At 42.2% G+C, this 140,477-nt stretch overlaps 7 protein-coding genes and 1 non-coding gene across 13 annotated transcripts in view; 6 read left to right on the top strand and 2 right to left on the bottom strand.

Annotated features, from left to right (window-relative positions):
- The window catches only part of ACAT2 (acetyl-CoA acetyltransferase 2), an 8,456-nt gene extending 666 nt beyond the window's left edge, over positions 1 to 7,790 (top strand). Inside the window, exons 3-9 of the mRNA XM_074818661.1 lie at positions 948 to 1,129; positions 1,984 to 2,101; positions 2,859 to 3,002; positions 4,057 to 4,179; positions 4,920 to 5,074; positions 7,065 to 7,175; positions 7,547 to 7,790. Coding sequence (XP_074674762.1) covers positions 948 to 1,129; positions 1,984 to 2,101; positions 2,859 to 3,002; positions 4,057 to 4,179; positions 4,920 to 5,074; positions 7,065 to 7,175; positions 7,547 to 7,714 — 1,001 coding nt within the window. The 3' untranslated portion in view covers positions 7,715 to 7,790. The remainder of the gene's footprint in view (positions 1 to 947; positions 1,130 to 1,983; positions 2,102 to 2,858; positions 3,003 to 4,056; positions 4,180 to 4,919; positions 5,075 to 7,064; positions 7,176 to 7,546) is intronic.
- A 170-nt stretch (positions 7,791 to 7,960) lies between these two features.
- Positions 7,961 to 16,574, bottom strand: TCP1 (t-complex 1). Its single transcript, XM_074818660.1, has 12 exons — positions 16,414 to 16,574; positions 14,765 to 14,850; positions 13,896 to 14,024; positions 13,313 to 13,410; positions 12,869 to 12,979; positions 12,003 to 12,184; positions 10,909 to 11,035; positions 10,401 to 10,576; positions 9,708 to 9,831; positions 8,983 to 9,175; positions 8,515 to 8,678; positions 7,961 to 8,262 (listed from the first exon to the last, which is right to left on the bottom strand). The coding sequence occupies exons 1-12, from the start codon at positions 16,484 to 16,486 to the stop codon at positions 8,049 to 8,051; spliced, it is 1,677 nt and encodes a 558-aa protein (XP_074674761.1). The 5' UTR covers positions 16,487 to 16,574; the 3' UTR covers positions 7,961 to 8,048.
- Positions 15,418 to 15,553, bottom strand: LOC141921963 (small nucleolar RNA SNORA29). Its single transcript, XR_012622846.1, has one exon. It is a non-coding gene; the product is annotated as a small nucleolar RNA SNORA29 (small nucleolar RNA).
- A 914-nt stretch (positions 16,575 to 17,488) lies between the features above and the next one.
- MRPL18 (mitochondrial ribosomal protein L18) lies at positions 17,489 to 20,494 on the top strand. The gene is made up of 4 exons (XM_074818657.1): positions 17,489 to 17,856; positions 18,593 to 18,773; positions 19,790 to 20,024; positions 20,290 to 20,494. Exons 1-4 carry the CDS (start codon positions 17,511 to 17,513, stop codon positions 20,359 to 20,361), a joined length of 834 nt encoding a protein of 277 aa, XP_074674758.1. The 5' UTR covers positions 17,489 to 17,510; the 3' UTR covers positions 20,362 to 20,494.
- Positions 20,495 to 21,467: 973 nt separating this feature from the next.
- On the top strand, positions 21,468 to 33,486 carry PNLDC1 (PARN like ribonuclease domain containing exonuclease 1). 6 transcript variants are annotated; one of them, XR_012622514.1, is made up of 19 exons: positions 21,468 to 21,612; positions 22,064 to 22,121; positions 22,240 to 22,313; positions 23,263 to 23,296; positions 23,420 to 23,543; positions 24,241 to 24,329; positions 24,620 to 24,720; positions 26,015 to 26,094; positions 27,078 to 27,215; positions 28,161 to 28,230; positions 28,486 to 28,571; positions 28,816 to 28,871; positions 29,940 to 30,007; positions 30,880 to 30,933; positions 31,139 to 31,181; positions 31,752 to 31,868; positions 32,313 to 32,488; positions 32,654 to 32,752; positions 33,316 to 33,364. XR_012622514.1 is itself a non-coding variant. In XM_074818653.1 (19 exons), exons 1-19 carry the CDS (start codon positions 21,537 to 21,539, stop codon positions 33,386 to 33,388), a joined length of 1,596 nt encoding a protein of 531 aa, XP_074674754.1. In that variant the 5' UTR covers positions 21,468 to 21,536; the 3' UTR covers positions 33,389 to 33,486. The 6 variants fall into 6 exon arrangements, 5 of the variants coding, with proteins under 5 accessions (XP_074674754.1, XP_074674753.1, XP_074674755.1 ...); XM_074818653.1 differs by having other exon boundaries at positions 29,943 to 30,007; positions 31,752 to 31,851; positions 33,316 to 33,486; XM_074818652.1 differs by having other exon boundaries at positions 31,752 to 31,851; positions 33,316 to 33,486.
- A 24,734-nt stretch (positions 33,487 to 58,220) lies between these two features.
- Positions 58,221 to 59,274, top strand: MAS1 (MAS1 proto-oncogene, G protein-coupled receptor). Its single transcript, XM_074820697.1, has one exon. The coding sequence runs from the start codon at positions 58,221 to 58,223 to the stop codon at positions 59,208 to 59,210; it is 990 nt and encodes a 329-aa protein (XP_074676798.1). The 3' UTR covers positions 59,211 to 59,274.
- Positions 59,275 to 73,331: 14,057 nt separating this feature from the next.
- On the top strand, positions 73,332 to 133,185 carry IGF2R (insulin like growth factor 2 receptor). The gene is made up of 48 exons (XM_074818651.1): positions 73,332 to 73,569; positions 81,440 to 81,573; positions 87,069 to 87,193; positions 88,843 to 88,941; positions 89,345 to 89,474; positions 90,577 to 90,697; positions 92,847 to 92,961; positions 94,485 to 94,647; positions 94,802 to 94,982; positions 95,823 to 95,926; positions 96,323 to 96,487; positions 96,800 to 96,940; positions 97,282 to 97,428; positions 98,325 to 98,456; positions 98,867 to 99,014; positions 100,185 to 100,362; positions 100,924 to 101,039; positions 101,463 to 101,625; positions 103,175 to 103,354; positions 104,386 to 104,487; positions 105,174 to 105,275; positions 105,916 to 106,090; positions 107,491 to 107,658; positions 108,236 to 108,379; positions 109,099 to 109,274; positions 109,632 to 109,719; positions 111,206 to 111,412; positions 111,796 to 111,926; positions 112,636 to 112,733; positions 113,583 to 113,719; positions 114,331 to 114,521; positions 115,163 to 115,289; positions 115,657 to 115,779; positions 116,782 to 117,044; positions 118,719 to 118,931; positions 119,867 to 120,016; positions 121,104 to 121,265; positions 121,796 to 122,003; positions 122,407 to 122,553; positions 123,020 to 123,254; positions 124,214 to 124,350; positions 125,392 to 125,506; positions 126,711 to 126,857; positions 128,282 to 128,466; positions 128,956 to 129,142; positions 130,235 to 130,399; positions 131,009 to 131,078; positions 131,500 to 133,185. Exons 1-48 carry the CDS (start codon positions 73,337 to 73,339, stop codon positions 131,899 to 131,901), a joined length of 7,530 nt encoding a protein of 2,509 aa, XP_074674752.1. The 5' UTR covers positions 73,332 to 73,336; the 3' UTR covers positions 131,902 to 133,185.
- A 2,730-nt stretch (positions 133,186 to 135,915) lies between these two features.
- The window catches only part of LOC141920968 (solute carrier family 22 member 2-like), an 11,774-nt gene continuing 7,212 nt past the window's right edge, over positions 135,916 to 140,477 (top strand). The window contains exons 1-2 of the mRNA XM_074818650.1: positions 135,916 to 137,407; positions 139,617 to 139,720. Coding sequence (XP_074674751.1) covers positions 136,997 to 137,407; positions 139,617 to 139,720 — 515 coding nt within the window. The 5' untranslated portion in view covers positions 135,916 to 136,996. The remainder of the gene's footprint in view (positions 137,408 to 139,616; positions 139,721 to 140,477) is intronic.

Genomic DNA, 140,477 nt, shown 5'->3' with positions numbered 1-140,477 from the left:
ATTCTTTTCTTTGTTACAGCATCCCTTCTCTCGCGTTGGTTATCCCCTGTCGTAAACTTAGCATCATTAAGTAATGATCACTCTGAGACTTTAAGAGCGAGGCCTGTGTTTGTGTTTATCCGCAAGACCGACCTGCGAGATCTGTGATGCCACTTGCCTGGAGACAAGTATTTTGATTTTATGAAAATGCAGCTGATAGGGAATTGTTTGTTTTGAACGGCCTCTGGCTTTTTCCAGGGTAATGTTTAATCAGTAGAGTCATAGGGCAGGCTTGTATTTTAAAGATGGAGGAAGAATATAAAGGAACTAAATATTTTTATCTTACTTAGAGCTGATCCAGATTTCTGTATATTTTTAGCTCACTGAATGATGTGCTCTCCTTATCCCTTTCTATGCATACAAAGAGCTGGCGTTACTTTGGCCTGGGGAGCTGCAGATGAAATGTTTTCTTTGAATATAGTGCTCCTACTCTCTCCATCAGCATTACAACAGAGAAGGGAAGCTTTCGGGACTGTCCTTGCATAATTGTGCTTTTGGTTTCCATAGGGAAAGTTGTCTGCTGGTGATGTACAGAAGATGTCAAAAAGAAACCCTTCAGCGAGTAGCAATTTAAATGAGTTGTTCTTACCTTACACACATACAACAGGCTCGTGCTAGTTTGAAGTTGGCATTTCATCTGACGTGCCATCAAAAGCAGAGTTGCAAATATAAAACTATCAGTAGCAAATCCCCCATCTTGCAGGTATTTTATTGATCAACAATATAAATGAGACAGGTAACTGAGCTCCTCTTTACAGATTACTGGTGGGAACTTCTCTATCTACCAACTGAAAATAGGAGCAAGCTCTAAATTTTGGTGGAATCGGGGTACCTGTTGTGAAAAGTGACAAGGCCGGCATTTGTTTTTTAAGAACAGACAAAGGAAAAAACACTGCCTGTTCCTGCAGGTGCTGGCCAGAACCCCGTCCGACAGGCGAGTGTTGCTGCGGGGATCCCTTACTCTGTGCCCGCCTGGAGCTGCCAGATGATCTGCGGGTCAGGCTTGAAAGCAGTATGTCTGGCTGCTCAGTCCATACTGACGGGAGACTCCAGCATCGTAGTCGCAGGCGGCATGGAAAGTATGAGCAAGGTAAAGCAAACAATTGCACTGACATTGCGCTGACTTACTGGGAGCAAACAGCATTAGGTTATGTTGAAACCCTGTATTTAGGCCAACGCTCTGGAGGCAGATTGAAAGAGTAGCTTTGGTTTCTGCACTTGGGAATGAATTTGCACATGCAACAACTGACTTCAGTAGCTTTTTTTAAAAAAAAAGACCTCATACTGGTAGCTACTGAAAAGGTGCCATGCAAACACATTTAAAATTCCATTTTAATTTCTACCTAGCCCTTTTTTGGTGCATGACTTGCTCATGGCAGTTGGCAATAGACAGGGTCTTTTTGCGTTGTAAGAAGCCCAAAGAAGGAGTAACTGGAAACATTATTGTTCGCCAAGCAATTTGAGCTTGGAAAGGAAAGGAAGCATTTTTATTTCAAGGTATTCATGCCATGGCTGTATTGAGGAATGGTGCTGGGCCAGTGATCTGATGCCTAGGCGGGAGATGGCCTCTTCTGCCGGCGCTTGCTTGGTGCCTGTGCTGAGAGTGATGTTGGCGTTCACTGGCAGCAGAGTGTGATCAGAAACCACCTACAGCAGGCTGGTAGGATGGGGGACCCACAGCTGTATGGCCCCAGGGATGAGTGATTCGATCTGTGGAGAGAAAACGCTTGCTGCTTGGTGATGTGCTGCTGGGGAAATGCACAGGCCAGAGCGCGCCAGCTGGCAGACTGCGGAGGGAGAGACAGAGTGGGCAGCCGGGGAGACTGCTGGGATTTGGCGTAGCTACCTGCAGCCGCAGGGCAGGGTCTGTCTCTTCAGCTGTCTGGCTGTATTGTGCACTGGAGATGTAAAACATCTAACTGCTTTTGAAATACCTTCTTGCAGGCACCTCATGTAATTCACATGCGAGCTGGGGTAAAAATGGGAGAGGCTTCCTTGCAGGACACTATAATCCTTGATGGACTTACAGATGCATTTTATCAGTATCATATGGGTATAACAGGTATGTGGTGACAGTCCAGAAAATGAAATGGTAAACTGGGGAGGGGGGAAGAATTCACTGATAGGAAATTTCAGAAATCTGAAGTTTCACATAAGGTGTTTCAAGCTGCCCTTAAGTTGTAGTCCTGAAGAAGAAAGAAATCCCTAATACTGAAAGGCGTTGAAGGCATTTTCTGCTTTGTTTGTAAAGCTACTGGGGTTTTTTTGTGTCTGAGCTAATCTCGCTGCATCTCTTCTGCATCTGAGCAATTTAATTTCAGGAAAAACAAGCAAAATAATCCCTGTATGTAACTGAAGCACTCAGCAGTACAGATTTACAGTGGGCAGGAATTACCTAAAAAATTACCTAAATTACCATGGATACACATGGTTCTGCAACTTCAGATTATTGCATCCTGGATGGGATAGTCAGCCAACTGCTTTTGCAGACCCTGCTTATGGAACAGAGTAACTTCAGAACTGTTCCCTCCTCTGAAGTAGTTGTAGAGAGATCTGAGCATAATAGTCCAGAGAAGCAATAAACTAGAAAAGCTTGTTTGCATTTGTATTTAACTTGATGTACCATCTGGGAGGAGATCCTGCACAGGAATTTTCACCCTCAAAAGAAAATATGGTAGAGAATCATGAGCAAACAAAATGAGGAAACAAGCTTAGCTGCTTGCTACAGCAAACATTAATAATTACCTTTGTGCTTACAATTTTGCAACTTAAAATGTTAGCATTTCCTGATGGCAATTTGCATTTTGTTCCTATTTCAGCTGAAAACGTGGCCAATCAGTGGCAAGTCAGCAGAGGGGAGCAAGACCAACTTGCTGTACAGTCACAAAACAGGGCAGAGGCAGCACAGAAAGCTGGCTATTTTACAAAAGAAATTGTTCCTGTTCTTGTACCTTCTAAAAAAGGTAGGTGGGAATGAGATAATGAGAGCTTATTTTTAAAGAGAAAATATCTGTTTTCTACTATGTCTCCTATAACCAGTGTATGGTTTCCCACTTATACAGCCTTTTCTGTAAGCTATTCTCTTAAGTGTGTAGCCTGTTGTTCTTTTTTTCAGCTTTCAGGCGTTATTTTTTAAATAAGAGAGAATCATAGTGCAAATGTGGAATATCTAAATGTTGCTCTCTGCAAATACTACTACTGTGTTTTATTGGAGATGTAATTACTACCTAGGCAAACTGCTGAATTAAGCTAGGCTCAGAAATGGTACCAAAATCAGTATTTTTCATTTCATTAGGATCCTGCTGCACCAAACTTAAAACAGTCACGTTGATCTGGCAAACCTTGCCCACCTAGTAAAATACACAGTGACAATAATTAGGGTTACTAGTTAATTAACTAGGTCAGGTTACATGTATTAGGTTTGTTTCTCTTTAGGTCTGTTAGGGTCATAACCAGACCTATTATGGTGCTTGAGCCAAAGGTCTGTTTCTAGAGCAGGGGAATTTCCCCAGCTCCTTGTGAGGTGGATGCAGAAACTGAATTTTCCAAATAGAAATCTAGAATCAGTTGTTCAACGTTTGCATTGAATAGACCCTGTGGGAAAAGTTCTGGCATTAGGCTGGTTACAAACTAATGAAAGGCTTTCCTGATAGCAGTTTAGATAATGATATTTAATGACTATTTGTAATGAGATTCCTACAAGTATCATTTGGAAGACAGCCTTCTGCTTGGAAGAGAAGCTTTTGGCTTAGGAACAGCAAGAGCAAGATCTGCTTTTGTACAACTAGACAGTATTTTAGTTGTTAGTGTTTGTCTTGGAAAACCCAGCTGTCTGTCCTGCTAGAGGCAGCTGGAGGGTTAGGGCAGTTTGAACTGCACTGAGTTGGAAGCTGTATCTGACATAAGAATGGCTTGTTGGTTAAAAGGACTATGGCCTGTTGTTTGCGCCAGCTTTCTGTTCAAGATGTCTGTGTGTCTGATTAGACCCTCCTGTGAGTGTAATGCTCTGTTTTGCAGGTCCTGTAGAAGTTAAAACAGATGAACACCCTCGACATGGGAGCAACTTGGAAACAGTGGCAAAGCTAAAGCCCTGTTTCCTGACAGATGGAACTGGCACAGTAACAGCAGCTAATGCTTCAGGTTGGTCCGTCTGACTAAAACCAAAATGGGAAAGAACAGCAGCTGGTTGTGGTTCAAGACAAGGTCTCTGCGTGGGGTTTGGCTGCTGTGTGGTTACTGATGGAAGTGTTTTTGCAGGAAGTGGCAATGTGTTCAACAACATGGGTAGAACTCAAGTATAACTGGTGGAGGATTTCTTTGCAGATGAGTTGTCTTTTGTTTGCTTGCTTTCTATGAACCAATACAAGTGTTTGGACAATAGCAACATTTGATAGACTGGAACAAATAGAAACTAAATTGTCTCATCTTAAAACTATCTGTCCAGTGGTTTCTAATACTGCAGGTCTAGACAAAGGAAAACTTAACGATTCATGTTTGAAAACGTTACTGCTGTGGGACTAACTCTCCTGCCACAGGTGGCTTTGAAACTTCTTCCTTGGGCCCTTATGCTGCCTCTTCCAAAGCATACCTAATAAATCTGATGTGTTCTTTTTTCAGATTGTGCCTCAATTCTTACACCTGCTGCTTTCTAAATAGAAATCACAAATGTGTCACATTTACAGCAGTATAGCTATGTTACCCACTTTAGGTGTTTGTGTCAGAGGTCAGACTTGGTTGATCTGAACAATACTGACCTAAACCAATAAAAGATTGGTGATTTTTGTTTTGTCTAGGCTGTGAACTTATGCAAGCAGGAACAGGTGGTACAGTAAAAGCCATAAAGCCCAGCAAATACAGACAAGTTTTTTGTCATTCCACAGGTATAAATGATGGAGCTGCAGCTGTAATTCTAATGAAGAAATCGGAAGCTGCTAGGAGAGGTCTTATGCCTTTGGCTCGGATTGTATCTTGGGCTCAGACAGGTATAGATCCATCCATAATGGGAGTAGGGCCCATTTCAGCAATAAAGAAAGCTGTAAGTAATTATCTATCTATGTACCTATTATTAAAAAACTCTTGCTTGTAATCGCTTTTAATTTTCTGGCCGTGTCTTTGTTTTTTTATATTCTAAGAAAAACTTAGTAGAAAAAATAAACTAAGTGAAAACAAAACTTAAAATAGTGGGGAATATATAAAAAGGTCTCCAACCGTTACCAGGCTAGTGCCTGCTTGTTGGAAAAAAAATGCATAGGTGTATGAATGGAGTTCAGAGCACAAACTAGTCAGGTTTGTGGAAGGCCACCTGGATAACTTAGGGGGCTAAAGATCAAATTACATGGATGTGTATACTAACCTAATTTGGGGATGATTTGGTCCTGCCACGATATGGTTCTGATGCTGTGTCTGGCCAGGTTCGCTTTCAGATCACTGCCTGATTGCATTTGTAATAGTACCACCCTGGGAGAAGGGCCACTGACTGCATCTGCATTAGTATCGTGATAGCGCCCTTTGTGTTTTAGTTTGCCCTGCAAAAGGGTTGGAGCGTGTAAGTTGGATGCATTTCAGATGAAACTAAACAAGGTGCGCTCCAGAACCATGTCTAATGTGCTCAGACCATTATTGCACCCACTGAGGCGCTCTGTGTTCAGCCCACAGGACAAGGTTCTTGGATAAAATGCCCTGAGTGAGCAGCCCCTATGGTACCACACTGCTTGCTAATACAGACGTAGCCCATGGTAACCCCAGCTGATTATTTGGTAGGACTGAACTATGAAGAGAGCTCTTGTACAGCTGATACGGATAGATTTTCTTTAGTATTCCTTCTTAGTTTTATTTATACTGTGTAAAGGCCTTATTTTGTTCATCTCTGAAATGTCCTGACAGTGTAGAAGCCTAACTTGAACTCACCCAAGCTCTGTGGCTTTTTAATGGGAAAATCAGAACTATAATGCCTGAAACTTTTTCTTACCAGATCTCAAACTGTTCTTTTAAATCAAGAATGCTGTAAATGCATATACAATACAGTTTAAATTGTAGAACAGACAAGCTGTATTTAATGGTACCTATAACTTTATATGTATGCTGAAAAAGGGCACACTACTACTTAATGTGAATTTTGCAGTGTGTGCTATCAAACACTTCACACCCTCCATATATTATCAGTTTATCTCTTCAGAATTTCATAGTAGCACTTTATAGTGAGAGAAGGGCTAGGCCCTGCGTTTTAGTGTTACAACATAGTAAATCTTTTAAAACACTTTTCCCAGAAGGTAAATGGTTTCCATATTGTCTCCATAATATCTAGTAGAAAGAGTCCCTCCTCCTCAACTGTAGTCTTGGAGATGCACCAGTCTGGCTAACTAGTTGTGAAACATCATTGCTGCAGGTAAAGCATTGCTGTCAGAAACAAAGGGAGTGGAAGTAAAAATGTAAATATGTGAAACATGCCTAAGCCTGTACCCAAACAGGCAATTGCACCACAAGTTTCTCAAGTGAAAACATGAGCCAAACCATCTTCCAAAATAGCTGCCTGTGAAAAGCTTCAAGCGACATCTCTCAAAGGCAGGAGACTGGACAAATTACACTTGACACCTGTCACTAATGGTCATGTCACTGTTTCCTGTGTAAAAATATGTATTAAGGAGAGAATCTCTAATGGAATCATACTTGTGTCCTGAAAAACTTCCTTTTAATCTGCTAAAATGTACTTTTGAAAACAGTGCTTGTTCTGTCAAGGGCACCACACACGGTCTGATTCCCACAATTGCACCACCGCCACTGCGTGTGTAAAATTAGTCAAGATTTTTTAAAAGCAGCCAGCATGTTACAGCACATTGTACTGACTTCTGCTGACACTGGGGTTTTGTCTGTTGCCTTCGAGAATTCTGTCATCAACCCTGGCTATAAAAGAATTCCTTCAACTTTTTGGAAGTGGTAGCTTTGAATTGCCCAATTGACATCTTGGGAAAAGCTTCCTCCAGCCCTGAGGACGACCTAAAAGATAAAGCCTCTATTTCTTTTCTCAGATTGACAAAGCCAGCTGGACTCTGGAACAAGTTGACCTGTTTGAAATTAATGAAGCCTTTGCATCGCTCTCTGTTGCAATAGCAAAAGAACTGAAAGTAAATCCAGAAAAGGTAAATGAGTTATGTTTCAGGCTTTAATTAGTGCGCCTCTTGTAATTCAAAGTGGCTCTGTTCTGTGCATCTGGATTGTATTCCAGAGGCGAGTAGGGTCCTCTTGCACTCACTTTGCCATAGGCAAGAAGGTCGGCATTTCGTTACGCTACTGTGCTGTAGGCTTGCTTTGGTAGCAGGCACGGGTTCCTGGCTGAACAGGTGCCCACCCTACGGCAGCGCCTTGGAATGCAAAGCTAGGGAACTGCTTGAGCACACTTACTTCACTTCAGGATATGAACTTGCTGCCGGAAGCGTATTTGACACATTCACATTGAAACTCAACTAAGCTAGTTCAATGATTTAACTTTTCTGTATTGTTTTTTTTTTAGATTAATATCCAAGGTGGAGCTATTGCTCTTGGCCACCCTCTCGGTGCCTCGGGTTGTCGCATCCTTGTTACTCTTCTACATGCACTGGAACGAACAGGTGGAAAACGTGGTGTTGCTGCTCTTTGTATAGGAGGCGGTATGGGAATAGCCATGTGTGTTGAGAGATGAATGTGACTGGAAGAAGAACCCAGCGTTAACTAGCTTTTAAACAGTTTACTAATAAAACTTCTAATCATGGAGCTTACATATGGTTGTTTTGCCTAAAATTAAATAAGCTTTTTGCCACTCAATTGCTGCCTCGACAAAAAGATTAGTGGCTACTGCAGGCACTTGAGTTGTTAACACACATTAGAGCTTAAATTCTCAACCCAAGGACTAACCTCACTTTCAAGAATTAATTTGTTCACGAGAAAATTGCAGCAGCATTCAACCACTTGTTTTATTAACATTTTAGTTACAAGAGTGGGAAGTGTAAGTTAGACAAACATAAATAAAACCTAAGTTATTCTTCAAGTGCTCCAGAGTGAACTGCATCTTCATAGCACCCTCTCTCTTCTTTAGTTTCAGGGTGCAGTTTAATAAGATCATCAATTCGAAGAATAGTAATTGCAGCTTCTGTTGCAAACTTTAGGCTCTTAGTTTTGACCATGGTTGGTTCAAAGACACCGGCTTGCTTATTATCACGAGGTTTTCCATTGATCAAATCAAGACCAATCCTGCAAAGAAGAAATACTGTCAGATGAGAGGTAGGAAAAGTAGAGATAGAGTTGGCAGTATGCTCTTTAACTACTACTAGGTGCCAGTGGCGCTTATGCAGGACTGAAGGATGGAGGGAGGAAAGTGTTCAGTGATAACCTACACCCTTTTTTTCCATGCAAATCATGGTTCAATGAACTGGTAGAACAATTTTACATCTAAGTCACCAACCCACTTCACTTGTAATAGCCTTCCTAGAGGTAGATACTTGCCATTTTAGATTTTTGCGATCTGGGTTAACTTGAGCCTCGTTGTGGAACGCTCTCAACTTTGCAACAAGATCTGTCGCATCTTGAGCAGCATTTACTGCCAACGTATTTGGAATTATTAAGAGGGATCTTGCAAATTCTGCTATTGCGAGTTGTTCACGCGATCCCTAGAACGAGAAGAAAGTGAAGAAAGTTTTGTTGCAGCAGTTGGTTTGAAAAGGAAAAAAATATAGCCACCAGCAAGAGTGTCAAGAATTGACATGCAAAGCCTATTTTTAGGTCATCATCTAGTCTAATTAACAGAGAAATAATAATTCATATCCTCCATTTTAAAGAACCATTTTGCATTCTGTAAGATGATTAAATTTTCATGAACCACAGAACTGATTTCCAGTAAATAAATGCTTGAGAATTCAAATTTTCCTAGTTTAACATGACGTGCACACTGTTACTTCTTCATGCAAGACTTACCATGCTGGTTGCGTAGTTTTCAAGATATATTGAAAGTGCTGCCTCTACAGCACCACCACCTGGGACCACAGACTTGGATTCCAATACCCTTTTAACAACACAGAGTGCATCATGTATAGATCGCTCCATTTCATCACACATGAAGTCATTTGCTCCTCGTAAGATAATTGATGCTGAAGTACGAGCTTTTGTACTGGGGGAAAAAGGAATCAGAAGTCAGCTGTGTTGAATAGAATATAAATTAAAACTTTTCTTGCTGAAATTTTTCTTCTAAAGCCAAGTTCAGTCGAGACAGATTCTTTCAATATTCAAAAGAAAATATCAACATTGTTATGCATGCACTCTTGCAGGATGTGTGCATAACAACTTAAGTCAGCCAGTCTTCCACTATAAGTGTTAAGATGTAGTTGGCACCTCATTATTCAGATGAAATTACTCAGATGGTACCTATTTCCCTTTACTGTCTGTAAAGGGAAGCCAGTTTAGAAAAGTCAGTCTATCAGATTGTCTCTCACATTATGGTTGATGAAAACAGGTGTCCAGCCCCAGCAGAAGCGATTAAATACTGATACTTTCACCTCTAATTTGCAGCGGACTTGGATCCTCTCTCTCATGCATATAACTACTCATACCATTGAAATAGCATGGAAGTAAATAAATGGGATTTTATCTCAAACTTAGTAGAAAGTGTACACAAAACTGAGTATTTTAAAAAGGGTCCTTACTTTTTGATTAAAATCAGCTCATCATCACAGATTCTTTCCTGAATCACCTCTTCTGCCTGTCCCAGCATTAATGCTTCAAAACTCTCCTCACCTTCAAGGTTTGCAAGGGTTGAACATATGGTTGCTTTAACAAACAAACAAAGTGAAATTAGCATTCAATTCCAGCACATCCTTTGCCGACTACCCAGAAGAGGCATACACAAAGAAAAACAGAAATAAAAGCAGCATAGTTTTTTCTTAAATTCAGTGGCACTTTTAATTCTCGGGTAGAAATTCAACATTCCACAGTTTGTAATTGATACTGCTATTTTTACTCAACTTTTACAGCACTTACTTTTCCACAGCTAGTACAAGCTCCTGTGCTTTACCAGAATGAAAATGCTTTTTGCAAATTTAAGAATTGACAGATAAAATCTGTATAGGACCAGAATCTTTTTCAGTATGCATTTAATGATTCATGAGTTCATTTGTCTTGAACTATCTAAACAATATACTTAACTCTCCAAACAAGGGCTTATTAATGTGTGCTTAATAAAGACTTCTAAATAAATACAGATTCTGGCTCAGCTCTACCCATCCTCCACTCCTTGCACGGCTTGCATGTTAAGAAGCCAAGTTTTGAAAATTAGTTACTAATACCCTAACAACAGCTTTTACTTTAAAAAAAGTAAAAAAAATTCTATATATACATACCTCCAGATGCCTTAGCAATCCGCTTAAGGTCCTTTTTTACAACTCTTCGTACTGCCATAGCACCAGCATCAACGAAATATTTCAGACACATATCATCAATACCTCCAGTGGTGAGAATAACATTGGCACCAGTGGCCAAAATCTTCTGGATCCTTTCTTTGGTAATATCTGACTCTCTGCAACGATAAAGTGAAAGTTATTAAAAAAAAAATCTATTTAAAAGTCTAGAATCACATTATGTCAACCCATTTCCTGAAATCTTAATGCAGAGCCCTGGAAGGAGAAGGGACATTGCACATACTTGGATTTCTTGAGAACTGACTTAATGGTAGTTCTGCCCCCAGAAGTGAAGACTTACCATTAATATTTGGTATCGCTGGGAAATGTTAACATTTAAAACATTTTTACCTCTTGTGCTTAGCCAAAATTACACTGAGCCACCTCAGCTGAAGAGACCAAAACAAGCCTGTGAAACCCCACTGTCTCAGTTACTCAAGCTTCCACACACCTCTGCCTTATCTGGTCCAGCTTCTCAGGGTCTGAGATAACAATCTGAACACCAAGCTTCATTTTTGCTTTCTGCAGGCTGAAATCAAGGCATGCAATCTTTGCGTTAACTATTCTCTTGGTCATACCTGACAAGAGAAAACAAGAAAGAAAAAGGATTTTGTCAAATCGAGTTAACAGAACGTTGAGTTAGCATTACAGATTAAAACTGTTACTTTCACATTTCAGATTTCTATTAAGTTTGCTTCTCTGCCTCCAGTTCTGCCCTAGTACAGAAAAATGCTAATAAAGACTTTCGAAGAGGTTTCTTAAAAAAACATCTCCTGTAACCTGTTACCTTTCCCCATCCGAACAACATGAATGCCCATGAAAAGCTGATCCATCAGTCTCACACCCTTTAGGTTACCTCATACCAATACAGCTCTGCTAAATGTACCAGCTCCCTATGAACTTGATGTTGGCTCCTGTCCTGGTTTAACCAGGATAGGGTTAAGTTTCCCCAGCAGTGGGGGGGAGCTCTAGCTGGGTTATTCAGATACCATGTGGAAGTCACATCCTGGCAGGTCACATTTTCCTGGCGCGGAGCGCGGTGCACTCGTGGTTTTGTACATCGTGCTTCAAACTGCTGTATTTGGTAGCTATTTTGCTCTGTTCATTGCTATCACTATTACTGTTATTGTTATTGTTGTTGTTGGTTGTGTTGCTATTGCATTGTTGTATTAAACCTTTCCTTATTTCAGTCTTGGGGCTTTGTATTTCACTCCCTTTGTGGGGGAGGGGCAGCGGCCGCGTGGTCTCAGACCCCGGCAGGGGCTAAACCACCACAGCTCCCCACAAGGGAGGTGCTCATGTTCCAGAAGATCTCAGTGTTGGCATGCTGATACTGAGCGAGGCAAACTACAGTAACTTGCCTACTAGCTGGCAGACCCTAGAAACCACTACCGAAGCAGTAAGTTTCTAATGTGTTTTTGTTTAATTGTTCTGGAATTGAAAACCCACATGATTTGCAACGGATGCAGTCAGTAAGAAGATCCATGCAGAAAGACTAAGAGGGCTGCGTTCATACAAAAGCATTATAAAACAGCACGTTCTTACCCTGTGAGCCCACCACACAGTTCAGAGCGTAACCGTTCACAAGTATGCTCTCTTTTTGGCTGCGGCCGTGTGCCTTCAAAACATTAACCGAGTTGATTGGATACCGAGCCTGACCCTTCTGGTCAGTGTATTTAACTGCCTGTGCAGCATCCACCACCATATTAGCAAAGAAATCACCATCACTAAAATGCTGTTAAGGTTAAAATTGAAGATGAAAACTAGCATTACACTTAAACAAAAAAGTCACTGACAGTGCCCAAACTAAGTCAAAAACTGTTTCCAAACAAGAACTCCAGAAAGGCATGGAAGTACTAGCTTTCTTTACCACTGCCTTAAAGGAATGAGTAATTCTTAAAGCTGAAACACTGGTAAGAAAATTAGGACAGGCTAGAGTAATGCTTGCATTTTACACATCTTTTGTTCCTTAACAAAAATACCCATCCTATGGTCAGTCTGCATTCCCTTGTTAGCACAAAAGCTAAAAATGCATTTTTTTTTGTGATATACAGTAAAATGCAACCTTCTTTCCTCTAGTTTCACTCCCCAGGTACTTGACTTCTGTAACACGTTCTTCCATTCACACAAAACCTTATGTAGTCTCACTAACATGCAATGTCATAAGGAAACAATACACTGTTAAACGTATTGTTATGTGCCTAACCAGGTTTAAATAAATTGTGAAGAGTCTGAACATGTTTTTCTATATCAGAAAATAGTATCTGTGAAATGTTTTTCACACCCCTGTGAGAAAAACAACAGCTTGAATGCCCCATTCATAAAACCTGCTGCAAAGGAAACTAGCCTAGCTACTCAAGTTCTTCAATCAACCACTCTCACTTAACTAACTTGATCAAGTTAAAGGATACATTCCTATAATTTTAGAGGACATTGATGTTTTAGCAGCATTAATTAGGCACTCCCTGCCCAATTCATCTGTGTTAATAATAAGATTTTCATTGATGTAGCGAACTGCTTCCCTGTAGAATAAAGAGAAATACTGGTAAAGAATTTCACCCCCACAAAAAGACAAAAATCTTACATGTTTTCAGTCCTTCTAAATGTTACCTCACAGAACACAGGCATGAAATCAATTCCTCTTCTACGACAGGAATGTGACATTTTAATGTGATTACAGAAAAACAAAATTTAAAAAAACCCCAAACCAACCAAAAAGCCCAAAACAAAACACCATATCCACTTTGCACCAAGAAGTCTGTATTAACAGAGTCACAAATACAGAAATAAACAAAAAGCATGCAGTTATTGTACCTTAAAAAATGCAATGTACTTGAACTATATTAGTTTCTTACTTGCAAGCAAGTCGGTATCCGCCAATAATGGAGGTAGGATGAATTTTCTGTTTCACTAGCTCATCTGCATTTTTTAGAAGTTCTGCAGCAATAATTACCTGTTCGAAATACAAACACTATATAGATGTATTCCATACAAGCAAAGTAACCACCTGTTGCTATTAAGTGGAAAGCAGTCACAAGCAGTTGTCCAATGTCTACTCAGTGGAAACAAGTACTTGCAACCTATAGTTTCTGACATCAGGTAACAGCCACCTCATTCCACCTCCCTGCCCCCCCCACCAGCTGTCAAAAGTCTCAGGCAAGTTTTCAACACTCAGCATCCTTATTAGTTGTAACACTCAATCTTCAAGAAACGAAAAAAATTATGAACAATTATTAAATTTACAAAAGTTTAATGAATAGTATATTATGCATTATGAAAAATATGAATACTGAAACTGCAGTAGGCAAATTCCATTCCAGAGCACCAGCTGCATATGGAAACTAGAATCTCTAAAAAACCACAAGCCTAATTTGTTTATTCTGTAACCTACTTTGAAAAGACTTTCGGTGTATCTGCCTGTAATGCTTTCTTACGTACCACTGAGGTTGTCCCATCGCCAACCTCTTTGTCTTGCAGGTCTGCCAGTTCACAAAGAACTTTTGCAGCAGGATGTTCCACTTCGAGCAGTTTCAGAATGGTTGCACCATCATTAGTAATGGTCACGTCCTAATTTTCAGAAATCAAATGTTAATACAAAGTGTATTTCTATTGTGTTTTTATTGTTGTGTTTCACAACATTCATACAAATGAAAATTAATTATTCTTTGCAAATATCCATAAAATAACTATTTATACCAAATGCTTACTGCTTTTTTAACCAGGAGTCCCGTTCTAACAACGGAAATATTGCCAGTGCTGAATCTTTATGTTACAGAAACTCATCAAGTATTTTGCATGTACCAGATTAGTAGTAGTGCAGTGACTACTCTCTAATACAGTATTTTATTACAGCAGCCTGTAAAATGGCAAACCTTCCTCATTTGCTTCAAATGTTTTAAAATCTGAAATATGGAATACTGCTTCAGAATTGTTATGGCATTATTTATTTTTTGTTATTTCTCCTAATGTGGAGACCAGGATATACAAGTCAACACCACCACAAGACCTGACTTTAAATGTAATGGTGATATTAATTCCTGTGAATTTGACCAATACTTGTAAGTAGTGACGAGAACTTATACGTAGAAAGGAGACACCTGTACCACATAAACTACAGTACCAGATTAAACTAAAATGATGTAGCATACATTACCTGATGCTCAGTTTTACCACAGTTCTCCTACCCCCTCTCAGAACCATGAAAAAAACAGGCACGTGCACATTAGACCTATAAAGCACACTAAGTGGAAGCACTTTTACACAGGAACACAAGCCCTCCTGACGCTTCTTAAAGAAAGCTTACTTACCCCAATATCATCCACCAACATCTTATCCAGACCAACAGGCCCAAGCGAACTCTTCACAATATTGGCAATAGCAGATGCAGCAGTAACTGAATAAATAAATGAAAGAAAAAAATGGTCATCTTTCCAACTTTATGGTGATTCAGGTTTACAAGAAAATGTGCCAAGAATCTACCATTCAGAAACTTGAGATAAGTGACCTAACTCAGGATTATGTTTCAGCCTAGCTAAGCTAGTAATGGCTCGATGCTACTAAAAAATACAGCTGGTATCAAACCTCACTCTTCCCTCCAAGCTGGTTCAGCTAACCAACCTAGCAAAACTAACCGATCAGAAAAAAAGAATCGTTTTCTGCTGGCTTGGTAAGATGGAGGACCTACTGAGGTCAGAAAAGCAGTAGCTTTGCAGAGGAGGTATGCAGCACTGTTTCTTTTGGCAGCAGCAAGTCATGCCATGAAACTTCACTCTCATTTATACCTCAGTTCTAGGCAGATACAGAACTATGGTATTACTGTATATCAATTACACACCTTTTTGTCCTGATCAGGTCTGTGACTGAGACAAAACATTTATTTTGTAACTAAGTCAAGCAAGTGAAAGTGACCTTTCAGCCACTACGAAAGTAACATGAAACCTCTAACACAGCAGCTTGTGTTTAAAGGATGTTCAGCCAACTTCATATAGGAAAAAGATACAATCAACCTTTTCCTTCAGACCGTGGCAAGTTTTTCTTTATCCCACAAGCATAGCCACTTAATCTGGAAACTGAAAAAGTGGTAGTAGAATGGGAATAGTTACAACTCAAACCTTCACTTTGAACTTCAAACAATGTAAGTATTTTTTTGTTTTGGAGGATTAATGACAGCTTTCTGAAAGAAACACCCGTTGAATCAAAGGGGCCATTATCAAATAGAATCTCAGCCGTAGATTAAGGTAATTCTCATTGTAAGTGTTCTGCCTAAAGTATCCTCAGAACTGCATGACTCTCACGATCATCATGAATCAGGTCTTCAACTCCTTCGTCTTTTAACTACTCGGAAATTAAGAACAGTCTCAGAATTTGCAGCCTTCCCCCAAGACCTGGGATAAAATCCTGAAAAATGTGGAACCTTTTAAAACTACAGTTGAAGACACTCATCTTGAGGACGGTCCCCGCTTTCAGAAGCGTGTTATTTCCCCGCACCGTGGACCAGTAAGCTTCCCCAGCCGCTCCTTTCCCACCGAGGTTCCTCAGCCAGTCTGCAGGGCCTTGCCGGCTCACGCCTTCCGAGCTCGGGACGGGACCGGCCCGACCTCCCCTCAGGCCACCCCGCTCCCGCTGTGCGCTTCTACCAAGGAAGAAAGCGGGATGCCGGACCACTTGGCGGCCAAGAGGCCTGGGAGCGGCGCGGGATCGCGCGAAGTTCTCGCCTCCTCGTGGAGGCTGCGGAGAAGGAGCAGGGCCACCCGCCCTCCCTCCCGGCGGCAGCGGCCCTCCCCACGGCTCCTAGCGGCTCGGGGCTGAGGGAAGCGGGCGGCAGGGCGAGGCCTTTTCCGGGTGGGGGCAGAGGCGGGTAAGCACATGGCGGCGCTAACGGCCGCGCCATGTTACCTCCTTTCTGCCCCTCCCCCCACCGCTCACCACGCTCCCGCCGGCAGCGCGCGGCCGTTACCGTTTTGCGTGCGGATCGCGTCGCCGCTGGTCCGCTCGCCAAACACAGCCAGGGGCCCCTCCATCGCCGCCATCTTCCCGCCCAGCCACGGCGCGCAGCGGAGAGGAAAGGCAGCGCGCGGAGCCGCGGAATGGCCAGAGGGCCGTAGGGGATGCTGGGTAAACCCCACCCCCCGGCAGAGGCTGGGGCACAGGGGACGGCCCCGCGCACGCGAGGGGCGTGGCCACGCCACGCCTGCCCAATCCAGGCGCGCGGCACGGCCCAGCCTCAAGCCGCGATTGGTGCGCGCGGTGGAACAAAGCCGCCACGCCGAGGGAGGGGCAGGAGCACTTCCAGGAGGTTCTAGAAGGTAGGGCGGGCCGCGCGCGTGCGCGCTGCATCCCCCGCCCCTCAGGGGCGCGGCGCGGGAGGGGGCGGAGGCTTCCCCACAGCGAGGGCTCGCTGCGGCGGGAGGGGCGGAACCTCCAGGTCCCCGCCAACGGCGCGGGGTTTGGGAGAGGTCGGGGTAACGCTGCAGCGGCCGGGGAGAGGGCAGCGGGAGGGGGCGACTCAGCGGCCGCTGCCGTGGGGTAGGCGGTACCGCGGGCCGCTTGAGCCTGATTCAGTAGCGGGAAGTCCGCCGTCTGCAGCGCACAAGAAGCAGTTTTGCTTTTAACAACGGCGGGCAGTTCTTGTAACGGCTTTGGTAGGCGCTCGGAGCCCGCCTCCCCGCCTTGCCACGCGCGGCCGTCCGCTTCCTGAGCCCAGCTCCCGTTTCTGTAGCCCCGTTTCAGAAAACGTAGCCTCAGTCTTTGCACATCGGCACCTCCTCACGCCCTTTCTCCAAATGAAAAAATTAAAGATCTCCTGAGTCGAGAAAAGCCTTTTTAACCAAGTAATAAGCGATAGGACAAGAGGTAATGGCCTCAAATTGCGCCAGGGAAGGTTTAGACTGGACGTTAGGAAGCATTTCTTTACAGAATGGGTTGTTAGGCGTTGGAATGGGCTGCCCAGGGAGGCGGTGGAGTCCCCATCCCTGGAGGTGTTTAAGAGTGGGGTCGACATAGAGCTTAGGGATATGGTGTAGTTGGGAACTGTCAGGTTAATGGTTGGACTGGATGATCTGCAAGGTCTTTCCCAACCTAGACGATTCTGTGAGCTGCCTCCTTTGTTCTGTCAGACGTAACTGGCACCACCACGCGCTTGCCCAGGCGGTAGTTAGTCAGCGGAACGGGAGCCGGGGTGGTCGGCGCTTCCGCGTGACGTCATCAACGGCGGACGGAAGTTCCTTGAGGCTGCCTCCGGGGGACGTGCCGGCCTCGTCAAGATGGCGGCGCCCAGGTGCCCCTGAGCGGGGGGAGTTGACAGCCGCCCGCGGTCACGGCGGGCACCGGCTCCCCATGGCGCTGAGCAGCCGCAGCTGGTTGGTGCTGGCGGCCGCCAGGCTCCAGGCACGTGGAGCGGGTAAGCTCAGCCCCTCTGCGGCTCGCCATGCCGGTCCTTCCCGGCAGGGGGGCTCCGCGTCCCCTGTGCTGCCGGCGGAGGGCCGCTCCCAGCGCGATGCGGCCGCTGGGGGTGTTGGCGGCGCTGGTCCGTCTTGCGCAGGCCCCGGTCTTTGCCGGCCTCCCGCCTGTAATGGCCGTTCGGGCTGCTGTGGGGCGGGGGCGCTGCTGGTGCGTCTCCGGCCGGGGTGGGCGGTCTGACAAGGAGAGGCCGTGCCCGTCACAGTGGGGAGAGGTTCCCGCTGCCGCTCGGACCAGAAAGTTGTGTAGCAGTGTGAGTTCGCAAGCCTAACTCCAAATTCGTGTTTGTTAGGTTAATTAGTGACGATTAGCCTGACAGTATCGAGGATTTTTACCTTGTTATTTGGTAGCACTGTCGTTGGTTCTTTGTGTACTTCACTTTCAGTATTTTGTAAAGCCTTAATCCTAGGGATCTTCTAATCACGCATGAATTTCTATTTTATGCGTGGGTTTTGAACCACTGTTAAAACTTAATATACTTTTTAGCCTACAGTTCACCTCTTAAATTGGAAAAACAGGTTGAGCTCAGATAATCCATCTATTTAGTATTTTAAAATAACAGCCGATTTTGCCCTGCTAACTATACAAGCTGCATCATTCTGTATTGTATTCGTTCTATTGTCTGCACTATATATTTTTTTAAGTCTGTGGGATTTTACTTCCTGCTTCCCCCCAAGGTCTTCGTTTGACATCAACTACGGCCAGTCTCAAAACTGAGACTGAAGTGGACACAAGTGAAAATGAGGTTGTTGCCCCGGACTTCACTAACAGGAATCCTCGGAATTTGGAGCAGTTGGCCCTGGCTAGGAAGGAGCGTGGCTGGAAAACAACGTGGCCAAAGCGTGAATTCTGGCATAGGTGAGTCAGAATTCATTTCTGCTGATGGCTGACTCCAAAAGAAAAAAAACAAAACAGCCAAATGAAACTAAAGCCCAGAAACCCACCAGGTGGAAATTCTACAAAATGCACTTTTTGGGTTGCTGAATCAGTTGCCCCTTTAGTTGTTTTTAATCAATAGGTATCTTCTGTGTTCAGAGAACAGTAGGCTAGCATCAGGTGAAAGCAATGCGTTGAAAATCTTTCCATCTATTGTTAAGGTAGCAGTAATATTGCTTAAGCAACTGCTGTTTAACTTAGGATTTTTCTAGTCCTGTGCTGACTATGCATCATTGTTTTATTTGAGGCACCATAATGGTCTGTTTGAATTTTTTGGTGTTTTGTTTTTTTGTTCTTAAATGCTGATTGCTTTGTCCTCTGGAAAATATGTTCATTTTAAACTGGGGATTCAAAGTCATCATTTTGTATTTGAAGGAAGAACCACATCCAGTTTGTTCATACCTGGAAATGTGATATTGTCTCAGTGCAGTAAGAAATAGTTGCTCCTAATGCTCAGTGGTTATGTGTTACGGCTTATGAAGTAGTGCTTGACCACTTGCTGATCCTGACAAGGTGTTATCTGCTGTGTAAACGTAAGATTTTAAGAGATTGCTCAGTCCACTAAAGTTACATTTCTGCTGGAGCAGTTCCCCTGATCTAGCCCATAAGCACCCGTACCACGCTGTGCAGGTGCCCGGTGCTTGGCTTGGAGTGAGTGCTGGCATGAGGCAGCGTAGGACTCTGCACCTGCGTAACTGTGAAAAGTTGCTCTTGGAATTTCACTCTGCTAAACTGGTAATATGAGTCCTATTTTGAGTCCTAATAAGCAAAACCCTAGATAATAAAAGTGATACTAAGAATTCATTATTATATTAATAGTTCTAGTACCTTCACTTTTATTTCGTGAAGTGTGTCACGCGTTTAAGCATTTGGATGTGTTCTCTCTTTACGTCTGGAAAAGGCATTGTAATCCCATGTTGTTTCTTCCCTTTGCTCAGATTACGGCTTGAGCGGACACAGCATTATGTAGAAGCCTTTGTTGAACGCTCTAACGGGGATGTTGTGGTATCTGCCTCTACCCGAGAGTGGGCCATAAAGAGACACCTCTACAGTCCCAAGGGGGTAACAGCATGCAAAAACCTCGGCCGGGTAATGGCACAGCGCTGCTTGGAAGCAGGAATCAACTTTGTGAACTTTAAAGCTATTATCCCCTGGGAATATCGTTGTGACTCGGCAAGTACCCATCTCCTTACACTTGTTTGGCTCTTCTTTCCTTTTTAAGCATTAATTTTATGCCGCTTCACCATTAATTTTCTTATGTGGCTTGACAGTCCCTTCTTGCAACACTCAAAAGGGTAGCTTTGACAAGCTGCAGTTCCTGACACTGTGCTTCAGTGAGGCTGTTAACCTCTGCCCCTCCATGTAACATGTCCCCACTGATATTTCGGTGCTGATGCTTTTTCTTTGTATTTATTTGTGTCTTTGTCTTTTAAACAAGATTCAGGAATTCAAAAAAGCTGTGGAGGAGGGTGGTGTCGTTCTCTGTGAGCCACGAAGAATCTATCAGTAAAACGGAAACAGGAAAACTTTCCAAGGAACGACGATTACTGCTTTAGGTGTGTGTACCAGCACTGTGAAGGTCCAGAGCTGGAAAAAGTTGGAACATGGCATTGTATAAATAAAATATTTTAAAATGGACAGAAGTGTGTCATATTCTTGATTCTAAAATTATCAACGCCTTTACGGCTAGAATAAACCACTATCATTGTTCAGCCTTACAGGTTAACAGAATTTAATTCAGAACTCAATAATTTTAAAGTATATTTTCTTTTTAATATTTGATTTTGTGTTTGTTCTAACCTGAACTCTGGAAATGGTTAAATATTTGATCCCTGTACAATCTAATGTGAATGTTTAGAACTGTAATCAAGTTATGTGCTAAACTTGGTAAAAAGATTAAATTCCCTTATCTCACCTTTGCAGCTTTCTTGCAACCTGCAGATTCTAACTACTTAAACCTCGCAGGCCTTGGGAGCGAAGCTGCACAGACGCCTGCTGTAGGGAGTAAAATGCCCCTTTCCCCCCCTTCTGTGTCTGCCTGCTGCTGGGCCACAGAGCGACGCCCTCAGTTCAGCTGCGCTCAGCTCGGCCACCTGGCAGGTGGATGGGACTGGCAGAGCTCCCCAACGTGTCCGGGCCCCGAACTCCACCGGTGCCTCGGAACTCGCTGTCGAGGAAGCTGGGCTGGGAGAGGCCGGCCCGCTCCCTTGTCGCTCCCTAACCCGGGGCTGTACCTGCTGCCTAGTTCTTGCAAACCCTGTGAGAGGTGAAAGGAAGGCCATGGTCGTGTGCCAGGGTTCAGCAGCATGCTGTGTGAGACCGGCCCAGTTCTGCCCAAATCCTTAGCGTTCAACTGACATAATTCTTTTAAAACAATCCCACTCTTTTGCTGAATTTTTAACCTAGCGTTGGGTGCTGTTTCATTATGTTTAATACCTCGCAGATCGTGATAGCCTTTGTGTGATCTTTATTTCCAGAAGACAGACGTACAGCAGGAGCTGCCTCAGCTTTCCGCGTGAGCGAAGGCTTCGCGTTTCGAGTCCAAACGTGGCCCCGGGCCGGTACCGCCGCGGCCCCGCAGGCCGCCCCACCGGGCCGCTCGCGCGCGCCGGGAGGGGTTTTTAAGGCCGGGTCGGAGCCGGCGCGGCGCAGGCGCGCAGGGCCGGGGGTAGCGCGGCGGCCGCCATGGAGGTGGGGGCGGCGGGTTTCGAGCGGTGCCTGCCGCGCCTGCGGGGCTGCATCGGCCGCGCCGCCTTCCTGGGTGAGGCGCGGGCCGGGGCCGGAGGGGGGGGCGGCAACCCTTGGAGGTTCTTGCCCGGCGAGGCCGTAGCGCCGCGAGCATCCAGGTGTATTTTAGCAGAAAATGGCGCTGGTGTGCAGTAGAACGGCGAGCGCTGAGACAGGGGGTTTTAAAACAGGCAGCAGAGGTTGGGAAGCGAGCCGCCTCTGCGGTGCTGGCCGCGGGTCGGTGGGCTGGGGATGTTAGTTACCGGGGCACACACGCTCCAAAGGGTGAGGCCAGCCCCTCCCGGAGGGATGTTTTCCGTTCCTCGCCCTCCCACAGGGACAAGGGAGTAGGAGACTCCGCTTCTGCGGCAGTCGGTTGCCTTTTGAGCTGACTGCCGGTGGGTTTGACACAGAGGTTAGGGTGACGAGAGGCAATCCGTGCTAAGTATTTCAGATTTTTTTTGGTGTTCTTTCCACCTCAACAGCCCTTGATATGGAGTTTACTGGTTTACATTCAACTTTCCCGCAAAATAACGAGCCCAGGTAAAGCTGTTGGACTTGAAATGTGAGGGAGACTTGCTCTTGCTCTGTGAGAACAACCTGTGCATTGCAAACCCTGTTGTTTCCACTCCCCTTCCCCCTATTCTGGTTTTGTCCATAGCCTCTTTGATTCCCCTGCAGAGCGGTACCTGAAGGCCAGGCAGAGTGTTCAGCGCTTCACTGTTACTCAGCTTGGTAAGTGCTGTTCTGGTACAGAAAATAATCTCCTGAGGCCTTAGTGGTAACAGATCTTTTGCCAGCTGGCAGGCCCTGCAGGTAGCTCTGGTCTTAATTCACTTGTTGCAGAGACATTTGTTTGCTAAGGTAGGTTCCCCCCCCGCCCCCGATGTTTAATACTATCAACTTCTAAATATTTTAAATAATGTAAAGTCAGGTGGGCTGTATGCTTTTTTCTGATCTAAAGTTTTTCATGTTTAAAGATTGTAGGTACAAATACAGGGCTTTTGAAACAGGGTGCAAGCAGGCACAGGTGACAGCAGCTCCTATTCAGGGCTGTGTCATTTGATATACTGTATGAATAAGGGGACTGTCAGAGGAAAATGAAGGCTAGTATTTCTGATATTCCTAAAACAATAACACAAGAAGGGGTCTGTAGTGGTCGTGGAGGGCTATTGACAGTTGAGAACCAGTTAGTGGTTGAGAAACTAGCTCCAAAATGGTTTAAAATGCTGTTCAAAGCCTTAGACTATATAAGATCTTAATGTGCTTTTTGGGGATTAATAGAAAAAAAAGAACCTAAGTAGTAAAAACCACATTTCAGTGCTCAGTGGTGCCTAGCTCCTTCCACATGCTTTTGCAGCGTAGTTGGACCCACATATCTGTGTATGCATAGTTGGAGATGTTTGTCACCAGCTCACCTCTTCTCCCTCATTGCTCAACCTATTTGCTATTTAATCAGACTTGACCCCTTTTCCCACTTAGCACTAAAAGGTTGTCCCTGTTCAGCTCTCAGGGAGCTGGGGAGTGACCTGGCAGTTACTGTTAAGATTTGCACTGTGGCATTAGTGAACAGAAAACATGTACTCCCATCAGGAGATCCCCACATCTCTTACTTAATTTCCACAGTATCTGTAGGCATCCAGCTAAACGTTGCCATTTCAACAGAGGTTTCTCTCTCTTGCAGGGCTGGCAATATTCTCAAATGAAAATTCAAACAAGTAAGTAAAAAAACAGTTTTATGTTATAATGAAGACAGTGAAGTTGAGATTTTATGCAGAATTCTTTTGGGAGGAGTTATTTCTTGTGATTATCTTCTAGAAAGATTTTTCTCTTCGTTGTAGGTATGTCGTGCATTCATACAACTTTTTTCTCTTCCCCTCAACACTGGGAGTTACGGATGTCGAATTCACCCTCTCTGCATCTAGCATTCAGTTCCTCTCTCATTATGGCTTTGACTATAATAAGGTATGTAATCTCTGTGCCAGAAATCTAGAACAGAGGAAGTCCGTGAAATTACAGGAGAAATTAGGATTAATATCCCTAAATGCTATGTTTCTGGGGTAAATAGCATCTTGCTAAAGTATGAATGGATCGTGTGGCTCATTACCAACAGGGAGAGTGAGTGCTGTTTTTTCTGAACTGCCGTAGAGGCGGTAACTACATCTTTGTCAGCCTAAGACAGATTTCCCCACCTCAAGAAAGAAAAAATAATCTCTGGTGAGCTGAGAAGTTGCTAAACAGATCGCAGTGGGAGTCTTTACTAGCCATGAAGGTGGGGAAGTCTCAGTTTACCTGCATCTTGCATATTGCCACGTTTCCCATAAAATTCAGACTATGTCATCGCATAAGAGCACCGTTTAGCAATTCGGACAGGAAGCATCATGGTGTCTTGACACTTGAAGTATCTCATTGAAGGAAAGGTAAAAGCAGAGGAAAAAAAATAATTACAGTTGACAGAAATCCTTTTCTTCCTCTATGTATAAACATGTCCTCCTGTATATAAGAATGCATCTTAGATTACCTACAGTTTGTGGGTTTGATGAGGATATTCTGAGAATGAGGAACACCAGCATCTGCCAAGTATATGCAGGTTTTAGATCTGGAAAAGATCATGAAAGTCCAGGGGAGAGTAATCAACCTGGCATTTTCTTTTCCCCTGAAGTTCCTCAAAGATGGAATCCCATACATGAATGAGGTACAGGAGAAGATCCTTAGCCAGCATCTCTTAGCAGGTAGCTGGAAAGTCAGCAGGTGAGTGCTATTCAGAGAGATGGCTCCTCAGTACTGACTGTGTTGACAGTTCATCTTCACTCAGATCCCATTTTGTAGACATACTAAAGCCTGCTGGTCTGAATGCCTTGCTGTTCCATGCTGTTACAGCATGCTGTGGTCTGAAGGAAAACTGAGATCACAGGATACGATCTGGAGAATTGTGTGAATGTTGGGAAATGACGCTTTTGCATTCCCGTAACAAGGCACAAAGCTCCATCTGTAAAGAGCTTTTTCTTACACTCTGCCTCTTTCCCCTGATCCTGCTTTAGTGCCCTGGACAGGGACGTGCTGAAGAAAGCTGTTGATGAAGTGACCAGTTGGATAGCTGCAGCAGAGGAAGAGGAGACTATGATTCTGCAGGATCTGAGTGGTGTGAAACAGGGTGCCTCCCTTAGGCACCTGTGGGCTCTGAGTGGCTTCATCACTTCTGAACCTTTGGGGCTGCTACTGTCCTTTGATGCCTGTTCTGTTAAGCTCTGTTGAGAGGGAAAGTACCTGGGCCCATCCTGCCTTTACAACTCTGTACGCCTCAGTTCCTGGCAGGTGTTCACCTCTGGGCTCTGCTTTTCCTGCTCCATTGGGGTGGTGGATCTTTCTGTAGTGGAAGTGAATATCTAGGTGCCTGGAGCATGCTTTGTGGTAACTGACTTCCATTTTGTGCCACTTCAGAGCGGCAACTGGAGAATGTATAGTTGCTCTGGATCAGGACAGCTTTTGACTTGTTTTAAATCCTGGGTGATCTGGTTTTTGTTTTCTTCCCTTTGGAGAAGGGAAAGGTGGGTCTCCTTTCAGAGTTTGTTCCCTCTCATGCTGAGCAACAAGGAGTCCCATGGAGACACATATATATTCCAGTGGGGATAAACAGGCCACTTAACTACCTGCATTAGCTTTTGGGAGCACTATAAGAGAGCTGAGGAATTTCTGTGTTGTTTTGGAGGAGTTGAAGTACAGGGAATTGTAGCATAGTATGTACATTTACTCACAGAAATCAAGTCTTAATCCTTTAGGTTAGGGAATAAAATACAGAAAAGGTTAGGAAGGACAGAAAGTATTTAAGGCTTTGTCTGTTGATGCTTTTTTTCTGAGTGTGGGGAGTGTGCTGTGTTTTGTATCTGCTGCATCAGGTGTAGCAGATATGATACTGATAGTTTAATAGAGTCTGGCAATGGTGAGCACCTGTGACAAGAAAGATACTTATTTAAGTAAGCAATAAGACTGATTAAGGTGTCTTTTTGCATGCTATTCAGAAGACGACTGGGTTAGTTCTTTATCAGCTGTGGGGGAAAATGTGTTGGTACCTCTGGGTGTGTTTGCCTTCTGGGTGTGTTTCTTGAAACCTTCCAAAAGCCACAGTCAGTCTTTTTCAGAGTAGCAGCCTTCCTCCCCCTTCAGTTAGCCTTTTCCTTTCCTATGTGTCCTCACAAAAACTTATTTGGATGAAGTTACCACTGTGACCTGTTGTTGTTTTGTTTTGTTTTTTTCTCCTGTCATCATGTATGGTAATATACCAAGATCATACATTCAGAAGTATTTTCTGTACTCTGGGGGAAAAACATCTGGTCAGTCCTTCTGTCTAGAAAAATGTGTTTTCCTAAACAGGCTTGTCTGAACCTCTGAAGTTTTTACTGCCTTTTTTTTTTTTTAACTTTTTTTCTTTGTCTTAGGCTATCAGATGTTTAAAGTTCAGCTGGTTCTGAGACAGGCTCTCCAAAATGTTTGGACACAGCCCCTTGGAGACAAGAAGGTGAGATGGAGTTGTGGGCCTTCTGAAAAGAGGGTTTATATCTAGACAGAGGAGACTGGCCTTCTTGCAGGGACTCTGAAATGTTACTTGTACTTTTAATGGCAGAGTCCAGGAGGAGGAGAAAACAATGACAAAGGAATATTCTGGGAAGTGTTGATTGTGGGATCCCAAGAAAAGGGATCCATAAAACTGAGTAACTTTGGTCTCTGTCCTGTAGCCACAAAATACATTGAGCTGGAAGTGCTTGTCTTTCAGGCACTTCTGGTGGGACCCTCTCTGTCTCCAGATTTTTAGATCTCTCCTTCAATACCTCCACAAGAATGTACAGTTTTTAGCCCTTTTTTTTTTTTTTTTGTGGTTTTCCTTTTCTGACTTTTGCCATGTAGTTACTTTGAAGATTCCTACTCTGTCTGTTAGATGGCTTGCTGTTTTGCTATTTGCTATTGCTCTCTTACATTTGGTGCAATATTTTCTGAATTAACCTATGGCTGTGGACTTCTCAGAACAGAAGTATATACCAGTCAGTTGCTTAGAAATAGATTACAGAAGGGGTTTTTTTGCATTAGTACTATTTTGGTCTGATAACCATTGTCAACAGTGACAGATTTACCCAGCCTTCTCACCTGAAGCATAGCCTTTGTGGACTTGGTTTGTGTGATTGCTGTTTGTTTCTGGTTTTCAATGCCTTGAACGTACCATATTGGTGTCAAGTTAAACTGAATTATGTTCATTTGTGCTCCAAAAAAACTCTGGTAGGAACCATCCTCTTAACAAGAGAAACATCAGTAAGACACCCTTAGAACAGGTCTCTTTTGTTGCTGGAGCACTGATTTCCATATGCAAGAGAAGTGAGACAGCCCTAAGGTCCCAGGGGATGCACTATGTCTCCATCCTTCATAGCCTGGAAGCTGAACTTGTTCTCAGCATTACTGAACCCCAGTAAGCAATGGGAGGCTGAGCTACCTAATGACTGTTCTTTTCAGGTAATGGTGAAAAAAGTGAGTCCACACCATCGTCAGCTTCTGGAGAACTCTCCTTATGACTACTGCCAGAAGGAGCTCATTCTCCTGTCTGCCCGGGGCTTCACTAACCTCTTCCAGACACTTGTTAAAGCCAAGAAGGTAAAAGGTCTCATCCCTACTCTCATTTTTCATCTCTTTTTGATTTGGTACGCTGGATATAGAGGGATGATAAAAGATAAAGTAGCAATTTGTATTAAATGACTTAACTCATTCACTGTGATCATCCTGTTTAGTTGTCCACCAGATGTATATCAGATGAATTCTTAGATTGCAGCCATGGTTTGAAAAAATGAGTGTTAAACATTACGTCTTCTTACTGACCACATCTCACTCCCAAAACATGCTCAGAATGATGAAGCCGAACACTAGATTTCCCTGTGTTACTTTTCTATTACTCCTGCAAACCAAGTGCAGCCAGGGAAGAGGGAGACTGAACCCATTCTGCAGTGTGTTTCTTACGTCACTTGAGAAAATGCAGGAGTTGACAATGATGAAAATCCTTGTGTTAGGCAGCATGAGTCACCATCTAAGAAAGCTGAGCAGATTCTTGCCTTTTAAAAGGGCAAGTTATGCTTTTCAGCATGTGACAGACCAGTTTATTGGACCATATGGACCATTGGTCTGATTATGTGTGGAAATTCTTACATTCTGTATGCAGATTATTGAATTTCAGCTTCAGAAGACCATGAGTGATGTGCAGGCAAAGGCTGTCCCTCCCCTTGTAACTGAGCCTATAAACCTGATGGCTGCAAGATTTTACCAGTATTCAGCTGAACTGAGAATCCACCTAGCTTCTTAGGTCCACTCAAACTAGAATGCTGCTGAAAAAATACCCTGCTCAGAGAGTCCACAAGTCTGATTTCATGAAAGCAGTAGTCCTTCTGTGAGCCTTGCAGCCTGAATGACTTTTGGGTAAGCGTGTGTGGATTGCTCTCCACCGGAGGAGAGGTTTACAGCTGTTGAGCATGCCTAAAATTGGTTATCTCTGAGCTTTCTTCAAAAAATATGCTCCAATGGGCTGTTATGTTTATATTCTTCCCATAGCCCCTGGTGGGACACAACATGCTTATGGACCTTATGCATCTTCATGACAAGTTCTACAGGCCCCTTCCAGGTAATGCTGTACAGAGCTGCTGTCCTCAGGCTGCTGCCTTTGCAGTGGGGATGGGACAGTAAGCGCAGTGGTCATTTGCCACCCCAGCCACCCACAGTGCTTAGCAAGCAGCAGTGCTAGTTGCCTCTTCTGAGATCTAACTGCTGGAGTGGTGCATTGTTCCTCTGACTTCACCTCTCTTTATTACTCATTTGAAATACCATGGGCTTTTCCTCAGTTTTACGATGTCTTTCTCCACTTGTGTTTCGCTTTCAGAAAGCTATGATGAGTTTAAAAGGAACATTCACAACCTGTTTCCTGTCCTCATCGACACCAAGACTGTAACAAAATCCATCTGGAAGGTGAGATGCAAAGGTCTTTTTTTTTTTTTTTTTTTTTTTTTTTGAGTTAAAGCTTATCTTTCACCTAGAAGAGAGGGTATCTTTCCTCAGTGCCCTGTGGTCACAGAACTGTGATCAGTTCTCAGTGTTGCCCTGAGACATTCTGATTTTAGATCTCATTTAATGAATCAGCAGTACCAGTAAATGAGCTCACTTACTGTGAAGTCTGTCTTGGTTGGTTTCCTAACACGTTCTTCTCTTGCAGAAGTATCCGTTTCCTCGAGTATCTAATCTCTTGGAGGTGTATGCGGCTTTGTGCGGGTAAGTGGTGGGCTATAAAGCTTTCAGCAATCCCTTTGTTTTCTTGGGGCAGATATTTCAAAGTCAGTCATTTTGTATCTTTCCCTCCTCCCAAGTGTTTTTCAGCTGGTTTCTTGTCTTTCTAAATTTAAGAGCAAAAGATATGCTCATCTTTCTTATAAAGTAATTGTAGAGTAAATCATTTGTTCTAAGTCACTTCTCATATGGTACCACCATTACTTCACTGGTGACAAGTTTGGCTTGCAGACAGCCTTACATACAACTTTAGAGTTGAATGTTGCTTATGTCATATTATGAAATGACTTTCATTTCTCAGTGAAAATGCACCCTAATTTCAAATTCCCAAGAAAGAGCTGCACTGAGCCCAAAGCAGAAACTAAATACTGTGTTCAAATGGAGCACATGCACAGATGTCATATTTTATGAGCTTAGCCATGATGTGATAGAAGAGTTCTCTTTTTTTTTTATACTTCTTTTGTGGCTAATTTTTTTTTTGTCAATTTTGCTAAGAAAAAATTTCACCTGTTTCTTCTCGCCCCCTACTACCAAGGAGGAGATGCAAAATTAATGCTTATAAAAACAGTACTGGGATTCTGAAGTACTTTTGGTTGGTTGGTTTTAGCAATTTCAGACTGCAGAATCTCCAAGTTTTTATGCTTGCTTGTTCTTTCTTTTATTTCAGTCACTCCGTGGGTATCTGTTTTATTAATCTATCCTCCAGAGTTCCCCATTCAAAGAGCACCATCTAGTCAATCCTTCTCCTTGGAGTTTTCCATTGATTTTTAGATCTGTTTGCATTTTTTTGTATGCAGTTAGAGCAAACTTCGTGCTTAGAAGGTTTGATTTGGGGAAGAGACTGAGGAAGTCTTTAGGAGTTAGTTTTCTGGAAGAAAACTGGTAGATATTATTCAGCTAAGGATCTTAGGCTTTTCATAGAATACTACCAAAGTTCCTTTTAAAGCCTTTAGTAGTTTTTTCTGAAATGAAGCCACAGGTCACTAGAGAACAGTAACTTGTCTCTACTGTAATGAGGAAAGACAAAATTCTTACACATCCACTTGTCTTCAGCAGCAACCTAAATCCCAAAGATCCACCATACCCGGTGATAGTTCTTGCAAGTGACTGCTCAAGATACGGTATGTTCTTAAGCAAATCTTCCAAGTCAGGTAGCTAAAAAGGGTTTTGTTTTACTCTGTGGATGTCCACATGCAAAGCATGAGTGAGTGCCAGTGGGTCTGCTGAATTTGCACCGAGCTGCCAGTACACATTTTTCTCCAGACCCAAATCCTGCACTCCTAAAACATCATGTGTTTGCATGTCCCTGGTAGCTGCCAAGGGTAATGCAGGGTAGGTTTGCATCGTGCGGCTAGCACGAATGATGTTTACACTAAGTTGGGCTGAACTGAGCCTGACTTGGGGCTGTGAAGAGTCGGTAGCCCTTGGAAGGGGCAAGGGGAGGTGGGAAACAGTGGTGCTAGAATGGAAAATAGTGGGAGCTAATGGGAGGGACGTCCCAAAAAGTAGCAGGAGCTTGGTGCTTCATATGCAGGGCTAGTGCTGCTGCATGTGCAGGAGGTTGTGTTCAGTACATGGTGTGATACTGGCTGCGAGGCAGACATTTCCTAGCTTCTCTTGGCAGCGTGGTGTCCTGCAGCGCAGGGCCTCCTGTGTTCTCAAATTGTTCCCATACCATCAATAACATATACAGCACAATTTGGTTACATCTTCATGAAAGTTAATTTTTTTATGTGCATCTCAGTAAGCTTTTTCAGCCATTCGTGTAGCTGCTGCCTTTTTGTTGGTGTCACTTTCAAATGCATGGTAGAAGCATAGACTTTCTATGGGGTGTAAAGGTTCCGGGGTGAGGAAGGAAACAGAGCTGAGGGTGGGGGGGAAAAACTCCAAAGCAGAACAGTGAATCTTACAAATGTTAGGATTCTGCAGTGGAGCAGTTTCCACAGTGTGCTAAAAGTGTTTACTCCTTTTTGATTTTTTTGGACACTTACAGCTGAGAAGAAATCTCCTCATGAGGCAGGCTATGATGCGTTTCTCTGTGGTTCAGGTAAAATACTTCTTAAACACTTCAGAGTTTGTGTTGGGACTTGACAATTCCTTTCCTGCTCTGTAGCTCTATTTGACCCTAAGAAATACTTGTTTGTATGCAGTCTGTTGCTCTTAGTAACTTAGCTGCACTTCAGTGAGTTTTTGCTTTCCATTTGTTAAGCTTCTTTAGCTTTGTTCTAATGCCACTTCATTATTCCTCCTAGTTCTTCTGAAGTCAGCTCACTTACTACTGTGCAGATCCACAGAGTGAGTAATGTTTAAACGTTTACTGAAAATTGCATTACGTGGATGGGTCCTACAGAAAACAGTTGTTAGTTTGCCCTGGCTGGCTTTTTGTTTTGCAGGCTGGCCTTCCTTTCAGATAAGAGAAAGTGTTATTGGAAATGTCACTGTTCTAATTAGATTTTTATTTTATAAATCTGAAAGTAGTAGCTTTATGTCAAAGCTGACATTTAAAAAATTAAGTCAGGGGTCACGCAATGGCTCAGAGGTTGGGAAATGGCATTGTGACTCCTTTTATCCTGAACAAGCTCTCCCAAGTTCAGTTCACTTGGGTAAGGGTCAAATAATTTTCCATTAGTTTCCATTTTTGAAATCTGTGTGATTCAGTGCCTTCAGTTAAGTTCCTAAGAGGCAACTGTTCAAAACCCTTCCCTTTGCTTGCAGATTTTTGACTTCTGTAGAAGATACCAAGATCTGAAATACCTATTTTGTCACCAGCTAGAGCTTCTTCAGGAGCATTGTGCTCCAGAGACACTGTGCAGCAGTGCAGCACTGGAGAAACAAAATGTTGTTCTATTTTGTTTTCTGATGTAGTGATGCAATGGAAGCTGATCCTTCTTTCTCTCAGTATCTCACCGTGTTAGCTGAGCATCTGAACAAAGTGAATTTCATCCGAGGTGGTGTTTCAAGCATTGTGCGTATGAGTTGCAGGTCTGTGACTGGTTTGTGGGGTGCGTAGGTCAGTAGCCTAGTTGATGGCTTCATTAGAGGAGAAAAATCCACCAGTGCCGAGGCCCACCTTGGCAGAAGTTGCCATCATACAAATGACACGACTGACCTTTCGAAATGGAAAATTAATTGAATTTCAGCTTTGTGAAATGTTTTAGTATTGTTATGTTGTAAGATGGCATTAGTCAGTTTACATTGCCCTAATTCTCTCTGCTCTGTAAGAGAGCTTGCTGTTTCTCTGGTAATCATGACAGTTTGCTTCTATGACTGAACCTTGGGACAAAAGAAAAATAATTTTACACCAACAGCTGTGTTGTACAACCTGTCTCCTTTGTGTATCACATTTTGCTTATTTTCTGATTATATTAGTAGTGCTTCTATAGTTTTTCTGAACTCAGATATATCTCAGTACTCTTCATTTTCCAGAATTTTTCTGGGGAAGATGCTCCCTGCCAACATCCCCCTCGCTTGGTTGTCCATGTCCAAGGCTGGCCTGGGCTGAATGAAAGGCAGATTTACCAAGAGTTTAAAGCTCTTTGTCGCTTTGATGTCAGACGGCTTTCAAAGAATCAGTTCATTCTGCTTGCCAGTAAATTTAAGCAGTAAGTGACCAGAAAGCCTTAATTCCCTGTCCCTTGATCCTCTTCAATCCAAGTCTTCATCCCACCCTCCCTCTGCTGTGACAAGTCTTAAGATTCCTGTCCTGAGCTGTGGGATGCTGTAAGCAGCCTGCAAGTCGTGGCTCGTGACAACCGCTTTCATTACAGCGTCAGGCTTGTTCTGCGAGATTATAAGCATCACCCTCATCTCCGGATTTCCGTCTATCGCCACTGGAGGCACTCCCCACGCGTGAACTGTCTGCTGCAGTGAGTTGTGGGAATCACAGGAATAGGGAGGGGGTAAAGTGTGCCTTTCAGGGTGCTGGGCCCTGTCACAGCAGCAGTCTGCCACTCTTAGCAATGTTCTTCTGCCAGCCCTTCAGAAGAACGAGGGGTTCAGAAGCAGGTTTGCTTGCTGACTGCTGGGTGGCTACTTGTGAGCTTTCAGCCCTGGGCAACTGGGCTTTTGTCTTGATCCTGATTAACTGGGGGATGTTACCCCATGGATAGCACAAGATGATGTATGTGCTGTCGTAATAGACAGAGGGTTATTTTAATGAGCTGTAGCTAGCTCTAATAAACTTAGGGAGAGAGGCTGAGTCTCCCAGATGTGGGATGTGTTTTTTCTACAGCACAGTTGAAAACTCGGTAGTAGGAGAGAATTCCAGATTCAAAGTGCACCCCTCTCATGAGGTGGTGACAGCAATGCTCATGAAGGGTGGATTTCTGGCCTGACACAGTTTGTGAAAGACTCTCAGTGCATAATAAGAACAAAATTAAGCCCTAACTATAAGTAGCCTAATGGCATTTTTATTATTCTTGCCCTTTAGAGTCTCTGGTATTGTGGCACTGTGGTCTCTCTTGGCCTTTGTACTCGGAGGAGCTCGTTGCTGTTCATTCTAAAGGACTGCCTTACAGATGAGGCACGAGGAACACATCTTATTTTTTGTGGTGTCTATGATTTGTTTCATTTAATTTCATTCAGTAAACTATGAGAAAAAAAAAAAGCTATGAATAGTGGTTTTAATTGCTTTCTTGGAAATGTGTTTTTAAAGACGATGTGCTGGTTTCCATTTTGTGGTATTTTGTACTCTGTTCAAAACATAGTTCTCTCCTGAAGAGGGAGAGATGGTTCTTTTGATGCCTAATTTACTCTGATCCTCAGTTGGTTTTTCACAGCTATTCATAACCCCAGTTTGTTCCCAGTGTTTGTGCTGCTGCATAAAACACATTTCTGATGAAGTTTGGGAAGTTACAAAATGAAAGGGGCTTATTTAGCTGCAGTTGTAAAGCAGGGGAAATGTCACTGTTTACCAAATGAAAGTGGGTAGAGTTGATGGAGAAACAACTCTTGGGGCTCATGAAAGATTCTGAGGAACAGTAAATCGCAGTGCTGACAGTGTCAAGCAGTGGTATTTTCAGTGGTAGTGGAGCTGAGGACAGACATGGATAAGTAGAATTTATCAGCTTCCAATTTGTAGAATATACGCAGGTCAGGTGAGTTATGCACAGCATGTGAGCATTCCTTTATCCAAATACATCATGAGACATGCTTTATTCCATTTCTTTGGTATAGCTGGAGTATTTGTCAGTCCAGGGACTGTGGTCTTCAGAAGTTTTTCTTATTAATTTCCCTCTCTTCTTAAAAACAACCTGCTGATCCATGTTTCCAGATAACAGTCCCTAGATTCCATCAATCAGACCTAATTGAATGGGGCCCATGATTATCTAATACATAGAATCTGCTTTTAATTGACTGTAAAATGGAAGTTGCTGCAGGGGACCTTAAAGCAGCAGCACAGTGTTGCCATGTGCCTGAAGATCACGTGCTCTTTGCTGCTAACGGTTTGCTGCTTTGCTGCTCTTCAGGAGAAGAGGACAGTGTATCTTCAGCTGTGGTTCTCGAGTTCTGCACAGCTTGTGGTCAACAGCTCTTATTTCATAAGCCAGCTCCTAGCCAGACAAGTAACTGACTTTTTGATGACCTTTTTATTTTTTTTTGGTAACCCCTTCAGTGACGGGGTTCTCTGTCGCAGTGTTCCTTCAAATACCAGTGTAAATATATCCCTGTTTATTCTGTAATTTTTTTTGTCTTTTAGCATCATTAGACACCTGCCTGTGTCAAGGAGAGCATAGGCTCTGTGTGTTGTGTAGATTTGGGAAAAATTTTCACTGGGTGTTAAATGCAGTAGCATGCATTTTCCTATAAAAACACTCTTCTTGGTATGTGATCTGGGAAACAATACCCTTGTTCGCTGGGGTCCTGATTCAGCTAGCTACTTAAACATGGGAAGATGCAGCCTCACTTGCATCTAATCTTTACAGTCAGGATCATGAAGATACAGATGCTGTTACCTTTAAGAAGCACAGCAGTTTTTAAGGGACCATGCATTTTGAAGGAACAAAGACATTGTTCTGTCTTTAAATTTTGTTCCCTTCCTCCCATTTTCTTCTCTGAGTGGCACGCAAGCAAATAATGAATTAGTTCTCTGCAGTACTGTTCTCTCTCTTGGCTCACCTTCTAGAGAAACACACTTCCTGTGGCAGAAAGCAGAGATCCTTTCACCACCTTTTGAGAAATAGCCCATGGGTGTGACCACGCCTTCTCCCTTTCCAAGGGACAGACGTACCTCACGTAGCAACATAGTGTAGTGAATCAAGAGACTTGGCTTTCCTGCATTAGAGCTGGGAGAATTTATAAATAAGTGCTGTAGATCTACTAGATATTCCTACTATAAATCAGTTAGGCTTATGTGCAGAGTAAATGAAGAAATGAAAGCAGGTTGAGTATATTCTGATCTTCTAGGGGAGAAATTATAGAAACAAGTGGCCTGTCTGTAGTAACCTAGGGTCGCTTGCTGCTCAGAGCCTTTTAAAGAGGGTGATCAGATGTACTAGCAGCTAATTCCCATGAAATGGGTTAGCTGGGAGCTAGTCTAGCAAATCAGAGCAGCAACTTTTAGCTGTGAGATCAGATTTACAGGTTCTTCTGAGCAGCTGTAGGTCAAGACAAAATCTCCCTGAACATGCCAATCTGGCCATTCCCACCTCAGCTGTTGCTTTTGCTCCAGACTAGGGAATTGTTATTAACTGAAGCTGGAAGTATCAAAAGTAGTTCAGGTTATGCCTGTTCCTTTGTGTCTTCTGCAAGGAGTGGGGGCTGCTTTTGATTCTTGTGAAGCCAATTCAAGGTGGTGCAACCTGCCTCGTAACTCTGGCTCGGAAGAGGTGCATGTCAGAGTTGCTGAGTGGCTCTGAGGGCTGGCAGCTCAGAAAATCAAACCTCAGACAGTGATAAAACCACAGCAAAGTCCCTAACAGCAGTTATAGCGCACCTGCTTCTCAGCACTGTGAGAAACTTGTACTTTGGCTGTAAGGCTTGAAAGTATAATTCCAACCCTGAGTGAAACAAGATGTGAAGATGTGCATTAGAAGTGTAGCTGTGCAAATGGAGCATTGCAGATCAGAATATATCTATTTCCAAGTCCAGTTTAATTTTTGATACATTGACTTTTTTTTTTACATGTTCAAGATCTAAATATATGTTTTTTGAGATAATATTTTTACTCTGGTGGGAAACCTCTCCTGGCACGTCCTGCTGCTGAACACCCAGAGTTGGAAGTCTTGCAGTTGAGGAGCTCAGCATTGTCTCAGATTAAAAGAAATACCATCACACCAGACTGTTGTTGATAAGTCTTATTTTTATCATTGATTTGAAAAAAAACCCAACAACTAAAACCAGAAAAACAACAACACTGCTTAATTATGCAAAAATTTCTATGGATCCATACATTGAAAAGGCAACACTTTCTAAATATTCCTTAAAATGCTGTTCTTCCTGCTTGCAGCTTCAGTGGTGATATGCCAGATAAACACTGGCATCAGAGGAGAGCAGGATTTACCTCTCTTAAAAGTCAAGGTATTCTTTTCATGTAGAAGAAAATTTTATGTACTGCTATGTTTTCTAATAGTGTGAATCAATGATTCTTCTTAATATCATGCATTCATTCAAAATACATCGTAGATGAAAACCTTGCTGCATCTTGGGATGGTGAGATTGCAGATGTCTTGCTGGATGAATGAGCCCAGTGCTAAGTGCTGGCATCGCTCACACCCTTGATGTGAGGTAGCCTAACAAGCCGGAATGGCTTTGGCTGTATTGCAGTGCTGCACCTGAGTCAAGACGTTGTGTGCTGATGAAGTGACCAAAGACATTTCCGTACACCTTACAGGAGGGTTTTCCCATGTCTACAACTGCTCCGTTAACACATTTTTGTGGTGTTCTCCATATGCAGCAGCAGATCTGACTTGTTTTCTGGTTTTATCTCCGTTTTTCCCATGGCTTTTCCCAGCACTCCCTGTCCAGGGGTTGCTGTAGTCTCCACCACTGGAGAACCACCCTCCAGAAGACTAATTGAGGGGGCAGTGCATGAAATGCTGTGGCCGTATTTCTTCCCTTATGCTTAAGGAGAGAGGGTGATTATACCCAGACTGACACAAGCGACCCTCAGAAGGGAAATGTGTCAGCCCAGTTCCCTCTGTAAGGCGAGTGTGTTAAGGAGATACAGACCAGTGATGCTGGGGGGAGCACAAATCTCTTGGTTTGCCAGAGGAGCCCAAAAGCAATGGATTAGAGCTGCACTGAAGGTGTGGTGTGTCTCATGGTGGGGATGGCTGACAACTGAGATGCCTGGCTAGCCCACACATCCCCAGGAGTCCTGGTGGAGAGCTACCCATACAATTATATGTAAACACTGTCTATTTTATTATGAACACTGCGGCTGAGCAGCAGGGAGGAAGGCAAGCTGCCTCCAAGCCCTACCTGTGCCCCCAGAGACATGTGGAACTCATGGGGCAGAAGATGGCCAAGGGTGGCTGCAGGGCACAGGATGGGGCAGGCAGAAAGGGGAGGGTCAGCAGGGATGGAGACTGGAAGGAGAACACATGCAGGCAGAGGTGGTGGAAAGGAATATTTTCTCTTGGAGCTCCCTGAGGAGCTCTGAGTTTGTTGCAAGGCAGGAGGCTGTGAAAAGTGGAGAAGAATCATACTCTCAGGGTGTGTGGGGGACGAGGGAAAGTTTATGCCCAGTGGCTCACCCAGCTCATCTATGCTTTTTCTTGCTGCAGAAACTATCTTGTTCAAGTTTGTGGTTTTAACTGTTTTTTAACAAAACCAGTACTTCAAATATTGTGGGACCACCTTTGGGCTTACCTTCAAGGAAAGAGCACGGGGCAGTCCCAGCTGTGAGGGGTACTGGGCTGGGGTTGCTCGCTTTTAAGCACAGGCACTGCATGCAGAAGTGCTCCTGCCTGATGTTCAGACCCTTGTCCTGAAGCTTGGGCAGGGGAACGAGACCTGGACACTTGGTGTGGGGAGATTCAAATGCACCTTTCCCATCAGCATCCTAACAAACAGGTGAGTAGTCAAATCCTCTTGCAACTTCTCCCCAGCCAGGTGAGCATACAGAGATGTATAGATGCTTCACCAAAGGCAAGATGGAGATGGGGCTCTTGCACCCCGTTCTTCCCACGTAGGACAGCCAGGGGCCCCCTTCAGACACAGGAGTGATTGACATTGGTTCTCATGTTTCTGGAGCAAGTGTGCTAACCCATAGACCTATACAAGACCTTCTGCAGCCAATCTTTAAAAGAAAATGGCAACAGCAAATCTGTTGGCAAAGAAACTAATGCCAGTGCTTTAAGTTAGGCTTGCTTTTAAAATACCTGTGAGATGGAAATCTGCAAGAGGTAACGGTTATGATGCAGGAGGAACACACGGTGTCCTGGCAGAAACATATCCAGTTAAAAATGAAGAAAAAAACCCAACCCAGGTGCTATTTAAAACATGCAAATGGGTTATTCAGCGCCACCCAGGCACACACAAATTAAGGAAATCCTAAAGCAGTTCTAAGTCTGGACTTGGTCCAACCCGCTGACACCCCTGGAATTCACCTGTGTTTCTAAGCAGTGGAAGAGTAACTGGCAATCCTCATTCTGTGTTTTGAAGTAAGACAAAGTATTTTATTTGTCTCATAAAACTTGACACTAGTGATCAGAGTGAGCTGTGCATTGTTCTGAGCTTGCTCTAAAAGATGCTGCTAGAAATTTCTGCTTTGCCTCCAGCTTTTGGTTACCAAAGGTCACAATGTCTATAATTTCTCATTGTTTAACAAGCTGCTTGCTTACAAGTGCAGCCAGCGTAACCAAGACAGGCAGTCGTTCACTAACCCACTGGAACTTATCTGTCCTGTACATGAAACTCGTACAATGGACTTTGCCATTCCTACATAAATATGAGGATTTGCAAACCCACAGGCTCCCACAGCTGCCTGCAGTCCTCAAAACTTGCCCCCTCCCCTGGGATGTGGGACTTAAGCAGCTTGATGTAATTGTTCCATAGGGCTGCTGGGTCATGGGAACAGATGCCACAGGAGACATGCTGGGCTCCTGAGCCTCCCCTGCGGTCCTGCAGCCTCCAGCAGCTGGGCAGCCTCCAGGGGATGGGCTGGGGCTGGCTGCTCAGCAAGGGGTGCACAGGGGATGTCTGCAGTCAGAGATATCCCTGTGGAGGGGGGATTCTCTTGCTCCACAGCTTGCACTGATGAATATCCTGCACATACCATAACTCAGCACAAAAGAAGAGCATGGTGATGGGGGACAGAAATACAATTGGACCTCTTCCTAATCCCATAGGCACCTGTCACCATTTTTAGACTCTCAGATACTTGTACAGTCTGTCTGGCACCTCCGATTCCACACACGCTCCCTGCTGAGCTTAGCCTCCTTTACTTGTGTGCTTCCAGTGGTGTTACTGCTGGAGGAGGCATCTGGAGGAACAGAATGTGCCTGTCGGTTGCTGCTGGCCTGTGGTGGGGCCACAACGGGCAGGAGGCAGGGCTGCTGCTGCACAAAACACTGCTCCATTCCCAAGGAGGATGTGCTTGCCTGTCAAACTATTTTTATTAGAATTTGTGCTATAGCAGTGGTCATGAACTCCTGGTGCATGTGTCAGGATTAGCAGCCCCACTGCTGGCAAGGCAAGAGCACAAGAGGATCCTGGTCCCACACTTTCTTTCCAGTTGTTGGCCCCCACCAGGTCCCAGGGCCAGCAAGTGTAGGAGAGAGATGGGCTTTGCCTCTCCTCAGCCCCTGCTGAGGGGCTGGGAGAAACTGGATTTGGAGAGGACGAGCAGGAATAGATGACTGGGAGTTGGAGGTGATGTGAAAGTGTTTGCTATTGCTGATCTGCAAGGTGAAACTGGGTGCCAGCCCAAGGCTGGCAATTTTGGCACCTTCACCTGCACATCACTTCCTCCTTGTAGAAAGTTGTCACTTCTCAGGGTTTTGCACGCATCAGCATGAAGCCCACCCAGCCCACCAGAGATGGAGCAGCTGGAGCAGCCAACGTGAGGAGCTGGCAACTTGCAGCAAGGGTCAGTGTTTCTTTCCTGCTACTCTCTTCCTCCACTTCTGAAGTATAAAAATTAGTGCAGCTTTCTTTGTAAGTATGGATTTCTTCTGCCCCCAACACTTTTTCTAGCTCAGCGATGGAGCTCAGGGATGGTGTTCTGCTCTGTGTTTGCAAGTCTCATCTCCAGGCAGGTATCCCAGGCCAGCTGAATACAGCCATGGTTACCATGCTCTGCACTCTCCATGGGTGCCAGAGCCAGCCTGGACCTGTGCTGGTGTCCCAGTGCTGGGCAGCCTCCCCATCCTCAGCCCTCTGCGTTGGAGCTCATTTCCCTGCCTCCTTTATTCTGCTCAGTCGAGGGGCTGGGAGAAAATTTCCCTTGAATCACTTTGGCAGGGACCCTGTGCAAGTTTAATTTTCTAGACAGGGGAAAGGTGCCTGCCTGGTAAGGTGGTTTGAACATTTTTTGTTTCCTTCACTCCTTACTGCTGCAATCCCTGAGCAGCAGCTTCCCATCCTATAGCCACTTGTGTTCCATTTTTTGAGATGTGAAATGCTCTGTTGCATTAAAGTTTTGAGGATTTAGTGGGTTTTTTTCCCCAAGAAATCCCAAATTCACCTGCAAATGGAGTTTTCACCACAAAAATGGGGAAATTTTTGGAAAAAAAAATATGGAAACTTCACTTTAACCTTTCAAAAACTATTTTTCTTTGCCAATAGAAAAATGTTTTGTTTTTGTCACACCGTGGGTCTGACAACATCACCCACTGCTTATTTCACCTCCCTTTTAAATCCACTTGTGCCGAAGACTGTGAAGTCTTCCCTGGTAATCTCACATAGTGATTTGCTATCTTTATAGTCTTCACAAGTCTGAAAAACTTGTCCACCTGCAGAATGCATTCCCTCGAGAGGGTCTTGTAACTAAAATTCTGGGTTTCCAACTCATCCTGGCTCTGTTTCTGCTCTCACCTTGTCCTCCCTGTCCCATCCTTTAAGGCTCTCTGAAGTGGCTTCTCTGAGTCTTATCTTCCTCTGTCCCCTGACACAGAAGGAGACTGGGGGGTTTGCACTGCTGTTGGTGATGTTGAGTGAAGCAGAAATGTAAATGAGCCTGAAGGGCAGCAATGTAGGAAGTCTGCGTACCAGGCTTGCGAGTGTGACAGGCACGGCAAAAATGAGGAATGCCATGACAAGTGACAATGATGGCAAGGCCAAACCTCATTCGGGGGCCTTGCTGTGGAGGCCTCTCTTGGACAGTGATGAACAAGATGAAACTGGAGAGGACCATAAGAGAGGTAAAAATGAGGAAATTAATGACTGAAGATAATTACTGCATTGTTGCTGCCAGAGCCCTTGGCGAGCAGAGCTTGTGAGTCCTTCACTTGGTGGAATTCCCCCATCCCACTGAGCAGACAGGACAGGCTCTGAAGAAGAGCACATGCATGGGATGAGAGGGGCTCAGGCCAACTGCACCAGTGCCATGTGGGGACAGGACCCTCAGGCACTGCGCTGCTCTGGCAGCTGTCCAAAGGAGGGGACCAGCATTGTACCCAGCAGAGAAGATGATGCCCAGCACCAAGTTGAGATAGCTGAGAAGGTCCCCTGAAACTGCAGGTGACTGCAGGTCCATTAGTGTTGTTGTGGAGGTCACATCAGCGATGGCCAGATTTAGGAAATATACAGTAAATTTGCTGCTCTTCATCCTGGAGCACAGAGACCAGAGGATGATACCATTCCCACTGAATCCCAAAGCGGTGGTGGGAAGCACTCACCTGACAAAGACTGCCTTCAAAAATAACATGCTGTCTTCTCAGCCCTTGGATTCGATCTCATTAGGCTTTGCTGGGTCTGTAATGAGGGACAACATGGTGTTCTGATCTGTCATGGTGTCACTTGAACCAAGAGCTCTTTTCTCTGTCAGCAAGCAGGGGATGTTCTGCCATCAGTTTGTATTACCCAAGCTGATGGAAAAATATAATAATTTGATTATCAAATAGTTTAAAAGTTCATAGGTACTGTAATTCAGGGATATTGCAAACAATTTCTTATGAGTCCAACATAACTAGGAACAGAAGTCTCTAAATGTTACTTTAATTAAACAAATTACTTCACCAAAGGAGAAATGGGTTTATCAAACACCACAGAGTTAAAGCTCATACACATTTTGTACTGCATATTTTATCACAGCTGTTTTACTGAGTGATTCCCAGTTCCCTGTTACAGCAGGGTTACAAAGATAGTTTCTTGCAGAGAGAAAGCTGCTTGTTGGAAAGGACTTCTGCAAAGGTTAGAAATAAAATTCTGCAAGTTATGCAAATGTCCAAGCTGACAGTAGTGAGCTGATGGCACAGCAGAGATTATCTTTTAAATACCACTGTATGCAAAGAAATAACTAGAAAAAAATAAATACAATGTGGGCCTACTGATTTTCCTTTTGTGGATGACTATAAGGAATCCAGAGACCCAAAGTAATGAAGGATGCTTCTTCTCTTGCGATAAAGACGCAGCGAATGTGATAATGTTAGCAAATTATCTGTATTACAGTGCACTTTGTCAGCTACTAAGTACTTTTCAGGGAAACCAATCTGATAAAATCATAACTATCATCAAATAAAAAATTACAGGTAGATAAAGTCTTGTTTATGTAACTGAAAAGCTGGTAATGTTTTAGAGCATACAAAGTCATTGACCAAAATTATTTTTGTCCCTCTGTGTTAAAATGGCAATTAATGCGTTGTGTTAATACATAAATATACACAAGTATATATACATAACTCACAGTATCATTTAATTTTGTGCCTTTTGCTATCTGGTGTAGTTTGCTCATATTTATATAGACTTGGATAAAACCTACCAAGTTCAAGGTACCAAGCAACTTTTACCCCATTTATGGTAATAACAGCTGATAATGTTCAGTGCTTTGTGAGACTAGGGCCTACATTTTCCACGAGTCATGAACTTCATTGTAATTTGCTCCAAGGATGTAACCAGGGGTGCAACACTGGTCCTTCCAGCTCTGGTGTGCTGATTTCAACCATTCTCTATATCCAACAGAAAAGGGGAGAGGTTGTTTGTGTCATAGGCTTGTGCTCCCTGAGGCAAGGCAACGAGACACAGTCTCAATACATCTGTTGTGAGGAAGGGCAGGGTACTCAGCTCTGTCACCCAGAGTGTCCTTCCCCAGAGTGTCCTGGGTTGTCTCTTGTCAACAAAGCGAAGCACACCTTACCAGTCTGCTTTCAGAGAGCTAACAGGGAATGCCCAGGGGCATTTTAAAAGTATATGAATAAGAATAAAACCCTACTGTTGCTCTTTAAAAATGAGACTGTGATAACTGAAAAAAAAAAAAAAAATTGAAGTTTGGAATTAAATCTTTATTCTGGTGCATTTATCTCTGAGGTTTGAATGAAATGGCAAAAACCCTTTAGGCTTTTTAAATACTTCTTTGCATACTCTATTAATTAAAAAAGCTAAGAAAAATTTGAGTACCAGATGGCACTGGTCTAAAATGATAAGCCAACCAGTATTACAATTCAAATTACTTTTCTTTTTTCATAAGCAATGTAGTCCAGGAGGCATTTGCTATGACCCTTGTTTTATGCTTACAGTGCCCACTCCTACCATCCCCATGTTGTCCTTGTTGGGGCAGAACTGACTATGAGCCAGTAATGTGTTCTCGCAGCCCAGAAAGCCAACCGTATCCTGGGCTGCATCAAGAGAAGTGTGGCCAGCAGGTTGAGAGGGGTGATTCTCTCCCTCTACTCTGCTCTCGTGAGACCCCACCTGGAGTACTGCGTTCAGCTCTAAGGCCTTCAGTATAAGAAGGACATAGACCTGCTCGAGTGGGTCCAGAGGAGGGCCACAAAGATGATCAGGGGGCTGGAGCACCTTCCTTATGAGGACAGGCTGAGAGAGTTGGGGTTGTTCAGCCTGGAGAAGAGAAGGCCCTGGGGAGACCTTATAGTGGCCTTCCAGTACTTGAAGTGGGCTACAGGAAAGATGGGGAGGGACTCTTTATCAGGGAGTGTAGTGATAGGATGAGGGGTAATGGTTTTAAACTGAAAGAGGGTAGATTTACATTAGATGTAAGGAAGAAATTCTTTACTGTGAGGGTGGTGAGGCACTGGAACAGGTTGCCCAGAGAAACTGTGGATGCCCCCTCCCTGGAAGTGTTCAAGGCCAGGTTGGATGGAGCTTTGAGCAACCTAAAGTAGTGGAAGGTGTCCCTACTCATGGCAGGGCGGGGTGGACTAGGTGGTATTTAAAGTCCCCTTCCAACCCAAACCATTCTATGGTTCTAAACTCAAGTGAGATCATTAATGTGCTGAAGTAAGTGGGAATGCAGGACTAGAAGGGGGGTCTTAATTTCCAAAGCCCCATTTCTTGTTATTACATTAAAAAAAAAAAAAAATCCCACATGTAAGCTGATTACACTCCTTCCTAAAAGTATTCAGGATTTTCTGCCCATTCTTCTCCAGTTTGTCCAGAAGCTGTGGTCCTCTGATGACCAGATCAGTTTCCAGCCCAGATGCACTATGATGCTAGAGGTGATATGATCTTGTCAGCCAGGCCAACGCACTCTGACACTTTTAGATAATGTCTGACATAAGTAACCATGTAATTTCCTAACTAGGGAAAAAAAATGTGCTTCACAGGCAGTTTTCCTCAGTTTTTCAGAACAAATATTTAAGTCAAGATTCAAGCAAGTTTCAGCTGGGTCTGCTTCCCAGTCAAGCCAAGGGGTGAGTTTTGCTGGAGGTTTTGATGGGAGCTGCTGTGGTAATTAAAATGTTTAAGATACATGCTTAAAAATAATTACTTTTATCTTGAGTAATACCAGCATGCTAATTTTTGCAGAAAATGTGTAGTTGTGCATGTGAATAATTGCAAACATTCAGTGGCAGCCACCATGCTCATGATGAGGGGGACTCTGGCTAATCCAGCTCATGACTTCTTCACCAAGCAGGTTAGTGATGTTCCACGGTCTGTAGATGAGCCATGTAGGAGGAAGAGTGAAATGCAAAGCTGAGGCAAGTCACCACGTGTGCTTGGACAAGCTCCAGGGTTGATGTTGAAACTAGAGAGACAGCACAAAGACTCCAAAAAGGTAACATTTCCTCAACGCTCCATGAATCTAAAGTGTTAAGATGAAAGAGAAGGTTTTCTTTTTGGCTAAATTAGGAAAGCAAAGAAACTTCTCAGAATCCCTGTTTCGTGTGTATGTCTGTGTCCTGGAAGACCTGTACCAAACAAAGACTTCACGTAAACAATCGGACAAAGATAAATCATCTGAGGTAGAAGCAGCACATTGTATGAGGGGGTGAGGGCAGCCCCCTGGAACCAGTGGGTGATGTTGGAATGAGCGTGTAGAGAGAGAAGAGCTTTTATTGCTGGTGGTGTTACAGGAGAAGCGCATGAAGCAGTTATGATTAGACTGAGTGGGGAGACCTGCTGGGTAGAAATGCAACGATGAGATGTCGCAGGGAGATACTGAAGATACGCACTCTCTGTACTAGTTTCACTTGTGCTTTGAGGGCTCTGTCTCCACTGAAGTAAAGGAAAAAGTCACATGGCTTCTTTCCTTAGAGTTTTTTTCCTTTCCATCATTATTCTTTTTTCATTTTCCCAGTATCTCAAGGCTTGTCTGGCACATCAAGTGGTCACAAGAAGGAAGTTAACAGCTCAAGGGAGAGCTGTAGAGCACATAGGTGATGACAGAAAGTGCAGAGCAAAAAAAATAAATCAAGAAACAGGCATAAAGGAAGAAAAGAGGAAATAAAAAAGGCTGTAGACATTGGAGTAATATGGAGGACAAAAGAGGCACAACAGTCATTTTAGCACTGCTTATTCTGCTTCTTTTGCTTGGTCCAGTTTAACTCAATGCTGAAAGTCTGAAGCCAATGCAATGGCAGAAATACTATTTTTAAGGTCTGTTTGTTTTCAAATCATCCGTCAAACAGATGATTTGGCAGCCCAGGCCTTTGCCTAGCCCCAGGAGGGTATCTCTGGCTTCTACATCCATCAGATTGTGAAGTTATCCAAGAGTAGAAGGGACCAGGGCAGAAGCCCAAAAAGGAAATGCTTCCCCTCCTGTCCCCAGAAGTGTTTCCAAATCCTCATCTGAGAGAAACAGCTTGGCTTTGGCATATGAGAAAGAAATGACCCTAGAAGGGAGGGGCCACCTGTGCCTATTCCAGAAGAATTTTGACTCTTACGCAACGTTTCATATGGCAAGAAAGGCTTTTCAAAGCACAAACACGCAATTTGCTTCATGGTGCTACAACAGCCATGTCTGAGAGTGATACGAGGGGTTGATCTGCTTGTAATACAGGGGTGTATTTGAGATATGTGAGGAACAAGTGAAAATACGGGTATTGCCACTCTGGAAGATCATGACAGTTACTGCAGTTGGGGAGTGTGAATTAGGGCAGAGAATGTATCTCCTGTTGTATTAACATAAAGGTCTGTTCTTGGAAGCCAGAAGGTATAATTAGGCTTACTCAATCACATGTTTCCACTGGGGAGGTCTGCTTCACCACTGACACAAGGGGATGAATGCTTGAAAAGCCTGGCCTTGTTTTGCCTGGCACGACATGCCTTCAGGAAACCCACACCTACAGTTTAATGATCATCATGAGAAAAATTTGCATTTGCAATTATGGGACAAACAGTTCCACCCCTTCAGATGTTTCTTCCCAACTGATGACAATGTGAAGACTGAAGCATTTAAGCCTTGAGTGAATAAAGTGCCTGAACACAGGCTTGAATTTAAGTGATGGGATTTAAGCGACGCACTCACACCATGCTGTATTGAGCTTGCCTTTCTGAAGAGTTAGTGGTTTGTCTACCATACAAAGCCTTTGGATTCAGAGGCTCCACTCTGATCCCATCCTCAGGTACACATACCAGCATGCTTAAGTAGCTGAGAAGATGCAAAAAAACCCTGTAAAACTAGTTAGCTGGGATCAGGAAGCACCCTGTAGCCTGGGGCTCATTCCCTGTTGTTGGGCTCACAAATTCTGTTTAACTCCGCCAGAACAAAATTAGTAGCTGCACATGAAGACCATCACAGGTGATAGGAACAAAAAATGCATGATTTACAGGCCCTGGCCAGCATCCTCCCATATTGCCTCCTCTGTCACAGTGCAGTCATCAAACCAACGGTCATGATCCAAGAGACATGGACTCCAGTGACTTGTCTGCCATGTGACGGATGAACCCCTCTGCCTCGTTATCCTGACGTGGTGCTGCATGTGGCTCTTTGGGTAACCAGCCACTGTCTCCATTGCTCTCCTGGAGCTTCCCATCATGCACAGATCATCACCAGCATATGGAGGCAGGAGAGGGTGAGTGCCATGACCTCGCTCATCATCGCTGTGCAGGGGTATGACTGCTGGTAGACCCTGTAGCACCAGCTTCAGACATTCATTCATTTGCATGGTCCCTGGCACCAAGGCAAGCTGCAGCGGTAGAAGGTAGGGCAGGTAGTGCACACAAAGGATGCTGCTGTGGCGCTGCGCTGGCACTGGATGTCTGCGCCTTGTCTGCAAGGCCAGTGGGGCACTGCTGGCCCACAAGCTGCCGGCAGCTGGCTGCTTTGAGACCATTTCCTTGCTCTGTGCTTTTGCAGTTCTCCTCCCCTATTAATTCCAGTATATCATTTATTTGAAAAGGAGGGGGCAGTCTGTCACCCCTCTCGTACCTGTTTCAGGACTCTGTCCCTGGAGTCACCTGGCAGCACTGAAGGATGACACTTGATCTTTACACTGTGTCAAAAGACAGCTCTGGTTTTGGTCTTCAGCTATCACAATGTCTCCAGAACTTTCCAGTGAAAGAGATACAGTCCATCTAGTTATTTTACTAATGTCTTTACCTGCTTTTTTATTTCTGACTAATATGGTTTCTACACTGTCAACTATATTCTAGTCTCTTACTGATTCTTCCTTCTCCCATTCCTGTCCCCAAAAAACCACCAGAAACTAAGCCTTTCTTCACCCAGAAAAGTAGTAAGTTTAATTTTGGCAAGATATGTATGTGTATAAATATTATGTATATTATATATTATACAGTCATCTGGTACATTCAGCCTGATGAGGGGGCACTGTCTAGCTTGTGACTGACACCTCGTTATCTCCTTCCATCAGTAAGTATTTGGAGGAGTACTGAGGAAATAGCTTTGCTGAGAATATATCTCAGACCACAGCAGAACAGTCTGCATGACAACGTAGGTGGAGAAAACTCAATCTGTTATGGGTATTAAGTGTGCCTTGAGTCATGCCTGTAAACTCTGCTCCTAAATGAGAATGTATGTTCCTATCAGTGGGAACGTGGGTGCATGTAAACCACAACAAAGTATTAAAAGATTAGGCCACGAACTGGGAGAAAAAAATATAGGAGAATGAGGCAGAGAAACAGGACAGATGATACAGAGCTGCCAACCATCTAGCTTTTTAACCTAAGTACCTTGTGAGCAGTTAAAGTGCAGTTACGTGCTTCCTTGCCAGGGCTATATCCCATGGTTTTCACTGGGACTGATTTGGCTAGGGGGCTGGTGGTAACCTGAGCATTTCTGTGCTACCCTGGCTCTCCTCTGCACAGCCAGCTCAGCCCCACTCCATCCCACCGTGGGTGTACAAGCAGCAGTGACTGCCCACCTGGGACATGCCCTGAAGCCCTCCCTGTGGCTGGCTCCACTGTGGCTGGCAGCATGTATGGCATTGCCAAGAGCCACACAGAAATGCTGGCATGTTGCTCATAGGGTACAAAAAATCATGTGTCCTTGACATCAAAAGATAAAGGGAAAGCATGACAAGGAAGAAAAAAACATAGTCCTAGAAAATGTGTTCAGCAGGAAATAGAGGCAGCAATAGTCCCTGCAGCATCTAAATTCTGAGGAAAGTATTTTTATTAACAAAAGACTGAGACTTCAAGTGAGTCTGAACACAGTTGCTGGAAGTACCTATTCATGGGAGGGAGCATGCGGTGGTGTCTTTAACCTCTCCACCTCAGAGGAAGAAGGAACCTGACATTTTGATGCAGGAAGAAGAAGAGGAATTCCTAAAAAATGCAGAACTTCAGTGTCTTTATCTCCAGCTGAAATTCAGTTGGTTGTTGTTCACTACCTAACTTATTTTGTGTTATGTCAACTCTGCAGAGAAAATGCTGTTATCAGACCAACCTATGAATAGAACAGGACAAGTCAATACTGTTTCCGGAAGCAAACTGATGACACAGCCAATATAGATGTTCATGCTGAAAATTTGGCAAGATGTACCACCACATTACTGTGGGAGCTAGAAATCATGAACCTAGAGTCCGCAAGAGCACCCTTTGTTCATCTGCAGGGGCTGGATTGTTACCTGGTTTACTGACACTGATTTCCATGGCTTTGTGATGACTTAACATAGCTGAGCATCTTGTCCCATTCCTGTCACAGGTATAAAGGAGAAAGTTGGAAAAGGTGGAAAAATAAAAAAAAGCCAAGACCACTTGTTTTTACTGTAATAGAATCAAACTCTGTTCTTACTGTGTTAGTGAGGTTGCAGTAGTAGGTGAATTCCCTGTATTTTTAATATTTATATTACTATACTAGCTAAGCATGTCACAAATTTGAAGTTATCCTCCCAGTACTCCCATGTTACTCCCATTTTGCAGAGGAGGAATTTTGATGAGAATGAGGAAGTCTGAGACAGAGTAAACACAGTCCTCATGATTTCTACCCTCAGAATCATTGTTTTATACTCTTGCTACATTTTAAAAATATTCTTTTGCAGAAAATTTAATGTCTTTTTTGATATTTTAGGATTCTAGATCCACTCCAGGTATATACGCTTGATAGAAGAGACAGACAGTTCATTGTTTTCATTCAGTGACCTTCTGGCTTTGTGCACCTGTGTTCAAGCTGGATCACCTTGAAAAATAAAAATTATCTCTGAGTCTATATTTTGTTTTGAAAACAGACTAGTATTAGAAGTGGTTTAAAAATAATAGAAAAACTTTACTCAAAAGAAAATGTTTGGCTACTTGAGATTTTTAATTTTAAAAATTCAATGTTTGGGAAAAATCCTAAAGTAGGAAGAAGTCTTTCCCTTCTGAAATGATTCTTTGATGCACAGTGCTCTGGTTCATCTCTGTCAGTCAGGCTCCCTGGACAGCAAGAGAAAAGATGATTGTATTACAAAGTCCTATTCCATGGTGCACTGTGGGAGGTTCAATCCAATAAAGGAGAAATGAAACAGAAGAAAACTGGGCTACAGTTTCCTTGCAGAACCACAATGTGATATCCACAATGGAATTTTGATTTTAAAATACTGAATTAATCCATGGACTTTTAGACCACTTTCACAGTTCAGATGGAAATTCCTTTACTAAATTCCAGCATCATATATCAGCAATACACAGCTTTTTCAGTCACGTCACTACAAAGCTCTTGTTGTTTGCTGCTTATTATCTAATTACATCTATACACAGTAGTTACATTTGCAAGCATGCCATTAGATGACTTGTGAAGGTGTTGCCCTAAGGAGTCAGGGACCTATCCTGGCTGAGTCCAAAGAGTGTTTGGAAAAGGCTGTCAACAATTCCTGTCATCGACCTTGATTTTCTGAAGTACTGGTGCCTCCATACAGCGGTTATCATCCTTTTAAATAATTTTCCAATAGAAGGGATCCTCAGCACCGTAGCTATTTCTCTTCTGTGTAGGAGCAGAGTGCAGGGAGGTAGGTGGACCACCAGACTTCAGCTGAAAAATCATGAGTGTTCAGTGAACCCAACCAAAGAGACTAATGTTTCACAGTAACAAGCATCAAGGATTTTACTTAACCTCCTATTCCTGCAGTACCAAGAGCAAATAAAGAGAAATGGCTAACTTCTGTGATAGGTTGGAAATGCATGTAAATGATGAATATGTGATACAGAATAAAAATGAAAAGAGGGGTAAAAGAAAGAAGACAGGCATATTTACAATCAGAAGTAAAAGATTATTTCAGGGCAGTCTTTCTTACTAGGGCAGGCACTTCACATAACTTAGTCTGACTAGCAACTCTGTTTCAAGAAGGATTTGGACATCTGTTGATGGGAACCTCCAGAAACAACACAGGTTGAAGGACAGAGCACCATGGTACCAGACCCTTCTTTCATTATCTTTATCAGTAATACAAAACATCTTACTCTATATGAGGTAACTGGATATAACCACACCATCTTATCTCAACCTAAACAAAGTTTAGCTAAGTTTACTGGCTATTTGGCATTCAAACTTCTTCTTCCAACCTTTTATCATGGAAAGCTCTGACTCATCTTTGTCATGCGCCTCTCACATTTTCTAATCCTGTAACTTCTGCTTTGCACAACTAAAGTTAAAATGGTCTAAACTGCTTACCCTAGTTAATCATATATGCCAAGTTATTACTTCCATTCTTATCCTATTCTCTCCCCAATGGTTTCCTGTACTGTCTTACATATATAAAATGAAAATGTAGAATGGAAATACTGTTTCCTGTGTTGTCTTACACTACATAGCAGTGGTGGCCCTAATGCTTGGTAGCTGGTAGGGCTGTCAGTAGGCAGGTGCAGTGTATTTTCTCTTCTGATGTGTGATGATGCTGGGTTTGGTGCTAGTGTTTGTGCCATTAGTGACTGGCCCAAGATGGAAGCAAGACTCAGAATGATTTTAGCAGTGGTAGATTTACACTGGGGACAGACCCCACTGTCCTCAAGGTAAGAGCTGCCACCTGCTATGCATGTTAGGACTAAAGGGTAGGTCTATGGACAGTTGAATAGCCTCTGAAACCCAAGGATAGAGGAGAGCTCCTCACATTCTGCATGGCTGAAGATAGGAGCTCTCTGAATAAGCAAGGTTTTTTGAAGGACTCATGGTGATTTCTCATGAAGAGGGAGACAGAGAACAAAATGTTGGTAAGGCTTTGCAGGGGACTGACTGCTAATGACCAAAGACTCAGCGAAGTGTCACAAAGAGTGGATCAAAGTACAGAAAGACAGATGTGAGGCTGGTTTGTGAAGAAAGAAGACAGCTGCTCTGTACTTCATTAAGGCCCAGGTTCTCCCTCTTCATGACTTGCTGGGAGGCAGGCAGAGAGCAGGAACACATTTCTGCTTGCAAAGGACACTTCTTCTAAACCAATAGATACAGAAATATGTTACAGAGATTCTTTGAGAGGTGAACACTTGTGAGTTTTAGTAAAGATATGTATTCTTTTCCTTGCCCAGGAATACCTTTTCCATTCATTTTTTATAACTTTTAAAATGTTATATTTTTTCCTCCCCCCCAAAAAATCACAGAAAGATGGGCAATAGGAAACCTTGTTATTTTATTAGTTTTTCCCAAGCTCACAGCATCACTAAGAGCTCCTCCCTTCCTGGTACTCTCCCTCCACTTCCCACCCCTCTCTGATTTGGGAAACTCCCTGCAATTGCCCTCTGGCTGCTTCCTCACCAGCACTGTGATAGGACACAGAGGTAGAAGCTCAGATCCAAAACACCATGTATGCTGCACCCAGGCAGGTAAACACAGCCACCTGGTATCGTATGAATGCGTCTGTACCCAAACTGGCCAATTTCCCCTCTGGTTGTGGGGTTGCACAAGTGGCGCCAGCCTGGAGTTGTTGTCTGGAGCTCTGCTCCTCCTGACGCCCGGCATCTTCCCTGGGTGCGAGTGCCGAGCCCCGGCGTGCCACCCGGGGCTGTGCAGGTGGGAAAAAAGAAGGTGCGGCTCAAGTTGGGAGCAGGAACATCTCCAAATCCTCCCATGCTCACATGACAGTTAGTCTATGATGCTATATGTAAACAATTCCTCTAACCTGCCAGCAGTCTGGGCAATGCAGTAATGGGCCAGACATCTCGCTTTGCTTCCAGAGATTTGCAGAGCCCTGCACACTGCTTTTGGGCCTGTCTACCCCCAGCTTTCTATCTGCTATTAACTGTCCTTTTATCATAAGCCATTTCAGAGCAGAACTGCATGAATCATCCAAAAACATCTCTGACAAAGAATAAAAAAGTAATCTGAAAACAGCTTTATCAAGCTATTTTAGGGTCCTATATGGTCCCAACAGTAAGCATAAACTGCCCATCTCTCACTAGCTGCCTTATTCTTACCTCAAATAAGATTCTTCACAGGTTCTCAGAGTACACCTAGTTTTCAGACTGTCTGCCACAGGCCCTAAATCCACTTTCATAAACAACATGCAGTGGGTCTTAACCACCCAGAAAAAAATATGATTAGTTCACCTCTACCAACTGTAGTTGTCAAAATCTCTCAGTAGGATTTCAGGATTAAGAAGTAATCCTTGCTTTTGGAGCCTGCTGTTCCATACTGTTCTCATAAAAACACAGTCCTATGATTGCCATTTTACAGGATTTTACAGCATTTTAGAATTGGCCTTGTAACTGAGTAGCCACCAAGGAGTCTTCATTCTAACCTTGATTCTGGACTTAGTTTTCATATTCTGTTTTCTTGAATCTTAACTCCTACTATAACCTTACTTTTAACTATGAACTGGTGGTCCCTGCTGGGCTCAAAACTAGATGGTGACATATACTTTCACCTTGCTTTGCAGAAACCAACAATAAATCCAGCTCTCACGCCTATTGCCTGTAAAACACCATCCACCAGTTACCACCCTTTAGGGAACTGGGCATACTCTAGTATCATGGCTGGTATGAGTAGCATAAAAGATGTCTAGCAAGTTCTGTGGTGGGTTTTGGGTTAGGGTAATGTTAACCCTAAGGTTTACCCTAAGCCTAACTCCTACTTTAATGATACTCTCATATCACCTATTGAGGAGTAACCATAAGTCATTCTGGCTCTTCTAGTATCTGTTAGCCTTAATGGATCTTAAGACACTTAGGATCCATGCATTTGTCCCCAGTGTGCCCCAGAGTCCCCTGTTTGCTCTCCATGGCCACCCTAGAGCCCTCTGTTTGGGCTTTGGTCATCTTACAACACCTCTGTTTTTCAGTGTGCCACTCAGCACTCTGTTAGTTGTTTGAGCCCAGCTCTTCAGTCCACACTCCTCTGAAACCTAAGCCCAACTCCTAATCTTTGAGCTGAATAATTCTGTAATGAATTTCAACTGGAAAGTGGTAATGGCTGAATGACAATCATGAGAAACTGCACTGCCTGAAAGTGCCGTCAAAGCTCATACCTTAGGCTTTTTTGTCATGGCTTGTGTAAGTATATAATTAGGAGATCAGACTTCCAGGTATACAGAGGCTCTTTTATATACTGGCATGTGTATCAATCACATAAACCCCTCTAATTTGGCTTATAAATCCTAGGTTGTTGGGTTGTGTTTAATGAATGAATTGCGAGTTCTTTTCAGGTTGCCTTATGCTTCCAGGAATTGGAGATATAAGAACACGAAATTATTCAAAGGCTCAAAGCAAAACGAGAAAAAAGGTAACACCGCTAGCTTCGTACATACAGGATATTTGAAAGTGTTAGTACATTCAATTTACATCCACTGCAAAGCTGCCCTGTCCCACCAGGTTAGTGTCTGAGAGAAAAGTTTTAGGATAAATTATCATTCATATCACATCTTGCTGTATATTCAGTTTAGATTAAAATTAACAGAATATCCATATTATCCATCATGTCTTTATTGTTGATACTAATTTCTAGTCCCAAGATCTGTTTGGGTTCCATGCTTTGTAGCCCCCTCGTTTAATATCTGAGTAGTTAAACTGATTCAGAAATAGCCAATCTTGGCAGCATCTGATATAAACACTCCAACGGTCAGCAGGTGTGGGGTCACCCTGTGCTCTTCAACCTTCCTGTTACTCCTGAAGTCACCAAGGATAAGCTGTATTTGTGAACTATGCCCCTCAAGACCAGGTTTCACTCTGCTGCCCTGGCCATGTAGATGATGACTGCTGGTGCTCAAGGGACCAGTCATGAAGGAGGTGCTATGTGAGTGTGAGAGAGTTATCACAAACCACCCACCCTGTGAAGACACAGAGGCCAGGGCATCCCTGATTTTGGATTGTGTTTGCACAGCAGTTTGAGTGAGCTATGAACCCAGGTACCTGGTCAATCTTGAAATGTTGACGTATTTCTACAATGACCCTTCTCATTACTCCTATGCATATTTCATTTTATGAGAAAGGAACAGGTTTTTTTTCTTTTTCAGAGGTAGCTTGAAATTTTTGGTCCCACAGCTGTTGAACGTAAGGTAGATTACAATTTAAGTCAACAAAAAGCAATTAGAAGTTGTTTTATTTCACTCTGTTTCTTTCCTAACTTTATTCTGACCCTCCCTTTGAGGTCATTTATTTCTCACATTAGTTAGTAGTTTTTCCCATTTGGGGATTTGGTAGTTTTAGTGAAACATCTAAAGGAGAAGACCAAGCAAACTCTCTCCTTTTTTGGCTAAGAATGTTTGTTCTGCTAATATCTGAATATAAAAACAACCTAATACTTGGGGCAAAAGCAGGGGACATCCTCAGGGGACTTTTCAAAGAGTTTATCGACTCTTAGGCCTGTCTGAACTTTTCAGGGGAGACTGTTTAAATCTCAAGAACAGATTTTTGGTTCACACTGCTGGGATTTTTTTGTAGAATAATCTCAAGATACAATTTTAACCAAAAGGAATGGATGTATGAGACTAACACAATGATGTGGCTATTTTCTTTGCTCTGTGGTTTCTTTCTTTCTATTTCCTTCATTATGTGAATTAGTTTTCCTTCCTTCCTTCCTTCCTTCCTTCCTTCCTTCCTTCCTTCCTTCCTTCCTTCCTTCCTTCCTTCCTTCCTTCCTTCCTTCCTTCCTTCCTTCCCTCCCTCCCTCCTTTCTTTCTTTCTTTCTTTCTTTCTTTCTTTCTTTCTTTCTTTCTTTCTTTCTTTCTTTCTTTCTTTCTTTCTTTCTTTCTTTCTTTCTTTCTTTCTTTCTTTCTTTCTTTCTTTCTTTCTTTCTTTCTTTCTTTCTTTCTTTCTTTCTTTCTTTCTTTCTCTTTTATTCTCCCTCTCTATCCTTCTCACTTTCTTGTTTTATCATATTAAAAAGTGTAAGACAAATTTACAAATCAACTTATAATATTTTAGATGGCATGTGGTGGCACAGTTCTAAATTGAGATTTTTTCCTTCTGATCTTCTCATCCCCAAATAGATCTCCTACTCACTTTGCATTTGTTTGTTTAAACTGTGTCTCTTGGTATTGTAGCAGCTCAGGACAACTTTCCATATACTGCCATTCAGTTCCCACAAGAGTTAACTCCCAGGCTTTCAGCTAGATGACTTGCTGGTTACTGAGTGATGCCATTTGAAGCACAGCCTCAGATGATGAGCCTGGGGCACTTTATTTGGCATGCCTCAGATATCTGGAGTGATGGGAGAACTGCACATTTCTTTTTGAGGCAGTCATGGTCAGAGTCACTATTTGCTCCCCCTCTTACCAAAGGCAAATGGTTGGAGAAGGTAACCTTCAGCTTCTTCAAGGAGGTTCTTCAGCAACTTCAGGGAAATCTGAACAGACCATGGATGTATCTGGAACGAGAGGATTCTTTCCATTCTCATCTCTGAATGCTCTCATGTGGGAATGACCTTAGTAAGTCCAGAACTTTTTCCTCTTTGTTTTACTCTCCAGAGAGAACTACTCCATTTATATAGAGATACAAATCAAGAACTTTGTTGACTCTTTTCTTACTTTGAGTATTTTTTTCATACTTGAGTCTTGTAATTCTTTTTTTCCTTTCCTATTTGTTTTAACTCTTGAAGTAGATAGCTTCTCCTCTCCTTTTCTTCAGTGAAACTTTACTACACTTCCAGCGGCACAGTGTTTGAGCCCTTTCCTTCTACAGTTTTTGCAGAACACTGCTTTTGGGAGGCTTGCACTCATTCCGGTCACTGCATTTACTTGTTGCATTTACACTTACTTCTCTACCACACTTCCAGCTACATTGTTTGTTCCCTCCAACTGCATCTCAAGATGGTGGCATGGTCAACATGCAGGTGGGATCATCATTAACATTTTTGTGCAGGTTTAAATGACATCAAGCCCTGAGGCTTCCCAGGTTGTTTACCGAATGCCCTTTTTTAGACTGTGATATCCTGTTTTAAGAAGTTGTTTTGAACCCAGGAAACCCAGGGCTCCGCAGAGAAAATTTATGACTGGGGTGAATGGTTCTGTTTAAATAATCATTGCAAAAGTTGCCCCAGTAGAAGTTCTTTACCTTGCATTTGATGTTCTTAACTGCTTGAGGATATGGGTGAATTCTCATTATAGCATGCTAATGAACAAGGCTGCTTATATGGATGAACCAAGTCAGCTGGGCAAGCTTATTGTCAACAGTTAGTCCCTGTTAAACATCAGTAAATCAGCAAGGGTCCTGAATGTGACTCTGTATCATCACAGGGGCAGCTGGGAAGTTAACAGGGAAGGGTGCATGAAATATTTGTACGAAAATCAGCTGAAGCAAATGCTGCTGATTCTCCGTTATGAGATAAAAGGAGACATACAAAAGGAGAACTTGTTCCGTAACTCAGCAGAACAACAGTTAAAACCATTATAATAATGTCAGGGAACCTGAATAACTACTTCTCCTTGTGATGGGTCGGATTTGTAATGTTTGCCAGATATTTGCAATTGTGCTAAGTATTCAGAGTGTGTAAACATGGTTAAATTATGTTATGCTATGATAAATGACACTTAAAGCTGGTAAAAAATGGCTGTCTCAAAACAGTGGCATTTCACCTTCCCTCCACCTCTGTACTTGGAGGGAATACAATTCTGAGTAACTACATATTATTTTTACTTACTTAATTAAAGCCCTTCCTGGAAAAGTGACGTTGGTATTAATTTTTTTTTAAAAACAAAAAACTTGTGAGCCAAATTCACTTGAGATACATATGTTTGACTTAAAATTTATGTCATTAGCTTCAACAAGAGCTGAATAGACCTGCCTGGGAACAATCTAGGGCTCTAACAAGAACCGCCAATGCTACCTATGACCACTATATCATGAAACTTTGCAATGTGATGGAGACCTCGCTTGTCCAAGAGCAATTTGAGAATATCTCTTTAGCTGTGGTTTAGCACTCATACGCTGAACCCCATAGAGAAGAAAGCTCAGGATTTCTGCTAGCATAATGGGCTTAGCCACATTGCCAAGAGTAGTTCCAACTGGGTTTCAGCTAGCATCAGTATATCAAAGCTGGTTTTCCTTTTGCTAAGGCTTTTGGATATGACCAGAAATTAAGGGTCCACAAAACAGAAAGAAAAGGGGGAGGGGAGGAGCACACAATGCTCACAGTATATTTTTATACATATTTACAGAAGGAAGAGCTGTGCTATCCAAACTTGAGCTTTCCCCATGGATGAGTCAAACATAACGTTTCATCCCAGCGAAGGCACAGAGAACATCTCAATGCACAGAAACATTTCTACACAGGAAAGGGTCTGGGAGATATTGACCCCACTTTGGGTAATTATGATCATCTCCTTCCTGGGTTTTTGTGAAAATGGAATTGTCCTCTGGTGCCTCTGCTTCCAGATCAAAAGAAACCCATTCACTGCGTACATCACACACCTGTCCATTGCTGATATCTCCTTACTGCTTTGTACATTTATTCTGTCGATTGAGTACATTGCTGGTTTTGGATTCGCATATGGTTTTTACTATTATATAACCACCACACTATCTATTGTCTTCCTTCTTGGATATAATACTGGTCTCTATCTCCTGACAGCCATCAGTATTGAGAGGTGTCTGTCTATTGTTTACCCCATCTGGTACCGATGCCACCGGTCACAGCACCAATCGGCAATTGTGTGTGCAATTCTGTGGACTCTGTCTTTTCTGATGACAGTAGCCGAATACTTAACATGCAAAGATGATTCAACGAAGGAACAATTCGACGATGGCAACCATTGCCAAGCACTGCTCATCTTCACATGGATCCTGACTTTCATGATCTTCATTCCTCTAATGATTCTGTCCAGCCTGATCTTGGTTATCAGGATTCATCGTAACTCCCTGAGACCTCATTCGTCAAAGCTCTACATCATCATTGTGGCCACAGTCATTGTCTTCCTCATCTTTGCCATGCCTATGAGGCTGTTGTATCTTCTGAATTACCACCACTGGTCGTCTTTGCTCAGCCAGCAGAACCATGTCACCGTTGTTCTCTCCACCGTTAACAGTAGCATCAACCCCCTTGTTTACTTTTTTGTAGGAAGCAGCAAGAAGAAGAGGTTCAAGGAGAGCCTCAAAGTTGTTCTTAGTAGAGCACTCGCTGATGGGCTGCGGCCGAGAAGCCAGGAAGTTGGCATGAGTTTGGATATAGCTGAAACAATTTTCTAAAGCTTAGGGGGGAAACTCTAGGGGCAAATAATTGGACTTGGAAGGTTTAATAAACCACTGCAAAACTAAAAGTACTTTTCTCCATAGAATGTAAAAAGCAGTGGTGAACTGGTACTATTATCTTTGGTGGTTGAGCAATGGAAAAATATGGACTAGAATAAAGATAACTTTTATTTGTATTTTCTTAATTATTCAAACACATGCTACATCCTGATGTGACTATGTCAGTCAAAGATACCACAGTGGAAAAGAGACAGGCCAACAGAGAATTTTAAAAAAGGACACAGAAATATGTTATAAATAGTGTGACATTTATACAAGCACTGAGCACCCATAAATGCTATTGAAGTCATCAGGGCCTATGTGTATTCGCATTTTTAAAAGTCAAACCCACTAAATGCAGGATTCACGTTACACACTGGGATTTAGTTTCAACTGTTTCCAGCTTGTTTAAGTGCGCAAAAGAGCCACTCCCTGGGGGAAACAGAGGAAGAAATGCACGTATGAGAGTGAGTCCCCATACATACCCAAAAACATACGGTATAGCTTTGGTCTAGCTAGACATTTAAGTATATATTAAATGGTCAAGTGTCTCTGTGGTTAAGGGGCTGCTTCAGAGTCTGTTTTCAAGGTGTATGTTGCATAATTTCTAGTGACATCAACATTTCTCTGGGTTCTGTGATAATTTGGTATCTGACACACAGGAGTAGCAGGCAACATAGGGATGTTGTCAACTCACAGATGGCTTTTTCCCTAATTGTCAATGGTGGGCTTGGCTTATCCCCAAAATGTCAGTGTTCCTCTAGGTTTAGTTATTCAAGGAGTCTGTAAGAAAGTCAGTCCCAATACTTGCTGTCCCAGCCACTTACTTAGTATTTAGCTGTTCTCTGGAGAATATATATTCCCTGTGTTGTCTCTCTGTTTTATAACAATCGGTTTTGGATAAACAGAAAAAAAGAAAGGTGCCTCAAACAATGCACGACCAGGACTACACCCCAGCCACACCATTCCAGTTGACTGCCAGGGTGCCAGGGCTGGTATTTTGTGGAGTTTAAATCCCAGAGCCACTTGCCCAACTATAGCCAAGCTGCAGAGGGCAGAGGAAGACAACAGCAAGAAGGGGATGGGGCTAAGTCAGGTTTATCACACAGAAACAGAATATGAGAGGTCTGGGCAGCCAGAGAGCTGTGGCACTTTCAAAGAGATGTCTAGTAGATGCATTTGCTTGTGGCCTCCACAGAGCTCCAAATTCAGCAGGAACTGAGACCTCCTGCCACAGGCAGAAGCAGCATCTTCAGCTTCCCGCCAAGTTTCCATTGGCACACTTAATAGCTAACTGGGGAAAGAAAAATACAACCTACCCCTCCTTTGCTGAAAGATTGCCAGTCCTGGAACAAGGAAGATGGTAGGTTAAGACCAAGGATTGGATGGGAATTCACATAGAGAAGAGATCTCAGAAGGATAAATATTCCTTCTACGCATGTGTCCTTTTCTCCTTACATTAAAGTGTTGCAGTGTGTCACTGCTGAAAAGACTTACGAAAAGGAAGAGGTTACTCTTATATATTCCTAATTCCCTCACTCCAAAGCAACCTTTATCTATGACAGCCCCTCTACTTGTCCCAGTTTTTGTCTTTGAAACTCTAGTCCCAGGCTATTCACCTCTATCGATTCAGGTGGTAGAGGAGTGCAGTCTGTTTCTCCCTTAGATCAATGATCTACTGTACTGCCGGAATGACAAATCAGCAGAGCAGCTGCCCATTGCCAATGGTGAGTGCAGGACATGGCAATCAGGTCTGTGGACACCCTGGGACGGTCAGGGGGAATATGTGTGTGATGTCCACATACATGTGGCATGTGTGCGCATGCACCTGGTGGGGGCCTGTCAGGGAATTTGTCAACACTGATAAATGCCATAAACTTGAATACTAGGGTAGATCTAGCCCAGAAAAAACCCAGACTCTTCTCTAAAGCCATTCCCTACCCTTACCTCAAAACCCTTTACAATAATCACATGGAGAACCAGACAGAGGGGCAAAGTTGCAGGAAGCATGTTCAAACATGCTTCCACGGTAACCACGCATGTAACCCAGTTCTCTCAAAGTGATTCAGGTGAGACAAGGCATATTATTTACAGTGCTTAAACATACCCAGATTATTACGATAGGTTTGTGTTAAGGGTCACTACGTATGCAGTCAGGGCAGTAGGTCTGAAGAGGCAGTAATGGATGCTCGTGAGCTGAACAGGTGCTCTAGGACTTCTAGCTTCATACTCCTTTTCACCTGTGTCTGGCCATGCCCTCAAATGTTTCAGAATTTGGACAACTGCCCATATATTAGTTCACACAGCAGACAAAATTAACATTCAGCATGAGATGACCATCCAGAAGGATGAATAAGAATGAACAGCTAGCAGCTGAAAAATGATTAATGTTTCCCAGTCCACAGATAAAAATACCTTAGGGATGTTCTTTCTTCTTTATCACAGCACCTGATGACTCTGTGCAGACAGGCTGCAGTACAAGGGGAACTAATAAGCACATTATTCCATCATTTAAAAAAAAACAGGGAAAATGTGACATTTCATTTGTTACACAACAAGAATGTGATTCTCCACCAGATTGCATTTTTAAAAATGATTTGCATCTGTGAGAGAGGGGGGAATAGCCCTTTGCAGGTCAGGTGGTGTTAATAAGCACTTTGCAGTGGTGCAGAACAGGAAAGATTGTCTTGTGGGTAAACTACTAGCCATGGAGTTTAGAGATGTGGGTTCCATTTTAATGCAGTCTTGGTATCTAATTTTTCTGTACCTCCCTTTTCTGCCTATAAAATGAGGATTACATTATTTTGTTTCCAGTGTTGTGCTTTCACATTTACAATATAGACACTTCAGAACTGCAGCTATCTCTTGGTTATCTCTTGTAATGTCCAGGTCAATAAGGACTCAATTTTGCTGTGCAGTCAAGACAAGGAATTATCCAGGGAAGAAATGCCCAGTATAGTGCTTACTTTATTAAAACTCTCTTTACCACACTTCTGTTCTACTTGATACTAATGAATGTTGTGCGATATAAAAGTGTGGTCAGAAATGCAGAGAGGGAAGTCACCTCCTTTGGCAGTGCTCAGAGTTTTTTTGCTGTCATAGCTACTCCCTGGGTGGAGAGGATGACATGGGGCAAGTTGCTGTACAGGTTCAGGTCCAAAATGATGCGATGAGTTTATGCAGCAGCTTTCCTCACAGACTTTGTGAATGATCCTTCTGACAGCAAGGGCAGAGGGGTGAGGAAGAACATACTGCCCATTTTATTTCTAGCCTGGAGCTTAGCCTGGGAAATCCTCTAAGGGAGGCTGTAATACATCACAGTTGTACTGGTTGCTGATGTAAAACAAAACCCCCTCTTGCTCCCTTTCCTAGCATGAGAAAAATCTACAAATGCCCAGCATTTCTTGGTATAATGCCTCAGGTCACCTTCTGGGGGGAAGATAGGAGGGACAGTTCAATTGCAGGGTCCTCCAAAAAACTCTAGACAAATCTCCAGCAAGGTCCTAGGTAATTTCATCTTCTGGGAGCCAGTGATGCATGGCTCTGTGTGCACCCGGGAGAGACTCCTGCCCATGTTTCTCCTATTCTGCCTGTTTCAGGGTGATCCACACACTGGGTTTTGTGAGCAGAGAGGGACAAGGGATTGCATATGACTCCTTGAGTTCCCTGCATCATGGATGCCTGATGAGAAGATGGTGCCCAGAGAGACCATTTGAATCCTTAGCTGACTTTTATTCTCCACATTCTGTAATTCTTTCCCTGCACTGCTTTCTTGACCTGGAAATACCCATAGCCCTTAGCCTGTTATGCTAGACCTGGACTGTGTACTCCGGTCCTGGCAGTGGGGTGTGCACCCCTTGGTACCCTCAGTGGGTATCAAGGTGAAACCTAGCTGTATGCCCACCTCTCCTTCCCCAGCACTGCCCGGTTTCCAGCAGGAAGAACAGCTGCTCTCTGCGGCCTCACTTACTCCTTTAGTTCAGGCAAGTGGCATTCATGGTGTGCTGATGTTGCAGTGATGATACTGGTCGGCAGAGGGTATTCTCAGATGGTACCTAGGTCAAGGGAAAGCAGAAAATCGGTGTGAGCTCATGTGTAGCTGTCATAATATGCTGTCTGCCATGTGTGTACTTTGCTGCTTCTCTTTCTAACTCCACGCAGAAATAATTTATTAAAATCCATTACTCAGGGCTTCTAGCTACCTCCATTTGGTTGCCTGGGCACTTATGTGATGTCCACATGGAATTATTTTGCTTTTCCAGTTGAGTCCTACAAGCCTAAAAGATAAAGCACCAGGATCCACATTCAAAGAAATGTATTGTAGGTGCAAAACTCTGAATTCAGAGAAGAGGTACTGAGATGAGGTAGCCTGCATGGGTCTAGTACTTCTGCCTTACATATAATAATTCAATTTTAAATTATATGATTACAACCTATCTTTTCCCAAACTGGATTCTTGCCTCATTAAATACACAGACTGGATCTGCTGCTGGTTTAGTAAGTATTTCTAGAATCTTGTCTTCAGTTGTTTCAGAAATATGGAAGGCAGGAAAGGAGAGGGAGTGGATGTGGCAGTGTCCATCTGGCACCAAATCCTATCTCCAGCAGTGGTCACAAGCAGATGCCTACAGAGGAGAAGAAACATGGCAAACATGTATCACACTTCCTTATCCTCTCCAAGCCTTCAACAGTTACCAGCTCAGAAACTTCCTAGTCTAGAAATCTTTGTATTTGGTAACTTACAATGGATTTCTCTTCAACAAATACATCTGACCTCTACTGAAGGCCGTAGAAGTTTTTTATGTCTTCTACACTGTTTCACAGCTTAATTAAATGTTTCCTGAAAAATATCCTCCTTTAGGTTGTTTTGAGCTGCCACTTCCTAGATCTTTTAACGCCCCTAGTTCTTGTACTGGAAAAAAACCATGAACAATCTTCTCCAACCAGTCTGTCTATGCCACCTGTGACTGAAGAGATTTCTGTTGTACCTCCCAATAACCATTTCCCCTTCAACTTCTTTCTTAAAAAAAAAAATCTCCTCACTTTTAAGAAGCTCCTTTCTTGACATTGAGTGCAATTGTCCACAATTTTGTTACTCCTGCAAGAATCTAGATGTATTATAGTAGTTACTGAGCAGCAATGTTTTGACAGTGGCATTTTGAACCAGGTTCTATATGCTACGCAGCCAAGTCAGGGGATATTTTTCTCCTCACCAGCCCCTGCGCCAGCTGCTCCATGGAGAGTCACTGACTATCTGAAACAGTTGCCTTGGCCCCATGCTCTGACAGGACAGTCATTCTACCATGGGGTAGCCCCTGCCTCGCATTACGGCCCTGTGCTCTGCCTTCACAGCATGTTTGATCTCTCTCAGCACCTTGGCTGGACAGTCAGTGATACAGAAAACAAAAAAAATATGTTTTTCTTATTCCAACTGGAATTTTAGTCCATAGATTTGAAATCTAGACTAACGTGTTAATTTGTTATAGTGATGTTTATCCTAAACTTCCTCCAATTTGCTGTAATTATTCCACCACTAACACTGTCTACTTATCTTTCCTCTGTAGTTTGTACGTTAATATTCCACGGTCACCCTGAAGGACTGTCCTCAAGGGTAGGAGAACTACATTCTTACTTGAATTCTATCATTCTAACACCACTAAGCAAGAAGTGACACTAAGCAACTAATATTTTTTTTTTTTTAGAGCTTGACACAAAGTGTCTCTGGAATAGGAGTAACTAAATTAAGTATTTATTTATCCCATTAAAAATTTACCTTATGACAAATATGGGCCTTGACAATTGGACATTATAGCAAATAGATAGTCATTTTAATGATAAAAGGTAACATATTGTTGAGGTAAAGAATAAATTAAAATATTTATAGAAGCCAGTATTTTTATGTATAGAGTCTACAAAGAGATGTAAAACTTTTAACAGCTATGTGCAGAAGATGGCATGAACACCCTGGTGTCACTGTTCTATCTCAGAAGAAAAACAGCATTTGCTTAAATGCATTGGAGGAGGGTGTTTATGTTCTCTGTTGTCTTTGGTCTATCTGGATTTATTTTTTGACTCAGAGTGACATATGTGTTTCAGATATAACTTTTTTATATTATTTATAGGAAAAAAAAAAAGTTGTTTTTATTACAAGTGAATATTTTCAGATGAACACATACTCTGAGCTCACTGAAGACACTCAATTACACACTACAGCAAAGTGTAATTATTTTGGTGAAAATCAATATATACAACCAGCAATTTTTGGTTTGGTTAATTTTGATAACCTTTTCCCTGGGCTTGGCCTGGAAGGGACTGTCCCTAACCAGGCGACAGGCTGGGCCAGTCAGACCGGTGTCGATACAATGAATGATGTCTCTATTGCTAACCTTGGCATGGCTGAGGTCCTCTGTAAATATAGTTTTATTCACTAACTATATTCTTTATTATCAGCTCCCTTTTGGTTCATTTATTCGTTAGCCTGTATCTTTTTGAGCACAACACTGGCCTCTGTTTCTTAGCAGCCTTCAGCATTGAGAAACTTTTATCTGTACTTTTCCCCATCCAGATTTGATGTCACCTCTCAAAGCATCATTCAGCCACTGCGTGTGCCATCCTGTGGGTTCTCCCCTGCTTAATCCCTATAGCAGAAGACTTTAAGTCTACAGCACAGCTACTTTAAGTCCTTGGGCAGTCACAGTGAAATATATGCCACGCATCTCCCACATTTCTATCCATCCTGAGTTTCCTACTCTGTACTCCACTCAGACTTCCCTCCAGTTTGTTCCTTAGCATAAGACTTGTAAAATTCTGCAGAGATCGGATGCCTCCTGCCCTGTCTATTCAGAGTCACTGCAGCCATTACCTTCTTCTCTTGGCCATGCTCATGAGATCATGTACCTCCTGTAGCATTAGGATAACAAAACACTGCCAAGAGGATTGAACAAGCTTTCAGTACCACTGCCCATCATCAAACAAAGCATCAGTCTCCTCATCATTGCTTTGTGTGGAGAGGCAAGAAGAAAATATGCAGAAAATCCCTCCAAGTAGTTTTACTGAAGGCTTCCAAGACGAATTAGTGCTAGCACATCAGAAAGCAGTAGCTCCTCCAACACCAGTTTCAGAGAGCACACTCTGAGGCTCAAGTGCACATTAGAACACAGTCAAGGTGAAAGTTAAGGCAAATACTATACAGAGAAAACTATTTTCTTTCTTGTGTGGCACAACCCTGACATCCTATTTTGTTAGAGATCATGCATGGTATTTCCTAATACTACTTTATTTCAGCTGCTAAGGAAATAATTGTCTAGAAATATCAATATTTATCACTAGTAAATTTTCCACCACAGTTTTTATTCACTTCAGTAAGCGTGAACTGTAAGATTTTCTTCCCCATGCTAACATTTGTCATATCTTTAAATTTCATGTCAGTACACGAGAAAATGCCAGAAAACTCTTCAAGATAGTTGTCATTCCATGTCGATCTGATGCGTACTTCTTAGCACATTCACTACCATATTTACATGTTTTCTGTTCATTTAACTCAGGTTCTGACTGAAAAAAATTAAGGAAAATCTTTATTACTTCCACTGACTCAGGTGGAGATACTACAGATTCAAAACAGTGTAGTTTGGAGGTCTCTTTCTTGTCTTGTGATCTACATGTGCAATCTATTATTATAATCTAATGTGAATATTTAATTGAATCATTTATACAATATTGTTATTTGGCATTAATCCTGTAATGGCTTAACTGGGCCTTCATATATACATTGCTATTGATATTTATTTTTCTCTACCCTATCTCCTTCAGCAACTTGTGGCTATAAAACATACAGGGAAATATGGTATCTATAATTAAAGAAACATTGTTACTTTTCTTCTAAATGAGTTTATATGTAACCTTATTTCTTACTCTTCTACTTCAGATATCTTAAAATATTTTACAGACATATGTAATGGAAATAAAATGCATATCTAGAACACATTTAATATAGGCCTAAACATATTTATGAATGTGGCTATGAAAACAAATGTATATACATGGACAGAATATATAAATATATTCTAGCAAGACAGGGTGATAGAAGAATCACTGAATAAAGTATACCACGTATTTTAGCCCTCCACAAATAGTGCGTTATGCAAGAAATGTCTTGCATAGCTTCTTTCCCCTGATAGGAATATGAAGAAGGAAAATGTAGGTTGAGCCTTGATGCTTTAAACAAAACCAATTTGGTAATTTCTCTGCTGTGCATGAAGTTTGTTAATTTTTAAGTGTGATGCTGAAGATGGCATTTTCATTTTAGTGTCCTTCAGTTACAAGGGAAGAAGTCACACTACACTGAGCCAGGAAAAATGAAGCAAAACAGAAATTTATCAGCTACCTTGTGACAATCAAGATGGAACAGATGACAATTTACTGCCATACACAGTACTAATGAATTAGGTGAAATAACTCCCAAATTAAAAAAAGTTGCTTATTGTCTCAGAATAAAAATAGAATATGATTGAGCAGGAATTCTTCCAGATGTAAGAAGTTTCATTTATTCACTTTGGCTCCACAAGAGATACCTGCAGGTTTTTGCCATGGCAAGTGGTCTTTACATATCTTGTACTAGCTTGCCTCACAGCAGAGGAACTACAACTATTTTCAGCTACTGTAGATGAGGGAGCAGGAGGTTATCTTTTCCCATTATCACATCCTTCTATGCTGAGCTGCAACCTACATTGAGATAATTATACTACAGATGAGGTCCCAGATGCAGGAAAGAGAAACACTTCATCTCCAGAAGTTAAAAAGTGATTGGAAAAATCAAGTTACTGGAGAGTAAAACATGACAGATTATCATATTTGGAAAGAGATGGTGATATTTCTGGAGTACATCATCAATGACAACAAATAACAGCCTGGGAGATTGCTGACAAATGTAAGTCAGGAGGGGGACAGAGGGAACTGTCAGAAAATAATTCTGAAATAACAAACACATTTGGGGACATTTTCATTTCCAAAGCCTGCCTTGCAAGTTGGGACTGTGTTTGCTACCACCACACTTACATCTGCTTGTCTGACAAAATGCTCTCTGGGAACACACTGAGGTCAGCAAGAGCAGGTTTGTCTTGCACACCTGTCCGGTATCAGCATAGGTCACAGAACCAAAAGATGGTGGCTAGCTCAAAGATGGCTGTCAACAAGAGACCACAGAGACGAAAGCTCCTGGGAGAAGAATAGATCAAAGTGTGAAGAGAGACACTGAAGTAAAAGCACCCAGGACTGGGTAACAAGGTTTAAATCACTGAAGAGTCTTTCACTCTATATTTACTGCCTTGTTAAGGTGCTTTGAGGTTAAATCATTTGTGATAAATTTCTAGTAGGTGCTTCAAATGAAACAGGATTAGCAGAGAAATCAAATCATATTCCTCTAACATAAAAAAACTTGTGCTAGTGAAATTTCATTGACTACCGTTGGTTTACTCTGGTGGTTTTTATTTTACAGTTCTTGCTTTACTTGGTGCAAGTCCACCAAGTAACCTAGGCACTAGCTGGTGAATCAGATCCTTCATCACTATAAAATACTGAGTTCTGACCCAAGCATAAATAGCCAAGAGTCATATTCTTCAGAAGCTACACCAACGATGTGAAAAGAGATGGAGGAATACAGAAAAGCTGCTACAGACTTGCTCAAGAATGGCCTTGACTAGGGATGTCTTCTAATCTTCTAAGCCACAGTACAAAATAGTGCCCTTTTCAGCACATACACCAAGTACAGCATGTAAAGACTTTCCCAGCAAGACAAAGATTTCGGATAAAGTGAACGTGTTTAGACAAAGTTGATATCCTTGTACAGTTTCATTGAACAATAACAGCTAGATTAGGAAATGTTGTTAATTATCTCTCTAACTGCATTGGGAAGCCTAAACCTAAGTCTGAGAAACAAGGTCATTAGGCACTGTTTTACTCAAGTCTTACTTTAAGCTGTTATAGAGCAGGATAACTCATCATAACGAATCAGGAGGTAGCTCTTTATCAAGAGCTTGCCTTTGAAAAACGCTAGAGAGAAAGAAACAGGAAGAGTAGAAGCGCAACAGAAAAGAAAGGAATAGGAGTAGAAAGAATTAGAGAAATGGTGAAAGACTGAATGAGCAGCAAAAAGAACAAGGAGCATTCAGAAATGGGTGGCAATGGGTGTAAGATTAGGAAGACTATAGTTTAGGTGTAGGAAGCAAGAAAAAGGGAAAGAAGAGAGAACAAGCCAGTGAGTGGTGCCTCTGTGCTTTCTGAAGAACAGCACGGCTCCATGGAAGAACCATATGAAGTTTTCACATAGTATAAAAAAATTTTGTTACAGTGTAGCTTATAGACAGCTAGAAATAAACTATCCAGACCTCACTGGAGAAAGAATTTCCCACAATCATATGTAAAAACAGCTCTGGATTCTGAAAGTTTTTGTTCCTATTTATCGAAAAGACAGTGATCAGATATGAGTGTTAAAGGGAACTGAGGCAATAACAGTAGAAACAAGCTGCCTCTCAGTCAGCCTGTACTGCACAGCTGATAACCGGTCACATGAAGCAAGACTGAGAATCAGAAGAACATGAAACGATGTGACATTGGACACCTGGCAAGCTGCAAGGAAGACCCCTAGAGGACCTATGTATTCATCACCTATTCATGATACCCTGCCTACTGAAAACCATCCATAACTTGGAAGTTTCAGCATGAGTTTCAGGTATACCAGGATTTACTGCAAAGTAACTAGCAGTCATCATGCTGAACCTCTCCCAAGGAAAAGAAAGAGGTAAGATTATAAGATTACATTTCAGAATATTTTAACACTGCCCCATGGTATCCAGTTAGCTTAGATGCTGATATCATTAAACATGGGTGGTAAATATTTAAATTATTTTTTATAAACAATGTTCAGAATGAAACATTCCTGCCTATTTGCAAAACATAGTTTAGGATACTGACACATAGGTCCTGCCAATTTTTATGCATGTACTTAGCTTTAAACATGGGAGAAATTCCATGGATCTTAACAGAACCACTGGATCCCCCAGATTATAAAAGTTAAGGAAAATATACAGGAAATGGAAACAGTCACAGGATCGGAATCTGCAAACTTTTACTTTATGATTTTATTTTTAAGGTATTTGTATTTACAATGTATATTTCAGTATTTACACAGCTCCATAGCTATCCTTGCTGTGTTACAACTTTGATTCATTGTCGGGTTGATGCACATGTACTAGTACTGCAGATGAAAGTAGACTTTCTGTTTTTTCCTTTCTAACTGGGATTTTTTTCTGATGTTTCCATTTCCTGAAACATCAGAAAACAGGTAGCTGTTCACATACTTTTCTCTGTATGCAAAGAAACTGCTCTGAATTCTCTGAGCCTTGTGCAAATATAGGGGCCCACGCATACAAAGCAGTATGCAGAATGAAGAATGCAACTAGCATAAACTTCTTCATTCTTTTGTCAGTAAACAGCTTTGAATTAGCTCTTATCAGGTAACTGAAATTAACCGTTTATACACTGCCAGGGCCTGACACTGCAGATCTTTATAAACATTCATAATGTTAGCAAGGTGAGCAGTCACATTGTCTTCAGTGGAGTCATTCACATGCTTAAAGGTACACAAAGAAAATTTCAGGAATAAAGCTCTACTTGCAGAAACTCAGGTAGCTAATAAGATCAGAAGCTACAGTATGTCTGCCTGCACTGCTGTCTGCATTGAATTTCCTGGTCAATACATTTTTAATTTAACTTGGTAAGCAGAGACAGAATTTACCAATAAGTCTTATGTATTTACATTGCTCTGTCTACAGTGAGTGTTGCTGGTCCTGCCAGCAAAGCAGCAAAGTCTAAGAAACGTAACCACAGAAATAATAACCTTGGTATTCCTTTAGTCTACTGCTTTTGCCTTCCTTTGAGCCTTTGAGTTCATGCCATCAAGCTTGTCTTTCTTTAGACTATACAGGCTAGAGTCTTAAAAGCAGACAACTGCTTGAGTAATCAGATTTTGAGCGTTAAGGAATTCACTGAAGACTGAAACAAAAGAGCCAGAGTTGGGAATAACCCATCATAAAGTAACAGAAAACTGCCAAGGATAACAGCATTTACCCAGTCCTTCTCATTAATTTTTTTCTTAGGTTCTGAGCAAAGACTGATTATTGTTTCATGTCGCAACTCTCTTTCCAGCATAAAGATTGAAGGTCGTCCCCTCTTCATCAGCTGAGAACACTGCTATTAGGTTAGGCTGCGATAACTCTAAAAGCTAAGTTGCCGTCACAGCTGAACCAATGGGGTCCTCTCTCTGCTTTACCTTCCTCTTGCTCCTCTGCCCTTGTGCCAGGATTCATCACTTCACTAAGCTGCTACAACTGCTGAGACAGCAAAAAACTATTCCCTTCTTTTCGGCAGGTGATTTTTTCTTGTTGGACTAATGAGTTGAACCGAGTTGAGTAGCTTTGCACAAGTACTAGCACACTGAGTGCAAGCAGACAGGCAGAGGGGACCATGGGCTGAGGCCGCACATGGCAGTGGGGAGCCACTGGCTTGACTTGAGCTGTAACTTCTGGCTTCTCTGGTCAGGTGAAATTTCACAGTAGCTAAAGCTGATCTTACTTGGGGCCTCCTACCCCTCTGCAGCACCAGCTGTGGCTTCCTCTCCCCCTTCTTGAGCTGGTGTCGGTGTTTGTGCAGATACACAGGGAGCCAAGTTGGCCAAGTGATACTGCTGAAAACTTTCCTAGAACAATCAAAATAGTATGTTAGTTTTCAGCCAGATCAGCATCTATAACCCTGCTGCAGAAGAACTAAGCTACTTAAAAGAAGGTAAGTGGAATACGTAACCGAGAGAAAGGAAGAAGAAACGAGTGGATCACAGCAGCCTGGAGTCAGGTTAAACTGCCATCCAGGCAGATCTTCAGTGCTGTTTTATTCCTTCAGATGCCAGGGAATGGGGCAAGAAAAACAGAAACTATTTCAACCTTTTGCATTTCTTTGTGCAAATGACTTTTGGAAAGCATTCCCAATTAGTGAACAGAATTTCTTCACACAAATAAGACAGCTGTCTTTAACGAGTGTAATTTTTATTTTTCTTTCACTCTCCCCACCTTAAAGCCTCTTTCCACGCTCAAAGGTGCTTTGCTTCTTAACTGCAGTTTCATAAAAATTAAATACTAAGTCCGTCTTTTGAATGTTAAGCACCCCTGTTAAAATTTGCTAAATCCTGGAAATAATCTATTGTGTAAGCTCCGGGCCAGTTGGCTCTTCTCAGCAGTCTAGGAGGCAGAGGTGGTAGGACAGTACCTCTTCCCCTTCCCTTTGACGAGGCTGCTGCCTTGTGCAAGCCTCCCCTCCTGCCCGCCCTTCGAAACGGGATCATTTCCACACCATGCCACCTTCCCTCCTGCGGTAGCAATCCTTGCGATACAGCCAACCCCGTTGCTGTCGCTGCCTCCCCAGTCTCCATGCCTAATGGGCTCAGTTTTCTGGTCTCCCCCAAGACTTCGCAGTGCATTTTGTGTAACTTATTTAAACCCCCATTTAACTTTTTCCACACGGCGTCTCTGACTCAGCCACCGTGCCCCTCACGGCGCATTTCACAGGGCGAGCCTCCGCACACCCAACCCCACCGAGAGCCGGCCGGCACGGCACCAGGCCTGGCGTCCCTCCGGGCAGAGCGCAGCGGGCGGGCAGGCCGCCCCGCCGGGAGCCCCGTCCCCGGAGCTGCCCTGCGGCAGCTGGGGCAGGCAGCAGCTCTGGCCCGCGCACCCAGCCGGCATCGGGGGACACGGAGGAGGGCGCCGCGGGCCACCTGTTCCCCGCCAGCGGGCGGTAGTGCCGCCGCACGGCCACAGCCCCGCCGCAGGACTGAGCCCGCGCACCCCACCCCCCCGCCCACAGCGCGCGCGGCCTGGCGGGGAGGCAGCTCGCGGCCAGCGAGCGCTCCCCGCGCGTGCAGGGCCGAGGGGCGGGGGGCCCCACCCCCCACAGCAGGGGAAGGGGTGCATCATGTGAGCGCCGCGCCCGCACATGACGGAGGTCACATGACCGGGAAGTGGGCGGACGGGGGTCACATGACGTGCCGCTGGTCACCGGCGCCGCCTGACGTCCCGGGGCAGCCGTGTCTGCCCGGCCTGGCCCGGCCCGCACCCATGGCCCCCACCGGCCCCTACACGGCGCCGCCCCGGCCCTGCGCCGCCGCGCTCGCCCCGCTCCTCCTCGTCCTCCTGTCGTTGCCCCTCGGGCTCGAGGGAGGCGGTGGGGCCGCCGCGGCGGCCCTGAGCGACGCCTATCGGGACCTGTGCAGGTGGGCAGCGGGGGGGCGGCCGGAGAGGGCCTTCCCGCGGGGAGGGGCTGTAGCCGGCGGAGTGTGGGGCGAGGGGGGTCTCCCGGTGCCCAGGCTCGTTCCTGCCCTCCGTGGGGCCGCGTCTGAGTGAGCGGGAAGTGCGGGGGCTCAGTTCGGGGGCTCGGTGGGGCGGGCGCCGTCTCCGAGGCGGCCCGAGCAGGGCTTGTGGTGGCCCGTTGCTGCGAGGGCCAGGCAGGGGAGCGCCGGGGGAAGCGGCGGCTGCGGCTGGGCGGGCGGGCAGAGCTTCCCAGGCACAAGACCGAGCTTGGTCTGTAGCGAACATGCCGCGGTGCAGGGGTGAGGCTGCGTGGGTCTTCTCGGAGGGTGTACTGGGGGGTGTCTGCAGACTGGCGGTGTGGAGCAGTCCCCTGTGGGACCTCAACATGTGACTCTGCAGATTCAGGAAGTCTGCAGGTCAGAAGATGGGGAGACTTGCCTGTTCGAGTCGCCCATCGTAAAGACTGCTGCTTTCTGTCACCGTATCCATTCTAGTGTGAAAAAACCCAAAGTGGTTTGGAAGGGGCATCATTTGATAGCCGCCTTTTTGCTAAGGATATTGCCAAATGCCATTAAGTTATTTACAGGTGAGTTAAAGCTTTGAGAAATGAGAACTGCTATGTGGAAGTTGCACTATTCTTCATGTTTTGGCATGTTCCTATTCTGAATTCAGGCATGAATTTAGTCTGGTAACAATATCTCGCTAGTCTTAATTTCTTTGCTATTTAGCCAGAATATGCAGTGGTCCTTATAGGAATACATTATCTCAATCAGGGGCACTCGGCAGGCACCAATGTGACACAGCGACTGTAGCACTGAGGGCAGAGCTTGGGTCACTGGAAGGAATGGGCTTTCCTCCTCGTGGAATCTGGGGCATGATACTGTTAAATGATGAAGAAGGGAGAAAGTAAGTTCGCTTGCAAGGTTAACCTATGAGGATGGCAAAAAATGGTTCTGTAGATGACCACCCTAATGGTACAATTGAGACAGAAATGAGAAACTATTTTGTGGCTTCTGAAGGGAATTTAACTCCTCTGACTCTAATGATGATTGTTTACTTTTGAAAAAAAACTACCCTAAATGACTCGATTCTCAAGCAGTTCCTATTTTTGAGAATAGCATTAAGTCCTATTAATGTCTGTCTTGGTTTTGTTGTATGTCTGTGACTAGAGGAATATTTGGGAGTGCCATTGACAGACATGCAGTCTCTTCTTGGTTGCAAATTACTTAAGCTCGTTTCCTTTTGTTACTGGCAAGTGAAAAATAAATTGTGAATAGATAGCATAATTGCCAGTTTTCCTTTTAAGATGGACTGCTTCAAAAACATGCACGTGGTGTTGTGCCATGGTGGGAAAAACTGCTTCGAAGGATTTATGCCTAGTAGTCTAGAAAGGGTGAAGGAAAAAACAAGAACTTGCAGTCTGACAGGTGGGAAGACCCCATGGAGATCAGTGGTGAAGTGTCATCTCGGGCACAGTTACAGAAAAGCTACCAAGCGAGGGATGATGCAGTTACGCAATGCAAACATACTGCTAGCTGATGTCTCAGACAAAAGATACAACATGGGTGTACAGGACAAGTTCCTGACCAACCTATTTTTGCACTGCCTTAAGACAAGGTTTTGATTTGTTTTACAACTGTTAAGAAAACAGTGTCCTGACTTTTGTGTGGCCTAATAGGGCTGGTGAAGTTTGCAGCAGCTTCTCTGTCTGGTATGTGAATGTCGAAAGGTAGGCAAGGAAGGAAAATGTTGGGGATTAGAAGATGCACTGATTCTCCTTTAAGTAAGAGTAGAGTGATACCCAGGTTAGGACAGCTGTCTTGCAGGGAGGAGGAAAGGCATCAGAACTGTTTTGTGCAGGAACTGTGGCATGAGGCTACTTAAACTTGAGTTAGTGGTTCTGATTTCTTGTTTTGTGTAGCGTCACTGCTGGTATGCTTGGACAGTCTGGGTAAAGAAGAAAAGCTTTCCTTCTCTGAAACTTTGTCAAATATTATGGCTTGTAGTGAGTGACTGGTTTTGTCATGCTTTCTCCTTTGTTTTTGAGTGCTCCGACAGCTGACTGTGCTGTTGTGTGACTTGATTCGAATTCACTTTCTATCTTCTGTGTAGAGGTGTCTCCAGGTTTGCTGCAGTGTGAGCACCTGAGAAGGAATACAGGGAATTGGTTGGATATAGGAAGTTACTAGCCAGTTTGATCTCTTTTCCTGTTTTTCCTTCTTCCCTGTACATCTTTCATGTGACAACACAGGAGAAACAAATTCTGGAGTTAGAGTTAATTTTGTGAACTGTTCTTTAAATCTATCTACTTTAAAAACAAAAGAAAGCTTGACAGTTTGTGTTCACCTTCTGTGTAACATTGGGGAAGCTACTGTAAAACCCTCTAAAAAATTACAGGAAATGTTTTGAGTGTGATGGCAGAGCAGCAAAACAAATTATCAGGCAAAACAGCAAGCAGAAGAGACAATCTACCCTGGATGAGAGATGATTTGATGACAGGTAATGTTGTTGTCTACTATGCAAAGATAGGAGTTGGTGCATAACTTCTATAATTTTTAGACTCCTGAGTGGAAGGAAAACTCCTTAAACTGCTGTACATCTCAGGATTGTTATTATGCAGTCTACATTTAATGCCGTTTTTAATAACACAGCTCCTACAGTTGACTGTATGTACAGTTGTGTTCATTCAAACACCTTCTTTTCAGCCTTTGTCATGAAACCACAACTGTGCTCTTCTGTGCTGCTGGAAACCCTGGATTTTAGTGTTCACTTAGCTTCGGTGAAGAAGCATGTGCTTAGTAGAGAGAGGTGACCTTTAGGTGAACTTGCGCAGCTCTATTAAGTGGTTTGACATATTTAAGTGGGAGATGTCATAAATCAGCTATTACTGGACTTATTTGCATATGTGCACGGTTGCTTCACAAGCCTGGGCAGCTGCCATTATAATGGCTTAAATGTAATTTCTCAGCACATGAGCTGCCTATAGCTCTTGTGTACTTGAACTTCAAATTGCTATCCCTTTTCTTACGCATTCTGTAAGATGATGTAGCAGATGTGGTTTACAGTGTAGCATGAAAGACCAAATGTCTTTTGGATGGAGAAAGCTTAACAGCTTGTGGTGTAACTGTAAGGCTATTACGCATGATGCATATGCAAGAAAACTTGCCTGAAGACATGCACTGTGTGTGATGGTTGGAAAAAGTGACAGGTAAGCTGGAGCAGAGCTAAGCATGAGTAGGGCATTAAAAAGCTCTTGAAGCACAGCAGTAGCTTTGGTACCTTGTGCCATTCAAGCTCCCATTCTTTGTAAGGACAACTTGCTTTGATACAGAGGTTTCTTTACCATATGTATTTATGCTAAAGTGTTAGGCACATCTAACAGTGGTTTTTGTGGCAACTAGTGGATCTGAGCTGCCAGCTTCAAATTTGAAATGACCATCCTGGAAATTGTTCCCGAGCTTGTCTACCTGGGATCATACTGGTTGTACCTGCTCAAAAAGACCTTCAGGTATTAGTTTCATCTGTGCAGTGTTCTGATAGGTGAGGAGCTGCTGGGCACAAAATTGTGTGGATGCATAATCACATGAATCACTTTCCAACTCTGTGGTTGTAGGTTGCCTTGTCTCTGTGCTGGGTTGTCTGTGTAACACCCCTTCAGCAAAATGAGCCACTTTAGTGCATTCCCGGGGAGCAAATGCATGTTTCTTTGTAACCTGTTTGGAGCGGGTGTACTCTTCTTCCTAGCAGCCATCCTGTGGGTAAGAGTTTGAGAACCAAAAGCTGGAGCGTGTGTATGAGAATGGTAGCAATAGTCTTTCTGCTGCTCTGTTGCATTTGAAGTGGTTCACTAGTGCTCAGACCTCAAAGTGTCTCTGGCGTGGGGATGCACGTGCTTGTGACAGCCGTTAGCCATCTGCACCTTGTCTGACTTCAGTGCCTGAGCTACTGATTTGCAAGGTCATATCCCTTTTCCCTTTTTCATGTTATTTTTTTCCATGAATTGCTGCTTCTCTTTGGCAAAAAAATGCAGCACTCTCTTTTGATCTTACAACTTGCTGAAAAGTAGTTTAATTTTCTTTTTCATGCTGTTACTTAAATGTCTTAAAAACAAAGCTAGGTAGCTGGAAAGGCTGACCTGCAGGCAAGGTAATTCCCAGTAACTTGTTTGGACCTTGCTTGCACAACTCCTTTCGACAGTGGCCTGGGTTGGCCCGCCCTCATTCCCTGCCTCCCTCCTGCTGCTGGTGCGTGGCCAGAAATTGCTGAGAGTCAGGCTGGGAGCTGACAGGGCTCAATCCCCTCTCCACGCACATGCGCACGCACCTGTTGTTTTTGCTGAGTTAATTTTGAGAGAGAGCAGTCCCTGGGTCCAGCCTGTGTCTGGTGCCGAGGCCAGCAACACACAGAGGAGGAGGAGAGCCTGGCCTGGGGGGACTGACATGGGTGTAGGTATCAGGCCTCTAACTGGGATAGTCTATGGTTGGGTTTATCGGGAAGCAGGTGTTGTGTTGTGGTTTCAGCATAAATAACCCTTTGACAGTTTTAATCGAGGCAGATGTCACGTTTGAGCCCAAATCTTGAACTGCACCAGAAATGGCTGCTTGAACAGTGTCATCCATGAGGTAGTGGCTGTATTGAGCTCCCTGGATAAGAGGGAGCCTCCCAGCCCAGCCCATGACCAAGGCTGTCGCTTTTTAAAGCTGTTGGTATAACAGCTCCCTAAACTAGCTCAACTGCATCGAATCTGGGATAGCTTAAGCCCTTCAAACAAGATAACTTTGCTGGCCCCGCCGAGGGGATAATTAAATGATGCATCAGTGCTGGCGGAGGTGAGTGCTGAGCAGCTGGAGGAGGAAGCTGGTCTGTGTGCCTCAGCCATGGTCAGGATGGGTGATGTGATTGCCAACAGATTGTTTCCATTATGGGATGCAGCAGAGACGTCAGCTTGTATTTTATTGGAAAGTAGAGCACATGCGACTTGAAACTATTCCCAGGCACTGGCTTAATGCCAGGAGTCTTACTTGTGGGAGAAATAATTTTTGCTTTTACTGTGAAAGTGTATTTTGCATCTCTCTGATGAGAACAGCTGCTTAGGCTGCATCCAGCCTGCTGTTACTCCCAATGAATAAATCCTGCCCTGCCCCTCCCACCCATTTAAAAAACCAAAAAAGTCCTCTGAACTTCCTTGAAAGTAATACTACTCTGAAACTGCATTAGATTTTCATTTTTGTGTGCCACTGGAGTTGTGGTTTGGAACATGATTAAACGTGGGATTTCTTACTTCCTTTCTGTGGACTGTTTTGAAGGACTCCTCAGCCTTCCCTGTACAGGGGCCTGTGAAAGGGTGGAGGGAAGGGCTGGCTTCAGTGACTTGCTTTGCCTGTGTTCTGTAAGCTGCTCATCTTGTTTCTCTCTTGCTTCTGGCATGTGGGTGAACTGACTTGAAGATGTTGATTTCCTCTGTTTCATAACATGGAACTGGGAAAGCAAAACCCTTAATCTCTCAGAGTGATAATTCTGTTGTGTGGAGGACTTAGATTCTCATTGAGTTCACAAACAGATTTTAATTTGCAAGTTCTCTAAAAAAAAAACCTTCATGCCTTAGTATTATATGTTACCTTTTTGTTGTCTTCCAAAACCAGTCAAAAAAGAGTATTGGAGCCCTTGGGAATTTTTCAGTGAAATGCTAACTTTCTGGGGCTTCATTAAGAAGAAACTGTATTTTGATTAAAATGCATTTTCTTCTGGAAGTAAAAACAGCTTTAGTCTTAATCCCTTGCTGTTTTCAGAGCCCTGGAATGTAGAATCAAGTTCTTCTAAATTTGTGTGTGTGTGATCGTGTGTTGTCAAGCTTTCTTCCATTTCTGAACTTTGGTTATTCTGTACTGCAGCTTAGTTATCATCATCCTGCATTGGGATTGTCTTTATTCACTTCAGAAATGCAAGAAGCTGGCTCAGAGCAATAATCAGTACGGTTGTAAAATGTCAGCTCTGCCTGCTTATGAGGAAAGAATAATGGCAAGTATTTGTCTAGGATTGAGACACAGTCCTTGAATCTGATTTAAGTATCTGATAAAAGTATTTTTATTGGTATTTTAGGTATGACTCAGTACCTGGTAAGTTATTTTTTGAGCCTTATATTATTATATTTGAGCCTTTATATCCCAATATAATTAGGACATAAAGGTGGGTTTTTTTTCAGTTCACAGTGAGAACTCTTGTAGTTGTCCCGAACTTGTTCCAGCCATTAGCAGACTGAAATTAATAAGGCTGCTGTAGTACGGGGAAGCCAAGAACCCTGTAGTCAGTAATTAAATAGAAAAGTATGTGTTATCTTACTGTTGGCTCTTTGATTAGAGGTGGGAGTAAAGTAGCTAAACTGCTGTTGCCCCTTCCTCACCCAAGGATTTGGCTTCAGAAGTGGAAAAAGAACAGGTTTTCCTCTTGTGGGGATCTGGGGTATAGTAATGTCAAGTGGTGCAACACCTATGAGCTAGAGTTAAGACAAACAAACTTTATGGGTGAAGCTTCTGGTCAGTGTCTAATTTCTTGATAGCTGAGAGAGTATAGTTGAGCTCCCTTGCTGGATTTGGTACTAATCTGTAGATTAAGACAAATGCTTCTATGGGGCAGATAGATGCGTTAAACCCTGTATGAGTTGTAAATAGCAGGAATACCTATTAAGTCACTGTGCTGTCCTCAGCTTTCTGATGTGATAACTCTATTAAATTGTATTGAAGTTTCCACTTGGGATAGAAAGGGAAGCTGGGGAATCTCTTATGTTGCAAATACCAACACTGTTCAGAGGATTCAGGCTACTGCTAGCACCAGAAGAGGTGTGGCTGAGCCAAGCTGATGGCAGATGTTTACTGAGCTGTGCCTTTTTAACAGAACTTGGCCAGAGCACCGTGCTAATAAGCCAGGCTGTCTAAAGAACTCCTGACTCCAAACTAGCTGACCTGGGCCTCAAAACTGGGTGGTGCTGTGTCATGCAGCTGACCTCAACTCCCTGCAGTCTTGGCAACTGCTGTGAGGGAAACAAATCCTTGCTCTACCTCTGGACTACCCTCCATTTAATTTTGTTCTTCTGTTACTCTAGTTTACTCCCCATTGTATTTAACCAGAGCTTCATGCTCCTTTATCAGTTTTTAGACAGCTGACTTTTGATACGGCTGTAGCTAGCTAGCGTGATCTTTCACTGAGCATCCCGTGGATAGCTCTGCTTGATTTCCAGCTTCTGACATCATGCTTCGGAAACTGTCCTTTCAGTATGGAGATAGATACCTATCTAAAATGCATAAAGGTGCAGCTAGGCCCTAATAAGCATTATTAGCATCTTTCAGTCTGAATGCTGCGAGAATCTCAACCCGAATTTTGACTCTGAAGCTAGGTGGCTCTGCTGCTGACAGGCAGGATGAGACTGGCTGCTCTGTTCTACTTACACTTAACACTTGCTACTGTTACTGGGTTCTGCTAAAGTGCAGTAGTGTGCAGCCTATCAAAGATGTTTATCAGGCTCTCTAGGAAAAAGGCTCGCCACCTGTGATATACCTAGTCAGAGTGGCCCTCACAGAGATTTAATGGGGAAGAATGGGTAGTTGAGTGTTCAAGAAAGGGTAAAATGGACCTGATATACACTCCTCAAGTGATTAAATCTGTTTTGTTCTTGGCCCTGACACAATAACAATTTCTGGTATTTACAGATCACAAATATAAAACTCGAGTTAGTGGTGCTCTTAGCTTTATAAATTGGTTATTTCAGGGGTGGTGTCTAGAGAATGGCAGCGCAGTCAATATGAATATCAACTGACAGGCTTTTTTTTTTCTTTTCAGTTACACATGGGAAGCAATTGATGCGGACAAACATGTGCTTTATAAAATAAACTTCTGTTTTGGTGTTGAAGAGTGTGGAAGATCAAGTGCAGTCTGTGCGTATGACATCAATAAGAAGACCTATCTGTCTGTAGGTAAGTAAACAAGTGTCTTTCCTCATAAGTAGTTCAGAGTTATGTTAATGAATGGTTATAACTATGGCAAACTTTGACATGTTAGCAAAGATTCTTTTTTTTTTTCTGCTCAGAACAGTGTAAAACTTTTTTTCTGTTGTAGATTTACTGGGGAGTTGTGGGAAGGTATGACCTGATTGCAGATAATCACTTCACAGGACAGTGAAACTTATGGTCTAGTTAACTGTTATCTAGTGTGAAATATGCAAGACTGTCTCAAGTAGAAATAAATGCATCTACCTGTGGCAGGATATGCGCTGTGCACAGCTGTGTTTGAAGCTTGATATTGAACACAGGATGAAACTTAAGTTACAGCTCTAAACTATACCACAATTTGGCCTTGTGTAACATCAGCTCTTTGTTCAGAGTCAGGTTACTCTCCGTAATGCAATCTTGGAGTATTGCTAAGCTTCTGGGATGTCGTCTTTGAGTTGTTACACACAGAAAGGAAGTCAATTACATGCAGTCCTCTGTTTTCAGTTACACTTGTCAAATCTGGTGACTGCTTCAGTAGTTCACAGATGTCATTGGTATTCTGAGGAGTGGTGGACTTGTGCATGCTGATCTAAATATGAAACTGGCATATTCCTATACATATGCTTGCACAATATTCTATCAGTCAGAAGCACCTTGTGCTCTGAACAGTGTTTGTGTGCTTATTTTCATGGATGCTTGTCGCTTTCAAGGTTGCTTCTGTGCTTCAGCTAATGAAACAATAATATATGAATACTGATGAAGAGGTTTTCTGGTAGTTAACTGTTACTTCTTACAGAATAAAGCAATAGCTTTCTGAAGAGTAATATCTCTTCAGACTGCCTCTTAGTATCTGCAGATTTGAAGTCTGAATTTAACATGCTTGTCAATCTTGCCTTCCATTGGCAGACAGTTCTTATGAGAAGCTATGAATCTTCAGTAAAAGCGTTTGAGCTTGAACGGCTGGAAGATGGTGAGGAGGAAGATTCTTGCCTGTATGCTGACTGTATGCAGTCAGCCTCCACTCTCCCCATCCCTTGCCATTAACTGTAGAGATACTTTGGTTTCAGACTGTGGTCAATCAGTGCTTTTCAAACAAGCTGCTAGTGTTGCAACCCAGGCTTATAAAATCACTGGGTGCATGAATAAAAGTATATCTCAATTCATGGCTACGTGGTTTCTTTTATGAAGTGCAGTATATTCAAGCTCCAGAGTTTTCTGGGATGACTGGTTAGATTGCATTTGATTTCAAACTGCAATTGCATGTAGTAGCATCTTCTGCTCTGAGGAGTGTGACATCTCGGACCGCTTGATGTTGTTAATGTGTTTCATTCCTAAAATGTACAGCAAGAATTTTGTTTCCTGCTCATGTGGGTCTTGACTCATGTGCATTGAGGCTTCAGTTGCCTGTGGATTAGAAAAGGAAGCAACATCTGGGCATCTGTTTTAACATGCTTTTTTGAGTGAGACTGGAATGTGGCAAGTTGAGTGAGCCTGAGGAAGCCTGTTCTCCCCAGGAAAGTGTGAGACCTAGAGGCTTGCATAGGTTTTGTTCCACACTTCTGGTGGAAAGAGGAAGGGAGAGCAGAGCTGGGTGATGACCATGAGCAGTATCAAATATTCCACTGTATGCAAACCTTGAGTGTCTTATTGTCTGACTGCTACTGGATGGAAGAGGATTTGGCAACAGTCATAACTTGGCCTTGCAGAGTCGGTTTAACTGACTTTCAAGGGTTAAGCCAGAAATCCTGGTCAAGTAAGATGCCTTTTTAACCACCCTGCAATAAATTAAGAAATCAAGGCAGTGCAGTTAACATCGACACTGAAGTTTGCTTTGTTTTATAGGTCAAATTGTCTAAGTTTTGTTCTTGTTCATGCTTAGTCTGAGACTTACTAGTGATGCCTGCCGTGCTTCATCGTACCACCTCTAGTTGCACTGGAGCTTCAGCACCATCACACCGAGTTGAGATCGTGCTAATGGGTTATCAAGCTTCTAGCTTGTAAAAAAAAAAAAAAAAAAAAAAAAAGACTCATAATGAGAAAAGAATCTCTTTGATCCAGGTCTAGGCAGATGTAGACTCCCAGTGTAGATTCCAGCTAAGCTGTGTACTTGTCTTTACGCAATCCATCTGATATGAGATTATTTGTATGCCAAAACTGAGTGAAGGCTTGGATTTGGGGAAAGAAGGACAATTTGCCAGCTGATAGTTTGCTAAATTGTAAGCTTTCTTCAAATATGGGCTTAATCAGATCTTTTCTTCAGTCTTTCAGAAAAAAACTTTCACTGCAAACAATAGTTTTGATTTTGAATATCGGCTATGCCAGGGGTGACAGCTGTAGGATTGGGTCTCGTTGTTGCTCCGAGCTTTGGTAGGTGGTAAGGCTGTATGTTCTGTGACAGTAATCAGTCTGTGTCCAAGGGAAACCTTGTGGCTAACATTAACTGTGTGTCAGTGTGACATACCAGGGTTGGCATTGAGACCCCAAAGGCCTCTCCTAGAAAAAGCTCTTCAGCTTCAATGATTTACCTTAGAAGTTTTCAGCATGTAGGCAAACGCTTAGTTCTTGAATGACAGCGAGGATGGAAATGATGTGGTACTTATTTAACTTAGTGTGACACCTAGTGACTCCTGTGCCATTTAGCTGAACTACTACTAAAATTAAAAGCAGGAATACTGCTGTAACTGTTTGTTGACCTGAGTGGTGAAACGTGCACTTTGTCCAGCTGCAGTAGAAGGACTGGACATGAGATTATAGCTGCCACCTAAATGCACCCTGCTTCTGGACAACTGATTGGATATCTTCCATGATTGTCTTTCTCCTTCCAAACAGCTGAACAGAAGGAGTCAATGAGCAAAAGGTGTTGTGAACAGTACCTTTGATACTGATTTAGCACAACTGTGTAATATGAAGTATCTACTAATTTTTATGAGCTGTACTAGGTGATTTGTGGAAGGAACACCTCTCTAAAGTCATAAAGAAATGTGAGTGATCACTGAAGAGGGAGCTTGATGTTACAGTAAAGGTGGTTGCAGAACTGGTGCTCTGGAAGGAAGCTCATGGGAAGCTGATGGCATCAGGGGGTGTTCCATGAAACTACTTGCTCTGTGAGCAGGAATGGCATGAGTCACGTGCCACTAAAGAGATTCTTGCTAAAATTTCTACTGAGTTCCCAAACTGGTTCTAAGCATGCAAGGGGGAAGAGAGCATGCATATTGGCCTGTAGTAAACAGGATGTACTGGCTTAACTTGATTTTTCTTGAATATCCCTTTAACTGAGTGTGATGTTGAAGTCGACTCACAAGTGCCTTTAGTGCAATTAATGTTGAGAGAAAGCTAATGCTTACAGAGCATTGAGGTGAGTCCTCAGATGGTGCTACCATAAGTTCTCTGCTAAGTTGGGGTTTATAACTGTATACATTTATAGCTGGAGAGTTTTTAATCACATGTGCATATTGTTACTATCCACAGCTCTTGCCTAGAAAGTTGCATTGGCTTCCTTCTGCTAATCTAGAGAAGAAAAGAGGACACTTTGCCAGCATCTTCTAAGCAATGATGTGATAAGTAGCAATCTTGCTCTCAAAGTAATGTGTAGCTCTTAGGTTTAAGAAACCTGCATGGCACCTTTGCCAGCATCAGTGCTGGAAGTCTTAAAACCTGAAGGTAGCCGTTTGATAGCAAGAGTGTCAGGAGATATAAAAGGCAGAAACCACTGACAGCCTCCAGGTGCCTGGAAGGTGGCACTGGACCGCAGCAGTGGTAACATGCTTTACTGTTGCAGGTTCTCAGCCAGGCACATACCTTGCACACACGTCTGCATGTGCAGGTTTAGACTACACTGCTGTTCTTCTGTGCTGACATGTCTTCGCTCTTACCTTCACTTGAGAAGGCAGAGGGTTATTGAACAGTCTGTAATACTTGTTGCCCTGGTTATACAGGGGATGCTGTGAGTGGCTGCTTAGGTGTGAGCATCTTAATGTGCCTTCCTGTAACACAGTGTGAGTATACGTAGCATGAATGGAAGAGCCCAGAGCTACTGAGGGAATGCTGTGTGGGTTAGCATCAGGTTTCCATTCTGATTACCACTGTTTCAGCTTTACCTGCAAGTTTGGTGGCTACAGTTGCCTTCTCTCTGCTGCAGTTCAACATAAAATTTTTGAGGTTCTTGTACCCTCTTCCTGCTGAGTTTGCTTACTTCTGTTCCTTTTGCTCTGAAGACTATATTACTTGAGTGTAGTGTAGTCTTGCTTGCCTTGAGTGAGAGGAGATAACAGTCTGGGCAAAGTCCCAGCAAGTGTGTTTTTAAGATGAAACAACATTTGGCCTAGGTGCAAAGCTGTACCAGTGAGTTCTTCATTAAGTAGACTTATGATTAAGTAGAGCCAGCAATGTGTGCTTGCAGCCCAGAAAGCCAACTGTATCCTGAGCTGTGTCGAGACAAGCGTGACCAGCAGGTCAAGGGAGGTGATTCTGCCCCTCTACTCTGCTCTGGTGACACCCCACCTGGAGTGCTGTGCTCAGCTCTGGAGCCCCCAACATAAGAAGGATGTGGACCTGCTTGAGTGAGTCCAGAGGAGGCCATGAAGATGATCATGTGGCTGGAGCACCTCCCTTATGAGGACAGGCTGAGAGAGTTGGGGTTGTTCTGCCTGGAGAAGAGAAGTCTCTGGGGAGACCTTATAGCAGCTTTTCATTACTTAGAGGAGGTTTGTAAGAAAGATGGGGACAGACTTTTTAGTAGGGCCCGTAGCGATAGGACAAGGGGTAATGGCTTTAAACTAAAGAAAGGTAGATTCAGACTAGATGTAAGGAAGAAATTGTTTATGATGAGGGTGATGAGACACTGGAGTAGGTTGCCCACAGAGGTTGTGGATGCTTCCTCCCTGGAAACATTCAAGGTCAGATTGGATGGGGCTCTGAGCAACTTGATCTAGTGGAAGATGTCCCTGCTCACTGCAGGGGGGTTGGAACTAGATGACTGTTAAAGGTCCCTTCCAAGCCAAACCATTCTATGATTCTGTGATAGACTCTCTCTCTCATATTGTGCTGATGCTATTTGTATAAATGGCATAAAGGCAGAGAAACTGATAAAAAGAAGCCTGTGGGAGGAAGGAATGAACTGTAGTACTTGAAACTAGTTGGTAACAGTTTTCTGATGGAGTCCTTTTAGCCCTGAGAGAGTGACTAGTTTGTAGTGGCACTTGCTGTTGGGCTTCTTAAGATTCAAAGTGTTTGTTAAAAACCTTTGAGAAAGTAGAAGTGTGATTAGAGATGTCAAACACTATCTCAACTTGGATCTAGTCTTCCAAATAGCAATAACTGCAAGGAAAGTCTTCAGTTGTACTCTGTTCAAAGACTGTCTTCAAGTGGACAGGTATGTCATGTGCTGCTGAGTGCTTGAAAGTAGAGCCTGTCTGTTGAGCTTCTGTGAAGGCGCTGTGTTATGATAATAACTCTTTTTATTTGTTTGTTTTAAACTCTAGGTGACTTAGGATTGCAAAAAGTTTCTAAAACTCTTCTGGAACTCAACACTACACATAGCTGTTTGCAGCAAGGCAATCAGCACCGAATTCAAAGCAACATTAACTTCCTGTGTGGGAAAACACTAGTAAGTCTAAATCATGTATTCTTATCTTCAATGGAAATGGCACGTGCTTCTGACTTGCTTTTTAAGGAGACTTGCTGTACTCATGGATGTAGTAATTGCTGAGCTTCATAACTTAAGGAAGAGCCTGTTATGTTTTAGTACCAAATTAAGGTCATGATCTACTGTGGCTTTCAAAATTCAGCTTAGCTCTGATCACGGGCTCTTCCGGGTCTTTAATGTTTTTACAGGGATTGCACTGTAGTATTTTAATAGTGCAATATGAAGGAATGAGTCAATGATGTACAGGGTGCTGTAACAAAGAGAGCTATTGTTTAAATGTTGGCTATGCCCAAGCTGTGGACCTAACATGGCTGTTTAATAGAACAGCATTGAAGAAAATGACTGACCTCTGTTATGGGTCAGTGTAGCTGACAACAGTAAGTGTTAGGTTTTGTCTGCACACTGTTGAACTAACAGTGCTCACTCATCTGGTTGGGCTTCTGCAGGAAGTAGTTGGTTTTGAGAATCTGATTAAAGTGTGAATGGAGATCCCTGAAAAGTTCGCAGGGGCGTGTGTGTATGCAGTTCACCTCCACGTGCTTTTGGAGATACAGCTTCCACATACTACTTAACTGGTACCACAGCTTGGTATTCTGTACAGACTGTGATCAGTTTACATATTTGTGTATCAGAGATAAGTACTTTAGTGCTGCTGTTGGCACTGATGATGCTGTTGCACACCCCCTCTTGGAAATCTAGCCAATTCAAACAAAGTGTTGGTGCAGCAGAGATTTAAATGCTTCCTGTTCTGTTTCAGCAGATGACTTTTTAAGCTAAATTAAAAATTATTGCTCAACTCCAGCTGTAACACCAGATCATAATTATCTTCAGACTTCTAGTTAGCATAGTTCTGACACCTCTTCTTCACGTGACCTAGAAAAAGGATTTTGTAATGATCTCTGGTACAACTTGTTTCCAACCCTTTTATGACAGGATTAAATGGGGAGGGAATCAGTTTAAATATGCTAAAGTGCTTCTAGCTGAGGTGGTGGAGAGAGAATGGAAAAATCTGATTGTTGCCTTTTTTTAAAAGGAGACATTCAGTTGAGCATCCAGCCTTGAGCCATTGTGGAACCCCCATCTTGAAATAGATACAAATATGTATAACATGAGCCTATACAAATAAGCAGTTGAGATCAGAGTTATTCTTTCTGTGTAGCAGAAAAGATTGCTAATCAGTCATCTTCATAGGATAAAAGACAGGGAACTGGTAAACCATGCATTGCCTTGCTGTTCACCTATTTATACACATTTGTATTGGTGTTTTCCTTTCTAGTAACTAGATGTGACTGGTGCATCTGCCAATATCAATTGGCATAGTGAGTGCTTCTAAAAGATGTAGTACAATTACTGCATATTAGGACTGGCATGTGTTAATTTGAGAATTGCTGCATATGCAGACTGAGAAGGATTTGGCACCCTGCATCTTCTTGTATTTACCAACAAAACTGTTAAATAACAAACTTGCTATTAAGAAACTGTATGCCATTGCTCTGTGACATGCTGTATTCTGTTTTTCTTAATCCGTTGAACGATCTTCTTGCTGTCTACAGATGTAAAATAAAACTGAAGTCTGTTTTTTAAAGAATTATTTTTTCTCCTTTAAATAGGGTACCCCTGAATTTGTAACAGCAACAGAGTGTGTGCACTATTTTGAATGGAGGACCTTTGTGGCTTGCAAGAAAGACTTGTTTAAACCTGTGAAAGAGGTAATCAATGTACTGTCCATGCAGAAGTTACTTTTCACACATCTGGCAATTTTACTCCAACCACCTGCCCCCACCCCAAATGCATCCCAACAACCTTCATAAACTTTTTCATAGGCATATAAAGCATCTGTAGCAGTTGTTGGAGCTGAGAATTTTATATAACTCTTCAACCTTCTTTGTGATCTGGATATTGTTTATAGCAAAACTCTTCTAAGAGCTAGAACAGAACAGTCTACCTTTGGATGCTTCATTTTAGTCAGCATGTCTAGCTTTCAGTCTAGCTTCAAGTATTTGAGCTTCCAGAAGTAAAAAACCTTTTCCACGTATTAACGTTATATATGCCTGTTTATAACCTCTCTCTACTTGTGTAGCATGGATTGCATGTAATTTTTTGTTGTTCTAGGTTCCTTGCTATGTGTTTGATGAAGATTTGAAGAAACATGACTTGAATCCTCTTATCCAAGTTTCAGGACACTACTTGGTGGACGATTCTGATGATGATTCCTTGTTCATAAACATCTGCAGGGACCTAGGTGTGAACACTTGCTTGTGTCACCTGTTGGTGTATAAATTTCTAGTGGTGTGGTTCTTTCCCAGTGTCTCAGTTGAGGTTGTCTTATAATCAAAGATCAGTATTTTAGGACTTGCAGTATTGCTTCAAGCTAGTTTTGATGATTTGAAGGCTGCTTTCTATGAAGCCAGGTCTTATTCTCCAACTATTGAAGTGTTCAGTGATACGGCCCTTCTGGATGGGGAAAGTACTGTTAGAGAAGTTGACTTAAACTAGACTTAGTGGAAGAACTCAGCTTGTCTTATAGCTGCTTTTGTTTGCTGCCAAATAGGACCAAGATACTTCATAGCACTTCATGTGCTCTAAATTTATTACTTTGGGCTCCAATTCAGGCTGTTGCTTAGTTCCAAGTGAATGTCCTGAGATGCATCTGAAATAGTGTTTAGGTGCTCAGGTAAGTAATGGTGCATAGCTAGGACTTTCATGTCAGTTGGGAGCTGTATATGTAAGGAATGAAACCAGCAAAATCACTCATCTGAAACTCACTGAAAAAGCTAATTTAGCTGTATATTCCCATTGTGTTTTTCACTATGCAGTTAAACATTTATTTTGTGCCCCTGTTAAGGGTTTAATATTTCTAGTTTTAGTGGCAGGTCTATTCTTTTAAAAATCCCACCAGTCTGAAACTTTTTGCTGACAGCTTTGCATAAGATAGTTCATAAGAAACAAAGGAGGGGGGGGAAAACCTTCCCTGTGAGAAGGGGTTACCCATTACGTGGTATCATTTTGGAAATGGTGGCAGAAGAAATACTTGGCATGCCTCTAGGAAGTCCTCAAAGCCCTACACATCCAGCATCTGTGCTAGCAACTGGTAACTAGCTGCAGCTACTTTGGTAAGAAGGATGAATTCGTAGTCCCAAACCAGGGCGGCATGGACTATCACAAGCACTTCAGGTTTTGTCATGTCAGTTTCACATTTTAATTGAACCTGTTTTGAAGATATCTTTAGGAAAGGGTAAAGCAATGAATGGTAAATAAGCCCACAGATAAAATGGCAAGATACTTCAGGTAGAGCCCAGCTTAGAAACTGAGTCTTATATTCTACTCTCTGTATTCTATAACAGGAAGGTCAAATGGAGAGACTGGAAACTGCCCTGCTGGCAGTGCTGCTTGCTTGTTACATGAAGGTCAGGCATATGATGTTGGCCATCCACAGGAACAGCTGAAACTTCATGACAAAGACAGGTACGTAATTTTTGTGGTGATACTTCTGTGAACGCTTCTCAGTCATCTGGGCTGAAAAAAGCAGTCTTGGTAATAGATGAGTCTTCTAAAACTTAACATTAATACCACTACAATTTTGAAGCACTGACAGAAAAAGTTTCTTCCTATACTGACAGGGCAGACTCTTTTAGGCATCCTATTGTACTGCCATACAGATCAAATTTTTGTGTTCATTGCGAGAGACTCCTTTTTACAGAATTGCAAATCTCTCAGAAGTGAGGGATGGTTGCTGCTGTCTGCCCAGGAGCAGAAGAGTGAGATTTGACCCCATCTGCCTGTTATCTGAAGGCCCACAGGGTAAATGCAGTTGGCTCTCTGTGGATTTACACACTGTATTTGACTCACTGTACTTCCCACGAGTACTTTAAAAGTTGAGAATAGGGTCAGATGTTGCCATTCTGTATTTTTGCATTAATGAGTTGTTAATAGAAGAAATAGATAAGCAATACAAGGCTTACTCTTCCTGGTGGTGGCAGAGCTGTGACTAGGAGACACTGTTTCTTTGATGCCACTTCTCTTCTGTTTTCTGCCTTTTTGCTGGAAGTGTAGCTTAAAAGAAGAAAACCAAACAAAAAAACACCAAAAAACTACCCAGACAACTCAGTGTAGTTCAGGGGACTTACTTAACATGCTGATCTTTCTGAGCTTCAGGTCCTCTGAGCCTGCTTACCTTGTCTGTAGAGTCAATAGTACCCTGTTGACTTCTGCAGTACTCTTTTTATCTCAGATGAAGCTGAAGAAAACAGGCAGAATAAACCAGGTTAATGTCAGGGAGGCCAAAGGTTCTGGCCTATCAGTGATAAAGTTGAGGGTTTTCTTTTAGTTTACAAGTGAAGTTGTTAGTCCTTTGTTGCAGGGCATTTTTCCCACTGTGAAACAAGTGGCTGAAGTGTTCTATACCAAGGCAGAAACTTATATCTGAGGAGGCATAAGCTTGTTCTCATATTAAAGTGCAACAAGTATCCAATAAAATTGCGGTTGGGATCGCTGCTGGGTGCGGGCTGTGTACCGATGTAAATCCATAGATGATATTCATCTTCACCTGCTGCTGGCGCTCATTTGCCCTCCTGCTTAAGACCTGGCTCCAACTCCCTTCTAAAAACCTGTGAAAACACAATACAGGTATTTCTAAGCGAAGCAAGAGCACTGGAAAATTGAATTAGCAGAGGAAGATCAAAAGATGAAGTATTGGGAGTATAAAGATAACTGTAAGACAGTGCATAGACTTCTGCTGAGGAGAACAAGGAACACATTAATTATATGCGAGCTCTTAGTATGTGAGCATTAGGAACATTGACGTGTGGGACCTATAGCCAGTATGCGACCAGAGCTACTCTGTATTACGTAATACTGCATAGATAAGTGATCCACGCACAGCAAATCAATGTTTAAATGTTTAAAGAATTTATTCTGGTAATATCCTTACAATGAAAATAAAAAAAAAAAAAAATCGCCCTCTACAACTACCCGAAAGGAGGTTGCAGAGAGCTGGGGATGAGTCTCTTTAACCAAGTAACAAGGGATAGGGCAAGAGGGAATGGCCTCAGGTTGTGCCAGGGAAGGTTTAGACTAGATATTAGGAAGCATTTCTTTACAGAACGGGTTGTTAGGTGTTGGAATGGGCTGCCCAGGGAGGTGGTGGAGTCCCCAACCCTGGAGGTGTTTGAGTCGGGTCAACATAGTGCTTAGGGACATGGTGTAGTTGGGAACTGTCAGTGTTAGGTTAATGGTTGGACTACCTAGATGATTCTGTGATTATTTCTAATAGTTGCAAGACTGCTTATCCCATCTGTTCTCCAGCAGTTTGAGAGCAAAGCTGAGAGTTTTCTTGTGACGCAGCCAAGTTCTCACTACAATATGGGTTATGAGGCATTTGACATAGTCTTAACTGGGGTGCAACAGATGCTGTATTAAGTAATTTTGCTATGACTGTTTCTATTTTGGTTAACTGTAGGATTAAAGGAATAAGGACCTCCATAAAGGTTGCTTTCAGGAGCAGGGCTACTTTGGTGTATTCTGCCTGGATACCTAGCAAAGGGTAGATGTTCTTTCAAGAATATCCTTCTTCTGTACAGTGTCTTAATTGTGGTTTTGGTTTTCCATTTTCTAGGCTGGTATTGCGTTATGAGGGAATATATAGGGATGAAGAAAAGCCAGACTTCTGCCTAGACCATAACCCAGCAGTGACAATCACTTTTGTTTGCCCATCGAAGAGGGGAGAAGAGGTAACTTTGCTGTTTCAGTTTGTGTTAAATGGTTGGTCTTTAACTTTTGTGTGCATTATCTTTCATTTTTATTCAGGACTGAAGAGAACAGAAATTCACCTGGTTTGCAGCTTGTGAAGAGTGTGAGATCCTAAATATACTCTTCAAAAAGTCTTGTAGAAATTAAGTAATAAACAAGAACTTGAATAGAATTTCCCCAGGGGTGTGTTCGTTCTTGTCTTGATGAATTTGGTTGTCTTTTTCTGGGCTCAAAGCTTTCCTTTGAGAATAAGACAGAGTTAGTATCCTTGGCACAGAGCTGTGCTTGCTAATGAGCGCTCTTCCATCATCAGTCAGGCTGGGCATGCTTATAGCTATTGTCTGTAACTTGTTTCTTTATTAATCTGGCCTTAGTCAGGAAAAAAAAGCTAGCAAGTGTCATTGCATGGCAAAAGTCTGTCACTTACTAAGCAGGCTCCTGAATGCCTTTTGACTTAAAGTAAAATCTTCAGTGTTAAGCAGCAACTCAGTTTTTGCAGGACATAGTTTTAGCCTAGCTTCAGTGAAGTATGATGATCACTTTGATATAATGCTGGGTGATCTCAGCAACCCACACTCCTTGAATTGGGCTAGAGTGGCTATTGCTAATGCTCTGCCATTTCATGTTGTGATGCTTTTGGTTGCAGGTTAGTGAAGGAGGAACTCTTGTCTAGCTACTTTTTGGTTTAATGTTTTGTCCCTCATCTCACCTAGATGGGTACCATACTTCACCCTCATCACTGCAGAAACAAACGTTAGGCCTTTCTCTGCTGTCACTTTGTAATATCTCACTGCAGCTATGCACACTTGTGGTATGAGTAGTATTACTAATGTTATTTGTGCCTGTAACTTATCTGATACTTACCTGTGTATCTGCCTGTTTTAGTGGATGGCACAAATACAGATTTATGAAACAAAGTGAATTTCAAAATGTTTCACTTTAGGTGAGGAAAACCAGTACTACCCCTTCTCTGAGGTGCAGAAATATTTCGCTACAGAAAACACATCTGATGGAAGTGTTGGCTAAAGAATTCTCAGACGTTTTTCAGTCCTGATTTGGACTGAGGGAATGAAAGTTGCTAAAACACCAGTGTTTAAGAGGCTGCTTTGCTTTCACAGAACACTTGATCTTTGCTCACGTCTTTGAGGACTCTGAGGCAAGCACAATCCATGCTGTGCTTAGCAATTTGGGCTTACATACCTCTGCTTTTGCCAGCATGTCAAGGAAAAGTGCTTTTTAAAGTACTGTTACTTCAGCTGTCTTTCTGCTAATGCCTGATACTTTACTTCTGTTTAGACTTCTAATAGTTTGCCACATCATTAATAAGAGCTGTTTTTTTTTTTCTCAACACATATTTCTGAGAGGCCAGAGGCAATGTTTGCACCTCAGGTTTACAGGTGACATTAGTCATTATGGACCCTAAAGGGATGTGATACTGTTGCTTTAAAGATGTATTTCAAATAAATCTCTACTTGTAGTTTAAATTCTGTAATTTCTTTATCAGAGCGCAGGTCCCAAACTCACAGCAAAAACAAATTGCCGGTATGAAATTGAGTGGGTTACTGAGTATGCCTGTCACAGGGATTACCTGGAGAGCAAGAACTGTCTTCTGACTAATGAGCAACATGATATCTCCATTGATTTAAGACCACTTATTCAAAGTCCAGGTAAGCTCACTATTTTCCTTCTGTGTGTGTGGCGTTATTAGCCAGTTTTCTGTTTTCATGTTTGGAGACAGGAAAAATGTCCTCTGTAGATAATTGGGTTTTTACATCTGTTCTGCTGTGTGTTAGAAAACTTCTCCTTTTGTTATTCATTCAGATTATGTCACGCCATATTTAGCCAAAGATGACAAAGAGGAGTATTACTATTACTTGAATATATGTGGGAAAACCACTGCAGGTAACTGCAAGGACGACATGGGATACACTTCATCTTGCCAAGTAAAATCTTCGAATAACCAGCAAAAAGTGGCAGGAAGATTTGAGAATCAAACCTTAAGGTGTGTAAAGGCTCTTTAGCCCTGCTCACTGGTCTGACTGAGCTTTGTTTCCTACTTTGATGCCCTTATTTGTCATGTAAGCAATATTTGATACAAAACACAAGTAATTTTCTCATATTTTTGTAGTATACCAGGATAGCATTAGCAAATGAAGGAGCAGATGAGGTTGGTAGAGGCCATTGCCTAGACAGGGAAGAAACTTTCACTGACTTTGGGGTCAGAATTGCAGATTGTGCTGTGCTGCCTTTTGCCCTCCTTGAGTTTTGCATATAAAGTGGCATCAGGATCGGATGTTTTAGAAGCTGTTCTCAAGAAGAGGGCATTTCAGCTTCCTTTGCAAGAGCATGCATGAATCATATCCAAGACTACTGAGGTCCAGGATTTTGTGGTTTTGGTTTTTTTTGTTTTTTGTTTGTTTGTTTTAAGAACTTCAGGATTTCCAAGTGGCATATAGGGTCAATAGCTTGCGTGAGATTGCAAAGCAGAGATTATTTATCTAGATATAATCTTCCATTCTGACTGTAAGCACATTGGAGTGATCTTCCAGGAATCATGACTTCCTCCACCTGCAAAAATAGCCATGCAATAAATGAATGGGAACAGATATTCTACCACAGCTAGAATAGATTTAGAGCATTCTTTATACAAATTCGTTAAAAGTAACCAGAAAAATCAGTGGATGTAAGCCTTTGTTGCAGTAGAAGTGTCAGTGTTAATGTTGAATAAGCATTTGTTTTCCCTTTGAGCGAGACAAACAAGAGTGTGGTTTCAGTTATGTGAAGAACACTGCGTGATTGTGTCTGATCCCATGTTTCTATCTAAAACTGACTTTTTACTCAGATACTCTGATGGGGATCTCACTTTAATTTATCCGAATGGGGATGCATGTAGTTCCGGCTTTCAGAGAATGACTGTCATAAACTTTGAGTGCAATGAAACAGCAGGTGAGTTTAACAAGCTGTGATGACTCTGCTCAGGGTTTGACTTCTGTGCTTGCTAGTAGACCTTATGTTCAAAGGAATGCATGCTTTGAGCCGCAGGTAACACAAGGAATAAATATTATTAGAGTAAGCACTAATTTCTATGGCTGGCAGGATTATTTTGTGCTGTGTAGTAGCCCTGCTATTCTAAATTTACACTGATGTTCAAGAACATTGAGGTATAAAAGAGCTTTGTTATATAGTGAACAGTTAAAAAAACCCAACAAACCACAAATGCAAGTCCTGTGCAGCAAAAGGATTTTTATTTTCTTTGCTTTTTGCTAGTCCTCAAGTCTCCTTGCTTTTCTCTCCTTCCTCCATTGGAAACCTAACTTCTGTTTATCCATCTTCAATGTTAAGGTAATGATGGTAGAGGAACTCCAGTGTTTACTGGTGAAGTGGACTGCACCTATTTTTTCACCTGGGATACAAAATATGCATGTGTTAAAGAGAAAGAAGATCTCCTTTGCAGAGTTACTGATAAGAGAAAACACTATGACTTGTCACCTCTGATGCGCAGTTCAGGTATGGCAATGAAAACTAGCTTTTGGTTACTTTTGTCCTGAGTTTACATGCCATCTCTAGTGCAGTTCTTTAGCTGAACATTAATCAGCTTTTGCTTTTCTTATTGAATTTCTTGGGTACTGGCGTTCATTTCCCTCATCCCAAAAGGAGTGAGTGCTGTAGGAAAGTAGCTGTATCCCTGACTGCCTTGGTTGCTGTGGTCTTAAGTGGTTTTAAACGTGGATCCTCTTTTGTGATAACAGGCATTTTGGCATGGAGAGGCTAGAACAATTAAGCCAGGTGACTTGTTCTTAACAACCCCCTGTATTTCAGAGTTAGCTGAGAACTGGGAAGCTGTGGACAGTAGCTTTTCGGAGGTAGGGAGGAAGCATTATTACATCAATGTCTGCCATAAAGTGTGGAAGAGAGGAGGAGCTGCCAGCTGCCCAGATGATGCTGCTATTTGCTCTGTAGGTAAGTCTGTCTGTTTGGGTTGGGTTTTTTTTTTTTTAAGGCTCTGAAGGCTTGGCACTTCCCCTACAAATGGAGTTGGCTGCCCTGAGTGCCTTCAGTTATTTGAGGAAACAAAAGTTAAGAGCACATTTCTCTTGTGCTCCCAAAGACCCTAGAAGAAATGATGCAAGTAGCCTTTTCTAACTAAACTCCAGGCTTTGTAGCATGGTTTTGTTGAGATAAAAGCGAACTCCTCTAATTATATGCTTTCTTAAGACTTTCCATTTGGCTAGTTAGTATTATCTTAACAGTGTAAACTTTTGTTTCCCTGGGAAGAAGTGATGTATTTACTGTCTTTACAGATAAACAAAACAACAGTAAGAATCTTGGAACATTTGTATCTTCTCCTAAAAAGGTTGGAGAAAATATTCAACTTACCTATTCAAATGGAGACAGCTGTGGTGTTAATAAAAAAATCAAAACTGTCATCACTCTAGTGTGCAGACCAGGTGAGAATATCCACACCCTGTTCTCTGATCCAGTTAAAAACTAGAGGTCATTTAATATGCCCAGACATGAGTGCTAAGTCTTAGCATGTGTCATCTTTTATTGCCTTCTGTGCAAAAGCTGAAGCACTGTGGTTTGTTTACTGGGATGATAACAATGTAATTGCAGGTATTTAGCTCTGTTCACCTTTTATACAAGTACTTCTTAAAGACCCTTGAGTAAGTCTCTTGAACTAAGATCCTCCCAAATGTACTGAAAGTATGTTTAAGTGTTTAAAGCTCCACAAATACTTGGAAGCTATATAAACACTTTCTATCCCTAGATTGTCTTGATGGGAAAGACTGGCTTTGAACTGAGATGAGATACTTTAGACACAAAACATACTTACTGGAAGAGAAGGTTAAATTGCTTGCAGTTAATAAAAAGCAGAAGCATTTGCAGAACTTGTTAATGTTGTTTATCTCCATATAATAGTCCACTAGTTTAACCATCTCCCAGGGAAATAGAAAAACTGTATTCCTCTACCTTAGCCTGAGGAAGCTGAATCCTCCAAGTGTGCTGGCTGTTAGGATCAGGTTATGCGCTACTTCCTAATAATGCTGTTGCTTTGTAGCAAAACACCAGGTTTGTGTATCAAAGCAAACGTTTTTTCGAAGTGTTATAGTACACAGGAACAGACTGAGCAGTGCATCCTCAATTCTGGGCTAAACTTTTATTCTGGGGAGAAGGATGCAAAGAATTTGTGGAAGGAATGTTTGGTTCTATTTAGTCCTCATTTTCAGAGGAGCAGTACTTTAACAGTTAATCTTGGTATGCTGTTGGGGACGAGTTAGTGTTCCTGGTTGCTTTTGGCAGCCTGACTGTCTGTATGTGTAACACATTGCTCTTATGATACCAGGTGATCTAGAAAGTGCTCCAATCTTGATGTCTGAGGGTACATGTTCCTATGCATTTGATTGGTATACTGCTGCTGCATGTGTCCTGTCTAAAACTGAAGGAGATGACTGTCAAGTCTCTGACCCTCAGGCAGGTATGTATTTACATTCAGCAACCTGAAAGGTTGTAAGGAATAGAACTTGTCACAACACCGAGTCCTTTTGATGCGCAAGAACAAAGCGAGTTCAGCCTAAGTCTAAGCACCCACAACATTAAAGCACAGCAGTTTTAAGCATGTGGGTATGGAAGATCAGAACAACATGAGCTTAATATTCCCCTAGTGTGTGTGTGTATGTGTAGGAAAATAGGTGTAATGTGTATTTTACTGTAGTAAATCTCTCTGTATAAGAAAACATGCTTTTAGTATGTCCAGATTGTTTTTGGAACATGGAAGGGGTCTTGTTCAAGGGGAGGTGAACTAGCTGTGTGACTGGTAGCATCAAAATCTGTGAGAGATGACAGGGAAAAATATCAGACTGATAAAGTTTATTCATTCCCAATTAGGCTTCTCTTTTGATTTATCACCTCTGGCCAAGAAAAACGGGCAATATATAGTTAATACTACTGAATATGTGTTTTACATAAACATCTGTGGCAGTGTGCCTGATGAGTTGTGTCATACAAAATCAGCAGCATGCCAAGTAACACAAAGGTGAGTAACTTTAGTTTTGTTGTCTGCAATAGATCTCTTGTTGCGTGATGTATTGTCTGTGTGTAAGTGAACAATTTGCAATAATTACTGTGCTGCCTGTAATAGATTCAGGTAATTTGTATGTAAAATATTATTTGGTAGTGCAGTAATTATGCTGCCAGCTGTTTCAATCAAAGTGCACACACATGTAATCTTCTTTACAGCTGGCTTTTGAGATTGAATGAGTGTGTCCATTGCTCCCCCTTATGTTTCCCATAGGGACTGTAAGTTGTAGATTAACTGCTGCAGCTGTATTAAGCCAACGCACCGTTCGGATTCAGGGTCAGCTGGATTCCAGAGCTGTCCTAAAGAAACACTGCTGCGCTTGGGATGAGTAGTGACTGCCTTTATGCAGTAGTGGAGCCCAGAGCGTGGGTCTGCATGATATTTCTGCTACTAGAAGTGCTGCGCAGGCACAATCCCACTGTGTACTGCTACTCTGATCATCACTGCGTAACTGCTGTTATTTTCTATAAGCTACAAGTGAGATGGTATCTGTGCACTTCAGGTTCCAGGTCAGCCTGTTGCCAGAGATGTGGTACAGTGCAAACACATGCAACTGTACTTGAGTTGGCTCTGAGTTACTCTCCAGCCAAGGAGAGTTCAGTGCAGACACTGAAAACATTCTTCAGGCTAGGTCTGATAAAGCCAGAGTAAAGAAACACTCCTGAACCAAAGCTGGTCCTGAGCTAAGAGCATGTGAAGACAGTTTTCTTCCCTCAGTGAGAAGACTTGCTGGTGTGCAGTGCTAGGTCTTCACTGTCTGCATGTATTTGCATGAAACCAGTTTGAGCCCAGCATTAGGGTGTCTGCAGTTTGCATTCTACTCTTGAAAATGGGAACTTGATATTTCTGTCACTGTTCTAGAGAAGGGAGTATTAAAGTCTTCTGGATATCTAAGCAAGTTACAACTTCGTTTCCTTTCCAAAGAAGGATACGTGTTCGTGTTTTAGGTTTCCTTTTGGCAGCATTCTGTTCACCCTAGCTCACTGATGTCTAGTCAATCTTATTTAGTTGTTGTCGTCTTATAGTGTCTTCTATAAGCTTACCTGTGTGCTAACTACTTGTAAGATTTAAAGAGAGAGTTAATTTTGCATTCTGTTCCGTCTCAAAGCCCACTTTCTTTTCTAGTAAGGATCAGTTCTGGAGTCTTGGGCTGCCCAGTTCCAAACTTTCATATTATGATGGTCTGATTCAGTTGACCTACAAAAATGGTACAGCATACAATGATGAGAAGAAAACACAGCGATCTACCCTTATAACTTTCCTGTGTGACCGTCAGGCTGGAAGAGGTCAGCCTGAATATCAGGTAAGAAGTTCTACACGAAGAAGGGAAGGATCTCCATCCCAAAACCCTGAGGCCTGTGCAAGCACAGATTAGTGAAAGGAAATATCCAGTATCTATAAATCAGACTAAGAAATAGTTATTTCTCTTGGTATACCTACCTCTTGTTGCAGCCATAGAGCTTGTCTTGACCACTGAACAGTAAGCTGTTCACCCGGCTCCACGTTCTTACTTCACTTCAGTCTCTGGGCAATGTAATTACTAGTGATTTTGTTCATCTTGTATTTCTAGCTGCAAAAAACCAAACTGACAGAAGTAACAAGTGGTAGGAGGACTGTGTGTCCTGTAACACAGCAGACAGCAGTTACTTTGCTCTAGTTGCTCTGGTTCTGTTATTTCTGGAAAGTGTTTTTGGTGACACAGCAAATGACAAGATCTACAACAAAACAGACCTACACAAATCAATCTGAGAAGGTATATCCCAAAACCAAGGGGAAATAACAAGCTTAACATATAAAGGAGTAGCTGTGGGTCACAAAGTATTCTGTGTGGAAGGCCTCACTGATCTATTCTGCTGGTTTTTAGATAGAAGATAGCTATACCTACAACTTCAGGTGGTACACTGAATATGCTTGTCCTGAAATGCCACTGGAATGTGTTGTGACTGATCCCAATGCCATGGTCCAATATGACTTGTCAAGGTAGGAAAGTAACAAATACAACATAACTTGGCTATTCTAGTTTAGTGTTCTGACTGATAGCTTAGCACTGGATGAAGTTGGTTTCCTGTGTAGGCAGCAATAGAAACTTCATCTGTTGTGACAGTCTTAACTGCAAGTATCTTGAAATGAAGACAATATTTCCTTCTGGTATACTGACTTGCCTCCTAAGATGCAAGTTGACTTTTTGGGATGGTTTTGTTTAATAAAAACTTACTGCTTTTTCAACTGCGCTCTACTTCCTAGGGGTATTCTTTTTAATTGTAACACTTAAAAATGAGGGGAAAAAATTACTCTGAAATGCCTTATGGTTGCTCTGTTTCTTGAGACTGACAGAGAAAGCTAGAGAGAATGAACCTACGAAGAATGTGTGTACTTAGCATAGAACTTTCTCTTCCTGCTCAGCTTAGCAAAATCTGAGAAGAGAGGTGAAAACTGGTATGCCATGGATAATTCAAGACCAAGTGAGCGCAAGAAGTACTACATAAACGTCTGTCGACCACTGATTGCTGTCCCAGGATGTGACCGGCGAGCGTCTGTCTGTCAGATGGAGTATCGACGTGATCATGTGAGTATCCTTTCCATCCCAGCTCAGAGCTGGTTTGCTAAGTGAGTGAGATTAAGGGACATGCAAGATAGGCACATGAATTCTGGCTTTTTTGTGCAAAATATGGTAGTGTTCTGTGTATCCATAATGTTGGCATAATCACTGCAGAGTGGTAGACCTCCTGTCTACCTCTTTAAAGACCAAAGCTTTAATTTTTACAAGTGTACCAGTGTCGTGTTTGACATGCATGATTCTTTTGTTCTATGTTGCAGAGGCAGACAAACTGTATCTCTTCTGTGTAAACTGCTGTGGTCTCAAACTGCTAGCATTGCTTTAGGAACAGGCTGCTCTCCTGGATACTCTGTCTTGCTTTAGATTGAATTGTGGAAGAAAAGTTTTTAAAGATTCTTTGTCACCCCACTCTGAGCTTTCTTTGGCTTTGAGGAGTAGATTAGGCAGAAGTTGCCAAGCAAAAAAAAAAAAGGGGGGGGGGGTTGGTGGTTATGGGCTTCTACTTCTATATTTCTCTGAAGTGTATCAATTTATTATGGGACTGTTTGTGCTGACAGGCTGGATGGACACTTTGCCCCAGGTCTGGCTTCAGTGCTACTTGAAGTTGTAGGGAAAGTTGAACTAGAGGCTCACCAACCTGTCCTAATTCCTTCTGTAAAATGGAGAAAACACCTTCTCTCCGTACTGTTGTAGAGGATGTCTGAGTGACTGAATCTGCACATCGCCATCATGGCACTTGAGCTAAATATTACTAGTTTCCTGTGCTTGTGTTAGGCCTCGTTGTGTAAGGCTGCTTACTTTACTTTACATATGGAGACACATTAGGGCTTCATTACTTCATTGCTGAAGGCACTGGAGTAAGAAGTGAGCGCACTGGATCAACATAAATGCAGAGTTGTTAAAAAAAAAAAAAAGGGAGGGGTAAAAAAAAGCAGAAGTCTTTGTGGACAGAGCTGCTTTGGAGGTGTATTATTCTGTTTGTTGCTGTCGCTACCTCAAAATAATTTCTTAAAAATAGGAAACACCAGTTACCTTGCAGAAGTGAAGGTTAATTTGGACCTTGGACCAAACAGCACCTACTGTTGTTCTGATGCTCAGTTTCTGCTAGTGCTTTTTAGGCTTTGTTAAGCATTGCAGACCCCTAAGGTCAATTGTAAGAATGCCTGGAGGCTTCCACATACTGTGTTTTGAAGATCTGTATAAATTAAATCCTAATTACTGCACATGAGGCATAGGCCTCCCTAAATTCCTAAGGTGTGTAGCTCGTGAGATCAGGATGGCTGTTGTGAGGAACTACAGGCACCTTATTGTACTAAAAATAAAAACAACTAAAAACCAAAGCATGCCTGCTTTTGGAGCTTGTCTGTTAAATATATAAAACTTAAGTAGAGAATGGGGGAGAAATGTTGGGAGATCTCTACACCTTTGTTATCTTCAAAACTCTCAAGATAACCTCCTGGATACAAGATTATTGTGGTGGGTATTTTCTTCTTTCTGACTGTATCTAAAACTTCTCACTTGAGTTTAGAATTGCTGATATGGTTTTTTTTATTTCTAGGCTTCTTACTCTGAAGTCACCTCTATTAGTAATCTTGGTGTTGCCAGCAAAGAACTAGTAGTTGAAAGACCTGGACACATTTTTCTAACTTATGCAAATGGCTCTGTGTGCATCGATGCTGATGGAAAGAAAACTACTTATACCACCACCATCCACTTCATCTGTTCCAGGGGTGCTCTTGTAAGGACAACTGATCTTTCATTTGTTGCTTCATCAGAGTAGCTTTTCCATCACATAATGTGAAACTCCATGAAGATGTATAGTCTATAGGAGATTCATGACAAGGGAGACTTTCTGAGGACTTAAAACAGAGGTGTAAAAACAAAGCTGACTTAGATGCTAGAGAAGTGTGTGTCTCAGACTGAGTATTTTATCATAAGGAAGAACTAGTTAAAAAGCACTGTCCACTGAGGCTGTTAGTATTTCAGACTAGTCTAATCAGCATAAAAAATACACAGGGACTTAAGACTGAGGAGTTACACATGCAGACATTGCAGATCCTCTTAAGGGGAAGAATATTGTAAAGTGCATCTTCAGGCTTAGGTTCTGCATCCTCTGTAGCTTGTTGATTCTAGATGAGTTCTTAAATCTGTAAAGCTTTTGCTGATACAACTTCACATACTGAAGTTTAGACTGAGGGGATTGTTAGACTGAAGCTTGCCTAGACTTGCTCTTGCTGGTTTGTGAATCTGCTGGCCTCACTCCCCTCACTCACGTGATTTTCAGCTCAAGAGGTTTGGTGAAAATGCAGCAGTTATGAGCTGCTTTGGTTTTGCCTGAAAACACTCAAATGAAGTGTGTATAGCTGACACTCCTGTTACCTTGTTACCTCAACTAAGAGTTTTGTGTTGCTTGATTTTTACTTTTTATAGTCGACTATGCGTTATACGCCAAAACTCTGGAAAGTTTAGATTGAGGCAAGGCCTGCTTATGCATGTCTAGTTTCACTAATGAATTTAATCTGACTGTTTGGATGTCAGATTCAGTTCTTTGCTAAAGCTTAATGACATGATAAGTGTTTAGCTAGACAAAGTTTTCAGTGGTGACCTTCAAAAAAATAGGGGAGAGGGAAGCAGGGGGAGGGAACTGTGTGTATTTGTAGTGAAGTCTGTTAGGAGAACCTGACAGTTTCTCATAAAGTGGAATCTCAAACATGAGAAGGTGTTGACTGTTACACTTATACTGGTCTTCTCTCTGCAATCTGTTTCCAGAATAGCAGCCCACAGTTTATAGCTATTCAGGAATGTGTGGCCACTTTCTTATGGGAAACTGAGGCTGCTTGTCCAATCAAGGAAACAAAAGATGATTCTCAGGTGAGAAAGGGAGTGATAATTGTATTCATAGTCTCAACATACTATTTTTTTTCTAGCACTCCTGGTTGCTGTGTTTAAATCGACTCTTGGAGAAAACTAACTGCATTGAAGTCTGAAGTTGATCATGATGGAGTCTTGTGATATCTTATTGCTTTCCTGAAGTGTTCACGAAATGTGTAACTTCTGACCAAAGTATTCAAGTGCGCTCTCTCAAGAACAACTTACTTACTGTGACACTGAATGTTTCGTTCCCTAACAAGCTTGCTAGTAAAACTGAGTTTATATGTAAGGATATATATTGTCCTTGTTTGCGTACAGATCATCAAATAAGGCTTTTAAAAACTTTTTTTTACACTGAGCTATCTAGTTGCCGCTGCTGTACAGGTCTCAACATAAACATGTTAGTGTGAAAACAACCCTCAGTTAAAATTTCCTTGCTCATAGCTAACCTGATTGATGTAATCTGTTAATTTGCACTTTGATATGTTGGTATGTGGCTGATGTCAGTGGAGTATTGCTACTGCCAGAGCTGTATTCTGGTTGTCCAAAGTAAGTTGTTGATTGGTATGCAGGCTAGGAATAGGTGTAAATCACTACTTTGGCTCCTTAAACAAGTTAGAGTTAAAACTTAAACAGAAGGAATGCAGAAGGAGAAAATAATGCTCTAATAATTTTTTTTTTTTCAGTCCTGCTCTGTGCGAGATCCAAACACTGGCTTTCTGTTCAATCTGCAGCCATTAGCTTCTGTAAAAGGCTATATGGCTACTGGCATTGGGAAGAATTTCTTGGTAAGGATTCTGACTGTACAATCTATTGCTTATGGATGCTGTTGTTGCATTTTTTCAGTATTGCTTAGTGAGCAAGTGGAGCTTTGTCTCAGTCTTCTTAAGAAATTTGCGTTGGCAGGAAAGTACTGTGCTTGAGGGGAGGAATGAAAGATAACTTTATTCATCTCAAATGGTCTTAAAAGCATCGAACTTCTCGTTCTTAGCAAATGTAAGGCAGCCACACTTTCGAGGCTACGCATGGTCTTCCAGTTATGGACTCTCTTGTGTAATACCAGTTTATCTGCTGGTGCTGAAGAAATGGACGGTGGAAGCCTAGAAAAAGATTTAATTTGTCCCTATCAGTGTTCTTAATGTGATCTGCATGTATCAGTAGTCCTAGGCTGTCCACAGGTGGTACTACCATAACGTTTTTTAGTCTAAAAATAAACTTGCTAAACCACATCCTGTACTTCTAGTGGGGAGAATTTGTGGACCCTGTAAACTGAAGATTGAGGATATTGTTCGTGTATTATACTTGGTTGTCTTGTGTTTGAAATAGTTCTTGACAAGTGAGTTCTACTGATGTAGAAATGGCTATGTGGACCTAGTTTTTCTGATGCAGTTAATACTGTGTACACCCACATGTTTTCAAAATTTCTAGCTAAACATTTGTGGACCTATGCCAGACTGTGGTAAAATCAATGGCAAAACAGCTGCTGGATGTGAAGCAGATAATCTGACGTCGGTGAGGCTGGTGGAATTGGACAAAACCCTGTATCTCTCTGGTGAAGGGTTTCTAACTCTTACCTACAGAGGTCCTCTTCGTGTGCAATCGGGTGAGTTAAGGAAATACGCAGTGGAGATGGATGCTCGTATTGTTCAAACTTCCTGAGAATGGTCTTCATTCTTTCCTTTGGTTGTGTACTAAAACCTATTGGGCTTGTTGCTAGTCACTTAAACAAGCTAGTTCATGTGAAAATTTTAGGAATAAATCAAGTCATGCAGAATGGTAATGGCCAGTTTGCAGTAACTCATGTGCATTTCAAATCTCCTGGAAACAAACCAAATATAGTACAGGGTTTTTTCTTTACTGAGTAAATAAAAAATATTGCTCCTTGCATGGAGAAATGGATAGTCAAATTGGGAAAACAAGCAAAATAAACTCTGGCTCTTTTTCTAAGTAAAAGTCATCGCTTTAAGCTTCAGGTTCATGAATAATGCTCTCTAAAGTTGTTTCATATCTGAAAGGTCATTTTTCAGTAAGCTTATACTCTTAATTTCTTGAATAAGTGCTCTATATAAGTACTTCATGTACACCTCCTTCATGAATTTAAGTCTGTTTTGCAGATAAGATGAATGAAAAATGAAAAAAATCTAACTCTTGGATTTTACATGTTCTCCAACTGTACTGAAACTGAGTTTTCATAGAAAGGCATATGACACCTTAACAACAAAAGGTTTTTAGGAAAACAGGATTTTGGATTCAAGAGCCTCAGATGCTCCTGAATGTTCGTCCTCTGTACAAATTGCTGTGGTGATATCTCTTATTTTCCCAGTTGTGGTGTTTTTATACCTAATATACAACGGGAAACAAGTGATTGAGCTCTCATGTATTTTACTTTTGAGAGCTGTGCCATTTTGATAACACTGGGATATGTTGATGACAAATACTACTCCTCCCTCCACCCCTAATTCTACGATTTCCTGTGGGCTGTGGAAGGGAGGACTAAACACAACCTAACAGAAACAAAACTTTTAACAGAACTTAACATAGGCTGCTGAAATAGTATCACTATTATTTGTTCAGCAGTCATTACACTGAACTTCTTACAAACAAATAAATAAAACCCTCAAACCAAAAACTTTGCTATGTGTGATGTAATTTAGAGTTTGCTGGTACAGCTGACTTGATGTTTTATAGGTTTTCTGTTTCTTCAAATATGTCATGTCCAAGAACTAGGAAGCACAGTTCAGTGAAGGTAATTATGCTCTTGAAATGTCAAGGGATTCTGGTCTCCCATTTGGAGAGACAGTTGTGGCTGCTAGGCAATTTAGCACAAGCCTTCTAAAGAAGGCTTGTGTATTTACAATTAAAAAACCATAAACAATAAGGTAATGTTTTCCGTGAAGCAGTTAACAATAAGAAACTTACAAAATTTTAAAGTCAAGTGTTAGCTTGAACTTAAATTCAGATATTCCCAAGTGATCCAGCAGCAGATAAGTGTTTGTTTTACAGGAAAATCCGACACGTTCACAGTGACTTTCATTTGTAATGATTCATATCCTGGAGAGCTTAAGTTTGTGCGTGAAGAGATAAACAGTGTGCTGAACATCCATGATACTTTCTTTGAGTTTCACACAGCTCTGGCCTGTGCTCCTGCTCCTGTAGACTGCCAGGTTACGGGTAAGTACCTGTAATTTGGGTACCTGGAGTTTGGGTGGACTCTGTCAAGCAAATGTTGAAAGGATTAACTGAGCAGCAAACTTCTGCAGAGGAGGGCTTTAATAATACCTGTTGTGAAGACATTTGTAAGACTTGAAGTGTTTACAGAAGGTGTAGAGAGGGAGAGGAAGTAAGTTGTTTGAAGCAGGCTTAACTTACAAAGACAGACAAGAAGCTAACGTGGAACATAGTGGTATACATAAGAGAGCTGATAATTACTTTATCACGACTGGGTGCTGCTTCAGTCCAACTCTGAAGAAAATGGGTAATTTATTACTGGCTTCTGGAAAAATGCACCTGTGAATTGTGGAGTAGTTACTTGTGGGAAGTAACTGTCAAGGAAACTGTTCTACATTTGGGGTAGTGACATTTTTTATGGAAACAGTACCTTCTCTCAATGGATATCTAATGTGATTCTGAAAATTACTTTGAATTATGTGTATTCATCAGTGAAACTTGTATCATTTCAAACCCAGTACTTCTTCAAGTTTCTAACAGGTTGTGTTTCAGCTTACTGTGTGTACCATATCTCTCTCAGATGCTGCTGGCAATGAGTATGACTTAAGTGACTTGAGCAAAGAGGGTGAACCATGGGTTGCTATAGACACTTCAAAGGAAGCAAAGAAGCGAACGTTTTTCTTGAATGTCTGCAAGCCTTTGCCTTATGTGCCTGGATGCCCTGGTAAGCCAAGTCACAAGCATTTCTTAACTTGTGACTTCTGATGCAAGACCTTATATGTAGAATGATATCCCTGGTTATTTCAGTAGAATTCCTTGAATCCTGCCCGTTCAGTCACTGAACTTGCATAGACCTGGGTGAGCTATGTCAAGGGTATAATGAACAGTCTTTCTCAAACTGAGAGCAGTCTTAACGCTCATCAGGACTCTTGCATTGAGATGCATGGCAATGCATTTGAGAAGAATGCATTGAGGACACTATTTGCCAGTATCCTTGATATTTTTTTTTTTTTTTAAGATGAAAGGAAAGTGAAAAGTTGTTGGAAGTCTCCTAACTGAATGAGGCCAGAATGAGAAGCTTATGCCATCTTATTGTACTACTAGCCAGTTTGATTTAAGTTGTTCCTGTAGTCTTTTATCAGTCTGTGGGAGCAGATAAATTAGTGCAGTTCTAAAGAAGTCAGTGAATGCAGGGCAGTAACTTTTTCTATTCGTCAAACGCTTTAGGCACACAATGTCTCTAACTGTATTTATGAAAACACTTCTGTTGAGTTCTGCTTTCAGGAGTTTGAGACAGCCTGCTTTAATGCTCAAAGCTCTCTTAAAGCTACTCCATTATGTTATTTTACAATAAAGTTGTAAACTTTTGTTTAAAACTATTGTAAAAAACCTCCAATTGTCAAAGCTTTGAACTAAAATACAGGCTTTTTCTTTTTCCTGTAGGTGGTGCCATAGGATCCTGTGTGAAATATGCTGATGAGAGCAAGAACCTTGGAGTCATTCAGATAAACCCACAGGCTGCTACTGATGGGTCATTAAGCATTATTTACTTGAATGGTGACACATGCAAAGATAAGCGTTATTCTACACGTATTATCTTCCAGTGCGACCAAACAATGGTAATTTTTTGTGCTAATTGCTATTAGTGAGTATTTTAGAGCTTGGACTTACTATAACAAAATAGCGTTTATTCCTCATGGAAGGGAGAGGTTGGTTCTAAAAAGTAATATCTTGTATAGAGGCTTTTCCATTGTATCTCCTTACAACTGCTTTCCTGAGCCTGTAGAACACAATAGTGAACTCTATTGTGGAATCCCGTGAGCCACCAAAGCAGCTCTTTGCTGAAAATGAGTACTGAAATTTCATAATAGACATCTTAAACTGTGCAACTGCAATAAAAAAGGATTCTGCATGTACATTTTGAGACTTGCAATGTAATTCTTAATAAGCCTCCTTCACATGGCTCTTTTCTGTAGGGATCGCCAGTGTTTGAGCAAGAGGATGACTGTGAGTTCATATTTGTTTGGAGAACCTTGGCAGCGTGTCCTGTTCACAAAGCAGAAGGTAAGTGTAGTTAGTAGAGCTTTAAAATATCAAACAAATCTGTATAAGAAGTAGTTAGTAAAGCTGTGTTTGTTTATTGCCCTGTGAATCTTTCTGTAAAAGGTGCTGGCTTGTGGAGGGATGTCTCTTCTGAGCTTTAAGCCAGCTAAGAGCCACATCTAACAAAAAGTACAATTTAAGATGACAGGCAAATGTACTTACCTATTTAGGGAAAGAAGATAAAGTAATAATGCTGTCTCTGACAAATCATAGTACTACCTTGTTAAATCACAGGTAGACTTGCTAGTGTCTTGTAAATCTTAAAAAAGCATCAGACTTCATGAGAATGCAGTTGATCCTATGCCTGGTAAGTCATTCCCTGTGCCCCATGAAGACTGGAAGCTATACTGTAAACTTGACCCTTGTTAAACAACAGGGGACAGGCCAGTGGGAGAGTATCAGAGTTTACAGTTGGCTCCAGGACATGCAAGAAGGAATCACAGGTTGTGGTTCTGGTACTTGGTAGGCTTTTACATGGGAAGCTGAATATGCAGGTATCTTCTCTGCCCTTGCAGACTTTGTTTTGTAACTTGCAGCTAATGTGTTATAAAACATCCAGACTTCCTGTAAAGGATCTGTCGCAACAGTCCTAGACACTGTTGAAACTGCCAGTGATCTCATGTGGCATAAAAGGAATGTTTACAAGCTACTGCTCTGTAACACACAATTACTGTGCAGGACACTGGTGACATGAATTGTGGTTTTGAAGCGAGGAAAGTGGATGTCTTGTGTTTAACTTGGTACCAACTTGTTGGATGATTGAAGGGACCATGGTAATGTGATACAATCTGATGTTTTTTTAAAAGCTTCAGAATATTGAGCAAAGGGTCACTTTAAAACTGAGGACTTGATCAGCAGCAAAGTTACTGATGTATATCAGCTGATTAGACTCATGAAGCTAGAATTTTGCCAAACCTTTTCTGTATACATGTTGGTAGACCCGTAAGCTGTAGCTAACATTTCCTGTCATCAATTATTTTCTAACCCAGCAAACTTCATAGCTGTTAAAAGAAGATGCGAGACTGACACCTAGGACAACTTTTGCTTTGGCCTTGTGACCTTGCTGTTCTTTCCAGATAATTAAACAAGTGCTGGGCTTAGTGTCTCTGGTTCTGTACTTTAACCTTCAGCATGGCTGAAGGAAGAACCTGTGAGGCCACTTCGAGGTGGTTTTTGAACTATAGTGTGACTTTTGCATCTTGTTTTAGTGGCAGTTATAAAAGAAATGTTCCATTTGTAGCTTAGTCTCTTAGTTCTGGATATTGGTGACTTCCTGGAACAAGCTGCTTAGCTGACCTAGAATAGTTCTTCAGTGTCACTGCCCTAAAGTGTCAGCTACTCATTTTTGTGGCCTTATTTGTGCCAGTAAGCTGTAATTGTCCTAAGTGTATTTGGCATGGCTCATAGATATTAAATTGTAGTTTAAATTCTTAACTTTTCTTTAAAGGAGAGGATTGCCAGGTGAAGGATCCAAGGTATGGTCATGTTTATAACCTGAAGCCACTTTCCAATAAAGACATAAAAGTGAGTACAGATGAGTATGACTACTACTTCAGAGTTTGTGGAGAAATAACAGAACCTTGCAAACTAGAGGCTCACACTGTGTCATCGTGTCAAGTAAAGAAGATGGACAATACTTTCAGAAAAGTAGCAGGTATAGCACTTGATTGGAAGAAACTTAAAGAATGGGAAGGTTAACCAGGGTGTAAGTGAAGCTACTATGTGATACAAGAGGGGTTCTTGCTAATCTTGTACATCTTATGAGATGTACGCCCTACCACTATTGCTTCACATGCAAATAAAATGTCATGTATATAGTTATCTTGACACACAGTTAGGAATGAGCTCAACCCTACTGTACTGGAGTAGTACTCATTCAATAACTAGATCACAAGTTTTAGAGGAAGGTTGAGGTCTTTTTATCAGTACTTTATCGTGCATGTTATTGCTGTCTATGTAACCCTGTTGCCAGAGGCATTACTGCAGTTGTGTATTTGCTGGATTAGCTATTTACTTTTCTCAACTTTTGGCTTCTAGGCTTGCTTACAGAAAAACTGACTTTCAAAAATGGTTTAATAATGATTAATTACACCAGTGGAGAAAAATGTCATAAAATATACGAACGGTCAACGGCCATATTATTCTATTGTGACAAGACTACATCTGAGGTTAGTTTCAGAACAACGCTTCCTGTATGTACTGTCTTCCAGAGTTACCCTCCCCACACATTAAGAAGAGGGCAAGGTGAAGAACGTGAACTAGCTTTCTTCAAGGACTGCTTAATCATTTACAGATTAGGCAGGAGATTGAAAGGTCCTGTGAGGTAGTAAAAAATGAGGAATGTTTTGAGCTTCCTACTTCAGGAAAGTACCTTTGTCATGCCCCAGGAAAGTCAGGGTATGTTGTTCCTTTTAAGGGATGCCTACTATTAGGAAAGCTCTTGGAGCTGTTGGGAAGGGATGTTCTTCCAGAACAGCAATTTCTTTGTAAGAAAGAAAAAGTAGGAGGATGAATCTGCAAGAAAGCAGGTACTGCATGGCCAGACCAAAATAAGCTGGTTACCTGCTTTTAGTATCTCTCTCTGTACTTGTGCTTTCCTTCCTGTTCTTAAACAATGGTGCCTAGAGTTTTGCTCTTCCCCTTATTTCATGGAGTAGGCAGAAGCTCCTAATGGCTCTCCTTTTATCAGAAGTGTGCATGTGGATAAACTCAGGCTTGGGAGAGGCCATGCTTTCAGCTGGTCAGAGGCATAGTGTGGCTCTAGAATAATATGTAAATACAAGTTCCTGGATCTTCTTGAAGCGAGACTGAGACATTCTGGTAGCTTCAGTGTGTCTAAATAAGAAATTAAATTCTTCTTGTGTTTTGTTCTTTCAGCCTGTATTTTTGAAGGAAACTCCAGATTGCACCTACATGTTTGAATGGCATACTCAGTATGCTTGCCCGCCTGTTAAATCTACTGAGTGCTCCTACAAGTAAGTTGTTTCTGCAAACTTAAAATGGAACTGCATGGCTACAGAAACAAATACAGCCTTACTGCAACTCAGTGCAATACTGCCACTTTAGCTATTGCATTTTGACTTAGTCAGGAACCAGCTAATGTGGCATTCAATGCCAATGCAATGTATTTTAAGTAATTTTTGCAATCTGTACTTCCTAGAACTAATTCTACTGAAGAGAAATAGTTCCTTTGAGCTTCTTATGGGGAATAATCTTAGTATCTAAGCAAACTGTTGGGTATGCAGTTATTGATGTTTGAACTCTTGAGTATGTTAGGTTGTTACAAGTGTCTAGTTATTATTTAGCTATAGCAAATTTAAACAAGAATACAAATGCTGTCTGGAACTTCCACCAAACAAAGCTCCAGGAAAAACGTCATCTATTTCTGTCACAACCAAGTATTATTTCATTAAGATTTGATAAGTGGGGTCAAATGTGGCTAATAATTGGCCCAGAGTTTTAACATCTGGCATCATGTTAAGTTTCTACCCTAAGGTAAAACAATCCACTGTAACTGTGCATTTGTGCTTGCCATGTAGTGAAAGTCTGCGAGCTTCAATGAAAAATCAAATTACTCTTGCATTGGCTGAGAGCTGTGTGCACGTGGAATTGCTGTAGGGATGGCTGGTGCAGTGATACATCTCTGTACTAAATTTGAGGTTTGTAGGGAACAATGAGTTTGGTGCAGATTTCTTTGTCAGCATGATACTCTGCTTACAGAGTTATTAGGTTAAAAGTTAATATAGTAAGTTAAGAATTTTAGCTTACAATTACTTGATTTTTTTAAAATGCCTTTTAATTTGAATCCTTTGTCTTTCTTACAGGGATAGCGAAGGAAACTTCTATGACTTTTCATCTCTGACACGGCATAGAGAGAATTGGGAGGCAATTGCTTTATCTGCTTCTGCACAGAAATACTATATTAATGTCTGCAAGCCCTTAGTACCATATGGCGCTGCACGTAAGAGCAAAATAAAAATATATTCTCCCTGTAGCTAAGGGAGGCAAGTGGTAGGATGGTACTGCTGGCTGTTGTTCAGAGTGAAAAAATCACAAAGCAAAGTATGTGGAGGCAGTGCCAGAGGGAAGGGTAGATAGTGGGCCTGATTTCCATCTGCTTGGCAGATGAGACTCACTAGCAGCTCTTATCTTCTCTTGATAACTTAAGCACTCTAGCTCTTCCATCCTTATCCAAAGTCTGCTATAGCTCTTAAAAATTAAAATAATCTTTTGTCACGAGATGTTAACTTCAGAATCTTCTCTGTGGCATCTTATGACTGATACTGTGTTTTGTGGAAGACCAGGTAACAGAGTCAGCATTTCACTCTGTGTAGTAGTCTACTTCTCCAGTAGTAGCTGCCACTACTTTCTGCACGACCTTGAATGAAGTGAGGTGGTGCTGTTAGTTGTGATTTTGGGGAAAAAAAACACCCCAGTGAGATGATTTGGACAGTGGCTTGGAGACAGATCAGCCATGACATACCTGAAAGTAAGAGTAGTGGAGTTTTATTCCAGGGAAGTAAACCTTAATAACATTTGGAGTAATAACATGGTTTTTGTTTATCTGTATAGGTTCCTGTCCTTCTGATGCTGCTGCCTCCCTCATGGAGGGTACAAAATGTACAAGTCTCGGGGAAGTGGCTGATGGTCCCTGGTGGGAAAATGGCATTTCTATTCTGAAATATATTAATGGGGAGCAATGTCCAGATAAAATTCGCAAGAGAACAACAATATTGCGCCTCAAATGTGATGAAAGCAAAATTGTAAGTGGGCTCCATCTGGCAGGGTTTTATGTTTTCGTGAGTGGTTCATGTGTATGTGTATGGAGAATGGTGGGTAGTTCTTATCCATTCCCTAATCATCTATAGTTGGATGGGAGCCGGTCTTGTAAGCAGACTGGCTTATAAGTACTTAACTTTAGATGTTGAGCAGTTTTTAAGAGATCTTTTTGAACAATCTGCTAGTGCAGATTTTATCACCTGTAATAGCTTCAAATTGTCTGATTGTGTCTTGAAGATGAGTGTATTGCAGGTTGGGAAGTGTTTCAAATAGTAAATAATGCTATTGGCCGCGTAGTTCTTAAGTCTTCACATCTGCATGTCTTGCTGTTAAGTACTCTTTCTTACCCTCACCTTTTGGATTTTGTGTTGCCCAGCTAGGCTGCCTTTAGCTCTTCTCTCTTCAATTTTATTGCTCCTGATGATTCTGTGCTGTTGTTTATTTGAAATAGTCACAGTTAAATACTCTGTCCTTGTGTTAATTCATTGGACCACAATTGTCTTAAGTCCTAGGACTGGCATTGGAATTGAGCTCAGATACAGGCTTCAGGGATAACCTTGTGGCATGAAATCTTAGACCCTGTCACTCTGTAGAGATGTCACTCTCTCTACTGTTTTATGTTTAGGAATCGAAGCCAGAACTTATAACGGCCATTGAAGATTGTGAATATACCTTCTTATGGTTCACTGCTGCTGCATGTCCTCTTAAAAGCAATGTGCAAAATGACTGCCGGGTAACCAATCCTGCAACGGGTAAGGAGGAGGCCTCAGGATTTTGTATGTGGAAGGAGGCTTCTGGAAGTGGCACTACTGTGTTTGTGTTCTTGAGGGAGTTCATTAAAGCAGTGTGACACATCCTCTGGATAGTGACTAACAAGTTTATTGGTGGGTAGAAATAAGTAAGGTACTGCAATGTCCCTTGGAACATAAATAGTCTAGAGTTCTGAAACTAGTTTTACCTCTATTAATGTGAGTTAGTAACTGCCTTTCTAAGCTAGCAGGCAAGTAGAGGCTGGTTGACCTTCCTACTAAATTAAGTTACTGAAAGCTTTTAATACAAAGAAATGTCTTGATTTTGAATCTGAGAAAAAGATTAAATTATTCCCTGATCTGCCTACAGGCCACCTCTTTGATTTGACATCACTAAAACGAGAGTCTGGCTATACCATCAACGATTCACACAACAGAAAAATTGAGTTGAACGTTTGTGCTGCAGCTAAAAGTTCATGTGGTAATGGAGCTGGTAAGTGTCTTATCCCCTCTGATATTGTAATCGCTGACTATAGAGTACCCAAAGGAAATACTTATGCTCAAGTTTACAGTAAAATGTCAGGGGCAGGTTTTACTGCAAATGGGGAAGGAGTGAGAACAGCTGTGTGGCTGAATTGGCCAGGAAAAGGTCCTAAAACTGTTTTAGGAAATGAAGCAATGCGTTTCTATCAAACTCCATTCCTAAACTTACCTGGGCTCACTTGCAGTCCAATTCCTTGAGATCTGAACAGGTGGGTATTCTTTTGGACAAGAGGGCAGGAGTGTGGATGCTTCTACTGCACCTCTTAGCTGTTGTGAAAAGGAACAAGTTACAAGTTTCCAGACAGAGTGGGCTGAGCGCAAAAACTGTTCTGTGGTGATGTATTGCCGTAATGCCTCTGCACTGAGCCTTGTGTCTGCACTTCAAACCCTTGCCAACCCTCTTTCTAGCTTTCTGTTCTCTTTTGGATGCCTCTGAAACATCAGTAGAAATTGACTTGTATTCTAAGCTGCTTACTAGCAGGTTGAATTGCTAGCTCTTCTGTCAAACTTAGTATGAGATAATATTTAAGCATCTTCAGTGCTAAAATAGGAGTATCACTTGTGAATTTAAAATTATTTTTGTGTAGTTAGAAGATTTGGTTTTTAAGAGACATCTTAATAAAATTATATGTAATCTGGCTGCCATTTTGTGTTAATTTCCTCGTTTTCAGAGAAGTAGTAACCAAACACTGTGCTCTGTGATTGCTTAAATGTGTGTAATGCAGTACATTCTGCTGGTTACTGAAGTGTTAAAGACAATATTTGGCCTTTTTTTCAGTGCAGTTCAGTTTAATGGCCAACTCTGGATGGTGTGAAAAAGCCTGTCTTTTGTAGGAAAATTAAAGTGGGACTAAAATCTTAAGTTTCCTGCTGTTCGTGTTGTAAGGTGCAATTTTGAAGGGCAGTTACATCAGACTTGATCTGTTTTGTTCATTTTTCTTCTTCACTTTAGCTGTCTGCATCACTGGTGGTCCAAAACCACTTAATGCTGGAAAACTGAGTAAAACTTTAACTTATGAAGATCAAGTGTTAAAGCTTGTCTATGAAGATGGAGATCCTTGCCCTGCAGACCCTGAACTGAAGCATAAAAGCTATTTTAGCTTTGTATGCAAGTCTGATGCTGGAGATGACAGTTGGCCTGTTTTTCTGTCTTTTGATGAGCAGACATGCACTAGTTACTTCTCTTGGCATACTTCCTTGGCTTGTGAGGAAGAGGTAAGAATGAATTCTATGGAAAACACCTGTGGGTCTAGATTTCAAGGGGGGTTAGGCATAATAGGAGTGTATGTTTTAAATGCCTTGAGGGAAAGGCCTCTTCCTGTAGTACAGAAACCAAGTTCATATAGAAGTTCTCAAATACTTTTCTTACTGCTTTTTCAGCAGGGAATAACAATACTTGGCAAGTTTCTGGTCCACATGGTGAGCCAAGTTAAAACTTCAACACTTCAGAATAACCCCTCTGTGGAACCTACTTAACTGCTTTTCTGTACAGCTCAAATGGAAGCCATAGGGCATCTTCTTGGGAATTGACGGTTAAGATCCTCCAATGCAACAGGCAACAAGAGCTTAAGAATTGAGGATGAATAGTATCTCTGTGCATGGGGATAGTCTTTGTTTCGAAGCAAGTGACTAGAAGCCAGGCAAGTGTATGATCAGTTTGCTCAGTGCAAAAACTGATAAACCTTGATAGCATGAATTTAGGATCTGCCTCTGCTGTGTAACACATGCTGTAATAACACGATTTAATCAACTATAGATGAACTGGGGTTCATCTATAGACAGTGTTCATCCAGACAATACTTCAGTTAATTTTAGCTAGTTAAATTGTTACCAGTAGTGGTGCACAGAGTAAAAGCCAGCAATAGGAATAGAAAGCTAAATGAGCTATAGGGTGAATTCAGATCTTTTCTTGACACTTGAACATTATCTTTTGTGAATCTGCCTAATCATTCTTTTTGCTGCCTTGATTACTTCTAGTGTGGCCCTCATTCTCTGTGACAAGTTGTTTTTCCTCCTCATCACTGTCTCAATACTGCGTAACTCTCGCTTCCATTTACGAAAAATCTTTTCTGGTTTTCAGGAAAAATCTTTTTTGGTTCCCTGACAGGAACTGTCACATGTCCCCGCTTTAAGAGTTCTGCTATACATAGCTCTGTTTCCTCTTCAGTAGTATGTGCTGTGCTGCAATAAAAATCAACAGTGCCTAAAAACATTGTCTTTTCTAGCCTGTTAGTCTCATCGGTGATCACTTGTGCGTTTCTGATCACTTTTCACAGTGTATCCACAGTAACCCTAGCTATTTCAATGTGGTGATAGCTAGGTAGCAATGATGATTATTTGTCCTGAAATTAAACAGTGATTTTGTTAGTTGCTACTTATCTAATATCTAAACAAGACTAGACTTCCCAAATTCCACATAGGCTGTCAGTAAGCTTATGTACTTTAAGAATGCATGAAGTAGGTTCTGAGGAAATACAGTGCTCAAGCCATTAGCTTGCAATACAATAACTTTACATTGTTATAACCAACCTTATTTATTGGAGGTGGTCCAGTGATGTGTGGGAGGTGGGGAGAGGAAGGAACTGTAGGATCTACTTGGTCTACTGTGAAGGCATAGTGACTGTGTATGCTGGAGTATGCATGCCAGAGCTTTATGTCTTGATATGGTTCTGATATGGATTCCATTCCGTAAGAAAGTTTAAATGATTGAGGCTTCTCGTATGCAGCTTGTAGGTGCTTACTATCTGTAGACAAACAAAAATTGTAACAAATGCTGCTTTACTTAAATAAAATTTGAAAATTTTAAATACAGCCATACTTCTGGCCCTATGAAGGACAGGGGGTGTGTGTTAATAAAGAATAAAAGCAATAAAACATACTTTCTTGTAGGTGAAGTGCTCAGTACTGAATGGCAGTTCCATTATTGACCTGTCTCCTCTGATCCATCGCACCGGGTATTATGAGGCATTTGTGGATGAAGATATAACAGATGTTTCTCCAGACTTCTACATCAACATTTGTGAGCCTCTCAATCCTATCAAAGATGTCAACTGCCCACCTGGAGCGGCTGTTTGCATGGTTCCTGTTAATGAATCGCCAATAGTAAGTACTATGCCTGGAATCACTGAAATGTTCATTTCCCTAATAGTTCAAAACAGTGTCCCTGCCTAGAGACCTGACTTGAACCAGAAGCTTGACAATGGGTTAAAGAAACGGAATATAAAATTAAAATCTACCCCGCAAAATTCCCTTTTAATGCTTTTTCCCTACAAAGAAGTATTTTCCTATCCTGAACCCTAGTGATTTTTTTGGGTGTCAGAAGATTCCATACTGTGATAAATATGAAAAAATACTACAGGTAACTTTTGCATGTAGTGCTGTGTGCCAAATATGGGCACTGGGAAGGAGGATGCCTCCTAGGCTGCCATTCTGTGGCACAGGAATGCTGTGCTTGATCCTGCGATAACTGTTGCAATATGAAGCAGGGTATGTCCTAGCATGCTCCAAAATGCATTTAATAGTTCCCTGTAAGAACTTGACAGTTGCATGAATAGCAAGCCTGTGACAGAATATTGGTTAACTTGTCTGTGTTATTACCTTGAGAGATGGAGGTTATTACCTTTCGAGGTCTTGTTTGTGAGCTGTAGAAGATGCACATAAATTGAGGTGGTTTTTTTTTTCCATGAACTTCCACATTGATCTAGGGACCTTACTCCATTGTTTACACTACACTATTTTTAAATGATGTGTTGGTATTTTGGCACAATGATGTAAAGAAAAAACTACCTGTAAGATGCATAACCTCCTTGGCTTTTGTCAGGCTTAATAGGAGAGTGTTTTTAGCTGCTCAACTTCGTGTTTTGTTAGGGTTGAAATATTACAACTGTTCTTTGAGTACAGAATACAGTTTTCAAAAGCACGATAGTTATGCTCCCATGTAAAGCAAACAGATGAATCTGAATTGATTGAATCTTTGGGCTGATCTGAAATCTAGATGTGTCTCATACGTCTCTTAATACATATTTTTGCTTGTGTAGGATATTGGTCGTGTTACTGAACCTCCCAAGTTAAATGAGGCAGTAAATGAAGTTTACGTCACTTACAACAGCACTACTCCTTGTCAGATAAACAACAAATTGAACTATACTTCTCTTATTGTATTTCACTGCAGCCAAGGAACTAGTCTGGTAAGACATCTATTAAACTTATGTCGATATTGGAGTGACGTGGGAAGCGGGTAGTAAACAGTGTTAGCTTTGTTTAAAACTAAATCAAGGATTTGTTTCTAGTATGTAAGGATGGACTTGTTTCAACAAGGAATATACTTAGGATTTGTATTCTTAACTACTTAAATATTTAATACTTAAATAGTTAGTATATGTATTCTTAACCAGATAAAAATTCATGGAGTGCATGAACTTTAGGTTTGAGTGTAGCAGGTTCTGATGGTTTCAAGGATCAGATTCCACTGAAGTAATGTAGTGATAACTTATTGCTGGTGTTAAACTTAATGCTGTATTGCACCTTGTCTAGGTCCAAAAGCTTGCACACTTGCACCACAAGCCAACACAAGAACCAGGGTAACTTTGTAAAGCTGTTACTGTGAAATGTTTCCCCTGTGTTGTAACCCCTTCCATAATCATACACAGCTTTAAAAATCTGCATTTAGATACTTATGTTTTTATTTTGTGTTGACACCTGAACACTAAATTGAGGTTGCATGAATTTCTTGAATGCTTTAACAAACTGTAGAGAAGCACTTAGGTATGTTTGACAGACTAGAGCTTGCTGAAGATACTCAGTGGAACCATTTTTCATCCACACAGGATATGAGCTGAAACTCTAGGCAGCTCTGAATATTACACAGGCCATACTCATTTTTATTTAAAATATGACAACGGAAACAGCATTCTTTCTAAACGTTAACTCAGTGAAATTTCTCCATGGTAGAGAACATTAAGAAACGCAGCTCTCTCACTTTTGTTGCTGCTTGCAACTAAACTGAACGTCAAAATCTCAACCCTAATTAATAAGAAAGCTTGTGTACGTCAATTACTGCTTTGATTGTTTTCTGGAGCTAGGTAGAATGTACTTCACTTGTAGATTTTTCGTACTGGTTGTAGTATAAAGGCATGGTGTTTGTCCTACAGTCAGTAGAGTCTAGCCTTGGTAATAACTGAAGTTAACTGTTGGAGGGCAGGGGGAAAAATGGAGAGAGAATAATGAACTCCAAAAATTAAGTCTAATGTATCTTGCTGTGTTCTCTGGTAACAGGGCAAGCCGAAGATGATAAGGAGACTTGACTGCAGTTTTGTGTTTGAGTGGGAAACTCCGGTTGTGTGTCCTGATAAAGTGAAAACTTTAGGCTGCTCTGTGACTGATGAACAGCTACACTATACTTTTAACCTGACCAGCCTTTCTGGAAGATCATTTGAGGTAGTGTCTTTTGGTGCTGTGGTTTTTCTTTTTTTTTTTTTCTTCTTTTTTAAATTGCCCATTGCTATCAACATTTTGAAGCTGAAGCAGGGATTTCTTTTAAGCATCCTAGGGTGTGAGAGGAGGCTGAAGCATGTGCTGCAGCTTTAGTCAGTGTTGATACTTGTTTGGCCTCTGACAGAGGGAATAATATTAGAGGGAATAACATCAGGTTTTTTATGTTTTTGAGAGGGAAATTCATGGATATACTGATGGGGAAAGGAAGGAGAAATCTTCACCTGTGGCAGAATCCTGAACATGAAAACAAGTCTGCTGAACACACTATATCCTTGGTCCTGTGGGTGTACTTTATGTGCAGTTTTGCCATATTAAGGAAGGCCAGACTTGCAAAGTTAGTTATCTTCTTTTCCTCTTGCATTATGCAAGTACTGCATGAAACTTGGTTTATAAAGCACTTGCGTGATTCTTTGTAATTATTAACTGTAGGCTCTGAGGCAGCCTGTTTGTGATGCTTCTGGATGTCCACACAGGTATTTTCTGGGTCCAAGAGTTACCATGTTGGTGTATGCAGTAAGGTGGCAGACTTGCCCCAGGGAAAATGCAAAGATGGGGCAGTGTGTCTGACATCTGAAAGTGGTGTGTCGTCCTTTGGAAACATAAAGGAAATGAAAATGGACTATAGCCACCAGGATGAAACGGTCATCTTGCAGTATACAGGAGGTGATCGGTGCCCTCCAGGTGAGATTGAAGCAGACCCATTCTTTATGTAAAAACCCGTCAGCTTTTTTACCCTTAAAATATGAGATTTTGTTGCAGTAGGAGGGAAGCAACATGGATTTTGCATATGTTAATAGAAGCACGTAGTTCCGTTAAATCAGGTGCATCATACTTATCTGCAACATCAATACTTACCTCCTAGAAGAGAGAGTGCAACTTTTCTGTAGTGATGATCATAACTAATTGTACACTACATCCTAGTTTTCTAATTGGGTTTAGACTCAATGTTTCAGTATTTTTGTTGTCTGCCGCTGCCTGTGACTTTTCTGTAGTCTTGAAGGACAGGCTTTGGATATGGTCCTCAATATGGATATGCCTGCTATTCTATTGCGTCTTACTAAAAGGCTATACCTTTCCTTCTCAGTGACTGAAAAGGGAGAGCTTTGTGTGTTCCCCTTCAAGTACAAAGGGAAGACCTATGAGGAATGTATTACAGAAGAAAAGAATAGGCCATGGTGTGCTACAACTGAAAACTACCAGGGAGATGGAAAGTGGGGATTTTGTGGTAATGGTAAGACCTTCCTATACTTCATGTGCAAGGATCTGAGCTAACGCAGGGAGTTAGACATTATCAGGCTGTGCAAAAGACCTCTGGTGCAATACAGTGGAAGTAAAGGAATAGGAGTGTGTTGACAAGGAATCTATGGGACAAACCTGACTTTACTCAAATGAGAGAGCAAAATACTTTTGAAATAAAAAGTTCATGCTTTTAGATCGTGAGTGTTCAAGTCATAAGTGGTGACTGTGCTTTGGAGATCAGTCCTTTTGGAAGGAACACTACTTTCTAAAAAGCATGAAAGCTAACCTAGGGAATAAAATTGCTAGATAAAGCATTTGTGCTTCTTTGCTAGTTGAAGCAGTACCTGATTTAAAATTTTTGTTGATACAGCAAAATTGCTACACTAAAATCCATACATGCCTGAAATCCTCTTGCAAAGTATTTTTTCCTTCTTTTTTACCAACCTTCCCCCTTATAGCAACTGCAAGAAGGGAATCTACCATTATCTTCACATGTGATGAAAATGCTGGTGTTGGGAGACCACACCTTCTGAGTGAGACACTTGGCTGTGCTGTGACATTTGAGTGGAAGACTCAGGCTGTTTGTCCTCCCAAGAAGATGGAGTGCAAGTTTGTCCAAAAACACAGAACTTACGACTTGAGAATGCTCTCTTCCCTGACGGGATCATGGATCTTTTTCCATAATGGGAACTCGTGAGTAATGAGCAACTCCCAGGGAGCAGCATGCTAATCAATACAGTTGAAGTTGTAATGTGGCACAGTACTTCTGTTTGGTCCCTGTTCAGAGTCTCTCTAAATTGCTGACAGTGTCTTGAAGCTGTCAATGCTTAACACTGCATATAGACAAAAAACCAGAAAGGAACCCGTTTTATCAGGAGAGGATGAATAATTACTGTCTTCATCCTCACCTCTCTATTGGTAACCCTTTTAAAAGGATGAATAAGTCTAAACTAAAAGTTTTTTAAAGGCTTTCTCTTAGAACTGCTACCTTAAAGTCATTTTGTAGTTTAAATGCAATTTTTTGGATTCTTAATCATGTTGAACAAAAATCTTAATGACTCAAGTGTGTAACTTTTTGTCTAAAGTTTTAAGTAGGGCTTTTTTTCCCCCATTCTTCTAAGTATCAACCTAGAGGAAAATAGGAATGAATGGAAGTCATCAACCTCTCCAGCCTTCCCCCCTCCAGTTAGCAAATAGAAATGAACTGATAAGGATGAGAGCATCTAATTCTAAACGTATGATAAACTGTGGGGTAACAAAACTGTTTCATTCACCACCTTGCTACTAGTTCCTCTGTTCTAGTAAAACTTAACAGGTATAGCTCCGAAGAGATGCTTAATTTAGGATAGTACTATAACCTTTGTAACTGAAAAAACTTTTGGGCATTTCTTAACTCAGTTCCAATTTCTCGTTTTGACATAGGTCAAAATTAACTAGTGAACTAATCTGGTAAATGATCAATTTTTTTGCACAGAGTCATTTACTTGGAAAAGATAGAAGTAATCTGCTTAGTACATGCTTTATTCTGTCAACTAGAGTAATTAATTTCTTCCAATTTAGCTAGCTTCCCATGAGGATTCTAAAGTTCATATCATTTTTTAGTTTAGCCTAAATTAATTTTAAAGAAGTTTTGTCTACCATGTTCTCTATAGGTACTATGTGAATCTCTGTCAGAGGGTACATGAGGGACCCACAGGCTGCCCTGAAAGAGCCAGTATTTGTAGGAAAAGCAACAATGGAGATGTTCAAGTTCTTGGACTTGTTCATACACAGAAGCTGAATGTGACAGGTAGAGTTACTTTTGTTCCTGTAGAGAGGTAGAGATGGTTAAATGTTACAACCTAGCTATAATGGTTCTTACATTATGGTGAAGCCTTTATTTTGAAATACCTTTCAAAGTTAATCTTCTGTTTAAAAACAAAACCAGTAAAGGCTACTACTCAAACTTAAAAGTGGTGTTTAAGTCATGAGAAAACATTGAAGCAAATAAACAGTGTTGTCATTAAAGCAGTAAGTAGTGAATTGTCCATTTGAACATCAAGAAACACTTTTACTGTGAAGGTGACTGAGCACTGGCACAGGTTGCCCAAAGAGGTGGTGGAGTCTCCTACCTTGGAGATATTCAAAAGCCATCTGGACATGGTCCTGGGCAGCTGGCTGCAGGTGGCCCTGCTTGAGCATGGGGTTTGGAACAGATGACCTTCAGAGGACCCTTCCAACCTCAACTAGTCTGTGATTTTGTAATTGTGGGAGGGGGAGTTATTTTTGTTCATGCTGTTTTGAAAGACTTGTTTTATGTCCACTAACTTCTTCAATTAAAACAGCATGTGAAAGATGACTAATTGACTTCTCTCTTAAGAAAAGGAATAAAAAAAATCTCAACCTTACCCAAGTTTTCAGTTTAAAGAATATTTTTTTAAATCACTGCTGAGTTTGTGAAATTGAGGGAAACTTTCCATCCAGCCACAAAAACAATGGGATGTTTTGCATGTGTTTATTGCCTGAGTTCATTTATAAATGGATATCTTCATTTACTCTTATGCTTAAAAAATGTCTCAGATGTAAACATTCATTATGACCATACTGGTGACCTGAACACATGGTATGATGTAAACACAAAGGTGTTTGAGGAGTGATTTGATTTTTTTTTTTTAAATGATCATCAGTGTGAAGGCCTCAAATTACTGAAGTGCTGTAACTGGTATGTGGTCTGTGCAGGGGAAAAAATAATCTTAGAAGTTAATCTAAAATAATGAAGTCTGGAGAATGAGCAAAGGGAATTTTACAGCTGCTTACAGAAACCTTGAGGGTTGCCATTTTTCTCTTCTAGGTGACACAGTGTATATTAGTTATTCCAGTGGGCAGGAGTGTAGGAAAAACAAGAAAGTAACGACAATTATAGAACTGAAGTGTGCAAAAACAGTTGGCCTGCCTGTGCTGCAGAGGTGAGTGAGAAATTAAGATACCATTGATCTTCATGGTTTGTTCCTTTGTACCTCTCCAGTAAACTGTAAGTCTCAAGACAATCCCTAAAATAATCCTTGGCCTGTACTTGTAAGGCATGAATCTTCTGGAGTTTCTGCACCTGTTACTTGTGTAAACAATTGTATTCTGTATTTATCTTAAATTTTCTGGGCAAAAATGTAAGCATTCTACTTCCAAATTAGATCTGACAGTGGCTGGGATGCTGTTGTTTTCCATGTCAGTTGTAGTACAACCACTCTTAACTTAGCTCAAAATCTGTTTAGTAGAGAACACTTACTGTAGATAAGTAATTGAGCTAATAAAATATGGTTTATTGTTGCCTCAATACAGATTATTTAAAAGCAGTCCAAAGTAAGGTATATATGCATGATCACAAATACTAAGAAAGCTTGATGGCTTTTTGCTTAGTCTTGTTTTGATTAACTGTGTATTTAACTATATATTGTTTGTAGACTTGGGAAACTGAGCAAGATGCTCTGTATGAGTCTCTTTAACCAAGTAACAAGTGATAGGACAAGAGGGAATGGCCTCAAGTTGTGCCAGGGAAGGTTTAGACTGGGTATTAGGAAGCCTTTCTTTACAGAACGGGTTGTTAGGCGTTCGAATGGGCTGCCCAGGGAGGTGGTGGAGTCCCCATCCCTGGAGGTGTTTAAGAGTCGCATTGATATAGCGCTGACGAATATCGTGTAGGTGAGAACAGTCAGTGTTAGGTTTATGGTTGGACTGGATGATCTTCAAGGTCTTTTTCAACCTAGATGATTCTGTGATTCTGTGAACTAGGCAGTAAAATCTCACTAGCGTATACTCCTTGTCCTAGTTAAATAATGTGCAGCACATTAAACCTGGCAAGAGCAGCCTGACATGTTTGTTAACGAAAATATTCTGATAAAACCCTGTGATACACACTATGACTTCTGGAGCTTTTGAAGTAGGAAGTTCAAATGCAGCCAGGTCTTTTTAGGTCTCGGAACTGTAGAAAGTGCAGTGTAACTCTTCAGGTAGCTGCTTTTGAGTACTACTTGGCTATTTTAGCTTATTCCTGGCACGATGCTTAGGCAGGACATTCCCACACATGGGTTAGCAGCGATGTGTATTCCCTTTCTCAAGTTAGTAAGCACTTGTTACTGTTTCCTGGAATCATGAGTTGTGTCTGTTATTTGGTAGGATTGATGAAGAAAACTGTGCTTACTATATCGCTTGGGACACACGTGCAGCTTGTGCTGTGAAGCAGCAGGAGGTGGAAGTGGTGAATGGAACAGTTATTAATCCTGCAACTGGGGAAAGCTTCTCTTTAGGGGATGTTTATTACAAGTAAGTAAAAAAAACCCACCCCCCAAAAAAACCCCCCACCCAAAACAACACAACCACAATAACCACCACACCTTAGTCCTGCAGAACTGTACTGCAAGAAAAGAGAGCTTGGTGTGAATATTCTGTGTTGCCTTAACACTTCTTAACTGTCAAGTGGAAATAGTGCTGAATTCACCTTGTACCAATGACTGACTTAAAGGCGTGATTAATAGTGCAGCTCACAGCTGGGCTTATAGCTTTGAAAATGTCCAGGTGTACTCAAGACTAGTCTAAAGCCTGCACATACTCACCTTGGTGTTAGAGCTCTACTGTGGGCTATTGGTCTCTTCCATAGTGTGTAGACATTAGTTCAGTGCCAGAGAACTTGATATTTTTTTTTTTTTCACCTGGAGTACTCCTTGGCTTTTTATGTAGCACCTTTTTTTCCTGCTCAGATGATCCATATGGATGATTCAGAAGCCTTAGAAGTGAGGAAGGACAGCTCTGGCGGAATGGTCAAGCGTGACTGAACTCTGGAGAGGCAGGGGAAGACCAGCAGTTACACTGACTGTACTACGTATTGCACAGACTTCTGGTCCAGAATCTCTTAAAAACTACTATATTTAATGTCAATGCTAGTGTTATGGAAGGAAATCTGCCCATACTAGTGTTATGGGAAGAACAAACTCTACTTGCAGGGCATAAACCATTATTGTGGAGGATTAGAGTAACTGAGCAGAAGTGTTGTGAAAAACCTGCTGTGCAAATGTGGTGATAGCATTACAAGCTTAGAGAAAAAAAAACAAAAATCAAACAGGCCTGGATGAAGGAGGAGAGGAAGTCAGAACAAAAAGAAAAGTTGGTGTAATGTGAGATTAAAGGCAAGTCATATTTGAGCAAGCTCAGCCTTTGAGCAGGTGGCTAGAACAAATAGCTCTGAATCTCAGAGCATTCTCACTCTGACCAGCAGTGTGAAAGGATACAGTTGTAAATACTACTTCGGTAACACTTATGGTAGAACTAGTTACCCTTCTGGAGAAGACAGCTAAGCTATGCTATTTATCATGGCTATAGAGCACACAGTGTGGTTCTTATGGTCAATAGGCTAGCTTGTGTATGAGCTGCTGAATCATGCTTTTGATTCCAGTTTATCTTAACCGTTTGGAGGTATTTACATGTTCATACACCCATTGAGGGTAATATAACTAGAAAAGCTTGCTTTTTGTGCTTTCTTAGATTATATTTATGCTAAATATAATCCTCATTTGTAACGATCGGGGGGAAGCCTCAGTCCTGCATCTTTTCTGGTTGTTGAATCAGTCCCTCCAACTTGCTCTGGAATCAGCCAGTGGTAGCAGCTACTGCTGTTGCCAGTCTTATGTCTTGGGAATAACCTAAATCTGTGAGTTCAGACTTAAGGAAAGACCTATCCTCTGTTTCCTCAGGTTGTACACTGCTTCTGGTGACATACGGACAAATGGCGATAAATATGTGTATGAAATTCAACTTTCTGGTATAAGAAACTCAAGTTTTCCAGAATGCTCTGGAGCAAACATCTGCCAGGTTAAAACTAACGAACGTCGCTTTCGGAGAATCGGTTCTGCCAGAAAAGCTAAATATTATGTTGAGGGTAAGTACTTGTTCACTAGCCAGAATTGCCTGATACTCCGTGTGAATTGCTTCATCAGAAAATGGTACTTGTTTCAACATCTGTGCTAATCCATTTCTGTAAAGGTATCCAGAGTCTGTGTAGCAGAATTGAGGTTGGTTGGGTTTTTTTACTGTGCAAGTTCAGTTGTGAATGTGGCCTTAATAGGGTTTAGGCTTGACACTTGTTGAAAGACTTTGGTAGAAACAATGCAAGATAGAAAACTTGGTCTCCTGTTTTCCTCTGCGCTCGTGCTGCCTAAGCAATGATCTCCTTTCGCTACTCTTTCTTGTGAAGAGCTTAGCCCACTGTTCTACAGTAACTGATGGGATCAGCTACATAAAAGTATAAACTCGCCTGCAGATACTGCAAAGTGTAAGCTTTTACTGCAGAACATAACTCTCCAGGGTCTAGTGTTAATAGTGTGTTCTCCAGGAAGTAGTAAACTATAAGGTTTTCTTCTCGTTGTAGATGATGACTTGGATGTCATATTTTCATCAGACTCCAGATGCGGTAAAGATAAATCAAAGTTTGTGTCTTCAACCATTTTCTTCCACTGCAGTCCACAAGTAAAGGAAGGCATCCCTGAATTCCTTCATGAGACAGCAGATTGCCAGTATTTATTTACCTGGTACACATCTGCTGTGTGTCCATTAATGTGAGTAGTTAACCATTTTCTGAAAGCAGCTCTTGTCAGCACTTCTCAGCTAAAGGGCTCTTCTGTATTTGTTCATCACAGTGATTGTGGAAAAAATGAGAAGCTAAAAAACCAGTGGACTCATGGGTAGATGGAATTGGTGTTCATGTATATAATGTTTGGCACATGACCACTAAATAAAAGCTTGCCAAGTTAATCTGGACCTAAAGCTGCTTGTTTGAACAGGAAATAGAGAGGCATGGTGTGGAATTAATATTGTTCTCACTAAGTAAAACCTACTGTAGCTAACAGAACATGCTGTTTCGTGTTACTGAGAGGAGTAACCAGTATTTGGGTAAGGTTTTTTGTCCTTTTTGGCTTACTGTCTGGAAAACTTTAAAGCCATGGCAAGGACTGACCTTTCTATCTGCCTACTTCTTTAGGCTGGAGTGAAAATCATTACAGGTTTTAGGAATAATGAGGCATTTCTGCAATTAATTATGATCACTTATCTACAGTTGCAAAAAGGATTAATGAGGTGACAGTGTTGAAAGCAGAGTGGCTGTATGTAGGTGCTTACTGTCATTGTTGACATGTAGGCATCCTCACTGCAAAAAATGGAGTGACTACTTCTAGGACTGTTCACTTTCTGGCTGCTAGCTTGAAAATACAGGGAAACTGTTTATTCAGGTTTAAACGGGCAATTAGCTATTGATATGTGTAGTGCCATAGTCAACTGGAAGGTAAATAATTGCTGTAGCTTTTGCTGCTTGCTCAGGTGTAGGTTTGGTTCTAAAATAGCAGCTTTTTGTGGATAGCTGCTTCTCTGTAAGCTCTAGAGTGCCTAATCATGCACTTCAGTCTTGACTGTAATCAGTTTTATGCTCCGTTGGAAAGCATACCGGGATTTAGGCACAGTACATACATTTTTATTTTTTCAGTGACTCTTAATTAAAATGAAACCCCCTGAATTCAGTTCTTTACAGCTGTTAGGTAGGACTGACAGGACAGCGGGGCGTGTTTAATTTCTTTGAATCTGCTGATTCTAATCCAGTTTGATGCAACTGGTCAATAGATCTTACTTGTCCTTTTCTTCCCAATTTATGTTATTAGATCAACCAATGATCCAGGAAGCAATGAGCACCAGACTGATCAGGAGGCCCAAGTACATAAAGGCCTTTCAAGGAGAAGTCAGGCTGTTGGTGCTGTGCTGAGTGTCCTTCTGGTTGTTCTCACTGCATGCCTAATAATCTTGCTATTCTACAAAAAAGAGAGGAGGTAAGAAGTGATTGGGAGGCTTTAGAAGTTCCTTTGGTAGGACTTGGTTTCCTCAGTGAGAAGGAAGTAGTGAACTTCAGACATCTGAGTTCTGATTTTTCAGTTGGCACTATCAACTGTCAAACTGCTGGGTTTTTTTGTATTCCCAATTACTGAAGGCCCATGTAAAGAGGGATGGAGTACACAATTGAATTGGGTTAGTGTCTATTGTGGACAGCTGCCGATTAAGGAGGATAAAACAATGTGTTGATACTGTTAGTATTTGATATCCCTCTCCTTTCATGGTGTCAAGCTGGAACCATAAAACAGCAGCAAGGAACAAGTGCAAGCCCTGCTCATTCTCTGCTTTCCAGACAAGTTTGGGTTTTTTTTCCCTTAGACATAAAGGCCAGAGGTATTTCAGAACAGTCACGCTGAAGCTGTAGTAAGGGGGAAGATGTCCATCATCACGGGACTGAATTTTGTTGGAGTGGTTCAAGGTCAAGTGTCCCTGTGTGATAGCTTGCTTGGGGAAATGCTTTATGTTGATGATAAAAATCCAGCGAAGAAAAGTGAGGGCTAATAAGGGGGATACAGTCTCCCTAACGCAATCTTCTTCCCCTTCTTTAGGGAAATTGTAATAAACAAGATAACGAACTGCTGCAGAAGAACATCTGGTGTTTCCTACAAATACACAAAGGTAATACAGTGGCAAAATCGAAGGTTTTGTTTCTTGTCAAGCTTTCTTAATATGAAGATTTTATTAATAAATAAATAAACTCCCTTAATTCCTAGTTCCTCAGTACGTGGAAACCATTCTGTATGGCCACATAGCAAGACACACCTACATTTATATTGTGAAATGGGAAAGAAAGATAGAATTGAGGAAATGAAGAGCAGTCCATAAGTAGCCAAATAACACATAAATATACAGGAAGAGAAAGAAGTCTGTTTCAGACATAGTGAAAAGCAATAGTAACAGCATGCTATGGCATTATTACTATCTTATGACTAAGTTAAACCCAAGGCTATGTGTGGTGTGGGGTCTGACAATTGGGGAGATCAGTGTGTGGCAGAGTCTAGGGTGATATATGTAGTCTCCACTTGCATTTTTCTTGCAGATAAACAGTGAAGAAGAAGCTAATGAGAACGAAACAGAGTGGCTCATGGAGGAAATCGCAGCACCAAATCAAAGAACAGCAAAAGGAGGGCAGGAGAATGGTCACATTACTACAAAGTCTGTTACATCTGAAGCCTTTACCTCTCTCCATGTGGATGACCTGGACAGTGAGGATGAAGTGTTAACCATTCCAGATGTAAAGATTCAGACAGGAAGAGGACTAGACAAGACGAAGCACCCACAAAAGAAGCCACCCAGTCTTGGGAGTGATGACAAAGCTTATTTGCTGAATGGAGGAAAGGAAAGGAAAGCAAAAGCCAAGCCAGGCCAGCAGCAGGCACAGAACTCTACAAATACAGTATCATTTCATGATGATAGTGATGAGGACTTGTTGAATGTTTAATAATCCCTCTTGTGCCTAATCAAAAATATATAGAGAGAGATTATGTATAATGGGACAACATTTCCAACCAAATATGAGGACTTCAGCCTGAAAGATTTTTCTGAATTTTGCCTTTAACAAGAAACCATTGAAAAGGGAAGAAGAGAAAGATTTCTTGGTTGTTTACAATGATCTGTTCAGTAATGACTGGATTTCTAACATCCAGTTGGCTGAGTTATGTTGACTCTCTCTAGCCAGGACACTTTTTTTTTTTTTTTAAAGCCTCAGCATAGATGTTAAATGCTTGCTTAAAAAAAAGAAATCTTTGAAAGGAAAGGACTAAGGCTCAATGAAGCCCCTGGCTCCTGAGACTCAAGTTATCTGACTACTAGCATTTTAACTCCTTGTATTTATTGATCCTCACTACTCAGGTTTGCTTAATAGCAACACGTTCTTCCTGCCGGCAGGGTATTATTCTTTGGATTCACCCATCATAAGACAAGGAAAAATATAACTTTTGTGTGTTGGGATGATTTGATGTAAATTTTAGAACTGGTCTTAATTTATCCTGTAAATTTGAATATCCATTCTAATTTAAACAGATCATTGGTTCAAAGGTATTGACTGAAAGGTACAACTCTGTATAGCTTTAGCCTGAAATGGTTGCTGTTCTTTGCATGATTTTTTTTTTTTTTTTTGGTACTGGTCTCATGACTGACTGCATCAGTATTTGCCTAAGCAGCTGACAAGCACCCAAAGATTATTTTTTTTTTTCCCTAAATTATGGCTGGACTAGGCTGACTGCACAGAGAACCAGAGTTTTCAGTGACATAGAGACAGAACTCCTACAATACAATCTGCACTGCCCAGTTTGTCACCACCAAGAAAAGCCCAACAACTAGAGGAGCCTTAGTCGGCACAATGCCTCTCTCTGGTATTAACTACAAGAAAAAAAATATGGGCCAATGTTTTCTGATAGCCTAAGTTCTAGCTCTTATGCTACAGTCCTGGCCATGGTCATTGATTTGAAATGTTGCTGGCAATGAATGCAAGTCAAATTTCCTCTTGCTCTTCTCCAGGTGTTTCCTAAATTAAATTATGGGCAATGGTAGGGTTTCGAAGCATCATACATGCGTTGGTCAGAATTTTTTGAAACTTTTCATTGTTCCTTTTGGCTGGCTTACTCAGTTTCAACAATGGTTTCTTTTTATAAAAACTCCATTTTGAATCAAAATAGTGTAATATAAAGTATTCAGCAATTTCAATAAAAGATATGAAGTGGGTATTCCAAATCCCACATCTCAAGTCTGTAATCTTTCTTACACTAGTCTGTAATACTGCTCATCAGCCTGGTGATACCCTTTTTTGCTGTGATAGCTAACATCTTAATCGCATCACTCGGAGAACTGACGTTTGATGACAAAGATCAGAATATATAGGTGAGCCCCAGTGGTGTATTTTTTTTTTTTAATCAGACTTGGATTTTCTTCCTCTTGTATTGTTACCAGTGAAATTGTAAATCAAGTTTGGTTAAAGCTGCATTTTGTCATACTTAAAACAAAGATGATTGGGGGGCTGGTGCACCTCCCCTGTGAGGACAGGCTCAGAGAGTTGGGGTTGTTCAGCCTGGAGAAGAGAAGGCTCTGGGAGACCTTAGAGCGGCCTTCTGGTACCTAAAGGGGGCTACAGGAAAGATGGGGAAGGACTCTTTGTCGGGGGATGTAGTGATGAGGGGTAACAATTTTAAACTGAAAGAGAGTAGATTTAGATTAGATGTAAGGAAGAAATTCTTTACTGTGGGGGTGATGAGGCACCTGAACAAGTTACCCAGAGAAGTGGTGGCTGCCCCCTCCCTGGACGTGTTCAAGGCCAGGCTGGATGGGGCTTCGAGGAACCTGGTCTAGTGGAAGGTGTCCCTGCCCATGGCAGGGGGGTTGGAACTAGGTGATCTTTAAGGTCCCTTCCAACCCAAACCATTACATGATTCTAGGAAAGTGGCATTTTTCATATTGAGCATTAAGCTAATTTGGGGGAACAAGAGGCTTGACAGTGTATTTTTTGATACTGTCAGTTACCATTGCAACAGTTCTCTCAATGGATGTTGAAGGCGGCTGCTTGCCTTCTCCAAGTCTTCAAGGCTGGCATCTTGGAGTTGTCTGATCCATGAACTGCTGCATGAAATAAATAACTTCCCAGGTATTAAGGCATAACACCACATGGTCTCTTTGTTGTGACTGTGCATAATGAGGCTTAGGTACTCTGCCTGGGGGTGCTTCTCTGAGCGATATCAATGATATATTTCTAATATGCAGCTGACAGTGGTGAGTGACTTCAGTGCCTAGTCTTGGAACTATTGCCCACTTTTTGTCTAGGCATTTGTAGGTAGGCTGACTGAATCTTCTCTTGTTCGGAGCTGGATGTGTGACTTGCTTCACCAGACTGTTTTTCCAGTAGAATACCCTGCTAGGAAAGTGTTATGAGAATAGTGGGGACCAGATGAGTATGTACAAATGGCTGGGTGAGGAGCAGGACCCCTGCCAGTCAACAGCATGACTCCCTGGGAAGTGAGCCTCTAAAGCACCCACCTGCATGGCATGGTGCCATCCCAACCCCTGTCTGGACTGCAGAGAGGGTGCTGGGAAATCAGGAAAAAAAAGGCCCAATCTCGATCTAACTTTTTTAGTTCACACATAACTTATGCACAGCATTACCAAGTGGTTAAACAAAACTGCTAGGATAGAAGTGACGTGAGGTTTTTGGGTGCGTTTTTAAGATACAGCCTAATGGCTTTAAATTTCCCTCGTGTTCCAGGCAGGCTTTGATTTCAGTTTCCTTGGCCTCAGCTGGCTGCATACATCCTCCTGCTGAGGGGGGTTGCAGGAGCAGGCTGAGAGCATGGTTCTGCTCTGCTCTTGTGTGTCCCTGTCCCCCTCCCCAGCTCCATGTGGAGCCCCTGCAGCCACGGAGGTAAAGGTCTGTTGTGGGGTGGTGCTGTGCTGGGCTTAGGGTAACACAGCTCTAAGTGGCTGCAGGAGAGGTGTCCTTGTTACCCTGCTTCAGCCATTCCTGCCTGAGAAGAGGAGGTAGGAGTGGAGGGGGGCATGTCTGTGTGATGCAGGGAATGATCTGGGAGTGCTGGTCCACACAGGAGCTTTCATAGCTGGTTAGGCCACTGTTGCTCTGATGGCTGATGGGCAGTGAGACCAGGTGTAGAACTGGTTCTGGTTCTGTCCCTGGACCAGAATGCCTGCCTAAGCTGGTTTATTTTTTGGAGTGTATTTAGAGGAGCTCTTTAATTTTTTGCCTGTTTGCCTAAACTGTGCAAGTCACTTTCTAGACCATTTTTCACTTTTTTCACAGAATGACAGAATCATCTAGGTTGGAAAAGACCTTGAACATCATCTAGTCCAACCATTAACCTAACACTGACAGTTCCCAACTACACCATATCCCTCAGCGCTATGTCAACCCGACTCTTAAACACTTCTAGGGATGGGGACTCCACCACCTCCCTGGGCAGCCCATTCCAACACCTAACAACCTGTTCTGTAAAGAAATGCTTCCTAATATCCAGTCTAAACCTTCCCTGGCACAACTTGAGGCCATTACCTCTTGTCCTATCGCTTGTTACTTGGTTAAAGAGACTCATCCCCAGCTCTCTGCAACCTCCTTTCAGGTAGTTGTAGAGGGCGATGAGGTCTCCCCTCAGCCTCCTTTTCTCAAGACTAAACAACCCCAGTTCCCTCAGCCCCTCCTCGTACGACATGTGCTCCAGACCCTTCACCAGCTTCGTTGCCCTTCTCTGGACACGCTCGAGTAATTCAATGTCCTTTTTGTAGTGAGGGGCCCAAAACTGAACACAGTAATTGAGGTGCGGCCTCACCAGTGCCGAGTACAGGGGTAAGATCACTTCCCTGTCCCTGCTGGCCACGCTATTGCTGATACAAGCCAGGACACCATTGGCCTTCTTGGCCACCTAGGCACACTGCTGGCTCATGTTCAGCCGGCTGTCAGTCAACACCCCCAGGTCCCTCTCTGACTGGCAGCTCTCCAGCCACTCCTCCCCAAGCCTGTAGCGCTGCTGGGGGTTGTTGTGGCCAAAGTGCAGCACCCGGCATTTGGCCTTATTGAAACTCCTACAGTTGGCCTTAGCCCATCGCTCCAGCCTGTCCAGATCTCTCTATAGAGCGATCTACGGAGTAGTCCATCTTTTAAATGTCATCTTTCTTCCTGATGGAAGCAGCTGTTGTCAGCAAAATGTGTTGGAGTAGCAAGTGTCTATCCATAGACAGCATGAAGTATCATTGGAGCCTGATATAACTGGATTTTTTTGGGTGTGCTCCACAATGGATTCTACCTAAGGCCTTACAGGTCTTCTACTGTAAGAAATAGTTGCTTTGGCTGTGTGTATTTTATATTATGGCTTCCCAAATTATTCCCAGTGCATAATTCCTTAGTGAATGCTTTTAACTTTTGTATCACTGCAAAAATATGGTCAGGTGAAAACTGTGTCCCCTGACCTAGGTGGGAGAGGTTTTCCTTGGAAATAGAGGAGTGTGGAAAGTGAGGGTGGCTGCAGGGGTGAGACATACATGATACTGGAGTGTGTGGCAAAGCTGTTCCTCTACCATTATATGACTCAATGCAGAGACACTTCTGTTTCACAGTGTACTTACCTATTCTTTATAGAACCCGACTGATGAGCCTTGTTCACATGTAGTGCCCAGCAACTGCTACACTAAACTTTTCATTTCTTTGCATGTTGGTGGAATTTTCCATCTACACTTGTTCCTTAAAATGTGTCTTCTTTGAGGAGCTGATTTGGGTAATAAAAAAAACCCCTAAAGTGCTGTGGCTGTTAGCGGCTCTTCTGGAGAAAAGGAACATATGTGCTCTGATTAGGGGTTAAATGCAAATTATCCCTGGGTGAATAAAGGTCTGATTTGAACTGAAACCTAAAAAATAAAGCTTGCAACATGTAGTTTAATAATTTATGGAGTTAGTCTTGACTTTTGGTCAAATGTCTTTGTTACTTAAATAGCTTTGCTGCCAACTAAATATATCAGTGCTTCAGAGAAGACCTAGATGAGGTTTTTGGGGTGGTTTTGATGCCAAAATGCCAACACTAGATGACATTTTGGAGAATGTTGGAGAATTTGACAGGTTCCAGAAGCAAACCTTCTTTGTCTTGTGTTTGCTTTCTGCTGCCTTCACCCCGGTGTATGTGGGAGTTGTCTTCTTTGGGTTCATCCCCGAGCATCGCTGCTTCAGTCCCGGCGTGGCTGAGCTGAGCCAGCGGTGTGGCTGGAGCCTGGAGGAGCAGCTGAATTACACGGTTCCCGAGTGGGGTGGCCATGGGGCTGGTTTCAGCAGCCGCTGCAGGAGGTATGAGGTGGACTGGAACACGACGGGCATCAGCTGCACTGACCCCCTTGGCAGCCTCGTGGGCAACCGGAGCGCCGTCCCCCTTGGTCCCTGCCGGGACGGCTGGGTCTATGACACCCCAGGGACCTCTCTCGTGACCGAGGTACAAACAAATACCCCCCTTCCCGTGCCCCCTCAGTTAATGGCGAGCTGAGGGACATGGGAGAGGGTTGGTGTAGCCTAGGCTGTGTTAAAATGGCGCCTGCTAACCTGAACAAGGGGATCCTCTTGCTGCAAACTTGCACACAGCGCTTTGCAAGTTGTCTTTCCCCCTGTCCTTGCTGTGAAGCGTTGCCTTGGCTGCTCAGGAGGCTTATATCTCCAGCTGGGGAGCAAAGCATATTTCAGCAAATAAATCCCTAGGTAGATAAAGTCCAGTTCTGAATGAAACTCCCATCACATGAGAGGTCCAGTTGGTGGAGGTGTGTAAACAGTGCCTGTGAGGAAGCAGCAGCTCGCAGTGCTGCAAACAAAACCATCTGATCCCTGAGTGGGCATACTGCACAGTCCTCCCAATCTTCCTGGGATCTGTGCCCAGATGTGAAGGTCTTGACTCCTTTTTTTTAATGAAGAAAATCTTTTAAAGTTTGTTTCAAATATGATTGAGTGACTACGGGTGGGGGAAAAGGTAATCACCTCCTACAATTAAACAGCTTAATTCAGGAATAAATTGCAGAAAATCTTATGTGTTCTCAGAAGACGTGATTAAACTGAAAATGGTATTTAAGCTACTTAGGGTACTTTAGGGTTTTAGGTGCCTTAACTTTAAAAACCAATCAGTATCTGGGGTGACAAACTTGATTTTGTCATAGAAAGTTCCACCAAATTTTTAGAGATGGTGAAAGTCAGGATTCTTTCCCCCATATGTCTAACACAAACACTGGAGCAGGTAAATTCTGTGCTCTAGCAGCTTCAGCATTTATAGTTTTGTAAGAGGTTGGAGCTAAATTTTAGGTGGTGTGTTGTAAGTGTACTTCTTTCAGCAAAGTATGGACTGTGTGATATTAAAGTGAGGAAGTGAGACACCTCAAATGGAGGGTGACCCAGGACTTCTACAAAGCAGCAGAGCAGTGGGCACATCTCCTGCAAAAGGCTTGAGCAGATGCTGTGGTCCAGATGCCCCTACCATGATCTCTTGAGATTGTGGGAAGCTGAAAACTTGAAATCTGTGTGGATTTGTGCAATCACACTCTCACATCAGTCATCTTTCCTTTTCTTCTGAAGGTGGAGCACGGCCAGGCCCACGGGCCACTTCTTCCACAGGATAACCAGAAATGTCATATGCCTCTGTGCATTTTGGCAATGTGTTTTGCTTCTGGATGTGACTGTTTCTGTGAAGGCTCTCAGACTCTGTTATGTTCTCCCTTGCTCTGGCAGCTAAGCAAGGCAAAGGATAGCACAAAGTAAAGCATGTAACTTTGCTTGAAGGAAAAATTTACACATGGAAGAATTTCCTCCTCCCACAGAGCATCAGGAGGAATATCTTGTTTTATGTTGATTAAAGATGCATAGCTTTAGATAAACCTAGCTACCAGTAGGATGGGAAGGGATTCTCAGTCATGTTTAGGACAGCTTATTGAAATAACTTATTCTCCAGTAGCTTTTATGTATATCTGCTTAAGTAAGATAAGAGAACTAAGGCCAGATGGCAAATATATGTGCGTACCCATGTGGTATAAAGCTTGGCCCTGGATACAAAATACCTGGTCTCCAGACACGTTAGGCTGTAGGACAATTTAGTTGAGCAAAAAGCCAGAACAGAGAGAAGATGCAGATGCAAATATCTCCTCCCACCCTCCTTTGGGGAGCTGGTGGTCCATGGGAAGCGAGATGAGGCAGGTTTCTGCAAGCATCTAGGATACCTTTAGTGAAGGCATCCCCCTTAGTCCTGAGAGGTCTCCAGGGACTACTGTGGCATGTGAGGGTATGAGGTGACCAGAACTGCTTAGACATGTTCACCATCAGCCACAAAAAAAGATGTTTGAAAAGCTCAGGATGGTCATCAGATCCATGATGATTTCATCATCAAGGCCTAACATAAATTAGAGTCCTGATCTTGACAGGTCAGTTATGTATGTTCTTTCCAGTAACAAGAGAAGAGACATGAATGGGAAATACCAGGAAACTGCTCAAGGGCTTCATCCTGTTTTTACTCTTGGACACTTAATTAAGCCAGTAGGGTTTCTGGGTGCTGATAAAACAGGCATTGACCCAGAAATAAGTTTAAATCTTTAACTGATTAGAAGGAGCCTTGTGGATGTGAGCCAGCTCCTCATTTCACTCTTTTGCTTTAACTGTGGTTGCTCTTTTAGTTTAACCTCGTGTGTGAAGACTCCTGGAAGCTGGACCTCTTTCAGTCTTCTGTGAATGCTGGATTTTTTATTGGCTCTATAAACATTGGCTACATAGCAGACAGGTATGTGTGGGCTGACAGTAAAACCCTCTGACCTCCCTTATCAGTGTTCAGCAGCTGAGCTTAGGTAAAGGCAGAGAAAAGTTGTGCAACTGGTATTATCTCTGCTCTTTTTCAAAATAAGGGCAACCACCTGGATGTTCAGTCACAGTATTAGGAGGGAGTACTCTGTCTCTTAGGTCATACCTGGTGATTTGCGAGTCCCACAGAGCCCATGAGGGCTATTTTAGGACTGTGGGCCCAAAACTCTCCACTGTGCCACACCAGAGCCTGAGGGTGTTAACCAAAGACAGGAAATGCTGGTTTGGAGCCTGGAAACACTTTGCTTCCTCTGGAGAAACTTTGAAATAGTAGCCACAGAGATTGCCAGGTAGATAAGCAGGAGTGCCAGTTCAGAAATCCCTCTGTCCTGGCATCTTTGGCACCCCTGTTCAGAGCCAGCAGAAACAGCTGCCCTTGCCCAGTTAACCAGAGTTAAAAAGAAACAAATGCTGGTATTTGAAAGCCCTTTTTCCCCCTTGTTCCCCTGCTGCCGAGACTGTTAGGACAGCAGGGTCTGAGCTGATCCAGCTGTGAAATGCAGCCCACTCACAGCAAGATCTATAAATATAAAATTCTGGGGGATTAAGATTGGGGTATATAAATCTGTTACTCTGGTACATGCAGAGATATCAGACTCATAATATTAATCCATACTTATGTTTCACTACATTATAAAAACCTAATTACTAAGCTGCCTGTTCCGAAATTCAGACATAAC

The sequence above is a fragment of the Strix aluco genome, chromosome 3, assembly GCF_031877795.1.
Source record: "Strix aluco isolate bStrAlu1 chromosome 3, bStrAlu1.hap1, whole genome shotgun sequence".
Lineage (NCBI taxonomy): Eukaryota > Metazoa > Chordata > Aves > Strigiformes > Strigidae > Strix > Strix aluco.
The sequence above is the reverse complement of the archived record's forward strand: the minus strand, read 5'-3'. Positions and strand labels throughout refer to the sequence as shown.

Coding starts and splice junctions, on each gene's coding strand:
- PNLDC1 (XM_074818652.1), top strand. CDS start 21,537: ATGGAGGTGGGGGCGGCGGGTTTCGAGCGGTGCCTGCCGCGCCTGCGG. Junction 24,330..24,619: donor GGTAGCTGGAAAGTCAGCAG/GTGAGTGCTATT, acceptor ATCCTGCTTTAG/TGCCCTGGACAGGGACGTGC. Junction 31,182..31,751: donor CTACTGTGCAGATCCACAGA/GTGAGTAATGTT, acceptor TTTCTGATGTAG/TGATGCAATGGAAGCTGATC.
- TCP1 (XM_074818660.1), bottom strand. CDS start 16,486: ATGGCGGCGATGGAGGGGCCCCTGGCTGTGTTTGGCGAGCGGACCAGC. Junction 12,980..13,312: donor GGATACCGACTTGCTTGCAA/GTAAGAAACTAA, acceptor TTTATTCTACAG/GGAAGCAGTTCGCTACATCA. Junction 11,036..12,002: donor CTGTGTGGTGGGCTCACAGG/GTAAGAACGTGC, acceptor TTCTCTTGTCAG/GTATGACCAAGAGAATAGTT.
- MAS1 (XM_074820697.1), top strand. CDS start 58,221: ATGGATGAGTCAAACATAACGTTTCATCCCAGCGAAGGCACAGAGAAC.
- IGF2R (XM_074818651.1), top strand. CDS start 73,337: ATGACGTGCCGCTGGTCACCGGCGCCGCCTGACGTCCCGGGGCAGCCG. Junction 97,429..98,324: donor CACTCTAGTGTGCAGACCAG/GTGAGAATATCC, acceptor TTATGATACCAG/GTGATCTAGAAAGTGCTCCA. Junction 130,400..131,008: donor TTCTACAAAAAAGAGAGGAG/GTAAGAAGTGAT, acceptor CCCCTTCTTTAG/GGAAATTGTAATAAACAAGA.
- MRPL18 (XM_074818657.1), top strand. CDS start 17,511: ATGATCTGCAAGGTCTTTCCCAACCTAGACGATTCTGTGAGCTGCCTC. Junction 17,857..18,592: donor GCTCCAGGCACGTGGAGCGG/GTAAGCTCAGCC, acceptor CTTCCCCCCAAG/GTCTTCGTTTGACATCAACT. Junction 18,774..19,789: donor AAGCGTGAATTCTGGCATAG/GTGAGTCAGAAT, acceptor CCCTTTGCTCAG/ATTACGGCTTGAGCGGACAC.